General features: G+C 39.9%; 3 protein-coding genes and 1 non-coding gene across 4 annotated transcripts; 1 reads left to right on the plus strand and 3 right to left on the minus strand.

Moving 5' to 3' along the window:
• The first annotated feature begins 1,644 nt into the window (after nt 1-1,644).
• Nhsl1 (NHS like 1) lies at nt 1,645-103,637 on the plus strand. Its single transcript, XM_026391909.2, has 7 exons — nt 1,645-1,709; nt 42,957-43,109; nt 65,423-65,550; nt 83,898-84,087; nt 92,712-95,996; nt 96,535-96,670; nt 100,853-103,637. Exons 1-7 carry the CDS (start codon nt 1,694-1,696, stop codon nt 101,586-101,588), a joined length of 4,644 nt encoding a protein of 1,547 aa, XP_026247694.2. The 5' UTR covers nt 1,645-1,693; the 3' UTR covers nt 101,589-103,637.
• LOC113184988 (small nucleolar RNA SNORD46) lies at nt 61,284-61,387 on the minus strand. Its single transcript, XR_003301083.2, has one exon. It is a non-coding gene; the product is annotated as a small nucleolar RNA SNORD46 (small nucleolar RNA).
• Nucleotides 103,638-111,494: 7,857 nt separating the features above from the next.
• Nucleotides 111,495-119,342, minus strand: Hebp2 (heme binding protein 2). Its single transcript, XM_026391875.2, has 4 exons — nt 118,986-119,342; nt 118,336-118,471; nt 117,436-117,616; nt 111,495-112,479 (listed from the first exon to the last, which is right to left on the minus strand). The coding sequence occupies exons 1-4, from the start codon at nt 119,085-119,087 to the stop codon at nt 112,281-112,283; spliced, it is 618 nt and encodes a 205-aa protein (XP_026247660.1). The 5' UTR covers nt 119,088-119,342; the 3' UTR covers nt 111,495-112,280.
• A 16,651-nt stretch (nt 119,343-135,993) lies between these two features.
• Smim28 (small integral membrane protein 28) lies at nt 135,994-140,685 on the minus strand. Its single transcript, XM_077801474.1, has 2 exons — nt 140,575-140,685; nt 135,994-136,344 (listed from the first exon to the last, which is right to left on the minus strand). The coding sequence occupies exons 1-2, from the start codon at nt 140,683-140,685 to the stop codon at nt 135,994-135,996; spliced, it is 462 nt and encodes a 153-aa protein (XP_077657600.1).
• Nucleotides 140,686-144,179: the final 3,494 nt, after the last annotated feature.

The raw sequence follows: 144,179 nt of genomic DNA on the forward strand, positions 1-144,179 counted from the left end.
GAGAGGACAGAGAATGACCATGGAGAAGGTCACATAGTGAGATGGAAGCAGGCCAGTCAGGTACCTGGGTTTTGATCTTGATGCACCCCTACTTAGGTGGGTAAATCACCTCATGGTGACATGAGCTGTGAAGTTCTTCCCAGTTCTGTCCTAAGAGTTACTATCACAGTTGATGAATGCACATTTTAACTTGCTTTCATCCTTACTTGCTTCCAGCCAGGGACTTCTTATGTTTCCTTGTGGTCATAGCAACTAGTGCAATGACTTCCTCATGGTGGGCAACTTATTAACCAACTGCTGTTGGTGATGCAGGATGATGGGGAGCAGAGATCCAGATAGGATAGGCTGAACCAGATGTCGAAAGCCAAAAGAGCATGGAGCATCTGTACTGTGGAAGCAAGGATGACAGCCACACCCCAGCACACAGACAGACAGGTTGGTTCTGAGTCAGTTTCCTGCATCCTGTGGAGTCCAGAGGAAGACCTGCAGCAGCAATGGGTCTTGTGAACAATGGCCACTTCCTGCAGCCAGGAGACTTTCAAGTCTGTGTGGGGAAGGACCACAGGCCCTTCTGGGTTCAGATGGCACTTTCAAACTGGTACCCCTGAAATAATATTGGCATACTAACTCCCTTCTTTCACACTTAACCCATGTGAAAGAGTTTACAGTCTAGTAGCCTTGAGTGAATTTAGCTCTCCAGTGGTAGAGAGGATGGAGGGGGGATTTAATTGTCTATTATGGCTACAATAGAGTTAGAAATTCATATATTCTAACACTGATTCTTTTTTTTAAAGGTTTTTTTTTTGAGAGAGAATTTTTTAATATTTATTTTTCAGTTATCGGCAGACACAACATCTTTGTTTGTATGTGGTGCTGAGGATTGAACCCGGGCCGCACGCATACCAGGCGAGCATGCTACCACTTGAGCCACATCCCCAGCCCCCTAACACTGATTCTTTTTCCTCATTTGTAAAAATGGCAATGCCCTAGATATGACATGCCTCACTTTTTTATCCTAACCCTCTAGTTTATAAACTGTAGTAATAGCCATAATGATGAAAGCACTTATTATATAGCTCTTACTGTTTGCCTAAAACTATGTGAGTATTGCACATATATTCACTTATTTGGGTACACTCAGATAAGTTTGCAGTTTCATATTCTAATATGAATAGTATTCGCTATGTACCAGTATCTGGGTGGTTGTATTTAAGAAAAAGAGAGCCAGCATGCCACAGAAAAAGAATAATGGGGTCAAAGAATAATAAGCCCTAATTAACAGCAAACAGTTGAACTGCATCGAGTGATTTCTTTTTTGTATTGTTGATCACATGAAGAGCTACATCTGCTGCAATGGAAAATGCTGAGAGATAAGCACAAACAAATGGGCTTGTCCTGGTGCTGGTCTGGGTTGGACAGTATGAAGAGTGACTGCGGATGCCCAGCTCCCCTCCCATTCCAAGAGGCTCCCGGACTGATTCCATGGTGTGAAATAACGGAGGAGAGATAGGGAGGTGTCAGCAGCCCAGCCCAGAAAGCTGGGGATTGGGCAGTGGCTTCCTGTAGTAACAGGCGCTGGCCGGCCGCCCGCTCTCTGGCGGTGGCTGCGGAGGTGGGCTGGGAGACAGCTGTGCCTAGCCCTGCAGGCTCCATCGACTGCAGAGCACCAGCCCCTCCATGGAACTGCTGCAGAATGTTCTGCCTGAAAGGTGAGGGGGCTTTGGGTCCATTGGGGAAAATTGTCACAGACCATCAGAGTGTAAATCTCAGCGCTCCTCCCAGTACAAAGTTTGAGGGACTTTTTTTTTTTGTAAGTATGGAAGTAAAAAAGTCATTGTTCTTTTTTGTTGTTGTTGCAAACAGGAAGAAAGACCTCCTGCTGGGGAGATGGAATTTTCTTTTAGAAAGGATATTTCTCTGTTTGAGTGGTGTGTGTGTGTGTGTGTGTGTTCTGTCATAGACAACAGTTGTTAAAAGTTTAGGATAACAGAGAGCTTTTACGTAAGACTGATAAATGTAGGAATCGTTTACAGCTGTAGGATGAGCCCTATTAAAGAAGTTTTCATGTCACGAGTTGTTCGTGTACAAAGTTTGAATGAGTAGAAGGGAATGAAGGAGTCCATCGCTTTAAGCTTTAATATGTGAATTCAGAAATTAAAGTAATTTTACTGTAGAATGTGCTTCTTGTTCTAGCTACATATGAATTATAGTACTTCCTGAGTACAGTAAGATGATGTATAATGAGTATGTTTAGTGATTCCCTGATGTGTATGCTCTCCTTTTAGGCGATTATTTTTTCTTCCAACTTTATTTTTTTTAACTTTTGTCACAATGTGATTAATTTAGGCATGTGAGAGTGGTTTTCTATGAGATCGTTGAAGTGAGGGACTTAGGATGAATTTCCCTGGAACTTAAGTAGATTATTTTGCTCATATCTTTCAGTGTATGTCATTGTGTTGAAGGGAAGCTCTTGACCGAGTTGCAATTTTTGGAGATAAAGTGGTCCTGGCGTGTTTGCACTTGTCGATTGCTCCTTTGTTCTCAAAGTTTGTTAATGAGGAATCGACATGGATTCTGTTGTCTTAGTCTTTATGGTTTTAACCCTAATTTGATATCTTAATACTCTCCTGAGTCATTAATGTTATACTTTGAGCTGGGGATATTTGTTTACAGAGTAGGTACAAGTTGATAAAATCAAGGGTTAAGAACAAAAAGGAAATCGCATTTTTTTCTCCCTAAACATTAAATTAATTCTTACACTAGGGAAATTACCTTGGATATATCTGAAAAATAATTTTAGATGAAGGGAGTTATGAGTTCTCTTGAAATGTTCTTAAACTTTTTTTTTTTAACTCAACAACAATGATAAAAGTTTAACTTTGAAGAGTCAACAGCATTATTGGATAGAAGTGAATGGTAACAGTGTAATTTCCACGGTGCAGTTGAAATCATTATGATCCAATGATAGCTCAAGGTTTTGGACTTTTAATTGAATGCAGGTGTGGAGTGGTTATTGGGTATGACTTCTGTAGCATCCACAAATTTTCTCCACCTATTCCCTTAACAGCAATTTCACTTTATGAAAGAATCTATCAATTTCGTGGACTCTTGGTTTCCATAGTAACTTAGGAAATTTTGGAAAATTAAGTGCATGGCATGTGATGACAACGGAGTACTTCCATGCTGATGTGTTTTCTAACCTGGAATCTACATACTGCTCAAAGCCCACTTTCTGATCTCCCAGCAGTTGGGACAGACTGTGGACATTTTATTGTCTACCTATGATTTATAGCCTCTTGGATTACAATTATAATTTTTAGGTCATCCTTTGTACTACCTACTGAGGCAAACCCTAATAGTTGAACACAGCTATTAAGAGTTAACACTTGTTGATGGCTGGTGTTCTTACTTTGGAAAAGAGGCTTTCAGTTGTTGGCCTGTTTCTATTGCTACCCCAGGTCCTGGGGGCTATTGAGCTTGTGATTGTGGTTAGCATTGGCCTTAAAGGAAACAGGTTGCCCTTCTTTTGGCTTAAATCATATTCCTGCATGTTTCTTGTGGTTCTGAAACAAAACATTCTAATCAAGATAGCTTCTTACATTGATTCAGGTTTTCCTTTTCTTCATGAGACAATTTTTTCTCAAGTCAGCATTTTGCCAATTTGGTGCTTAGTGAAGTGTCTTTATAGATGACACTGGACATGGTGGCGCACACCTGGAATCCCAGCAGCTTGGGAGTCTGAGGCAGAAGGACTGAAATTTCAAAGCTAGCCCAGCAATTTAGTGAAGCTCTAAGCAACTTATTTATACCCTGTCTCCAAAAAAAAAAAAAAAAAATGGTAGGTGGGGGTGGCGCTGGGGATGTGGCTTAGTGGTTGGGTGCCCTGGGGTTCAATCCCTCATTCATTAAAAAAAAAAAAGAATAAGAAGAGGGAGGGAAGTCATCTTTGTCTTTACTGTTGCTCTAATATCTGCTACAGCTGCAGTCACTCTTTGCTGTTGCCATTGAAGTATCTCAGAAACATTTTCTCCATCCAAATGTATTTTGTTGGAGCAACATCTGAGCCCCCCCGTCCCTGGGAAGATATTCTCTAAAGTCCTGCCAAGGTCCCTATGGTTAACAGAGGCATGGTGTACTGTCCCTTCAAAGTATAGTCAATGATCCATTGTGGTCTGAGAAAAGGGTTTTTGGCTAATCAAGTAATCTGATTAATAACAAACTACCATGTGTATATAGTTAATACGTATCCTCAGATTATTCAGACATTAATATACAATGTTTTTACCACAAAAAAAATACATGGAACATAATTATTTCTAAGATGGTTCAGAATGTTGTTTCATTTTTGTTTCTGGTTTTTCTTTTCTTGGTGGGGGCCAAAGTCTCACTGTATCACTGAAGCTGAACTTGAACTTGTTGCCCCAAGTGATCCTTTCACCTCCTGAATAGCTGGGACTCCAGACATCTGTTGCCAGAGCCAGCTGAATATAAATTCCTTAATTATAGTACATCATCTCCATCTTTATAAATATTACCTTTGCAGTGCTTTTCTAACTGTGGTAAAGACATTTTTAAAAATTTCTAATCCATCACAGACTTGTACTTCATAAAACTTAAAATCATGTGCTTGAGTGATATCACCACAATGTCATAAAGCTTAGAGAGCCCTTATATATTCATCTCATTTTCTACTAATTTTCTTGTAGAATGGTAGCAAAGATGACTGGTTCTGGTTAGTAGACAAATCTGTAGTAATTTTCTAGAGCCGTCATAACAAATCCATACTAAGTGAGTTGCTGATGATGGAAATTTCTTTCCTCACAATTCTAGAGGCTAGAAGTCTGAAATCAAGGTGTGGGCTCTAGGGGAGTCTTTACCTGGCTCTTCCAGTTTCTGGTGACTCCAGGTATTCCAAGGCTTGGGGCAACATCACACCAATCTCTACCTCTGTCTTCACATGAACTTTTCTTGTGTTTCACTATGTCTCTGGGTCTGTGAGTCAAATGGCTTTTTTATAAGCATACTGGTTATTGAATTTAGGGCCCACCCTAATCCAGTGTCTCCCCTCACTTTGCCTGATTATATTTACAAAGACCTATTTCTATGTATGGTCCTCTTCTGAAGTGCCAGGTAGACATGGATTCTGGGGGGACACCTTACATACAACTCAGTATGCACAAAGTAACATGGACCAAGGGTCATTTTATAGGAGGTATGTCTAGTGAGGAACTGAAAGAATGACCTTCCACCATGCTGCTTTACAATACATTTGGAACCAATAGCAACACAAGCTTAAGACAAGTTTGTATGGAGATGGGTTGAAATCTACCCCTTATGACCCGTCATGCAAAAGAAAATGTTGCCTCTTATTTCCTTTAAATGATCCAGTTTCCTTCATGAACTCTTATCCTGCTGAGAGGGGGGAAAACAAAAACAAAATTGAACTCAGCTCACTGCAGTCAACTCAGTATGAGCCAAAACTTTCAATGGTTGCATTAAACAACTCAGGCTGTTGGATGACTCAGGCTTTCAGAATTCTCCTGCTTATTCTCCTTCTGAGTTTTAAAAATAAGGTAGTATTTTTAAAAATGATGCTCCTATTAATATGGAAAGGATTAATACATACATATTTTTGTGCTCTATGTTTTATGAGCTTCATGGACCTTAAGTTGAATTTAATATCGACTTTTCCCTGCCCTGCTTCTGCATTTTCTCTGGGTTTCCCCTTGCCCCTTTTTTTCTTTTTTGATGCTGGGGTTGCGCTCAGAGCCCCCACAGATGCTAGGCAAGTGCTCTACCACTGAACCACATCTTCAACCCTTCATTTTAAAACTGGTTTGGGAATTTGAAAACTGGTTTGGTGCTGGGAAGGTTCTTTCCCTTTCTCAGCTTCAGTGTGTCTTATAAGATCTAGAAATATAGTTTCATGGAGCAGGAACGTGTTGAATTCTGTGGAGTTGGGTGTGTCGCAGCTGCCTGCGTGCTTTGCATGATAAGGTCCTGTCTATACCCTTTTCTACTTCACAAGTTACAGATTTAGGAAAGCCTTTGGGTTGTCTAATAATAGCAAAGAGTTATGTTGGAGATTACAGCTAGGAACAATCTCAGGCATGTGCTTCTGCTCCCACAAGGGCAGTTCATGGTGGACACTGTGCCCCCCTTCCTCGGTGTGCACCATGCAGACAGTGCAGGCCTCTTTCCAGTTGTCTCGTGTATGTTGTGTATGTAAAAGAATTCCTTAGATTCTTTTCTTGGCAGCATTTGGGAAATAATGTCAGGAATCAGAAACAGATTTGTTATTTCTGTGCTGAAACAAGTGTATTTTTCAAGTGAGCTAGAAAGCCACATTTGTTCTGGAGGGTCCCTGGCTGCTTCTTAAAGCTGCTAATAACCTGTCAAGGAAGCACTGAGCAAGGCATGTGCTATTTGACTCTTTGATTCTGAGCCTCATTTGGAAGCAGACTTTTAAAAACCAAAACGCAAAGGGACCTGGTGAATATCACATCTGTGGGACTCTGGATATTTTATTATCATACATTCAGAATTTGAGTTTTTTTAAAAATAGATTAGCATATTTTGGAACCATCATTCCGCAAGTCTTCCCTATTCTTGCAACCTGTACTCATTTAAAAATTGCATGTAATTATTAGCCAGTGATCTATAACCACCAACAGGAATTCACATTTGCTCAATCTGCAATTTAAAGTAGTGCTTTTCGTAAACACACTGATGATAACTTGCATTTCTCAAACTGGAGGGGAGAGACATTGAAATGTAACAACCCAAGCAAAGCTAGCCCTTTCTTTAGTCTTTCTTTTGAAAACTTTACCATACTTTCTAGCTCCCATTCTTCTTTCACAAATAGTAAAATTCTGGTATTAAGATATGAATGTTGAAGTAGAAAACAAATCAGCATGCTGTATAGATCATGTAATAATTATAAATTAGGAGATGCTGTTCTTAAGGGCTGAAAGAGCAAAGAGTATTTGACACAAGTTTTTCTGTCTAGTGCATTAAACTTGGGATTCCCTGTTTCTGGGGCTGCTCTGTATAAGGATAAATCTCTGAGTAATTTGGTAGAACTGAATCAGATGACTTGGATTAGTGAAGGCACTGGCCCCATTCTTGATACTCTGGTCCCATTCTTATTTTCCTTTCCTCTATTTGCGGATTTTCATGCCTGTCTTTGTTAGTTTTTTCTCCCCCGCCCCCCCCTTAGCTGTCTGTCTCAGTGATTGCTGTTTGGGAAAGTTGTATTGTACCCAAGCTATATTGAATTCCCTCAGGACGAAGATGTGATAGTAGCTCACCTGCATTAGTAAAGGTGATAGTTAATGGGCTGAGGCACACGGATCAGTATAAAGTCACTTTAAATTACCACTCAGGACATCATGTTGCCACCAACATCCAGGCACAAAACAATACAGGACATATAATTCTCTATTTTAAACATCAGAAGAAAATACTGCTGAAAACCATCAAAGGATATTTTTTTTTTGCATGATTAAACAGCTTGGTAAGATGTGGTATGGGGAGGTGGTGCTGGTAGAGAATGGATATTCTTAAATTAGAAAATAAATTACTTTATAAAATCACACCTAGCAATTAAAATCAAGAGGTTTTAATTCGACAGGCAGTATGGCAACAGACTCTGGTATAATGCCTCCAGTGTTCATTTGTTGTCTGGTGATTATGTGACATTTATCAGTTTTTGTTAACTTAGGTTGGATTTAGATTCTTCTTCTTCATCACCACCACCTCCAGGTACCATTCAATTGTGGTCAGTCTTGAGAGCCATTGAACAGCAGGCCATGCTGACTTGACTGTGTTTTAATTTAGGGAGGATGCATAAGAGAAGCACTCGTTCCCACTTTTTCTTTGGAATGCCTTTTTATAACAAATAGATATAAATAGCATAAAAGCGAGCTTTAGGAACCATGAGTTGAAACATGATTTACATGAATTTATATTTATACAGATAACAGTTTTCAAAAGGTTGGATTATGTATTGCATGTTTGTTCTCAGGAAATTTTGCAAGACAGCATTTGAAAACAAGACAGGCTCTCCTTTGATGACCGCAGGAGGCCATTTATGTTCTTTATTGCTTTGTTTCCCTGAGTGAAGGGCACATACTGAAACCTTCAGAATAAAAGTTGTCACAAATGCTGTGCCTTCCTGAGGGAACAGATGTTGGGGACACAAATGATGCAAGGGTGAACTGGGATTTGGTGAGGGGTCATTCTGTGTAGGGAAGGCAGAGGATTCAGAGAATCCCACCCAGTGAGCCAGGCGGGTGCCCAGGAGATTCCTGTGAACATAGAAGACCGAATGGCAAACTGGATTCTACCTGTTGACAGGGCTGACTTTTCTATCATCCTGTCATTCTTAGAAAATGGAAAAGGAACCTTAGAAAATGCCTAAAAAAATTAGCTTGGAAGAGGGCATGACAGAAGAAAAAGAAGTATGTGGAGCCTGGCAAGGTGGTGTGCATGCCTGTAATCCCAGTGGCTGGGGAGGCTGAGGCAGGAGGATCGAAAGTTCAAAGCCAGCCTCAGCAATTTAGCAAGGCCCTAAGCAACTCAGACCTTGTCTCTAAATAAAACGTAAAAAAGGTATGAGGATGTGGTTTAGTGTTCCTGGGTTCAATCAATACCTGGTACCAAAAAAAAAAAAAAAAAAAAAAAAGTATGTAGAGGCACCTGGTACCAAGGGGAGGGGTGCAGGTACTCACTCTCCTTCCTACGCCAGCTCTTACAAATTTGCAGTTCTGCTTCATCCAGACCCTTTCCTAATTTTAACAGGACTGAGAAAGCTCTGGTCCAGTATTTTATACTCCCCTTCAGCCAATATTACCCTGAAGGCTAATTTATATTTCTAAATTTATCCAGAATTTGCTGATATTTCTAAATGCTCCTGAAATTAATCAGATCTGACCAAAATATATTAATGAGATTTTGAGTGTACATGTTAACTCACAGGATCTTGATGGGCACTTACTTTGTGGCAGGTACAACCCGACCACCAGGAGAGCCTCCATCTCATCCCTGATGCTCTGAAGTTCTCTCCCTGGCCCTAGTCTCTTTGCTTCCCAAGACTTCTGGTGGCTTTCCCGTCCACTCTAAAGGTGTTGCTTGTACCAGCTTTGGAGGTTCTTCTTCCTTCAAGATTGACTTTGGGAAGAAAGCAAAGGCAGAGACTTTCTTTGTTTCTTTCTTTTTTTTTTTTTTTTTGGTACTGGGGATTGAACCCAGGGGCACTGAACCACTGAGGCACATCCCTGGCCCTTTTTACTTTTTATTTTGAGACAGGGTCTTGCTAAGTTCCTTGGGGTCTTGATAAATTGCTGAGGCTGCCCTTGAATTTGTAATCCTCCTGCCTCAGCCTCCCTAGTCACTGGGATTACAGGTGTGTGCCACCATGCCTGAATGCCAGAGACTTTATGAGGGATTTTCTGCTAATCATGACCTAAATATCAAAAATAGTTAACTTAGGTTAGTGAGGAAGATTCACAAATTCCAGCTCTATCCATTAACCAAATAAGCTTATCCTTTGAGTAAAGATACCCTTAACTATGAGAATAGAATCTACCTAACAAAATTCTGAAGTTTCAGTAATTTACATAAGATGCTAGGTATTTTCTCAGAAGCATATAATAATGTTATTTAAATTTGACCTAGTGTTTTTAAAAAAGTTGCTGATTAGGTTACTTGGGCTTTTGAAAGACTGGTTTGTGCCATAATTTGCAATTATGGTATTTCTGCACAGTGAGAAAGGCAGATGTATTTCTCATCACAGCATAGTTACATCAACCTTTGAAAAGTTTTCTGAACTTGGAGTTGTAGAAATACATCCAGATGAATACAAGGTATTATAAGTCTGATATAATGGCAAATGAGCATTGTAGCAACAAATATTTTCAAAGGTATGTGAACCAGAAAGAGTGTCCCAACACTGTTCTGACTGCCTCTATGGAAGTGATTGCTGCCACTGTGATCAAGGTAAAACCTTTACATCTTAGAAATGTTTCCTGGCAGAATAAATATTTGATAAAAATTTAAAGCAACATTTGGACTGCTCAGTTGGTGGTTTTTATAAAAGTACTTCATTTTTATAAAATATTTCCAGAGCTAAATGAGAAAAATACGTAGGTGAACAGTTTCATCTATACATAAGTGAATTGTCGTGGTCTTCTGTTTTTTTTTTTTTTTGTATTGGTAAATGAACCCAGGGGCACTCTGCCACTGAGCTACATCTCCGGCCTTTTAAACAGTTTTTAAAAACTTTGAGCCAGGGCTGGGGATGTGGCTCCAGCGGTAGCGCGCTTGCCTGGCATGCGTGCGGCCTGGGTTCGATTCTCAGCACCACATACAAACAAAGATGTTGTGTCCGCCGAAAACTGAAAAATAAATATTAAAATTCTCTCTTAAAAAAAAAAAAAAACAACTTTGAGTCAGGGTCTTGTTAAGTTGCCCAGGCTTTTCTTGAACGTGGGATCCTCCTTCCTCAGCCTCCCAAATAACTGGGATTGCTGGTGTGAGCCATCACGCCTGCCTCAGTTTGCTATTTGTCATTATATTCAGAGTTGGATCTGCGACTCCTACAGAGACGGCTACTTTTCAGCCACCTACTAGAGAACATCTCATGCTGCCCATCCAATGCCTTTTCTGCTTCCCACAGAATTTTCTGTTGGCAGGACAAATATTATACATGGTTATCTGTGCATTTTCACTTATGATAACAAATTTGGCTGAAAATGAGTTTGTCTTAGTTGTTCCCTGGCCCTCACTCACCTTCATGAAACTGCAAAGTGGATCCATTGTTGGTGTGTTATCTGCAAAACATAGTGTCTGTGAGCTGGGAGCAGACTGGAGCTCCTAAAATAGATGGGACTCCTTTGGCACATGACATCAGGAAGGGTTCTTCTAGACCGCTCTTTTGGACTAGGTTTGATGAGGTTTCCCTTCATTTTTCTCTTTCCCTCTTTTCACCTTTGGAAAGTGAGCCCTGTGCCTGAAGAGCAACTGTCTTTCTGTACTTTGGGTTTGACACTGACCTCCAGCAACACAGTGTGATGTCTAAAATTGGGTCAAACTAAAGATGCCCTGTAGAGAAACGAGAAACACACTGCCTACCAGAGCAGAGTTGGCCTCACTGCATGAGAATCTAACTTTAAGATAATTCTCCAGTCAGGGCCAAGAGTCCTTTGCTGTTTTCCTGTAAGGAAATCTAGTATTTGGTATATATTGGTAACTCCAAATTTTTTATCCCTGACCTAGACCCCTCCCCTAAACTTGAAATATATTCAGCTGACCACTCCACATTGTAGCCTGGATATTGACATGAACACATCAAGACTCGTGATCAACCTCCCCACCACTCCCAAACACTTCTCTTCCATTGTAACTTTCCTCATTGCAGCAGTAAACCCATCTTGCCATTTGTTTAGGCCCCAAACCTTGAAGTCATGTTTGGCTCCCTTTTCTGATTATGCCACATTCAATTGTCAGAAAGTCCTGTTCATGCCATCTTTAAAAATTTTCCTGTTATCTCACTGCCTCTTATCTTTTTCACTGCTGCTGGCCTGGCCTGAGTCTCACCTGAGTCTATGAAAATCGTTTCCTTGACACCCATGTTCAACCTAGTAGCCAGAGTAAATCTCTTAAGACAAGTGAGATCATGCCGCTCTGTTGCTTAAAACCTCATTTCTCTCAGAGTAAAAGCTCATGTTGGCAATTTCTCTTAGAAAGTATCAATCATAGACCTGGACTACAGCACAGGTGCTTTTCTAAGCTACAGAACTTGCATCTGATCCTTTAGTCTGGCAGAGAATGGACAGTTTTCCCTGCTACAACACAGTCCCTGGTGAGCTGAGTTCTTGTTTGGTGTTGGTAGAAGGTATCCTCTTTATCAAGATTCCATGTTTCTCACGGTGTGAGTGAAGATCATTCCACCCATCTGTGTACTAAATGTAGTTATGGAGATTTACCTTTGGGCTTTATTTTAATACATTTGATGGAGTGACTTTTGGAATTTTGAAAAATGGATTCCTATGGCTTTATTGATAGAGATCAAGTTAGAACTAGACAGGGCGCCAGTCCAAGCTAGAGAGCTAATCTCAGTGTCTCAAAAGCAAGTTCAATTTTATCTGCATCTGTTGTGCTGAGGTTGGTGTGTGATAACATACCAAAAAGTCCTCTGATGAGAAATGTAGGGTATCACCCTTTCAAAGCACCCTGGTTTTTCCTTTCATAGCATTATTGAAGCTCAATGAGCATGATTTGCATGTTCTTCAGAACACAAACCACTTGTTGAGTGATAGGGATGTACTGGGGTGTTTTGGCTTCCTACTAGATTCTAAGCCCCTTGAGGGATCCTAATAGGTAATTGTCAATTAAATGAGTGACACATTAGTATAGTTTGGGTGAAAAGGGCTTTTTATGAAAACAAATGTTTTTTTTTGTTGTTGTTGTTGTTGTTGTTTTGTTTTGCATAGCTTGAGATAGAAAAGTGGATTTTACTACTTTCAGTGGTACTGAAAACATGCAAGCAATAAGTAAGGCAGAGCAAGGAAGATTTTAACTTTCTGACTCTTATTTTCTAGAGCAACCCCATAGGAAGAGCTAGTGGAACATTTTAATCACTAATGGCTTATAAGAAGGGAACTGGCCATAAGGAGAAAAGAATGTATTTCTAGAAATTGAAACATTCAGAACAAATGAATTTGGACTCTGTGGTGATTGGGAGGAGGTGGCATGGCCCAGGCACCTACATGGTCCTTGAGGTGGGAGGTCATCCTCTGGAAAATGACCAGTTTCCTGCTGGCTTCTCTCAAGCACAGCCCTGAGGTGATCCCACTTCTCGAGTGAAGGTTTGAGGATTTTCCCACTCAGGGGAGACACGCTCTTTGTCCAAGCCCTATCCTCCCCCCTGGGTTTTCAGTATTTGAAAAAATACTTCAATTTATAGTCTCATCAGTGGGCAGTCGATCAAAAGAAAAAAACAAATACTTTTTAGAACCATGGAAGAATACTTTTCTCTTAGAACTATTTAGTATGTGATTTTTTTTTTCATATAATATACATTTGACTAGTCATTGTACTTTTATTTCATTTGCTTTTCCTACCCCTGTTCTAAATTTTTAGATCCGCTGGATTGTTTTGTAGAGTTCTACTGTACCACTCTCTTTTTTCATTAGAACATTTGTTCTCCATTTTCTCTATAAATATGTTTACAGTCTGGTAAGTGTCCTCCTAGAAGTGCCCTGGTAACATCTGTGGGCTGACTAAGTGCTTTACTGCATTAGGGGCTTTTTTTCCTTGCCCTTTATCTCTGAATTGTTAGTGAATATTAAAAGTTGTAAGGAACTTCTGACCTCCTTTAGCTTCTCCTTTCAGCTTCTGTCTTCTAAAGAAGACCCAACATTTCAATGCCCATCAGAAATCTTAGTAAATGACACCCTCAGGATGAGCCTGAACGCATCCAAGATGTTTTTAACTGTGAGTAAAACTTTTGCATGTGAAGTAGAAGATCCCTTCAGCTAGGAATAGGGTGTTTCAGACACTGGAGTGGTCAGTTACTGACTCTGAGGAAGCCACTCAGAGCCACTTCTACCATCTAATAAGTGGAAGTGACTGCCTCGCATATTGGAAGGGGTGATCTTGTGGGGGATCAAACAAAACACAGTGCCTAGAATGATGGGAAAACTAGGAATCCTCTGTCTTCTCTTACACTTACTATCAATTCCACCTCGTTAACTTGTTATGTCCATCACCACTGACATAGGGGAGTGACTCGTAGCAGCTGGTATCATTATTAGCAGAGACTCCTATCTTTTGAGTCTCGGTTAATTGTCTAGGCTCCCTTCTCTAAAATCTATCCAGAATGGGACTAGCAGACCACTGTATATTTCTCCGCTGGTTAAAAATCACTCAGTCCCCAGCCACCACCATCCCCTTGCCCTCAGGATACAGCGTAATTTCCTTAACATGACATAGAGGGGCTCTTCATGAGAGCTGCATCCCTATTTCCTCTTCAGCCTCTGTTTTCTCTAACTGGTTTTTCCCACTCCTTTCCCCTATTTTTGTTCACCTTTATTTGAACATTTCAGGACTCCGCCTGGAAGGACTCAATGTCATGAGTCACACGAATATTGGCTGAATCAATCCATTAATTGAAAATCTTTAAAAGTAGGAAGGAAAATTCTGATGTATCATCTGGTAGGTATTAGAAGCAAAATAGAATATGATAACCAGCTCCCTTGAAGAGAGTTATAAAGGACTTACACCAGGAATGCCACTGATCAGCTCTTCTCTGTAAATAATTAATAGGGAATTGAAATGCACACAGAATTTCAAGTAAGATTATTTATCTAGGAAAGAGAAATATCCATTCTAAGACATCCTGTAACAATTAGGGGTTTACCTGTAAAACGGTCTTTGGGATACATGCAATACCACAATGATCTATGAGAAAATTGACCTAGATCTTGTCAATGAAAGCCAAGTGCTTAAGTTCAGGACTGTAACATTTATTACTTGGAATGATGGTGCAACCTGAAAATGTGAGCTCATTAAAGAAAAGTACAGATAAATAATTTAACAATTCATTTATAACAGTTCAGGCTGTGGTAACAAAGTTTCATAGAATGGGTAGTTTTTAAACAATAAAAAGTTTACTCCACATTTCTGGAGGCTGGAAGTCTGAAATCAGGGTGCCAGTTTGGGTTCAGTGAGGTTCCTCGTTGGGAATGTGAACTACCACCTGCTATCTATATTGTCTCACAAAAAAGAGAAGGAAAGAACTCTCTGGGGTCCCATTTATAAACACACAAGTCCCATTTATAAAGGCTCCACCCTGATGACATAATTCCAAAAACCTTACATCCTAATATGATCCCATTCAAGGCTAGGATTTCAACATGTGAATTTAGGGGGAGATACAAACATTCAGTTCATTGTGATCCATAATTGATTATTAAAATAAAATGGTCTATTTGAGTCTTCTGGAATGGAGAAATCTAAATAATGAGAAATTCCTTCCCCACTATACTAACTACAGTGGGCAGAAATTGGGGCCACCACGTCCTTTGTCCTGGGTGCCACACCTGTAGGATAAGAAGAGACTTTGCAGATGTAATCAAGGTTCTCATGACCTTCAAAGGGGTGATGAGTCGGGATTAACAAGGTGGGTCTCATGTTGTCATAGGATCCTTTATAACAGGGCCGTCTCCCAGCTGATGGCAAAAGGGGATGTCCGGAGATTTTGAGCTGGGAGGGAGTCAGCAGCTGGTGATGGAGAAGGGCATTAGGGAGCCAGTCATACAAAGCACCCGAATTGTGCCGACAGCCTGAATCAAATTGGAATCGGATTCTACCTCACAGAGTCCAGGTCAAAGTGTAGGATAGCCCACACCTTGATTTAGGCCTTTGTGTGCCCCTGTGCTAAGGTCCTAGCTAAGCCCACAGGACCATCAACCTACAGAACTGCGAGATAATAAGTGGGTATTATTTTACAGTGTTAAATTCATGGTAATTTGCTACAATAGCATTTGACATGGCTCTCATAAAGGCAAAATTAATTGAGAATGAGCTCTTAGAAAGAATGTTGCTAACTAATACACCCAAAAAACAAAAGTGGGGTTGAGGGATGGTAATAAATTGGTTTGGGAAGCTTATATTAAGATTATATTAATAATGGGTTTGGGAAACTTAATATTAAGAAATGGAAGTCAAAGTTTTAATATTGAATTATACATCTGTATAGGGCCTTTATTTCTGGCTGATCCTAGATCTTTCTCTGAACTCTGGATATTATAGTCGATCCAAGGTGTGCTCCGAGTGTCTCAGACTTCTAAGGGTTTCAGTGGAAAAATCAACTAAAAGGATCTTACGCTATTATATGTTGACTTTGCACAGGAAAAGTTAACAATAATAAATCAAAGGATTGAAGATTGTTTTTGGTAGTAGAATATCAAAGGCTCATTCTCAATTTTTCCAAGTGTTTTGTTGAAGTAGGACATTTGAGATGTTTACTTCTTCTTCACAATGTTTTTCTAATGTTTCCATATGAGAGCCAGACTCTTAGTCAAAGGCCTCCTCAAACTCAAATACTTGAAACATTCTGATCTTTTGTTAATCAAAAGAGAGGATTTGATTTTGACTTCACTTTAAAAATTCTAGATCCCTTTGGTTGATATCCCACCTCACCCTATCTCAAATCCTCAGAAGTCTGAAACATATTCATGAGCACACCTTGGGCTGACTCTGATGTCCAGAGTTCAGAAAATCTTTGATTGTTGTTGTTTGGTGCTGGGGATTGGATTCAGGGATTGAGCTACATATCCAACCCTTTTTTATATTTTATTTAGAGACAGGATCATGCTGACTTGCTTCAGGGCAGTGCTGAGTTGCTAAGGCTGGCTTTGAACTCAAGATCCTCCTGCCTCAGTCTCCAGAGCCACTGGGATTTCAGTTGTGTGCCACTGTGCCTGGCTCAGAGAAAGATCTTGATCAGCCAGAAATAAAGACTCCATACAGGTGTACAAAAGGGCATTCAATATAAGTGTTGGTCATGCAATTCAACATTAAAAGGCATTCATTTTAGTTGTCGTGTGCAGGACAGGCAAAGACTTAAGTCTGGTCTTTGTCAGTGTGGTGAATTTGCCCATATTAAATATCAAAGCAGTTGACTTAGTATCAAAAGTATTAAATCACTCACCTTTGGAAACTTTGTTCGCCTTAAGTGACTCCTACCTACATTTGCCTACAAAACAAATCATGAATTATATATCTTAAATACCAGATCATGATCACAGATAATTCTGTGAACGACTAGTCAAAAAGGAGAATTTAAAAGACTACTGACTTGTTGGGCCGTCACAGCCTAGAGATTACAAAAACTTGCAAGTATTTTTTTGCTTGCTTTGATTATTTTATATATTTAATAAATTTGAGAGATAATCTTTACTTTGGAAATAAATGTTAAGCGTTTCTTTTCTTTTAAGCTGGAGATTGAACTCAGGGCCTTGTACACGCTAAGCATATGGTCCACCCCATCCCAGCCCCCTGCCCCAAATGAGAGTTTTAGTTGATGTGGTAACACATTAATTTCACCAGTTAGATGTGATTTATTTATGTTTTTGTGCTTTTTAAAGCCCATCTTCTTCTTTATCTCAGCATGTTTATTCTTTTCTCAAGAAAACATTTATTTAGTATGAGAGGACACCCACTGCACAGGGTGTTTGGAGGTCAGGAGAGAAGGTAAACTGTCACTCCATTTCCTTTCTTCCTTGACCCTGAGTTGGCACAGTTGGTAACACAGATCTGCTTCCTTTATTTTCTCCTAAAACCCATCTCATACCTTCCTTTCAGATGGAAACTTGGTTCTTTCTCTCTATTCTACCAGTCTTTTTTACTTAATCACTACAACTATTCTCTATTAGGAATGTATTTTAAAAAGTAGTACAAGACATAAAATCTCAGTGTTTTAGGCTTATCATGTAATCATCTGGAATTACTCATACAGACTTACAATTATGTCATACTTGCCTTCTCGACATAGTCATCCCATCGGAGTCCTATATGTGTAACTTACCAGTTTCTAGTAGATTATAAAACAGATTGGAATTTGGCCCATGTGCTGTAGAGAAGGCACGTAGGAGGTAATGAGTGAGTAAGGAGTGAGGCCTGGCATCCAGTTCACAGGCTCTTGTCTGGAGCTTTCTAATCACTAATGACTTTGGCTTAGCCAGGGAAGTACATGACAGTGAGGCAAGTCACTTAACTTCCCCAATTGCAGTTCTTTCATCTATAGAACAGGGCATTCTGTAACTCCTAAGAGCTTTGTGAACTTTAAATGGGATAATGCATGCAAAGCTTGCTTGGAACTTGGCAAGACCCAATACTGTTAACTACTACTTTTCTTGCTGTCATATGTGTGTGTTAAATGCTATGTGGCCTCTGAAAATCAGACTGGTGTTTGTCACAGTGCAGTGCCAAAGAGGATCTTTTCACTTGGGGTTTTCATTTGCCTAAGTGGATTGGTAAAGGTCATAGTGTATACCCACTGCTTTCTACTGTTCATATGTAAATGCTTCCAGCAAATGCCTGGACACTGGTAATCCTGCCCCTCTCTGACTTGCCATTTATCTTGAGCTATAAATTCAGCTGCTATTCACAGATGCAAATGAGGGGATTTGTTTTCATGATGCTGCAAGCCTTAGAAGTCTTATTATTCTTTTGTCACTTTAGATTAAAAAAGAAAAGAAATTTTCCCTCCCCAGTCCCCAACTTTTTCTTTCTCTCTGTCAGATTCCCAGGCTGCTATTCTGAACACACTCAGAACTATCATTTAAATGTCTTACAATTTTGGTGTTTAATAGTCATTTTGCCCCCCCCCCTTTCTGTATTTAATCTCAGTTTCCAATGTATGTAACCACAAAGGAAATCCTTATCCATACAGAATCCAGCGCAGCCTCACAGTGCTGGTCTTCACCTCCTATGTCAACAGGTTAAGGAGGAGGAGGCTGGAGAGCCAGGACAGGGATTTGTCTGCTGCTTATACAGCTGGCTGGATTTGCTTTCTTGTTTAAACACTGCAAAGCAAAGACAAAGAAAGCTAATGTGAGACACATGATAGGGCGTAGTCCCCTTTGCAAGCGTATCTTCAAGTATAAAGAAGCAGGATAGATGCTGGTGGAATTTCAAAAACTACCAAGAATGGCAAACATTTTGTCAATACTATCAAGATGGATTTTGTTCAACATAAGATCATATGTCAGTTTATTTTAAAATCCACTAGTATAGCAGTTAAAAATGGAAGGAAAGGGGACTACTTAAATACAAAAGCAGACACTTCAGAAAATGATGTGACATATAGAGAAAGTTCAATTTCAAAAAAAATTTCCAACTATATGCAGAGGAAAATTAGTAAACTTATATGTTTTTATTTTCAAACAAAATGGATAAAAAAATAAACTTTCAAATTGAGGGAATATAAAGGAACAGTTATTGAAAAAATGCTTATAGTAAAAATAGAAAAACATGGAATTTTCCCCTATATTTTTAACTGTTCTGGATGAAAGAAAGGGCAGGGAAATGATGAAACAGAAAGAAGAAAAGTAGGGGTGTATAAATGCGCTGTCAGCATAATAATTTGAACTTGAGAGCACATTTAAAATTTTATTTTTATTCTAATCATTTTGGCCAGATATTTTCAAATCACTTTTCCTCTAAAAACTTTCTTATCAGATCCCCAAATATTTTACACTTCATTGGTTTTAAAACTTCCCTCTATTCCCTGGTGTATCAGCCTAGCTAATCTTCCTTTCAAATTTTTTTTTTTTTTTTTGTGGCAGAGTACACCTCTGGTTTTATGTATTCTTGCTTTGAGTATGTTGCATATCGAAAGGTGTAGAACTGAATAGCTATTTCTGACAGGCCAGAAGCATTCTCCATTTTATCTATATCACACAATATGGTGCCCAAAATAGAACTTAGAGCTCAGTTAGTGGAAACCTGTCATTGCAGAGTTGAAAAGCCAAGGCCCAGAGGCATTAAGATTCCAGGTCTCACAAAGCTGGGTGAGGTCTAGAAATTTCCATCTTAGCTAAAGACTGCTCTGTTTCTACCAAAGTTAATAGCCAGCCCAATTTCTACTTTCCACAAGCCCTTTCCATGCCCATCTGACTAGATTCCTCCTTAGTTTTTGTTACATGAAGCAGGACTTCCATCCTTCAGATGACTTTTTAGTGTTTTTTGTTTGTTTTTCTTTTAAATTAATTTTTGATATTGAAGAATGACCCTCTGATGACTTTTACATTCTCCTTCAATATTTTAAAATTCTATTTTCATGTGTGTGCCCATTTACTAGGAATCAGAACTTTACATTATACTACTAGTGTTTGTTTCCTCTTTGGAAAACTATGTGGCAGCATTTCTTAAAGCTGAATATGTGCATATTCTGTGAGCTAGCAAATTCTCCTTCTTGGAATGTGTCCATCATAGGGTATCCCTATGTTCACCAAAGGATGTGCATGGGAATATTCACAGATGAATTATTTCCCAGTACTCAAAGTTAGCAAAACACAAATTTAGACTAATAATACAATGGATAAGTAATTCTCTTACCACATATCAAAAATAATAAATATCATCCTGCTCCATGCGGCCACATAGATGAATGTCACAAACCCAGAAGAGTATGAGTCAGTCAGTCACAAAAAGTTCAAAACCAGGCCAGGCTCATCTGTGATGCTCTGTCAGGGTAGTGGTTATGTTCCAGGTCAGGACTGCAAGAGCCTGAGCAGAGTGTCCTGGGAGCTGGTAATGACCTTTGTCTTGATGTGTGCATTGGCATTCACTTTGTAGCAATTCATGGAGCTGTAGACATAATCTGACTAATTTTCTGTACCCAATAAAAAGTTTACTTAAAATCCAGGCTTCATTTTAGCTTTCACTGCTCCTGCTTTGTATAAGTGAGGCTCTCTGTGTACTCAAGGTGAATGCTCATTCTGCCCTGCAAACTCCAGGGTCTCAGACCTGGTTTGAATTCTCATCCTCTTGGCAAATTTAGAAACTTTGAACATTACTTGGTATCCTACTTAGTCTCCATTTCCTCAACTCAAAAAAATGAGAGTAATAACAGCTCACACATCGCAGAGCTGTGATGTGAGTTAAATGAAATGATGCACATTTATTTTGTTTCCCTGAAGGACTATTCAGATCTTTTAAAATATGAAGCAATCTTGCCATTTGGCTGCAGGACTGATCTACAGCATAGACCCATAAGGTTTGGGCTTTCCCATTCTTAAATCCTCAGAGGAGATTTCACACCCTATGTTACTCATCTGCTCTGAATTTCAAATTCATGATGATTTTATATCAGTAAAACTCATCAAGAGTACCTCCTTCAATTCCTGGAGCCATGGGAGGAATGGAGGAACTTTAGATAGGGCAAAGGGGAGAGAGGGGAAGGGAGGAAGCAAGGGGGTAGGAATGATGGTGGAATGAGTCAGACATCATTACCCTAAGTACATGTATGAATACACGAATGTTGTGAAAATACTTTGTGTACAATCAGTGATTGAGAAATTGTGCTCTATATGTGTGATATGAAATGAATTGCATTCTGCGGTCGTGTATAACAAATTACAATAAATAAATAATTTAAAGAATCCTAAAATCTTCCCTTCAGTTTGCCCCCCTATACACACACACACACACACACACAGTTAATTTTTTTCTCCATTAATAAAGAAAATGCTAGGAGAGCTACAAACTTTGTGGGCCTGACACAGTAATGGCTTTGGCAGGTACCTTCTACCCAAATGAGTGATCCAAACTCAACCAGTTAGTGAGACAACAGAGACTGAAGGATGTTGTAAAAGGATCATGATAAGATGGAGGGGAAGGAATGGAGACTTTTTTTTATTGATATTGATCAAGACTCAATAATTCAGAAAATAATTCTCTGTTTTTCTGCCTAAAGATTACTGTCTTTCATTAACCCTGATTTTGGAATCCTTTTTGTTACATGAATCTAAGAAGGATTTTCAGTGTCCTATGGGCTCAGAAACAAATTAAGAAAGCTTGAAGGGAAACAAACCAAAGTTCTTTGAACCAGGAAGTTATAATGAAATTCCTTTTGAAATGACTTTCATTTCCTGCGTATCCATCAGTATATGCCCTCCATTTTTCTGTCTGTAGAGAGCTAGTATGCATCCCATCTCCTCACTTTCTCACCTCCTCTTTACTTTTCAGTGTATCAGAGGCTGGGTTTTGGGGTTTCTACTGCATGTGTGATTCTCTTCTAAGATACTAGCAGCTTCCACAAGGCCACACACAGGGCTCCCTTTTCTGAGTTCTGCCCCAGCCTGTCTTGGGTGCATGTTGTGCCCATGTGAGAATTATCAAAGACACGTCCAGTTTGAGGGCGGCAGGTGCTGAACATTGCACCCAGGGCCTTGCACATGCTAGGCAAGTGTTCTACTATTGAGCTACCTTGCAAGCCTGATTCCCCCTGCCTTTCTGTCCCACATCTAGTCTTTTCTAATGTGCCTCCAAAATAAATCTTCAGTCCACCCATTTGTCTCATTTTCATCACTTGTCAAAGTCACAATTGTTTCTCCTCTAGTTTATGACAATAGCTTCCTACTCTGCTTGCTGGTATACAATCTATTCTCTACTCAATGTACAAAGAGATCTGGTTGAAGCCTGTGTATTGTTGCAAAAAGTAGAGGTCAAGGTGGAAATGGCCAACTGTTCATTCAGCCTGTCTTGGACATGACAGACAATATACAAATTGGGGAAAGCTTTTCCAGTATTATCATCCTCGTTTTTACCAGCAGGAAGAGATTAAGTAAATTGATCAAGGCTACATATAGGTGCAGAGCTAGAATTAACTAAGGAGCCTTCTCCAGCACTCAGTGTTGGTAGAGCAATGCCTAATTTTGAAATTTTATTGGTTAATTCTCAAGATTTTTGTTTATTTATTTGGCATGGTTTTATATGACAAGATTCTGCAGGTTTATATTTCATTTATTTTCTTCTTTTAAAACAAGTTATTATGCTTTGTTATTATTTTCATTATGCTTTGTTGTTAACCTTAATACAACATAATTGGATTTGGGACTATAATTAATTGTATACCGAGTGTCAAAGTTTTTAGGAAAAAAAAAACCTTTAGGTATTCCTCTTGTTCTAGAGGGGAATTAGGACCCCAGGAAAAATTAAATGTGACATTGTTGAGATGTAGTAGGGTAGAGTTTGATTGACTGACTGGTTTTCCTCCTCATTAATTTTTTTTGGGGGGTAAGTAGGGTACTGAGGATTGAATCCAGGGGTGCTTTACTGCTAAGCTACATTCTCAGTCATTTTTTGTTTTTTATTTTGAGACAGGGTTTCACTAACTTGCTGAAAGTACCACTGATGCTGAGATTGGTCTCAAACTTGTGATCCTCCTACCTCCCCTCCCCTCCACCAGTCTCTGGGATTAAAGGCATGTGCCACTGAACCAGCTCCCTACTAACTTTTTAAGTGATGAAGTACTGCAGTAATATAAGTGTGAAGCAGATAATTGCCACCAACTATATGAATACTAAAATAGAGGGTATAAAAATACTACCAGTGCAGGTATTCTGGATCTTTCTCCAGCTATCCTGCTAGAGAGGCTCCTCACTGGGTGTGGAGAAGTGTCTTTTGAAGTACAAGAAGAAACTAGTACTAGACAACCCTACCTTGTGCTTGTTTGCAAAGGTTGTTTACTAGATTTTCCTGGTTCCCCTGCTGATCTTCGGATGAGTCTATGTATCATGGACAATTGAAGCGGCATCTTGTGTAAATGTCATTCTAGCCTTGCAAAATTAAATTATTCATGGATTGCAATGGCAGCAAATTACTTTCTTTGCCAAGATCGTATTTCTCTAATTAAAAAAAACTGGAAAGGAATATTAATAGTTAATGCCTTTATTATAATATTTGGGTATTTCTGAAGAAATTAATATTTTTGAATTATGAAATACATAAAATTTTCTTTAGTTTTTTTGATAATACTCCTTTTAGGGCCTAACTTTACTGAAGGGAAAATTGGGGAGCAGATTAAGGTTGTTTTTTTTTTTTTTTTTAAGATTCACTTTCCATTAAATTACTACTAAATTATGTTTTGAAAAAATACTGTTGAAGGTGTTAACTACATACATGGTAAAACATTTTAACCTTATTTGGAAAAGAGTTGTTTATACAGATTTGTTTCTGGTACCCAGAAAAATTATATTCTCTCTAGATGTTTAGCTATGGAGTATTTTGTTTTTCAGTGGCATTTTTAGGATATGTGAGGTTTAAAGTTACTGAGTCATTGCTTAGATTGTTGATTCTTTTCTGCATGAGATTGTAGTATATGGTGGGGAATTAACTTTTCTAGTTTTGTTTTTCCAACTTTAATTGTATGGGGTGGCTGTAAACATGAGTTTACAGAACTTGCCATTTTTGTTATGAAGTGAGATTGTAACAATCCATGAAGTGATCTGGTTTTCTGGAAATCATTCCTGTGAATATTCTATGGTTCTGTTGCCATTGTTTTTCTTACATAATGTGAATTGGAGCGTGTCTTTTAAAAAGAATCTGCTGTAATGTTTTTTTTTTTAGTTCTCTAGAAAAGGAGTCCTTGGAAAGAGACCAATCAGCACTGTGGAGTTGATACAGTCAGCAGACAGTGGTAGGCACTACTTGGTGAATTCTGCAGGCCATTGATACAAGCTGAGTAAAAGATTTCTCTGACTTTCTCAGCTTCTAATTCAGTAATTTCTGATGTAAATAACTCTATTTCAGAATCTGAATCAAAGTTGAGGTAAGAAAACGCAAGTCCAGATTGAACTTTGGAGCTTATTGGTTAATTACTCTTCATGAAGAACTTGGTCTGCAGCAGGCTTCATAATTGTATCACTCAACTCTAATCCCATCCTATCTGGCTTGACTTCCTCTCCTACCTAGACTAACCTGCCAGTTCCCCAAACTCCCTTGCAACCAGAGTGCCGGTTTGTGACCTAAGCTCTGCTAACAGACTCATTCCATGAATTTAGATGCCACCCTGAGGAATGTTGAGCAGTAGCTGAGGGAGTTGTTTGGATTTATTTGCAAACCCTACAGCACTAGGTTTCTTCTCTTCCTGAAAGGTCTCCCGGAGACCCATGGCATCCTGTCATGCGCATGATCTATAATGGCCAGTAGGTGGCAGCAGTGGCAGTGTTTGTAACAGTTCTGGCTGGGTGGCAAGTAAACTTTTAACCTCTGGCCCTCATGGAGATTGTGCAAGCTCTTTAATATCCTTTAACGAATCTTTTTAAAAATATTCATATTACTAGAGTGGATTCTGTTGTTTGCCTCTAAGTACTCTGGCATTTGCCTTCATATCTATTTCAAAAAGGCACTGCCTGCCTGAGTTCAGTGTTCTGATGTTCTTTCCTAAAATACTGGTAGTGGTTAGATTTTTTATGTTCTCCATCAGAATTTATGTAGTACTTGAGAGTCATATGTAATTAAGGTGGGGGTAAGTCAGCATTTTTCAAGTGAATACAGAGAAAACCTTTTGTGTTCTTGTTATTTTTCATTTATGGGTTTTGATTGTGAGTGTATAGTTTCAGCAAAACCCTCCTAAAAATATCACATAAAGCAGGAACAAAATAATCATTCAAAATTTCCCAACAATATGAAATGGAAAGAGACACTGGTGAGGCCAGAGTTGATGGGAGTCACTGACTGCTGGTGTCCTGTCTGAAACAGAGAAAGCATTCAGAGAGCAAGAGAACATTATGATACAAGTGGAGATTGTGCCTGCGGAAGGTAGTGGGTGGGAGGGTCACTAGTGTGGTGGGCAGATGTTTTACCTCCGTTCCTTTTCCATCAACATTCATTTATCTTGGCGTTACACAATTGGTCTGTTTTTTCCATTCGCTTTTCCATAGCTCTAACATTTTTCTACAACATAGATCCCTATCTCCCACAGAAACTGTGATGTTCAACTGCTGCCAACTGAATGAAGTCTAACATCTCTGGCTTGATAGGCAAAGCTCTGCACTGCTGAATTAACTTTAATAGCCTTGTCTCCGATGGCCATCCCCACATGCCCTGCTTTACCACCCCATCAGGCCAGCAGATTGATTCAGGCAGGTTCAGATGCAGACAATAGTGTAAGCAGAAGGGTGTAAATAGGCTATAACAGGAAAAGCTGGGAGAGCAGGCCAAGCCAGACTCCCAGGAATGGCTCCCTGAGAACTGGTTGTCCAAGGGAGTCATTATCTTGACTGCAGTCAAACCCAGTCGCCAGCATTCGACTCCAAGACCCCAGTGCCTCAGCTGTGTATGTTACCAGCTAAATGAGTGCTGCATGCCCTGTCTCCCACCTCCTTGAAAGTAGAGACTAGAAACAGACTTCAGTTATCTCAACAGTCTGACTTATCAGCAGAAAAATCTGGAGCAGGAGGAGTATGGAAGTGAGGACTCAAGTCCTCAGCCAGCTCCACCCTGTGAGCCTCCTTTGCAAATGTTAAGCCAGGGACTGAGGCCCAGGTAGGTGCAAGAGAGTCTGAGAATGGCAATGTGCTCTACAGACAGCTGCCACCATCCTTGTACCTGGGATATTCCCAGTACTCTGATGACTCGCTTTCTTCTTTATGCCTTTGCTTCTGCTCTTTTTGTCTACTCAGAATGTGTTTCATACCCTAGCAAATTCTATTAATCCATCAGGGTCTAGTTCACAGGTCACTTGTCATATCATGTGTTCCTTGACAGTCTTTCCTCCTATCCTCTATTCAAGGTAAGCACTCTCCAATTTGAAATGTGCCTTAATACCATTCCATTGTGTCCATCTTCTTCCATCCAGTAAAATGCCTCACAGATAGAGTAGATGGCTCCTTAGATTCCTCATTTGTTCGTTATGTTATTTGATCAACAAACTTTCCTGACATTTCCAAAGGCCGTGTAGGCCCAGTTCCAGTCTTCCAGAAACACAGGTTGTAATAGAGGAGTCATATGGACCCAGATATGGAGTAGATAGACCACAAAGGAGTGGACAGCCCACACCCCTGAGAAGAAGGCCGGGAGATGGAAAAGTTAGGAAAGGCTTCATAGCCAAGGGTTGTCTTCATTTTGTTATCTGCAGAGCCTAGGGGCCTAGGGGGTGGTACTTGGCTTGGTGAGTCTTTAATGTATGAAATAAGGCTGCAAACAAATGAAATGCATCCTTCAAGAGACTTTGCAGTTCCAAGCTCTACCAATCTGAGAGGGCATGGCTACTTTTTTTTTTTTTTTTTAATACTATAAGAATGAATCCTCTGGAGTCGATTATTTTGTTTCAACTGTTTATTTTCTTGCTGCAATTTATTCATTTAATGAAATCATGTTAATTACAAGCCTAGTGTATAGTAGACCTGGTTTAGTGCCCTGGACCCTGCAGATTCAGCAAGCTGGCCATTGGGGTATGATCCAGATCCTGTGTCTACTGAGAGATTTAGTCACTGAACAAATCACTACACAAAATAAACGTAGCTCTATTAAAAAAAAAGTACAAATTTCCATGAACGAGTACCGCAGGAGGTCTGAGCAGAGTCGGAGATCAGGAGAGATTTGCTGTCCTGAAGAAATGGCAAATTCATCTGATCAAAGAACTGGAGAGAGAGTTGGTGAAAAGTCAAGTCCTCTGCTTCCTCTCTCCATAGCAACAGGAAACATCTTACCATTAACTCTCACTTCCCCCTTTTCCCTCCAGCCCCGTAATCATTTGATTGCCAATATACCTGTTATTCAAGAAAATAAACTCCAGTTTCGGCACAGGGGAAAGCTTTTCAAAAAGTTACTTACATCAGTTTTGCCTCTCACCAAAGATTGCACAAGTTGGCACTTCAAAACACAGGGGCATGGATTTGGCCCTCATCCTCCAGGAGTTTACAGAAATATCCACAGGGGAACTGCCCTGGGGTGGAGTGCACAGCACATGAAAATAAAGTTCTTAAAAAATGTTTCCATTTAGGAATGGGTAATTGATGCTACAGCATGAATAGATCGAGGGTAAGCACATTTCCTTAGGAAAGCTGGAGGGACACACATTTGTTGTGGAGAATGGAGGCCACATTAGAGAAAAAAAACCCATCCAGACAGTCTGCTCAGGGGAATTCTCAAGTCCTCCTTTGATCGCTGTGGGAATCTTCTGAAACCTCTCTCTCGTCATTTGCATAGACCTGAGGAGAATTTGCAGGCAACTGCTGAAAGCAATCTTCTGCCCCAAGACTTCCTAATGATCCCCTTTGCCTCTGTGATGTTTTCAGGACATTCTACACGTTTGAGTTCTCTCTGAATGAAGCATTCACATTGCCATTCAACATGTCTAGTTTGGGGTGCATTCTAAGTCAGATTATACAAGAAGCTATTTGTGACATTCAGCAGCTGCAAAAAGAAGAGGCCGTGTTTATTGCAGGGAGGGGTTGGGTGAGTGCTGTTAGACACAATTTAAGTAAACCTCGAAAAGTTCAGAATATAGAATTATCCTGTCAGTGGGGAGTTGTGATTGTATTGACAAAGAGGAAGCGGGAAGCTACTGAGCAAGGAAGTGAATTTATTCTGTTTCCATATGGGGCATCCTGACGGCGTGAACTCTGCAGAGATGCTTGGGGATTTATTCTGATAATGAATATAATATATTGTCTGGAGTCTGTGGCTGATTCTTCTATCCAGTGGGGTGCAATTGGTGAGTATTTCTTTTCAGAAAGCAGCTAGAATAATTAAATTCCAATCAGATTACAGATGATTGTGCATAGACATCAAGTAAGTATGGGAAAGTGCGGGTATTTTAAATCACCTTCAATAGCCTAAAGGGATGCTTGATTAAATATGGTTTGCAAATGAGAATTGATCATGGTAACCTTGTATAAGTTTTTGTTTGTTTGTTTTTTGTTTTGTTGGCAGTGCAGGCATCAAACCCAGGATCTTGTACATGATAGGCAAGAGCTCTTCCACAAAGCTATATCCCTGCAGCCCCCAAACTTGTTTTATCATGTATCGATTTATATGGATGGCTACATATAAAGAAATAAGTGTTTCAGATAAGCTGATAAAACCGGATGTATCTATCTGACTCTTCTGGGATCTGTCATACAGTATCAGAAAGGTTTGGAAGAACTACTTGGCATTATAAGATCCTCTTTTATTTGCTTCCCAAATACCTCACTTTTATTTTTATTTATTCTGGTTCAAGGAAATACTGATTGCTTATGTCTTCAGTGTTGGTCAAATCGTTAGATTTTTTTACACCTCTCCCATCCTTTTTCATTATCATTTCCCAAAACAGAGGTCCAAATTATAAAATATCTACACCTGTCTTTCCAATTCCAAGCTTCATATTTTTGACTATAAGTTAAAAATATTGCTAGGTGCATGAGGAATACTGCTTATCTTAATCTTTCATAATATTACTTTATTTGCTAAGATGCAAAAAAAAAATCCATTTTTTCCCCTGCTTTCCATTTTGCGCCTGTGTGATGCTGGTGGGACGGGTCCAGGCATGTCATTTTCCCAAAGTCAGAGGCATTATTGCAGTATTAGCATTATTAGCATTATTGTTTTGATTGCCATTTGATTTTCCTCAGATTCTATGAGGATCTAATTATATGCCCCTGCAATCAACACGCCTCCTTTCCCTTCCAGCTGTGCCCTAATTGTGTCGCCATCTCATAACAGGGAACACCAGCAAGTGTGGAGGTCCTTCCATGCTGTCGGTTCAGAAACCTATGTGGTGAAATAGTTGTTTTGGAAATATTAGTTTCCTGGGACAATAATTGGCGTTTTTATTCTTGTCCACTGCTCTCATTTGTTATTTACATATTAAAAATAGTCTTTCTGAGTTGCAAATAAAAGTCAGCAAAATAATATGAAGAACTGAATTTAGAGGAAGACTTTCATTACTTAGAAAATCTTTGTCAGGCTGATGTTGATGAAAGTTCTGTATTGTCCAGATGAATTCCAAATATCTATCACTTTACATCAGCCTGATCGCCTTTGCCCCGCCGCCTCAGCTCCAGACTCATTGCAAAGCCTTCATAACTCTCAGGCTTCATAAGGAATTAAGGCTTTGCTGTCTGAAGAATTCTACCGCTGTTATTCACTAATTTCAAAATATATTTTTAAAAAGTTTTTTAAACCCAGAACTAATCAGATAAACATAAAAAATTGCCTAGATTTACCCTTCATCATTACTAGAAAACCAAACATAGTTGGCTACTTTTAATTATAAATACTGTTTTCAGTTCATCAGCAAAGCAAAATAGTCTATTTTAATTTATTTCATTATCATTTTTATATGTGAACCAGCTGTCCTCTTAACAGAAGCAGTTGATCACACCAGCTTATTAATTGCAGCATTCATCTTAACCAAATATAAAGCAATATAAAAAATTATAAGAAATAAAGAGAACATCAAGAGCTATTGAAATCTTCAGAACCCAAGTTCACAAAGATTGTTCCTTTGCTTACTAAATAATTGGCTCTAGTTATTTTGTGCTCTAAATCATTAATATTTACTGATCTTTAATTGTGAAGAAATTAGTCAAGGACAAATCTGATATTCTTTGGTTCATTTTAAATTGATTTTTTTTCCCCTATTCTTGGACAGTGTGATTTCAGAATTATCTTCTCTCCAAGTGAAATTTCTCTCCTTTAGGATTCCGTTATTGAAAAGTTTTATTTTTTGGTTTTAAATTGATGTGGACCTCTTTTATTTCTTGGTCTTGTTATGAAATGTAGCTGCTCCCTATTGATTCAGAAAATGTTTCTTATAGGTCAGGGGTGCTACCTTCATCAGAACTTGATTGTAGATACTAGGTAGTTTATTAATATTTACAAATCTTTCTGGAGGAATAATACCAACTTTGTCCATGTTGAAGCTGAAATGGACACAAAGATCATAGAATCTGAGCTGCACCCAGTGGAAGATGAGGATATTGTTTTGAGACATGATTATGAATGAGAATGTGTGAAACTAGAGGCCTTTCTTTTTTTGGTGGTGGTGGGGGGTAGTACTGGGGATTGTACTCAGGGGCACTTAACCACTGAGCCACATCCCCAGCCCTATTTTACATTTTATTTAGAGACAGGGTCTTCTTGAGTTGCTTAGTGCCCCGCTGAGGCTGAGGCTGGCTTTGAAGTTGCTGTTCTCCCATCTCAGCCACCTGTCCCACAGGGATTATAGGCGTGTGCCACCTTGCCCAGTTTAGAGGACTTTTTTATAAGACTTGTGACAGCTTTAGATATCATTTTCCTGTACCAGTACTCCATTGAGTGTCATGGTGTCTCCCGTAGGTGACAACTCTGTTTTATATCAATTTCCTTGTTAGTATTTATTAGGAAGTCCTTACTCCCAATTTTTTTCTACGTAGAAAATTCTCCTCAAGTATAGATTCTTTGTAAGTTTGTACCACTGTCAATCAAGCAGGCCCTAAATATTATCCAGTTTTTAAAATATGAGAGAGCTCTGAGCACTTTAACTAATCACATGACTCTTTTAAACTACTCTCTAAGATCATCACATTATATTTTGTCTTTTCATTCCACAATGAAATTTTGTCCCCCCCCCTCCCTCAAAGGTTCTGGAAGAAAAGTTGCATCAATTTTTTCCTTTCAAATTTTAAGATTAATTTCCCTTGTTACTTTTACTTTCAGAATATATAATTATGTTAGATTTAAATAGCAAAGAAGACATAGTTTAATTTTCAAGCAATTGAAAATTATTCTCTTATCTAAGCTGTACCAGACCCTTACTTAATATGTAGTCTGAAAGTAAGAAGAGTGAACTTTCTAAGTGAAATAATTGGTCTATAGTTCTATTCACATACATTATTTCTCTCCTGGAATGAGCCAAGTGTAGGCTTTGTAGAATGAATTAGGTGAATCAGAACTACTTGGGTGGATGGATCAGAGCTGTACAACCTCATGAAGAATGATTGATTCAAGTATAAGAGGCATGTAGTTAATGAAATTATTCATTCTTTCTGCAAGAGAGACACAGTTCACTTTTGAGGAAGTTATCCTTGAAATGAAATGACATATTTAAAAATAGTTACTAAGACTTATTTAAGGAATGCTTCTTAAAGAAGGTTAATATTTGAAATATTACTTGAAAAATGAACAGAGGCATGCCAAACAAGGGAGTCAGAAATCCAGCATGCAGGTGGATGGATAGCATGTGGAAGGACATTGAGGCAGAAATGGGTATGGACCCCACTAACTTGGCAGCAGCAGGTCAGCCGGTATATTGACAACTGGACCATTAGTTCAGATGCTGAGTAGCTCTGAGATTTACTTCAGGATACTTATTTGTAATACAGAGGGAGTACATTGGACCGTTGCTTAGGGATCTCTTCAACTTGAACACTCTAGGAGCCCACGAAAGCTCCCTTTTTATGATTTCCCAATGCTATTTGTTGTTGGTCACTATTAATTCCAACCTCAAGGCCCATCTCCTACCCAAAGCTCTCTATTTCCCCACCCCATTTATATGGTGGCAGGACAGTCTCTAGATGATCCCACCCCTGCCAGAGGGAGACTTTGTACCCTTCCATCCCTGCAGGCGAGGTTGAACTTTGTAATGCTGTGTCAGCAGGGCTCTTTGTGATTTGGATTTTTTTTCTTCTTCTCTCTCTCTCTCTCTTTTGCAGCATGTTTTCTGTCTGCCTCGCCTTTCATTTGTTCAACATTTGTCACATGAATATTGTGGCTTGGCTAAACTAGCCACAGTGATAGCAGACGTTTTGAAATGGACAGAGCAGATGGTAGCAGTGGTATTGGATTAAATTATTAACTAGGATCCCAGCAGAAGCCTTTAGCTTCAAATACATGCAGAGTGAAGGGTGTTTTTTAGCGTCAAAATTAACTGGCAGAGTGGATGCCAAATTAAATTTCTTCTGAAGAATTGATTCATTATCATCTCTGAAGGTTTCGCTTTCTACTTCTAACCATCCCCCACCCCACAGTGAGGAAGAGAGAGAGTTCCACTTGTCTTTTTCAATATATTGTATGATTCATCATAAAAATTAATTCAGAAGCAGAAGAAAGAACAGGTCATTGTATCAATGAAGTTTTGAAAATTGATAATTTTAAATGTACTTTTGTGGACTAACATGATTTGTGGGACAATTAAAATAATTCTTTTGAACATCTGTCATCTGGCACAAGTTTTCATTCTGTGACATATTTTAAAAATAAGGAGTTACTAAGACTTTCAAGGAATGCTTCTTAAAGAAGGTTAATATTTGAACTATTACTTGAAAAATGAATACCTCTACAACATTACCTTTAAAAATACTCTGTGTGTGTGTGTGTGTGTGTGAAGTAAATGCAGTTTCTATAATCTCTACCACATGTACATTTCATTTCATAACTCAGAATGCTTATATCATGTGATGTTTTCAAATGCTCCCAATGAGCTTGGAAAGCCCAAGAATGAATGAATGTGTGTCTAAAGATTTACAAATTGTATTTCAAGTATGTTAGCCATGCATAAAGATAACAAGTAAATCTAAATTAGTCATGGATAGTCTTCTATTTTAGACATTAAACTTGATTTTGAAAAATTGTCTAAAAAAACAAGAAGTAAAGGCACCATTTACAAATAAGGATGGGCTAAGGAATTTTCTATTTAAGAGATTTAGCTCTTAAAGCTTCTCTGAGCAGTGCTTAAAATCATCATTTAGTACCCAGCCTTGACCAGAACTTTGTCATATCTGATTTTTCTTTCCCTTCCTTCTGCTTCCAACTTAGACAAACCTTGTAATCTTTGTTGATTACATATTTCATTCTCAATTTATTTCTGGGTCCTCTATTCTATTTCATGGTCTCTATTTTTATGCCAATATCATGGTGTTTTTGTTACTATTACTCTGAAGTAGATCTTGAGGTCAGGTATTGTGATGCCTCTGTTTTATCCTTTATTGAATTCGGATGGAACCCAAGGCTTTGTGCATGGGAGGCAAGTGTTCTACCACTAAATTACACCCCAGCCCTTTTTATTATTTATTTCTAGACAGGATCTTGCTTTAAGGGCTTGCTAAGTTGCTGAGGTTGGCCTCAAACTTGTGATCTTCTTCCTGCCTCAGCCTCCTAAATTGCTGGGATTACAGGCATGTACCCCTGTGCCCAGCTATGTGGAATAGTTTAAGAAGCATTGATATTAGTTCTTTAAAAGTCTGGTGAAAAGTCAACTTGAATCTGTTTAGTTTGGGGCTTTTCTTTGCTGGGAGACTTTGTTACTGCTTCAATCTCATCACTTGCTAATGATCCATTTATGTTTTTTATTTCCTCTTGGTTTAATTTTGGTAACTTATATATGTCTGGAATTTGAGTTTTAGATTTTCTAACTTATTGTCATATAGTTTTTGAAAGTATTCATTAATAATCTGTGGGTTTTAATGATAGTAGTCCCTTTTTCATCTCTAATTTATTTATTTGGATCTTTTCTTTTTAAAAAATATTTGTTAGTTGTAGGTGGACACAATACCTTTATTTTTATTTACTTATTTTTATGTGGTGCTGGGGATCGAACCTAGTGCCTTACCTGTGCTAGGTGAGCACTCTACCACTGAGCCAGCCATAACCCCAGCCCCTGGATGGTCATTTTCTTTTGATTAGTTAACTAATGGCTTGTCAGTTTTATTTATCTTATCAAAGAACCAGTTTGTTTCTTTGATACTTTATATTAGTCTCTATTTCATTTAGTTCTGCTTTGATCTGTGTTATTTCTTTCTTTCAACTAATTTTGAGTTCGGTTTATTTTTGTTTGTTTCAAAGACCTTGAGCTGCATCATTAGGTTATTTACTTGTAATCTATATGTTTTTCATGTAGTTATTTGTAGCTATAAACTTCCTTATTCATATGCTTTGCTGTATCCCATAGGTTCTGGTATGCTGTGTTTCTGTTTTCATTTGATTCTAGGAATTTTTTAATTTCCACATTTATTTTTTTCAATGACCCTCAGAAACATATTATTCAATCTTCATGTGCTTGTTTAATTTTTATAGTTTCTCTTGTTATTGATTTCTGTTCATTCCATTGGGATCTGATAAAATGCAAGAAATTATTTCATTTCTCTTGTGTTTGTTAAGACTTGCTTTATAGGGCTGGGGATGTGGCTCAAGCGGTAGCGTGCTCGCCTGGCATGCGTGCGGCCCGGGTTCTATCCTCAGCACCACATACCAACAAAGATGTTGTGTCCGCCGAGAACTACAAAAAAAATTAAATATTAAAAATTCTCTCTCTCTCACTCTCTCTTAAAAAAAAAAGACTTGCTTTATGACTTAATATATATGATCTATTTTTGGAAAAAGTTCCATGTGATGACAGAAAGAATGTATATTCTGCAGCTGTTAGCTGAAATATTCTGCAAATATCTGTTCAGTTTATTTTATCTTTAGTATAATTTAATTCTGCTGTTTCTTTGTTGATTTCTTTTTCTTTTTGGTCTGGATGATCTATCTCTTGGTGAGTGGGATATTAAAGTTACCCTCTATTATTATGCGGGGGTCTATCTCTCTGTTTATGTCTAGTAGCATTTGTTTTTTTTTTTAATTTTGTGCTCTGATATCTGTGCTATTTATTTATTATCACAGAGTGTCAATATGTAGTTTCCTTCCTTTCCTCTTGTCTGATGTTGCCTTGAAGCTTGTTTTGTCAGGTTTGAATATAGCTACTCCTGCTTGCTTTAGGATTCCATTTGCTTGAAATATTCTTTCCTCTTTGTTTTGGTTTAAATATTAGGTGTCCTCCAAAAGCTCATGTGTGAGGCAATGTAAGAAGGTTTAGAGTTGAAATGACTGGGTTATGAGAGAATTAACCCCCTGGTAGGAATTAACTGAGTGGTAACTGAAGGCAGGTAGGGTCTGTTTGGAGGAGGTGGTTCTCTGGGGGAGTAGCTTTGGGGTATATATTTTGTATCCAGAAAGTGGAGTCTCTCTGCTTCCTGACATCATGTCCTGGTCCACTTTCCTCTGCCACACTCTTCTGCCATGATTCTCTGCCTCACCTTGAGCCCTGAGGAATGGAGTCAGCCATCTATAGACTTGAGATCTCTAAAATTGAGAACTCTCCAAATGAACTTTTCCTTCTCTAAAAATGATATTGTCAGGTCTTATGGTCACACTGGTGAAAAAAACATCATTCTTTCATTTTCACTCTGTGTATTCCTTTGCCAATGAGAAGAGTTTTCTTTCAGATAGCCTATTGCTGGGTCTTGTTACTTCAATCCAATCTGTTACAGCTCAAAGAGCAGCCTTAGAAAATACATGTTCCATTGCAACTTTATTATTGGACAATGAAATTTGGATTTTTATGTAATTTTCATGTCATAAAATTCATTATTATTTTAATTTTTTTTGACCAATCAAAAACAAGCTGGCTGGATTTCGCCCCAGGGCCATTATTTGCTAACTTCTGCCTTATACTAACAAAATCATTCAAATTTCAAGGGAAATAAATAAAAAGCATAAAACAGAAGTTTAAGGACTAGATCTTTGAACGTTGATAAGAGTTTTCCAGTTCTAGAAAGAACATCATCTGGGCTGGGGATGTGGCTCAAGCGGTAAGCGCGCTCGCCTGGCATGCGTGCGGCCCGGGTTCGATCCTCAGCACCACATACCAACAAAGATGTTGTGTCCGCCGAGAACTAAAAAATAAATAATAAAAATTCTCTCTCTCTCTCTCTCTCTTTCTCTCTCTCTCTCTCTCTCTCTCTCTCTCTCTCTCTCCTCTCTCACTCTCTCTAAAAAAAAAAAAAAAAAAAAAAGAACATCATCTGTAGGAAAGGAATTAGCATGCTATTATGTCAGTGAGTAAGGTTTTGAGAGCTGTGTTGTTAGCAGTATATGATTGAAAAAGTAGGTGGAAAAATGAAGAGAGAAAGATCATGGGTACTAACCAGAAGTCCACTGATAACTGCTGAGAACTATTTTTAAAAGAACAATTAGAATTTAACTTCTAGGAGGTAGGAGAGATGATATGTATATACAAACTGGAAGCATCAGGTTTGGAGCAATCATTCAAGGATCTAGCAATTGAACTCTGAGACAGTAGAGAAGCCATTTCAGTGTTCAGAAAGCTGATTCCCCTCCACTAAAGCCTGACTCAAGGTTGCTTGAGATTTTACTTATCACTTTAACAAGTACATCTATACCAAATCCAGATACTGTTCCAAAGATGTTGTAATAATAACAACATATTAAGTTCTCATAATAACTTTGTGATATAAATACTATTATTACTTCCATTTTATAGCTGAGCAAATCAAGGCACCAAGAGGTTCCTCCTATAGGAGTAGCTAGTAACTTGGGTGGAACAGTTACAGAGTTGGGTTGTTTGCTATTATGCTATGCTGTCAAGTTTCCAAGGTCTAGGATATTAGAACTTTTTTTGTTTACTTTTTGTTTCTGATTTTTTTTTTTTTTTGAGAGGTGGGGGGCTTCTACTCCTACTACATGTCTGGCTAAAACTTATTAGAAAGTATCATGAAATTACATTTTTCCTATTAAATATGTAAACTGAGCAACTTAATAAGTACTAGACACTAAGGCATACAAATTATATGGTAAAGACATTTCCCTGTTCTTATGCCTATACATAGGATATAAAGCAAGAGATGACTGTATTACTGGGAAAAACTTTATAATTAGTAAGCTCTCCCCAAATACAACTTAATACATAATAGTACTAGTGAATATAATTAGTTATTTTGTTTATTACCTGAACACCTGGAGTTACAGGGGAAGGTTGGAAGATGTGTGAAGGACACGGTGCCCTAGGGTGCTGGAATGGAAGCTTGCTTCCTGCCCCCATGTTTACCACTGATTGGTGTGTAAACACATAGTGGCATTATCTTTTCACAACCATGGCCACTTACCATCAGGCTTAATGTTGAGCAAGAAAGTAAATTGCTCTGCTCCATGCATGACTCTTATTACAGTTCATTTTCTAAGGGGGAAAGAGCACTTCCCTAAGTAGTCCTGGGGGATTTAAAATGGGTCTCCCAGCCCGATAAATATCCTGCCTCTTTGAAATGAGAGCCAGTGGGACTCATTGTAGAGTTTTGTTTTATTGCCATTACCTCCTTCAAATTTTTATTCAAATCTTACCATTTCAGTAATATTTAATTCAGACCACCTCTCACCTTCAGTCTTTTATCCTGTTCAATTTTCTCTTCTGACCATTGCACCTTCTAATCTACCCTGCAATTATAGTTCCATGTCAAATAATGTAAGCTCCATGAAGGCAGGAATCCTGCCTATTTTGTTCAGGTATGTATCCCAACTGAATGAAAGCATGGCACTTAGTAGGAACACAAAATTTATCATTTTAATGAATGGATTTATTTCATATGTCATTATTGTATACATGAAAACCTGCAGGATTGAGATTCAGGGTTTGTTTTTAATAGGAACAGTTTATGTTTTCAATTGGAAGAATGCATGGTGACACTTAACCTCAAAACTTTGCAGATGGTGAATAGAAGCATTTCTGCTCAGAACTCTACTGTCTCTAATGCAGGTGAGCAGAGTGAGGTCACTCTTGCTGATACATTTGTTTTCTAAAGGGGAACTTTGCTCACTAATTTAAGGAACTATATAATCTGATTTACAGTCTTAGTTGTTACTCAATTGCCATCTGGCAATTTAATTACCTTTAATTAAAGCTACGTAAAGGGTAAAGAACAAAAGTTGGAAGTCTATGATAACTATGTATGGTAATATATAATAAGTGTATTTCCTATGTTTGGTTTGCTTTTATTGTTAAAAAAGTAAGGTTAAGGGCATAAAAAGATTCAAAGTGGCATCATTCCAAAGCTTTCCCCGGAGGAAACCCCTTATATAAATTTTATTCTTTGACTAAGAGCCTTTGTTATAAACTAAATGTTTTGAATTAGTGGATTATTACATTTTTCCAGTCAGTTACAAGTCTGGCCCAAAGCTATAAAATAAGTGAGCTAAATTGTTTCAAAACTGTTTTTCTGGGGTATGTGAGGAGGATTTTTTCCATTGTTTCTTATTTCATAATCAATATCCTTTTTGTTGCTATCCATTTCCTCTTGGAATATTTCTCAAACGCCTACCTATCCCCCAATTCCAATTCCTCCCCCTGTTTGTTTCCCTAGTTCTCTGTGATTGACAGCAAATGGGCAGAAGAACCAGAATTCAATATATTCAGGTTAAAGAGTAACCCAAACCACCAAGCTTGTTTGCGACTGCTACCAAGAGGAAGAGTGGTTATAGAACTGTGAAAACTAGGTGCTTAGATGATAATTATACTTAAAGAAGAGCTGGAAATTTTTAAGGTACTTCATCTAATTTCTCCATTGGAGTTAGAAGGTTATAAGCCCCACCCTCCACCCTCTTAGAGTTGTTTCAACTAGCTGTAAATAAGATTGCACTTTGGAAAGGCTATACTGATTCTCAGTCCCTGGCCAAGAAGGGTGAGAAGAAGGGGCATCTTCATTTGCATAAAAATGCAACCAAGCTGTCTTTTGTAGCTCCTTGGTGATTCTAAAGTTTTTCTGCTTCTGAATGTTCCTTTGGTAAGAGGGACAGAGCCTAGGGGCGTGTCAGGAAACAATAGTTTGGTTCTTTTATTTCCCTGTATCTGTTTAAATCCTATACACCCAGAATTAACTGGAGAGTCAAGGAATCGTCGTAGTGGAATTGCTCCTGTAGAAAGATCTGGGTTGTTCGTAGTGGCCTAGTAAAATTGGGGACATGATTTGTTTCATCTTGACTTCTGTAGAGGAAAATCTGTAGTGTTTTTGTGGACTCCAGGGAGGAGAAACTTCTGATGTGTGGAGAGGAAATGGAATGAATGAGCGCCGAGGCAGAAAGCCTGATGTGGCTATCATGCAAATAAGATCCGTGATTGGCTTTCTCTTTCCCAGCCTGTTGTCACTGGCTGCTCCCAGCCTTAAAGATTAGGTTTCACTGGGAGTTTTTCAGGTTCAAGGACTATTAATGGTTTGTAACTGCTTAACAATAAACTCAACCTCAGAGTTACAACACCCGGGGCAGTTGGATGAGAGACCTTGGAGGAAGAAAGTTCGAATCTAGAGCAGAAGAGTGCAGCTTGCCACCTGCCTGCTGGACTGAGCTTTTAATGTGACTTAAATTTCTAAACCTCATGTTGGCGCCTGGAAATGGTGGTGTTCATTAATGCAAAGATTAAGTCTTTCATTAAACTTTTTAAGAAGAAAAGTAAGTAATTCCTTTTCGCCACTATCTGTTGTGTGTGTGCTTTTGTGTTTTGTGTGCTCCTTTGTCCTTTTGAGTGACAGGAATCAGAATGGGAAACAGTGTAACTGGTATAAGTTACTCCATACCAAGTTGTTCAAAGAGCTCAGACTATTATAACTCTAGGATTGCATTTATGATTGGAATTTTAAGTGACTCCATTTCTTTTGTACTTCTCAAAAGCATTCCTTTAAAAAAGGGAAAAACCTTTGTATTTACTTTGTTTTCTTTGGTATTCGGTGTCTGATTTTTGATTCTGTGGCTGGATGAGCAGCTGACGTAAGGGATCCTCTGTGTAATGTGTCACATACTTTTGGTGGGAATGATCCTCTAAAGCTCCCTGTCACTCTCTGTTAGGTATTTACAAGCTCAAGAACAAACTGTCTAGACTGATGAGTGATTGTGTAAAGTACAGAGCTTTTGTCCTTGCTTTTTGTTTAAATTTCGTTAAGCCAGGTGCCTTTTGAAAATGTAAATTTTACAACCACACAGTCTTGTTTTTACCTGGTTATGGGTTTATTTCAATTTAATATAGTTTTTGGAAACTAGATAAATGTGCATGGGTCGGGGAACTGGTAAGAGAAGCTCTGGAGAAAGCAACAAAGAATAGCACACTGGGCTCATTTTCTGTGTGTCTTGCCCCAAGGCTGTCTTTGGAAGGACTGATAACAATCTGCTCTGGCAAGAGGGAGGTGCACCAGCCAAGAGACAACTGCTCTTTCAGAGGAGCCAGTTGGTAGCTGTGCATTAGGGCTGATGGTGCGATTACACGGACTCAGATGCCATTATTTGGATTTGATTTATAATTGGCAAAATCTCCATGTCTTCCAGCTATGAAGTATTGCAGTTAAACCTTTAAAAAAAATAAGTGGACATTAGCACAAAACATTGTAATGGACTCTGGATATAATTTGGGGGACCTACAACCAGTTTGGCATTGTACTAGACTTTCTGTAATGTACATGAGAATGAAGTCATGTCTTCGTGGGTTTTGGGTATTAAGACTGATGGTTATATGGACCATGCAAAACATTGTTCAATCAGATTTCATGAAATATTTACTAATTTATATACCATTTTCATCAAACTGTATAAGCAAACAGCAGACAGGAATATTGTTTTAACTTGATGTCTAGTTCTCAATGTTAATCGCCTAATTTGCAATTTATGAAGAAAGTAGAATCCTATAAAAGAAGAATCATGGCTGGGCATGGTGACGCACACCAGTAATCCCAGCAGCTCAGGTGGCAGAGGCAGGAGGATCTCGAGTTCAAAGCTAGCCTCAGCAATTTAACAAGGCACTAAGCAACTCAGTGAGACCCTGTCTCTAACAAAATACAAAATAGAACTGAGGATGTGGCTCAGTGGTCGAGTGCCTCTGAGTTCATTCCCCAGTACCTCCCCAAAAGAAAGAAAGAATGAATCATTCTTTTCAGACTCACCTGATTTTATTATTTAGTAGCTATAAGGAAAGATGGTGTATGGGGTCCCACCTGAACTGTGGCTGAAGTTTCCTGGGTCTGAGGAAGGCACAATTCCTTCTTGGTGGTGACACTGAAGTTAAGGGCTCCTTCAGAATGACATTCATTGTTCCCATCGCAACCACTCTTTACATGAGTTGTTTTGTGAAGTAAGAGCTTTACATAATTAGTTCATTTGAGCTTTATTATAGTCCATAATAATTGTGCTGTGAGGTATGTTTAATTAATTTTATATGTTTAAAGTTTATATATTATGGTTAGGGGAAAATTTTATATGTTCAAATAGATGTAATAGTCCATGCATGCCTTTTCACTTTACCGTGAGAATCTGTTTCTTGATCTAGTTTCTGGTACATGTTATGTAGTAGAAAAGGGTATTTGCAGTGGGAACTGCAGTCGAGAGTCTCAGAGTCAGGGAAGACTTATCTCTGATTCATAAGTTCAGTGTCTGCTGGATTTACAGGAGTTCGACCTATCACCACCAGAAAATGCTGCAGTACAGGGGCTTTCTCTATTTTTTTTCTTCTATTTTCTCTTGTGCCTGAGTCATGTGGCGGATATACAGAAAGTATTTAACATCAAGTTAAAACAATATGCCTGTCTGCTAATAAATTTGTTTGTGTGCTGTTAGCTTCATTTGGGGCTTTACTTATACTCCAGCTTAGGTTATTTTGAAACAAGGAAGTCTCAAGCCCTAGGGGAATTAAAGGAAAATTATTTTAGAGATTTATCCTGGTCTCTGGAAACCTGTTATTTTCTCCTCTAGTGTTTTGGGCTTTTTTTTGTGTGTTGGGAATATTAAATTGAATTGTGTTGGAAAAAGTCAACTGCACTGTTTTTTTTTTAATTTTTAATATGAAAGCATTCCATGAAAGCAAGAAATAAGAGGAAAATTTTATAGCACAAATGGATTCCCATGTCTATTAGATATGCCACTTAAATGTACTAAATTGAATGTTTATGCAAATCTTTAAGAGAATTGAGTTTATAACAGGGATGTTTTAAAATAATGCTATGGATGGGAAAGATTTGGTCCTAACCTCCTGGTATGAAATTTGTTTCTGTCAGGACAATCTAATTTAATGATGCAGTAACATTATGCAATTGAATAACTCATGTTTGTTGTGGTGGAGTTAAGTAGGAAATTGAGATCTCGGACAATGTTGTCATTCATTTTGGTCTAACATGGAGTAAAAGGAGGACCTGAATTGCTGGGGAGCAGTCAACTGTGCACACAATTATTCTAGGAAAGCATTGTGTGCAGGATGGACGCTGTCAGTCTTTTCTTTACCAGCAGAGCACAGGGGCAAGACTTCTGCAGTCTCGATCTCAGTCACATTTTGCTCTGTTTCTCCTTGCTGTTCCTTAGCTATGTAGTAGAAACCAAAACCACCTGCTCTCCCTTCCTCCTCTCTTTTTCTGGTTCTAGGGATTGAACCTAGGGGTGCTTAACCACTGAGCCACACTCCAGCCCTGTAGAAATGGGGTCACTTAAGTTGCTTAGGGCCTCACTAAGTTGCTGAGGCTGGCCTTCAACTTGAAATCCTCTTGCCTCAGCCTTCCAAGCCACTGGGATTACAGGCATGTGCCACCATGCCTGGCAAAAGCTTATCTTAGTGTAACAAATTTGGGACCATTGAAGCTTAACTTAACACCTGACTTTTTCTGTCTTTCTTTCTGTAGCGGTTTCCAACCTAGATGAGGAGAGTCGATGGACAGTCCACTACACTGCTCCATGGCACCAGCAGGAGAATGTGTTCCTTCCCACCACAAGACCCCCTTGTGTTGAGGACCTACACCGCCAAGCCAAGCTCAACCTCAAATCAGTATTGAGGGGTAAGATGGCATTTTTCTGTAAGCTTGTTATTCATGAATTACTGTTAGAATTGAGAATATGAATTTAATTGCTATTTATCTGTAAAAGAAGATCTGTTTACACCGAATGTGTAATAATATGCCTTATCTTCATGAATACAATCCAATACATGCCAGAAAAATGTTCTGGTACCTGGAGAAACTTGCCTGTTTATAGATATGCACATCTATCTTCAAAGAACCCACTCCTGCTAAAAAAAAAAAAAAGAAAAAAGAAAAAAAAAACTATTTATCATGTTTAAACTACCAGCACTAATCTAATCCAAATAAACCCCTACTGACTTGGGAAATTTTGCCATTGCCTTTAAAAAAACATTAACAAATTTTAGCGAATATGTGTTTGAGCGGTACTTTTTAATGGTTTGTTTTGTTTAGTTCAAGTTAGTTAGAAAGGAGATCTTTCCATAGACTAAGCAGACCTAATCGTTTGATTTATTAGAACTTGGGTGATACCAACTGGGCTTCTCTAACTAAGCTCAGTCTCTGATTCTAGGCCTTAGAGCAAAAGCAGACGGGCAAGATACACTGTGGTCTGGAGATGAGGAAAGTGCATACTTATTGCTAGTATAAAACTCACTTTTACTTTAACTTATTGTTGATGTTGAAAAGTGTTGCTATGTGGTCAGGAGGGAATTCCAGAAATGAGGAAGGGAGGTAGTTCTTCAAAGAGGAAAGGAACTTCTTATAAACTTGAGAGACTCTATAAAATAACAGGCCAAAGTTCTTATCCTACCGGGTTCTCCTACAGATTTGTTCTACCATGCAATATTTGGGACATAAGTATAAAAAAGAAGTATTCATTTGTCTGAAATTTAATTAAAATTTAATTAAACAAGGCATCTTGAATTCTATCCAAGGTGAAAGACTTAAATCTGGGAGAAACTTTGTTATTTATTCAGGGAAAATGTAGCACAAGGACTACTCTAGAATATTTACTTATATATCAGTCATTTATTTATTTTAACATGCACACACATTTTATTTATCAATTTTAAAAAAAGAAAGAAAATTTGAACAAAAACGAAGTGCAAAGGTTATCAGTTTGGTATATCAGTCATTTACTAAATGATATATATTTTTTTTCTTTTTGTGGTACTGGGGATTGAATGTAGTACTGGGAGGCTTTAATACCAAGCTACATATGTAGCCTTTTTGATTTTCTATTTGAATTGCTCAGACTGGCCTTGAATTTGTGATCCTGATCCTCTTGCCTCAGCCTCTAAGTTGCTGGGATTACAGGCATGCACCACTGCACCCAGCAAATTATTCATTCTTTAATAACTACCACTATAATTACTAGCTAATATTTATTAAACAATTATAATGCCAGGTATTGTTCTATGCTCATTGCATGTATTATCCCACTTAATCCTCTCATTAATCCTACTACTTTTTTTTTTTACTACACCCAGATGAAACAGAGACACAAAGATGAGAAACTTCCCCAAGTCCTTGAAGTTAGCTGTAGAACCAGGATTTAAATTTAGGACAATCTGAGGCTATAGAAGTCATTCATATTTATTGCTGATACACTAAACCATCTTTAACTACTCTGGGTTGGAACTCTGTTTTTCTGGTAGAAATGCAGAATGCAAAGTTGCAATTCCAGCTCTCAAGGACTGTATATTTGTATCTACAGTGCAAATCATGATATGAAAAATACAGGATATGTGCCAAATTTTGCTAAATGGAAATTGAAGAAAACAGATAATATCTGCTTGGATAAAGGTGAAACAGTTATCAAGAGTCACCATGGATTTGGTATTCTGAGCAGAACTAAACAAACATTTTGGACCACGCCTGTTTTTCTTCCATTAGTATTTTATGACAGCTTGTCTCACGTATCTTCCAATAGTAGCTTGCAGCCTACAGTTTTAGCATTGGTCGATGCAGAAGTGAGGGCATTATTGGCATCCCCTTTTCATTTAAGCCGAGTAATCTGTGTGTTGAGCTTACATGAAAACAGTGGCATCAGTTTAGCCCACTTGTATGATCTTGGGGTGGTACATAGAACTTCTTTGCCTTCATGGTATCAATTGCCTTGTGTACCTAAATCTAACCAAAATTTGTTCAAGATCCCTTCAGTTCCCAACTATTTATCCTTTATAAATATCAGCAAGAAACTTCTCTATTTATAGCTCACCTTCCCCCACCAAATAATTAATAAGAATGTTAAATGGCACTGTTCCCAGAACAAACCCCCGAGGCAATGCCTTGTTCATAATTCTCTGCCCAGATCCTGAGTGGCAGAGCACTGCATGGACTGGTTTGTACAAAACGCATGCGTGAAGGTATGTGTGAGTTTGAATATTCAGCCTCAACTGCTTTTTGATCACTCTCCAGGAAATTGTGCTTCACTGCTTGGTTCATGCATTTTCAATTTCCAGATCAGGATTCTTTTTTTTTTCCCCCTTTAGAAGATTAAACATCTGTATACAGAAATTTTTCTGCTTTAGTGTTCTTTTAAGTGTGTTTCCATGTGAAATATCACTACTGGTTTTACCTAAACTTGAATTTTACTTAAAAATTTTTTTAGTTGTAGATGACACAATACCTTTATTTTATTTATTTTATTTAATTTTTTGTATTGCTGAGAATAGAACCCAGGGCCTCCCTCATACATGAGAGACAAACACTCTACCACTGAGCCAAAACCTTAAATTTTCTTTTGAAAAGATAAATGCTTATGTAATTGTTTTATTGCCCAAAAAGTGTTCATCAAAGAGATATTCTATTAATTAAGTAACTTTAGAAATTATTGGAGCTCAATTTCTCTTTCTCTCTCAGGGATGAAATTCAATAGCACTCTACCTCTGAGCTACATCCCCAGCCCTTTTTATTTATTTATTTTTTTGAGACATGGTCTCACTAAGTTGTCATGCTGGGCTTGAACTCATGATTCTCCTACCTCAACCTCCTGAGTTGCTTTTTGGAATTCAACTTTTAAAGTCTGAATTCGAACCTCCTTGGAGGTTAAATAATTTTACCAACAGTAATTAGGACAGATGAAATGAGAAAGAACCTCTGAGTTCTTTTGTTCCTCATTATTTATTTTTAAATATGTTTAATCACATGTGCAGAACTCCATGGACCACTTCCCCAGTATTATCCTAACAACCTGAAATAAACACAACAAGAGTGCAGAGTGTCTGTTGCCTCGTTACCAGTGAAGAGGAAAACAACAACAACAAAAACCAAAACCAAAAAACAGTTCCTGAATATTCTTGAATATGTGTAATGTTAAAGCTTGATATTATATAGATTATCAGTCTAAGTTAATTCAACCTCAGTGTTCTTTACTTAAAAATATAGAAAGGCAGCTAAGTATGCCCTGTGCATAATCTATTTATTCATCACTGTTATCTTTCCCATAATTTTTTTTTAGGGGGTGGGGGGATACCAAGGATTGAACTCAGAGACATTTAACCAACTGAGCCACGCATCCCTATTCTGTTTTTATTTTTTATTTTGAGACAGGGTCATACTAAGTTGTTTAAGGTCTCGCTAAGTTGCTGAGGTTGGCTTTGAACTTGTAAACCTCCTGCCTCAGCCTCCAGAGCCACTGTGATTACAGGCGTGAGCCACCATGTCCAGCCCTTGCCCATAATTTTAAGGAAGGAATAGCATTCTTTAATGTTGAACAGCTGGGGACTTTTTCATTAAATGTTTGTTATGTAAATTATTCTGTCAGTTTTTATGGGAAACCAGGCTCTAATCTTAAGGACCACAAAATGCATGGGGAAACGGTACAGTGAGTACTAATTAATAACTAAATATAAGCATACACTTCTCTCTCTTTTTTTTTTAAGTAAGTAAGATATACTTCTTAAAGTAATATGGAAATACATAGTAGTCATAGTAGTCAATTGAGTGACTGAAGAAGGCACAGATTTGCTGGAAAATGTTTTTTGAAAAAAACTAAGTTAATACCTGTAGGCAGATAATAGAACAATTTAATCGGTATTTGAGTATCAATTTTGTGCTACATAAGGAGTTTTAAAATGGACTGATAAAGTTCCCCAGCTTTAAAGGGCTGAGCTTGCTATCGTGCATAAACAGCAGTGATGTAAGGAGGTACACCTGAAACATGGGGATAGAGGGAGAACTGGAAAAGCATTTGGAGACCCTACTCCCCTCCTTATTCACCCACCCACATACGCAGAGATGATGGTCTTCACAGATGTGTAATATGGCATGAGATGTTCTCTCCTTCACCATCCTCCAAATGTAACAGTGATCTTTTGTGTTTGTTGTTGAACAGTTTCTGGAGAACTTGTTAAGTGTGGGGAGGAGTGTTGATTAAAAACAGTATTTTGCTATTTGGTTCAACAAAGACATCTGGCTCTTAATGAAGAGTTTATTTTTGGAGATGGATCCTATCATCCATGAAGAATTAATTCAGCATCTTAATAAATTTCCTGAGGAAATCTACCCTATTATCTCCATAATTGAACTCTTCCTGAACTTTCTTGGAGATAATAATGATGATAAATAATCTTTTCTATCTAGGTATTTATCTGTACAGCTTTTAGCTGTACTGAGATAACCCCAATTAAGGTGGAAAAGAGTATCAAGAACTAGGTATAGGCTCAATGAAAGATTTGGAGATTGTTTCGTTATAGCTTCTGGGCCTCATTTGACAATTCTAAGCATAGTAAAGGCTGAGATAAAGACATCATTTTTAAGTCTCCATCCTCAAAAAGCCCAACTTGAGAGAGAAAGAGAGAGAAACAATTTCTCACAGTGTGCTTAACAGACAGTTTAGGCACTGTGTCTGTATACACTCCTGCCTGAATTTGTTCACAGAACATCTGTTGTTGGTAGCAGAAATGTTCTCTTCTCACAGCTCTTTCTTGAAGAAACACATTTTAGCAGGTCAGCATGCTCTGGGGCTCTAGAATTAGAAGTGCAAATGTGGGGAGGAGTGTGAATTTGGACTCTGTTCATTTAAAGTCAGGGGGTTATGTTTATCATATCCAGAAGGAAAAGCATTGAAGATTTACAGCGTGAAAAGTGATCGCTTATACCAATGATTCCAGCCACTGTGTGTGTACACGTGCCAACCAGTTCAATGTTAAAGAACCAAAGACCTTTCTTAAAATCCTGGCCTGGGTTTCCAGGTTCAACCAAGTTTCGGACAGTTCCTGACCCCTTCCTTGAGGGGGTGACTGCATTGACTTTGCATTGTTACAAAGGTGTCTCTTCCCATTGACCTAGACAAATAAGTTCTCCTTGGGAGAGCTGGTGGGCTTCTCTCTGGATTTGGTGAGGAGTTGTGGGTATCTTTCTGCCTTGTCCACATGGCCCCTGAGATATCAAAGTCTTTCACTAGATTCTCACTCCAGAAGTCCTGTGGTACTTCAAGGGCTGTCCAACAGCTGCCTTTACAGATATGGCTTGTGGACATTAGTTAAGAGCTCTCTCTCTTGATGCCTCTGCCCACCACCTCTGATGGGCTCGAGGTGAGCATCTGTCCACCTGTGCCCATCACATGGAATTCTTTATCTTTTTCTTTTCTGTCACTTTAAAAAAAAAGCATGACATTATCATAGATAAGTACATAAAACATATACAACTTGACAAATAATTGTAATACAAACTTCTATATAACTCTTTCCTAGATTAAAAAAAAAATAGAACATGATCCAAACACTAGGACCTTCCTGTTCTTGTTTCTAATAGGAAAAGTCCAATTTAACAAAAAAGTGCTTGGATCATGTGAAGATTCCAATTCTGCTTCTGTTATAGACTTGGTGTATATTATTTCAGTTTTAGTTAATTTTCAGATTGTTTTTTCAACAATAGGAATTTACTTTTTATCTATGAAGTTCATTATATTTATATTCATGGGAATAAAATGAGTTTCCATATGTAAAGTATCCCCTTATTTTTCCACATGGAAAGATAGGTGCATCTTAATTTAAGTATGATGACATACAGAGGTGGTTGTTAGACCTCAGCTCTCTTTCCCAAATGTCCATCATAATTGAGTTGGTATTTTCCCATTATTCACTCTGGGGAGGAGGGAGAAAGAAACAGAACAGGAATAACCAGAGAAGACTGTGACCATCGCAGACTTGACACTCAGTTCCCCACATGAGCAAGATGCCTCCTTCCCTGCTCCCAGCAGCCTCTCAAAGACACCTAGAATGTGAGAGCTTGAAGGAACTTGTCAGTCCCCTGCTCAGTCTCCCTTTGCATTCTGTACACAGGCAAGCCAGGGCCCAGTGAAGGTGAGTGCTCCTGATGTGTGTACCTGACTGGCCCACAGTCATCTCAGGCCTCAGGGCCCTGAGAAGCCTTGTCTGCTGCTCTCAAGTTTCTGAACATTCACTTGAGACAGAGCTCACCCTGGGAATTTAATGGTTCAAAGCAGATCTGGTTTCTTTAGCTGGTTCATTTAGGAAATTCAGATTAGCTCACTGTTGCCTAGAGGTAGTAGCCTCAAAGTTGCTCCTGAAATCTTCTCTTCACTCATCCCTGATTTCATTAACATTCAGATTAGTCTAAAAGAAATAAGGAAAGGAAACATTTGTGATGTCCGGTGTGATTGTTTCATCTTAATGGCATTTGGTGCTTATTTGTAGGGTTATAATGGGCCATTAGTACCTCAATGGACTTTAAAACAATAAAAGAGGCACAGGTTACAAGGGAAAGAAAGATAAAAAGCATTGGATATATTATACCAATGATCTATCCTGAGTTTGCACTTTACCTAGTTTATTACTTCCTGAAGAGGACTTCAATAGGATTCATATATAAAAGGAGAGAGTGATATATGACTTGCTAAAGAAACATTATGTGAATTTTTTTACAATCAAGAAACATTAAATTACTTACACTCATTTGTTTATTGTTTTAAATCATTTGTATTTGAAACAAAAGTAGGCATAGCATTGGAGATGGGAGAGTGGAAATTATTTTGAAAAGCTAACAAACAGAGGTAGGAAATATAATAGTCTCATTTTCTTAAACCACAGCAGCCTTATATTCTGTTGTCATTAAGTATTCAGAAGCTGGGGCAGGAGACCAGAATTTGGAATGCATTGTTGTTCATAGACAGCTGTGGGACATTGAGGATCACTTCTCATCTTCACACTTGGCTTCCTTCTCTGGAAAACAATTTACGAACTCCTTATTCCCTTCTAAGCTCTAAAATTCTGATTGGTCTCTTGATGTTTTACTGTTTAAGGGTGACGTAAATCAAGTTTATTGACACAAAGATATAATTGACTGCCAAGCATAAGTCCTGATAGTCTGAGTTGTCTAAAATCAAGTTTGTGTTGACATAAAAATTTTCTGAGCATGTATTGCAAGTGAGTCATTGGGCTGAATATTGCACTGGAGTCAAAGACAGTGATTTTGAAGCTTTCCTCCAGCAGCACAGAGCTAGCAGAGAGATAAGATGTATGTATGAATAGCTTATGTACAAGGTTGATGAGGGTGATATTATTGAGCCTCACCCCACCCCTGGGTGTTGTCTTGAAAACATAAACTTAATCATGCTTCTCCTTAGTTTAAAATTTTTTTTCTAGCTGCCTTTCACCAGCAGGTTAAAACCTAAGATCTTTAGTATCTGAGAACCTTCATGAACTGGCCCCTGCTTTGTCTTGCCTTCCCTGTGGAATCCCCCTTTGTCTCCACCCAGTTCCTTGCCTTGTGCCTTCACATGTAAGAATGATGTCCTTCAACTGGAGTGCTGGCTTGCCTTGTCCTTTTCTCGCCACAGTGTGTCCCAGCCTATTCCCTTCCCTTTAGAACCACTACTTTTCCGACCTGGTCAACTCCAACTCATGCTCTGCAGGTTATCCTATGGGTGGGTGCCTGAGTCCCTGCAAAGCTCCTGGGCTCCCCTCACAGCCCTACTATATGCAGCCCTACAGAACCTCATGCCCTCCATTAAACAGCCTGTGGTCCTCCACGTATTGCATTTCCAGACTTATCTTCCTGCGTGACAGCAAGGCCCTTGGGAGCAGGACCTTGCCTTTTCACTTGTGTGGCCCCAGTGTAGTCCAGTGCCTGGGAATGTAAATACTGTTGGTGTTGGCAGAGGTCTTGAAGACATTTGGAAAAGCCATCCAGAACTCAGGAGAAAGATGAATCAAAGCTAAGGAGCAGCCAGTGGGAATGTGGGAGGGACAGAGTGAGGATGGGGAGAGCACAAGGCAGAGCAGTGAGGACTGAGCCCGGAGGCCTTCATCCTAGGGGCTGGGAAGGAGATGTTGGTAAGAGAGCAGTTGGGGAAGAAGAAAGTCATCTGGGACAAAGCAGTCATCCTGACGCTTAAGGATGGGAAGAGTCAGTAAAAGAGGTTGTTGAATTTGTCCTCAGGTGGCCAGCCATTGGTGACCTTTGAAAGGGTGGTTGGAAGGCAGTTCACTAACTTGGGGGCATCGTAGAGGATCAGAGAGATTGAGACTTCTGTCGTCTTAGGGAATTTGGAGAAATGTGGCCTCCACTCTATTGTTAGTTCTTTGGTAAAAAGCATGACTTCATTTGGTGTGGTTCTGGAGCAGGACTTGTGAATTTAATGAGTTTGACTTTTCAAAGATGAATGATAATATAATGGAAGGTTTTATTTTTTTATATGTTTGGTATTCATTAGACTTGGAATTTTTGTCCCTAGGGAGGGTTGCCCAAGCCAGTGAAACAAGAACATAATGGAAATTATAAACAAAAGGGCTATTTAACTTCCGTTGTATTTGATGGTTTACCAACACTTCTCCAAGTTTTGAAAGAAGTGCTCTCCTCCTGTGTAGTTAAGCCATAGAGGGAAGTCAGGTGCAGGAGCAACAGGAAAATGAACGATCATTGCTTTCTTAGATAGGTAAAGAGACTTTTTTTTTTTTTTTAATGGTAACCAACACACAAAAGGTAGAATAGCAAAGACAGTCATCCAAATGAGCCAGGTCTTAACAAAGCACTGTGGATTGTTTAAACAAAGGCTTTTTGTTTTGTTTTTGTGTCTATAGCCAGTCTGCTGTCTCAGCAATTCTATTTTAACTCCTGATAAAGTAACTTGAGTGGCCTCTGCGTTTCAATCAATGCAGCATAAAAATGCTACACTGAAGGTCCTGTGGATAAGAGTTGTTATCACCCTCCATACAGCTGAAGTCTCTGGTGTTGGCATAGAATCCACAGGCTATTTGATATTGAGTGACCTTGGTAATCTCCTCCCCTGCCTGTGATAGGGCTTTTTAATTCTAATGTGAAATGAGATCGCCTCCAATTTGGCTGTGCTGTGGTGGCGCTCAGCTGGAACTTGCAAACTGTTAGCACACTCACATTAATCATGGGTCCCAGAAAGCTTCCACCTTCATTTAAGTCAGATTTAGTTCTCTAAGTCTTCTTGCATTAATTTGGATGTGTGAAGAGAAGAAATCCTAAAAACGAGCTTTCTGCCATGATTCATGACATTTTAATAGTAAACTTTCCATGGCATGCAATGAAAACCAAAGCTAATAGTTGATCCAATGGCTTAAGTATTAATATTTAATTCTCAAGACTTTTTGGAGATTTTCTGCCTCTTTAATAGGAATTAACCATAGAAGAAAATGTTAATCAAAATGGCCTTTAAAAAAAAAAAAACCCTTTTACATAAATGAGATTGTCTTTGGTATTTAATATCAGGACATGAGGAAAAAACTCTTCTTGCCAGTATGTGTTAATACATTAGTCAGCAAATTCATTTCCAATTTGACTGTTGAGCTAATGACCACAATGAGTAGTGTTTTTCTCTCTGTGACTCTCCACTTTCCCCATCCTAATCCCTTTATTCTACTGAATATGCTGTGTTGAAGGAAATGAGAAGTCACCTAGAATTATGTTAAAATAATTATTAGGCAGTATCCTCATTTTTATTCCTCCCCTAGCAAGGAAACCCACCAATTTCAAACGGGGCATTCTTGTGTGGGAAATGGAAATATAGCTTTTCTGTGACATCTGTTCTGCCTGACCAGAAAGCTTCTGGAGTTGCCTGTGATGTGGTTAGCTTTTTAATTCTGGATGTGGTCTATTTCCCTGAACATCTACCGAGACTGAATTTCCTTGGATAGATAATCCTGATTGAGCCTTGGAATGTCATCTTCGGTTTCTCATTGATTCTACCTACTCTTTCTTCATCTTTTCATTTCTTGAATATTTGAGTTGTATGTATGTGGGAGTCCCTTTAATGTGAGACCATCTCACTCTGCATTGATGCTGGTCCCAGCCATACCCCCCAAAGTGTATTTAACACTGATAACTTGGACTACCAGCTCTAGATAGTAAGGTCATATACCTGCGTTAATTAAGGTGGAAAGTGTGGCCAAGGATAAAAGACACTACGTGAGCACTGGACCCAGCACCTCTCTTGGTGGTCATGGTACCCTTTTAGGTACACTGCCAAATGGATTCAGTGACCATTTATTTAATGAACTCACTGAGCACCTACGTCAGATCACATAAAGCTTGGAAACCGGTAGGAGGACTTTGCTTTTACTTTCAGGGCATGGGAAGCCATTGGATGGATTGGAACTTGATAGTCACATAATCTGACTCATAGTTGTTAAAAGGATGAATTAGGCCCTGTGTTACAAATTTAGAATAAGGGGAACAGGGGTGTGGAAGCAGGAGGCTGGGTCAAGGTTGCTGCAGTGATCAGGTGACCTCATGGGAGTGGCCTGAATCAGGAAGCTTCCCTGCAGTTGGAGCTGAAGTAGGATGTTACAATGAGTTAGAACCCTCCAGACTTTTCAGGGAAATCTTGGCATAAGGCACTTCTAACAGTTAGAGCTTTTTCCTGAAACAAAACAATTTAGGGACTAAAATAGATCCCAGACAGTATTCCCCCTCCCCCACTGACCTGTACCACATCATCTGAATTCTTTTTCCTGTCTTCCCTGTTAAATTATTGTCTTGGCAAGTGGGGATCACGAGGAACATAATCAAAGAAGCAGAGTACTCTTTTTCCATTTGGACCTTTTATCATTTCTTGCATGAACTGGGAAATCTCAAAATTGTATCCCCTTCTTCAGGGGCCCATCTATCACCTCCTCTGAGTAGGGAAGACTTCTCTCACCTTCCCTTCCATAAATGGGCAGCACACTGACCACTTTTAATTTTGTTTTGACTTTTTTGTGGGTGTCCACCTTACTCTGAACTGGTTTTCCCCTAGTGTCTCACAGGCCAGGAGCCTCAGCATTGCCCAGGAGCTTGTTAGAAATGCAAGTCCTGGAGCTCTGGTCCAGACCTGCTGAGCAAGGAGACATGGGAGTGGGCTGGTAATGCCCTCAAGGAGCCTGCCTGGGGATTCTCAGGTACCTTGCTCTGGAGAACCACTGCTCTGCAGGTTGTCCGGTCAACTTGTTTAATTAGGCAGCTGAATTGTGAGCACCCTGAGGGCCGGAACAAAACCCGCAGGCCCTGATAGCCTGTCACAAGCTGGGATTCAAGCATTCAACTCTTCAGTTTCAGAGTCTGAGCCCCTGCCTGCTGCTCTTGTCTGTGTTGTTAGTAGGATGAGGACTTGAGAAACAGGGTTTCCATGTCCTTGCCTTGTCCTTCTGTGTTTTCTCCAAGTTAGCACTGTCTTCTTCATGTGGAAGAAAAGCATTCAGAAATTTAGAAAGAAATGTCTGGACAAAGCACTTGCCAGAATCCCAGAACCTGCAGGCCAGAACAAAAACACAGTTATCACCAATGTGACTGCCTTTTTCCAGCTTTCTGCTGGATTAACAGTGGATGACATTCATTCCCATTCTTCAGGCAAAGTGAGCCTCATTCCCTTCAGACTTCCTTCTTCCTTGACTTTGGGTCATAGTTGGCATCTTACCAATATGCCTTCTTTCTTTTTTTACCTGCTGTTAAAAACATTATGCTCTAGCACCTGGGACATTTTGTCTTTAAAAGTTATTTACCTTTTTATTAATATATATTTTTTTACTTGGGCACGATAATTTATTTATTTATTTATTTACTTACTTACTTACTTATGTGGTACTGAGGATCGAACCCAGTACCTCATACATGCTAGGCAAGGGCTCTACCACTGAGCCACAACCCCAGCCCTAAAAGTTATTTACTTTTAGACCTTTTAGAGAGGCTTGGGCTTCACTATTTTTGCTTTGTCCTTTTATGTTTTATGTTGCTTGGATGCTGAGTGTCATTGAAGTGATAATTGGTAAAGAACTGGTCTTATGGGCTCAAATATGCATTTACTGCAAGATAGATTTGAATGTAGTAGTTGATATGTAATAATACACTTTCGTGCATTGTGAGGAATCCTGTGTAATTGCATAACAACTTTAAAAGCAGGGAAGGGAGAAAGGAGGCATAATTTTTCTAATAATACACAAAAAGGCATATTTCTTTGAAATCGTATTGTTTAAAATTGCTGTCAAATTATCTAGGAAAATGTCCATGGAAAAGATCTGCATTAAGTGTCTTTGAGATTTAACACAACTTTTCAACCCCCTCAATATGCTACAAATAACTGAGTAACTTGAAAATGTTTGCATATCTCTAGTGTCTTAATTATGCTCAAGTTTGTTGATTCTTGAAGACAATTTAAATAAATTGAAGTTAAATTGCTTTGAAGAACGATGGAAAATCCCAAAGTATTTTTAGAAAATTCATTGAGCCTTAAGGGCAAGGCAGAATCTTAAGAAAATATTCAGTAAGGTTGCTTTCTCTTTTCCAGTATAGTCAAACCCAATAAATTAATGACGTGGGAGGTAAATCCTCTCTATTTTTAAATATACCTGAGTTTGATTTTCATTAAGAAAGTGAGTTCTGTACTATTTCCAAAGCATAATATTTAAGTGCAGTCAGTTTTTCCTATGTGCTTACTTGGAAGCTCAAACTAGATTCTTTAGCTATATAATACCTGCTACAGCTGCTGGACTAGAATTGATTTTCTTCTAAACATGAATGCTTGTAGTCTGATGTATTCTATGCCCTTCTGGACTGAGATAAAGATATATGCAGCACTGGCCTTTCACCCATTGTTTTTAATCTGATGGAAAATAACTGAGAGGAAAGTTTAGAAGCTTCCATCTACTAGAAACTTTATACCTGTGTTTCATAACCCATAAGACCAATAAAATATCTGCTTTCCTTCAATTCCCACATAATTATTTTAAACACAAATCACATCATGATGGCAAAGGGCTTTCTGTTTAGAAAAGTGTCCATAGCATTGACTTTAAAAATCAGTGATCTGAAAAAAAGATTTTTAAACCCTGGTTCATTGTAGGACATTCTCACTGAAGCAGCACATCCTGACCATTATTTTTATAATTAACTTTGGAACTGGAGTCCTCCCAATGCTTAATGACCTTGAATTATATAGCAGGAGGATTAGGAAAGATTTCATACTGTTAAGAACAAATCACATTCATATTTTAAAATATGGTAAGTCTAGAATACTGGGCTGTAGAGAAATACCAAAAACTGTGCTTTTGACCTGAATGTTTCCAAACTTTTCTGCCTTTCATGACCTGAAAAAGGATAGTCTATTTACCTAGTCTTTCTGCTTTTAATGCAGCAGTGTTTGTTTCAAATTCTTCTTTCATCATTCCTACTATTCTTTTTCACAGTAACAAGTCAGCAAGCTCCTTACATTTTTCTTTTAGTATACACTCATCTTATTGTATTGTTTCCTTGATGAATTTTTTTTAAATTCCCATCTTATTCCCACTATTAATTCAATTTTTGTTTCTTCTTCTCCCTCTCCCTCTTAGTTAAACAAGTCATACTTACCAACCATCCATTTAAGTAAAGAACTTTTCCCTTCCTCAGATTATATTTCAAAATCTTTATAATAAGCTCAAGAACATTTCAATGTATAATATACTGGTCAATGAAATATATATGAAAAATCACTATGATAATTTATACAACTCCGTGTTAAAATAGTCACATGTATTTACTAGCCGCAGTACTGACTTACTTTCATTCAGTAACTCTTATTGTGGTTTATTTGGGATTTATATATTTGCATAGTTTTGAGCTGAATCCCAGCATCTTGGGGTAGGTAGAAATAGAGCGTGTTGAATCCAAGTATACTCATGTGACTTTGCTCAGCCACCAGAGGTACTCTTCCACCTCCTGTTAAAAGTCAGAGTTCTCACAGTATCCCAGGAGGCCCTACACTGTCTCCCACCCCGCCCCCCACCTTCTCTCCTACTATTTCTCCTTCACTCAGTTCATTTCACTCTTCCTCTAGTTCTTTCCCAGGAAGATAGTTCCTTCCTTCCTTATTCAAATGTCACCACTCCTTGAGGCTCTGTCTGCCCTGATACCACCAACTCCACCACTCCCTCATCTTTCTCGCCTTCTTTCCCTCTTACCATGTAGGGTCTTTGAACATGCTATCCAGCTCCCTGACTTTTTGGTTATCTATACCCTTATTAGAGCAGAAGGTCTGAGCAGACAGGAATCTTTGTTTTGTTCACTGTGGAATCTCCTCTTCCTATGACAGTACTTGGCAGGTGATAGGTGCTTAAGAACTATTTGTGAAATTAATAGGTAAATGTGGGGGAGACTTTGAGATTTGGGAGAGAGAATCGTCTTAGAGGGTAATGATTTCTTAGAACTGTGATTCTACCTCTTTGGCAATAGCTATACCTTTTTATTCCTTTTCTCTTACCTAAAATATCAGCAGAACCTCTGCATTATGTGAGGCACCATAGAGGAGGTAAGGAAGAATGACTCATGGCTTTTTCCTTCAAAGAGCTTATATCTATCTTAGAAAAGGAAGAAAGATGTGTATAGAATGAAAATAATGGAGACAGCAGTGTTCTGGTGATAGAAGCAAAATATCACAGGAAATCAGTCTTTAGAGCTATGATGTCATCACTACGATACTAAAGAATTCAGCAGGAAAGACTGGAGAATAAGGGAAGGCCTGTGGAAGGGAGGATTTGAGGTCAACCTCAATGGGCTAGTAGCATTTTGCTCAAGCTGTCTGCCATCCACCGGGATGCTCTCTGTCTTCATCTCTGTGCACAATGCCCTTCTTGAGGCAGTAGCACCTGGTGCACATGATCTGTGTGCACACTCTCTGGGCCTCCTCCTTCTGCACATGGTTGGCCTTCAGTCCTCCACCTGCCTGATCCATCACCACACAGATGTTTTCAGTAACATGAAATTACTCAGTTACCTTTGGGTGTTCTATGGTCTTCATTATATCCCACTCATCTATAAAGAATGGAGAAGCTATGCTCTACCTTTGGCAGGACTTTCACGGCCACTTCTATTCTGGTGAGGAGATGGCGGCCCTGTTTCACTTGGGCAAAGCTGTCCTGGCCAGTGTTCCCCAGGACCTATAATGGTTTGCAAGGGTCTTCTCTTAGGAGGAGTTGGCCAGAGTCCCAACCACATGGTCCCATCCTTACTATTCTTCCTGCACAAAGATTCTAGAAAGAAGAGGAAGAGGAAAAAGAAGCAGCAGTCGCCGCAATAGAGGAGGAAGGAGAAGGAGAAGAAAAAGAAAAAGGTGGGGGAACCCCTAAAATAGCCAAACCTAAAACCAAAATCAAAGAATCAAACAACCCAACTATCTTTGATTCTGACAGATCACCAACCAAGAGCTGCCTGTGCTTCAAGACCAACAAACAGCCACAGCCAGGGGCTTACTATGCAGGTGGTGTTTAAATTTCCCTATGCTGGCTCCTTGTGAGGTCCAGGGCCAGTGGTGGCCCAAGTCGTCGCTGGGTGTAACTCAACACTGTCCTCCAGGATCTTTCCACTTCAATATTAAGACTAAGAAAGGACTTCAGAAGGACTCTGTGGACTTTGCAGCCTGATATTTACTAGGTTAGAAAGTAAATTCTATAGGAGGCTTCAATGGCCTGTTCATTTCAAGTCTGAAAATCTATAATAACTTTTGGCTTTTAAAAACCTTCATCATATCTATACTCAAAGGTTACTCAATTCTCTTTTCTTTCAACTTGGAATGATTGGTGGCCAAAAGATAGTAGCAATTCATTCACGTCGTGATGATACTGTAACAAAATGCTCTGTTCCCCGAGATACCATGGGGGTGTTATTGACCCCCGTGGGGGGCCGAGAGGAACAGAGCTTTTGTCACAATTTCTCCCATAAAGTTCTCATCAGACTTCTCATCAGAAACCCAGAAGGCAGTGGGATTGATATATTCAAAACCTTTCAACCCAGAATTCTATAGCCACAAAAAGTGTCTTTCCCATAGGAGGAGAAAATGGAGGTGTCCCCAGATGCCTCAGTCCCTTTGTGCTTTGTAACAAATTGCCTTAGACTGAGTAATTTATTAATAATAGAAATTGATTTCTTGCAGTTCTGGCAAGTCCAAGGTCAAGGCACCAGGAGACTCAGTGTGTGGAGAGGGCTGACTTTCTCCTTCTATTGTGGTACCTAGGTGCTAGGTTTGCACATGGTGGAGGGGCAGAGGTTTGAACTGACTCCCTCAGCTCCCCTGCCTCTTTTGGGGAGATAGGGAGGTATGGGGATTGAACTCACAGGCACTCGACCACTGAGCTACATCCCTGGCCCTATTTTGTATTTTATTTAGAGACAGGGTCTCACTGAGTTGTTTAGTACCTCACCGTTGCTGAGATTGGCTTTGAATTCGCCATCCTCCTATCTCAGCCTCCCAAGCTCCTGGTATTATTGTCATGTGCCACCACACCTGGCTCCTCTGCCTTTTTTTTTTTTTTTTTTTTTTTTTTTTGCAGTTGAACCCTGGGCCTCACACATGTCAGACAAGCGTTCTACCACTGAACTATATCCTCAGCCTTTTATTTTGAGACAGGGTCTCGCTAAGCTGGCAAGATTCTCCTGCCTCAATGTCCCAAGTAGCTAGGATTTCAGGCGTACACCACTGCACTCAGCTTATTAAATGTACTTTTGTGAGTGTACAGTGCTGGGGTCAAACCAGGGCCTTGTGCATGCTTTTTTTAAAGATATACCTCCCATTCATGAGGTTGAAGTCCCCTGGCCTAGTCACATCCAGAACACCCCACACCTCTCAGTACTGAGGCATTAGGGTGGAAATTGCAGCAGAAATTTGGAAGAACACGCATGCATATTCAAAACACAGCACCAGATAGAGAAAAACCAAGGGAGTTGGACACCCCTAGATAGTCCCTGCACAAGGGAAGTCCTTCAGGTTGAACTGAAGGACAAGAGCAACTCAGAGCCTAATGAAGACAGATCTCTGGTAAAGGCATATTTGTAACAATTATAAAGGCTAATGGTACTTTTGTTTTCCACATGATTTAAGAGTCTGCTGCCCTCCACGCTGCTGTGTGCAGGGGCTCTGAGGCAATGCCAAGTACAACAGCTTCACACAGTGTAGGGGTGTAGACTGGGCTGTGGTGGGCAGGGCCGTGGGTTCTAGATGGCCTTTTCCTGGCACCAGGGGGAGGAAGACAGCTGTAGAGTTAGGAGGTCAGCAGGGATTTGAGAGGTCAGAGTGGCCTTGGGTCACTCCTGCACTGCAACCCCTTGGATCAGAGCTGCGGAGGGGAAGCCTGCGCCCTTCTGGGTCAGTCTGCATGTCTATTCAACTCCCTGCCCATCAACTCTAGGCTGTCAGGCCCCAGTTGGCCACTGGTCTGTCTGTACCTAGGCATCAGAGGCCACGGATTGAGAAGGCATCAGAGTCAGGGTTTTGCATGCCCAATTCTTGTTGAAGTTGCTTTCCCAGGTGCAGCAAGGTTCTATCTAAGAAACAAATAATTCCTGTCCCTTTTTCTGTGAAGATCTTCATGAATTTCTTCCATATCCTGGTGTATTCTTAGCTTGATGTTAATATTCTAGTGCCACCATCACAGAAGATTATAAAACTTGTGGCTTGAAACAGCAGAAATTTATTGTCTTATAGACCCAGAGTCTAAAAGTCCCAAATCAAGGTGATGGTAGAGCCATGGTTCCTCAAACTTCTGGGGGAGGATCTTTGTGGCCTCTTGTAGCTTCTTCTAGTAGTCCCAGGCATTTGCTGGCTTGTGTAACTCTAATCTCTGCCTCTCTCTTCAGGTGGCCGTTTTCTTTCTGTATTCACAATCTTCCAGTATCTCTGTTTTGCCTTCTTACAAGAGCATCAGTCATATTCAAGCCCATTAGAATGATCTCATTTTAATCCAGTGATACCAGGAAAGACTCTATTTATTTCCAAGTCTGTCAGTTTAACTACGACCAGACCTTGCATTGGCCATTGGCACACAGGTGACCGAGATGTTGGCAACCAAGCTTAAGGATACCTTATCATCACTCTAGCAGTGAGTGTTTTTTTGTCTACCTTTTGGAGGGCTGTGTGCAAAGTTTTGGCTCCTTGGGGGTCTAACCTAGTGCCTGAGCAGGCAGCGCACTTGGAAGTATTTGGTGAATGAACCTCACTCCAGCTTCCCAGAAAGGGTAACATCCTAGTCTTACAGAGGTGGCTTGTAAGTTTCTAGGAGATTAAAATGCTGACCCCTAGGTCTCATGCATAATTAGTAGTGTCAAGTCTGTCTGGATTCCAAAAAGCTATTTGACTACTTCTTGACTTAGAGCCTCTCTTGATAATTAACCTCCTGTTACAAACACATAAAGGATGTTTTTTTTTCATTGTCTTTGCAAATTTTTTACGGCCTTATTCAAAAAGGTTTGGAAATCAACAATAAGTGTTGAGAGACGAGGTAACAAGAATACAGAAAATGAGTCATTAGAACTATTCTGGAATTTTCTAATTTTCCTTCTTGGGCAAGAGGTAGGATTACACTTCCTGTCCCTACTGAAGTTAGGTATAGCCATGTAGCTTCTTTCAGCTAACAAAAGAAGTTCCAGAGGTGTCTGAGTTGGAAGCATCATGGCACTATCGTGTGATCACACGTGCACAAGAGGTAGGTGAACTCCGTCTGCCTTGTCTTTAGGTGATTGTGGGGAGCAAAACCCCTGCCAGCTCTGTCTGGACAAGAGAAATGCGCAAGAAATTTCTAGTTATGTAAAACCACTGAGGTTTTGGAACTATTTCTAACTGTGGCATATTTAGCTCATTGTGACTGATTAAGTACACTTAGGAATAATAACATAGAGAAAATTCAGTAAAGATTTCCCCCAGAGAAACTTATTAACTTATTTTGAAAACAGTTCTTTAAAGCTTCTTGCAGTCATTAGCATTTCTAAATTAAATTCACAAGATGGTTAGATGACCATCTAGTTCTGTGACCTTACTTTTTTCTTCTATATTTAAAACTTTGGTCTACAAAGAAATGCTTGTCCTTTGTCCTTATGTTAAAGAATGTTGGATTTGTGTGTGTGTGTGTGTGTGTGTGTGTGTGTGTGTGTGTGTATGTTTCATGAAAGAAACTAAGGGAAAATTTATGTTTGGGAAACTAGAGACCTCAACAGTGATATTCTTATCTGAGCAGCATTGTAAGAACAATAACAGTTTTCCTCTGCATTTCTGTTGCTGGAGTATGTGTTAAACTGTTAAACAGCTCTTCTATTACCTTTAGGACCTTCTTTCTAGCTATAGTCACTGGCCCAACCCGGCTTTAAATTGGGTTCTGCCTTGCAGTTACTCCCTCAGCATTGTGTTTGTAAAGCCTTTGATCAATCATGGTGACTTGCTCTTATGTCTCATTCTAGAGACTATAAACTCATTTTTTAATGAACAAAGCCAGGGTATTACAAACTGAGACCTGTTGCAACTTGACAAGAGGAAATTTTCCTCAATTTCTATCCCCTTCCCCACCCCCCACCCCCGAGTTGGAATATATGACAATGGAATTGACCAGTTAACTAGATTTTACAGATTTGATAAGAGTAAGAAAATTAGTCATTTGCCTTAAACTTGTACTGCCTAGTTTCATATTTCATCTGTTGTAGTACCATTTATTATACTGCTGTTTAAACATTTGTATGATGTGAACTTCATGATAGAAAAAAGATATATTGTTTTAAGTGGGGTACAAAAGGGAGACACACTGGAAGTACAGTACTAATAATTGCCAGCCTTTCAGACTTTTAATGTGTGGAAAACTTTGTGGTGTTTTGGTCTTTGAAGATTGAACATGTGTCAATTCACTTTGGTTGTTTTCAGTTTTATTGCCAAGAATGTCAAAACTAATATCACCCTTACACAAATGGTCTAGCCCAGCAGTCTCTTTATTTCCTGGAAGAGGAAATCTTTGTTTCAAACACAATCCTATGTGGTATCTAATACATAGCACAATTTTTTCTAATGTTGGAAGGACATTAAATTTCATAATTAAACTTCTAATAGGGTTAATTACTGAGGGGAAAAAAAAGAATTTGAACAACAAAAGGACTTAGAAAGCCTTGGCCTCCTCTTTGTATTTCATTTGAAAACCTTGAATTATATAGATAAGTAACTGCAAGTGGTAACAATTTATATTCAATTTATATTGGTTTATTTTGCAAGGTTTTCAGAGACTTCAGATTTATAAGTATAGCAGGAATACCTAACTTTTAGGAACAAAAAAAATTGATTATTTTTATTTTATTTATTTTTTTAATAAGTTGTATGATTATAGCATCTATTTTTTTTTTAAAGAGAGAGAGAGAGGAGAGAGAGAGAGAATTTTTAATATTTATTTTTTAGTTCTCGGCGGACACAACATCTTTGTTTGTATGTGGTGCTGAGGATCGAACCCGGGCCGCACGCATGTCAGGCGAGCGCGCTACCGCTTGAGCCACATCCCCAGCCCCAGAAAAAATTGATTTAGCAGCACAAGTTAATGAATTAATTCCCTGTATTGTGTTAAAATTTGGTATGTAAAAACTATTAAACTTTGTCTGGGGTTATGGCTCAGTGGTAGAGCCCTTGCCTCACATGTATGAGGCACTGGGTTCGATTCTCAGCACCACATAAAAATATATAAACAAAGTAAGTTATTGTGTCCATCACAACTAAAAATATATTTTAAAAAACTATTAAGTTTATTTATCTTGCTTAAATTAAACATTTAAAGAAAATTATACTAAATACTTAACAGAATTCCAGAACTCTATGGAAAACACCATTAGAAAACTTCTAGCTTTTTTTGGTAACATATCCAGAGAACTAGAGTGTAGATTCTGACTGTGTTTCTTTTAGAGAAATTGATTGATGGTGGAGAAGATGTGAAAATATTTAAAGGGTTAGACTAATCTGAGTGAATCCTCATTTAAAAATACTGTTTCCCAAAATGTTTTTGAAGTTTCATTTTAATCAATATTACAAATATAACTGCCAGCCCAAGCCACTAACTGTTCAACCCCTAAGTAACAGAGGTGGCGTTATTTAGCTGACTTATGGTAGGTGACCTGTGCATTTTCTGTTAGTTTGATATTGTCATAGATCCTCATGGCTATTTTCATAGGAATTTTAAAAATCTGCTTTGCAGTTCTGAATTAGAAACTTTCTCTCTCCACTCCCCACTGTGAGAAAGATAACAGAGGAAAATGAAAAATTTTTGTTCCCTGGTTAAAAAAAAAAAAAAAAAAAGGTCTATATTTTTATCTCTCCACTGAAGTGGCTGCCTGTCTCCTCTTTGAGACAGAATCATGGGTTCTGTGTTACACGGGAGCTCTGAAGAGGTCTAATTTAGTTTTGTGCCTTTAGGGACATGGTTTTGTGAAGCTGGGTAAAGAGAAAACTTTTCCAAAACCAAACACAATTTCTTCTCCTCTAGAAAACTGGATATTTAAAGGAACCCTGGGGCAAATCCTTTGGCCAGGCAAAGGCTTCTTTAATGTGCTTGGGTCATAGGGAAGCTCCTGGTGCTTTAAAAGCCATTAAAACCTTCTAAGCCACTAGCCCACTGATGAGAAAAGTCTCGTGTAGGGGTTTTCATTGAACATAACCCATGGCCCTCGCCTCCTGCCATCCAGAGCACATGCAGGCATCCCTCTGTGGACTAGACGATGTCACAGGCTGGCAGCCAGCTTCCACACAGCATTTGCTGATTGGTATTGAAATTAAATTCAGGATGGGTTCCGTGGAAGCATATGGCTAGAATACCTAGGCTGAGACAGGAAAATTGCAAGTTTGAGGCCAGATCTTGTCTCAAGATTTAAAAAATACAAGAAGTTAGGCTGGGAATATACCTGTCCCCTCCCTCCCCAACCTGGAAAAAAAAAAAAAGCATGTATGTAGGTGCTTAATTATTCTTAATTTCTTGTCATCATTATTTTCATTGTTATCATTATATTATTATTAAATTATATTATGCCCTATAAAAATATTATTGGAAAAGGTGGATACAAAGAAGTCAACAAAATATTATTTTTAATGCCCTCCCTTGACTCTCTGCCTATTCCCTCTGCAGAATGCGATAAACTGAGGCGGGATGGCTACCGAAGTTCTCAGTACTACTCTCAGGGACCCACTTTTGCAGCCAATTCTAGCCCACTCTGCGAAGATTATCAAGATGAGGATGCAGAAACAGATCCAAAGGTAAGGCTGCTAAGTTCAACATGGCATCCTGGATTGACCCCAGGACAGAGTGGACATAAGTGGGAAATCGGACAAAATTAGAATCAAGTCTATATTTTAGTTAATAGTATTGCAGCAAGTTAATTTTTCGGTTTTGACAAAAGTACCATGATTTCAAAAAACAGTAATCCAAGGGAGAACCGGTGAAGGGTACATAATCTTCATAGTTTCTCTGTCAATACACAGTTATTCCCATAAAGAAAGAAGTTGGGATCCAAGCAATTCTTTGAAGCAACAGAAAATCAGTATATTTGTGCCTTTTGAATATTCTGTATTGATTAGGAGGAAAAAATGAAGATTTTCTTTATTTTTCATATCACCAAGTATGCAGTTATATTACAAAGAAGACCTCTGTAATTAATGATAGCCCGAGGCAGGTTATTAATGAAGTGAAGGAGTTTTACTTAGCTCATCGTTTGGGAAGCTCAGGGACCTGGCACCAGCACTGACTCAGCTCTGGTGTGTCCCATTATGGTGGCAAGCAATCACCAGTTGAAAGGAAGCTGGAGAGAGGCTGGATGGGGCCATCTTGGGCTTTTACATAGTGCCTCTCTGGACTAACCGGTGTCCCACAAGAAACACCTTGATCTGTTTTGAGAGCACTCCTTCAGTGACCTGAGCATCTCAGAACAGTTGCCACCTCTCAAAGATTTCACATTCCAACAATGCTACACTGAGGTCCAAGCTCCCAACACGTGGACCCTAGGGGGACAAACTACATCCAAACCATAGCCAATTGAGTATATAGCAAAAGCTACTATTTCACCACTGTCAGGGTTTTGAACATTCATGAAATATATGTACTACTTTTACTTGATGTTATTGCACTGGCCAGTTTACTTAATGATTCTGTTTTACATTTGAGTTCCTTGTTCTCATACCTTTCTTAGGATGTGTTCAAATTACTTAAGAGATGTATATTTTCTAAATGCACATGAAATGGAATTTATGGACATTTTTATTTATATAATTTTATTTTCATTATATTGAATATTATAGATGAATACATACTGGAATTACCTAAACAAAATAAGATTTGATAGGTTTGGTTTTGAAACCTTTTTTGGAACTGGGATGAACTCAAGTGCACTCAACCACTGAGCCACATCCCCAGCCCTATTTAGAGACAGGGTTTCACTGAGTTGCTTAGCACCTCACCTATTGCTGAGGCTAGCTTTGAACTCGTGATCCTCCTGCCTCAGCCTCCCAAGCAGCTGGGATTTTAGGCCTGCACCATGAAACCACATTTAACTAATATAAATATTTTCAGTGGAGTTAGGTCAATATAGAAACACTGTATTGGTTGGAGAACATTCTTCAAGAGCATTCTTCAGGGTTTTTTGTTGTAGTTGTTAAATAGGCAACTTCTGAGAACAAAGTACCAACAAAGTTGATCAAAAAATAGGAAATTACTACCCAAAGTTTTTGGTTTTCACATGGATATTGAACCCAGATTAATTTTTTAGAGTTGCATTTTTAAAATTAATATTACTTTAAACTGAGAACTTATAACTGCATGCATATATGTGGTACAATGCGATCTTTTGATATAGGTATACAGTGTAGAATGATTGAACAAGCTAGTTAGCATATTCATCACTTCCCTTAGCTATCACTTTTCTAGTAAAGAATTTGAAATTTACTCCCTTAGTTATTTTGAAACGTACGTTTTGTTGACTGTGGTCACCTGGCTATGCAATAGATCTCAAAACTTATTTCTTCTCTATACCTAAAACTTTGAACCCTTAGATCACTAGCTTTCCATTTCCTCCTTCCCAACCCAAATTTTTTTTTTTTTTTTTTTTTTTTTTTGTACCAAGGATTGAACCCAAGGGTACTTTACCACTGGGCTACATAACCAGCCCTTTTTATTTTTTATTTTCAGACAAGGTCTTGCTAAATTACTTAAGGCCTCACTAAGTTGCTAAAGCTGGCCTCAAACTTTGGATCCTGGTGCCTCAGCATGTACCACCATGCCTGATTACAGGCATGCACCACTACACCTGGCCCCACACAGATTTTATCACAGAATATTTTTCCTGCCTGTTTAAAGGTATTTTCACATATTAGCTTAGTCCTTTTGCTAAAATGTACAAAGATGGTCATTTATTTTGGTGGTGTAAGCATCAATTTCAAAATCTATCTGATCTTTAATTTTAAAAACTTATTTTTCACTTCTTGGCAAGAGTAAGGGAAATGGAAACCAGAAGGTGAATTGTATAGTGAAATTTATGTTTTTCCAGATAGACCTAGCCTTACACTGCTGCTCAGAGGGGGAGGAAACGTTTATAGTGGAGGCCCGTTGAGTCAGAGGTCATGTCTGGGTGCAGATGGTCGCACAAATTGTGAGCATTTAAGAGTTTGGGCTCCCCTGGTGGCAAACTTGCATTAGTATGGCAGCATCCTAAGACCTTCTGCCAAAAAAAAGTTAGAACCTTAGTTGCCAAATTCACACATAGCTACTTCCTCAACCTGGTTCTGATCCTGATGGAAATTTAGCTTTTGTGGGAAACTTCTACTTCTGTGGGCCTTTGCTGTGGACTCCTAACTTCAAGCAGTCCTCCTCCAGATGCATGGATGGAATGTGGATGAGCCAACACTCCAGAGAAAACAAAGTTCCCATTATGTTGAAAATGAGTTGGTAGATAATGATAACATGTAAAGAAATATATGACGTGGCACATTCCAGCAAACACACGTGCCTTAGTGCAATTTGGTAGCACAGGCATCATTAGACCAGGAATCAGAAAGTGAGACCCTCAATAGCTCTCCTTGGGCCCACTGTCCTTCTTTTGGTGGACTGAAGTCAGAGCAGTGGTAGAGTGTCCTAGTGTATGTGGGAGGAGGGTTGTGTTCTGGGCTCCCTGCAGGGGGCCCCTGAGTCATAGGCTGGTGTGGATGGAGCTTCTTCACTCTCCTCCTATATTTGGGCTTTCATGAAGGCACAGAGCCACTTTTAAACCGAAGCTTCAATTTCTATTAGTTTTGTGATTTTCAAAACTCAGGCTAATACTTAATTTTGGTTCAAAGACTTTTGAAATCTTTGGAATATATTGCTAGTGATATTTAAGGGGAACATTTTTTTTTTCCTTGAGTACACAGAACCAAACTGAGCATTTAGATTTTTTTTTAAAAGATTAGGTTTCAATAAATGCTTTCCCAAGGCAATTTCTGTTAAAAAATTTGCTTCCGAATCAAATAAATATCAATTTAACATGTGTTACCATATATTAACTTGTATTAACTTCTTGTACTAACTACTTCAATTTCTTTATGCCATGGGGCATCAAAAACCCACTTGCTGGCTGGGGTTGTGGCTCAGTGGTAGAGAGTTCGCCAGCACGCACTAGGCACTGGGTTCCACCCTCAGCACCACATAAAAATAAAGGTATTGTGTCCAACTACAACTGAAACAAAATATTAAAAAAACAAAACTTGCCATCCCACTATTACATACTCATTTTGATGCTCTTAGAGGACATTCTCCATCTTTTTTTTTTTCTCTTCATTATTGGGTTAATTAAAATGTTCTCTACCAGAGAATATGCTTTTTTCCCCTTAACTGTATGAAATTACCAAGGCTTAGTGCTGCTTTCGGTGACAAAGGCCTTGTTTCAGTCAGCTTTTTCACTATTGTGACTAAAAGATCTGACCAGAACAACTGCAGAGGAGGAAGATTTATTTGAGGGCTCATGGTTTCAGAGGTCTTAGTCCGTAGAAAGCCAGCTCCATTCCTCAAGACTTGAGGTGAGGCAGAACATCATAGCAGGAGTATGTGACAGAGGGAAGCAGCTCCCATGGTGATCAGGAAGCAGAGAGAGAAGCTCTACTTGCCAGATACAAATGTATACCCAAAAGCCATGCTCCCAATTCCCACTCCTCCAGCCACACACTACTACTTCAATTACCACTCAATTAATCCCTATCAGAGGATTAATTCACTGGTTAGTTAAGGCTATAACCCAATCCTTGTATTGTCTTGATTGGGTTATAGCATTGTCTCACACAGGAGTTTTTTTTTTTGCGGGGGGATACCACATCTAAACCATAACAGGTCTTGAAACTGGTCTGAAAATGAAAGACTGGAACTCTTGTGCTTTACTGCCACTTCAACAGGCTTTTCTTCTTAACTTGGAGGGTTTCACCCTGAGAGTCCCTTTATCTTACTTTGTACCTGATTGGCTATTTACCTGGTTCATACATTCAGTAGTCGTTTATTGAGGAATTACTCCTAACCAAGTATTTACCTTGTATCAGAAGTCTTTATTAATCTTTGTGATCTCAACCACCATTCACTAGGTCACATGATGCACCGATAATACCTCTAGGTTGTATAACCATCAGTGGGACATTCTTCATCCTCCTCAATGAAAGAGTTTCTTAAGAAGTAGAATTAGAATTCATTTGAAAACAAGAATTTATTGGGCACCTCTTGGCCAGGGACTAATCCAGGTATTGGAGATTAACAGTGAACCGAACAGCAGAGATCCCTGTCCTTGATGGAGCTTTGATGGCATCGAGAGGCACTGAGTATATAGAAGTGATTTAGTTGTATTGGAAAGTGACATGTGCTCTGTAGTAAAATAAATCAGATGGAGAAGAGGTGTGACTTTAAATTAAAAGAAGAGCATTACTCAGCCCAAAGAGGTGATTGAGTTTAAAAGAATGAGCCATCCTGAAATCTTGGAGAAGAACCTTTCAGGAAGAGGAAATAGCCAGTGCACTGAAGGCTCTCTACCCTGTATTGTGAAATGCAAAGATTAAGAAGATATCTGTGCTTTTTTTTCAAGGAACTTACAGCCCACAGGGATAGGGGGAACCAAGTAGGATAAATGTTTTTATGTATAACATGCACAATAAGTGTTTGGCATTCAGTAATAGGTGAAAGGGAAATGTTTTCTGACTTTAGGCTATTGTAATAGCCAAGAGATAAGTGAGGACTTAGATCCCAAGAGTGAGTGGCATGGAAGGGGTGAGTTGGTGGCTTGCTAGCAGGTGGGAGATCAATTTCAAATTTCAACCCTGCTGCTTGCTGTGTTTCCATGGTTGTATCACAAATAGTTCAAGGCATTAGTTTTTGTCTAAAAAGTTCAAAGTGAAATAAGATTGTTCCCTGAACAGACCATTCATTTACTCGGTAAATATTTATTTAGCACTTCCAGTATGCCAGGCTTCTTCTAGATCCAAAGGACCCATCAAGTGAACAAAACATAGTCCCTGCCATCAAAGAGATAGCAGTGGTGAACAAACCATATCATACAATAAAGGCAAGGCGATGACAAATGAATGAAACAATGGTCAGGAAACAATGGTCAGTGACAGGGCTGCCATTTTAGATTGAGGGGTCCAAGAGGGACTTTCTGATAGTATTGTTAGAACAAAGCATGCGGTGAAGTATGAGACACCCCACATGAATACCCTGGGAGACCATTCTAGGAAGAAAAGAGTTTAATAAGTGCAAAGACCTGGAGACTGCAACGTGGTTATCCTGCAAGAGGAACAGCCAGAGACCTGAGCAGTCAGACAGTGAGCAAGCACAATAGAGGTAATGAAGACTGTAGGGGAGAGAACCGAGAGGCAGACCATGTAGCACCTAATTGGCTACGGTAAAGGCTTTGGGTATATTGGTTCTGGGTGGGATGAGAAGTCATTGGAACAGTTGAGCAGAGACGTGACACAATCTGATTTGCTATTTAATGCAATTTGGCTACTATATGAAGATTGGACATTAAGGAGTTGAAGAGAGCAAAATGACAAAACAATAGGCTGTTGCAGGCATCCAGACAAGAGGAAAGCCCTGGGTGGCTGGGACCAGGTGGCCATGGGAGAGATTCTAGGTTTTTCTTGAAAGTACATCCTACAGGATTTGATGAAGTTATGAGAAAAAGTCAAGGATGACTCCATCTCTACTTTTTCCAGCTTGATTCCTCTAGAATCTTATTTTGAAAATTATTTGACTCCTCCACCTACAAGAAATTCCGATCTACTGATCTTACCCTTTCAATACCCTCAGTCTTCCTTCCTCAATTTCTGTCGTGTCACCCAATATCATATTCACATTCAAGTCCCCTGAAGGCCTTCTGCCACTTGCCTGGCAAAATCCCCTCCCAGTTTGACCCTGGTTTCTTCCTATTCCGTGCTATAGCCTGATTAGCAAGAAAAGAAAGCGCCAAGTTATGTTAGCTAATCTTGATATTAATGAATAGCCCAAAACCTAGAGTGCTGCCCGGCACCTCTAGTACGCCAACTCAGTTCATTCTTCTACTCTCTCTCAAATTCTATTTCACACCTTCACAAATTTCCAATCACTGTTTACCGCTTCTCTCTCAGATACACTCCTTGACACTTACTGCATCAGGAAAAGACAGGCAATCCAGAAGGCATGTCGTTTCACAGCCAAACCAATCACACTGCTTACTTGCATCTGTTCCCGTATGTACTCACTCTTTCCTGCGAGGGCAGTGGCTGAACAGAACTCTCTTCTTTTCTTCCCTGTTGTATCCCAAGTGCCCAGATCACTGCCTGGCATATGGTAGGCACTCAGTATTTTTCCAGTGAAATGAATAAGGTTAACCTCTCAAGGACTTCAGACTTGTCGTTTTCTCCTCTTAAATCGGCCTAATCAATTTTCTCTCGAGATGGCATCATTACCATCATTATACAAACATGCTGTACTTTCTTTCATCTTGGAGAAATCCTTTTTTGACCTTTCATTCCCCTCCAATTTCTACCACATTTTTCATTTCCTCTTTATAATAAAATGTCTCCAAAGAACTGTCTAGACTTGCCGACTCTGCTGCTTTTCCTTACAGTCTCTTTTGAAGCCCCTCCAAACAAACTTTTTTATCCTCAATACAGTACTGAAGTTATTCTTAGGTCCACCAGTCACCTCCATGTTGCCAAATCATGGTTAGGTCTCAGGACCCACCTCTCAGCTCCCTTTGAGAGCATGTATTCTTCCATTCTTCTAAAGATACTGTTCCCCCCCCACCTCCGCTTTTTTTTTTTTTTTTTTTTTTTGATACAAGGGATTGTATTCAGGGCCACTCGAACACTGAGCCACATCCTCAGCCCTATTTTATATTTTATTTAGAGACAGGATCTCACTGAGTTGCTTGGTGCCTCGCTTTTGCTGAGGCTGGCTTTGAACTCGTAATCCTCTTGTGTCAGCCTCCTGAGCTGCTGGTATAACGGGCATGCACCACTGTACCCGGCCTCTTCTAAGGACACTTTCTTCTCTTGGCATCTATGGCATCCTCACACTCCTGGTTTTCCACCTCCCAACTAGGCATGGTCTCGCAATCCCTTATTAGATGTTCTTTTTCTTCCAAATATCTAAATGTTGGTTTTTAACTCTGGGCTCAAATCTTGCACTCTGCTCCTTAGTAATGGATTCATTGAGTTCAGCGGTTTTAAATTCCACACATTGAAGTCTTCTAAATGTCTATCTCTCATCCAGACACATGTACATTCCTGTTTTCTGTCCATCTCTACTTAAGTATCCTGCAGGTATCTCAAACTTGTCCAACTCCAGATACCCAATTCTCATATCATGCTTGCAAACAAACCAGAAACCCCACTCATCATAGTTTTCTCCACCTCAGTAAACCACACCATCCTACCTGTTGCTGAAGGACAAAACATTGTCCACCTTCTTGATTCTTTTATTTGTCTCATACCTTCAGCAAACTCTAGAATTCCCACTTTTCTGAGTCACCTTCAAACCTTAATTCAAGCATTCTGCAATGCTTAGGTCAAGGGTATGTCTAAGAGAGCAGCTGACTGAGGCAAGTTGGGAGTGAGGTTGGGAGGGATCAGAGCATGCTGCAAGTGGAGAACCTCTGTGGACACCAAGTTCACCAGCAGTGATAAAAGGAGTAGTGTCCAAAGGTGTCTACAGGACAATCATTCACAGAGGGGCAATGGTAAATCAAGGAGTCTGATATGTGACATGGCTATTAGGACATCATTAGCACACATTTTAGCACAGAATTTTGTGATTCAGAGCAAACCTTGTACATGTCATCCTTTAAATTTTGAAGGAGATGTTATAATTTACATAATGCATCAAATCTGACCCAAGAGGAGAAAGAATATTTTATAAGACCAATCATTAGGGCCAGGGTTGTGGCTCAGTGGTAGAGCGCTTACCTAGCATGCCTCGTGAGGTACTGGGTTCTATTCTCAGCACCACATATAAATAAATAAAATAAAGGTCCATTGACAATTAAAAAATATTTTTTAAAAACACTGATCATTAAAAAATTATAAAAAATTTGTATCTATTTTTTTAAAAAAAGGGCAAAATTGTTTTACAGGGTTGTGGGTGGGCAGTGGTCTTACCAAAGATTTTTAAAAAGTAGGTAAGTTCAGTGCTTAAAACTGTTCCAGGGGCAAGGGAGAGAAGAAGGAGGAGAAAGACAGTTCTCTTTTTAAAAAATTTTTAATTTGTTCTTTTTGGTTATACGTGACAGTAGATTGTGTTTTGATATATCATACATATGTGGAGCATAACTTCTTATTCTTGTGGTTGTACATGATGTGGAGTTCCACTGGCCTTGTATTCATATATGAACATAGGAAAGTCCATTTGAGAGACAGTTCTTTTTTTTCATATTTTATTTACATTTTAGTTTTTGGCAGACACAACATCTTTGTATGTGGTGCTGAGGATCGAACCCGGGCGGCACCCATGCCAGAAGAGTGCCCTACCGCTTGAGCCACATCCCCAGCCCAAGAGAGACAGTTCTTTTTAATAAATTTGTTAAACACTGTAGCCAAAACCTGAGAGAGACTGCAGAAAATTAACTGCTTGGTCTCATCCGTGAATATTGGAATCATAAATCATATATAAAACATTAAGAAATATAATCTAGCATCTCACTAAAAGAAAGATACTACTAGTTCAACCTGAGTTTATTATAATAGTAAGTAATGCAAGGATGTTCAGTATTAGGAAATGTTGTCATCTATTAATCATATTAATAGGTCTGAGGAGAAACTCATATAATTAAAACTTTAGATATTGACAAAGTATCTGGTATTATTTATCAGCCATTCTTTTTTGGGGGGAGGAGTGCTAGCAAGTGAACTCGGGGCACTCTACCACTGAGCCACATCCCCACATCTCTATTTTATTTAGAGACAGGGTCTCACTGAGTTGCTTACTACCTTGCTTTTGCTGAGGCTGGCTTTGAACTGAAGATCTTCCTGACTCAGCCTCCCGAGCCTCTGGGATTACAGGCATGCACCACCATGTCTGGCTTAACAGCCATTCTTGATTTTTAAAAAATCCAATAATATAGGAACAAGTGGCTGTTTCCATAACTTAAAGTTTATCTGCCTTGTCCCCAAACCCAACAAAATTTGAAATGGGTCATGTTCATTCAAATGAGATATAAGACAAGGACAGTCACTGTCATTACCGCTTAACACTGTGAAACTTGACAGCATGACTTGAAAAGCTGCAGTCAGAAGTACAAAAGTGAGGGAGAGTCAGTTTATACATTGTAAGTTTGGTAAATCCAGGAAAACAAAAGCCTGAAACTCCAAAAAAATAAAAATAATAATAGAATTCAATGATATACTAAGGTATGAAATTAATTCATAGAAAAGAAAAACTCATTACAAAGTTACAATAGAAGACATACTAGAAAAATGTATTTAAAATTGCTATGACAGACAAAAGAATGGAGTAAATTTATTAAGAAAATATGAGATTTATATGAAAAAAACTTTACTATGGAAGAAAACAAATAAATTTCAAATAATGAAAAGGCACACGTGTGCTGAGATCAGGGGAGTCCATAAAAAGCTGTTGAATCTGCCCAAGTTAATTTATCAAATTAACACAATACCAATAAAAAGGCACTTATTGTTTGTTCCATTTTATTTTGGTTTGGGGTTACTTTGGGGGGAGGAAGAGGACCAGAGAGGCTGATATGAATGTTTATAGCTAGAACAGCTGGAGAGCAGAAGACCAGGATAGGAAAGCTGCCTTAGCCACGGTGAAAGCCAGCAGTCCTCCAGTGCGGACAGAACAGAAGAGCACATCTAGAAACAGACCTGGTGGTCAGGGCATTTAGTGTGCCTTCTGGCTGGTATTTGAAGTCAGGTGGGGGATGCAAAAGGGTCTCCAAAGCAGCATTGCATGGGTCTTTTCAGGTTAAACCCCAAACCCCAACTGGGATGCAAACTGTTAACATCACTCTAACCGTTGAGATCATTTAAAATAGAGTGTATAGAAATCACTTGGAAGAGAAAATTCTATTCTTTCTATTTCCTAGATAGGCCTTGGGGTAGGGGTATGGTGAGAACAATGGTCTGTAGAGAGGGCCTGTGAGTTAACAAGTGCTGAATCTAGAAATGACTAGATGTCACAAGAGGTGTGCTGTGATGAGGAATGTCATGCACTTGACAGATAGTGAGGACTCTCCAACTGGGAGAGTTGCTAATAGGGCAAAGGTTAAGGACATGCGCATTAGAAAAGAGATCTGGGGGACTACCTCTCTAGTTATTTACCCTGGTTGATTGTTCTAGAATAATTGTCCTAATTATCCAAATGCAGAACCCCTCCCAACTGGGACTATACAATCTGTTTATGGTATAAAGAAAGGTATTTTGCTAATAACATCCACTTGTGTCCTTGACATTAATGTAATTTAGCAAGAAAAAAAAATTGCTGAAACTCTATTAATTAAAAATAAATAAATAGATAGATAATAAATGGAAGGAAGACCAATAGAATAGAGGGAAGGGACCAGGAAAGGGAGGAGAGGAGAGAAGGGAACAGTACTGGGGATTGAAGTATGCATGAATATGTCCAAATGAACCTCATTATTATGTACAACTATAAGGCACTAAAATTTTTTAATTGTTCAAATTATTCCCAATCATTTATTTATGTATGTCATCTAAATAGTAAACATGCAGTTGGATAAAATGCTGTTGGCAAAGGAATTTAGAAATCCCAGAAAATGACTTTTAATTCACCTGTGAAATGAAAGAGTAAGTCATTGTGGTTTTTGTTCTAGTCTTGATGTTTTTACCCCCACTTGGAGTTTCAGCATATACCAGGTCCTTCCAAAGAGGTTTTTCAGGTATTTGAAGGGAGTCCGATTACAGGTGCCAAAGTGCTTGCTGTGAGATGATAGGGAATTTCTCCAGCAGCCCTGTGGGGTGACAGTTGATGGTGTGCTCACCAATTCTGGGAAACAATCACAGAGGCCCCATTGTCTTAGGGAAAGGATGTCAGTCAAGAGTTACTCAACCTATGTGAAAAATTCACCCCTAAAGAGATGAATTAGACTGGAATTTTGGCAATAAATGGTTGGCTTTGATGGTAGTGACAGAAACTGAATTTTTTTCTTTTCTATTTCCCGTTATTCTTTGAACTGGCACCTCAGGGTCTGTTTTAGGCTTCGTTGAAGGAAATAATTTTATCTGAAGGCAGAATTTGAAGAAGAGGGCAGTAGCCTTGCTGCCGTAACTATAAGCAGGGAAGGCTTTTGTTGCTGAGAGCGCAGGTTGGGGCAGCTTCCCAACTGTTGGAGCTGCTGGTGGTTTTGTTCCCCATGAGAGCTTCAGGTTCCTCACCTGTGAAGAGACAGAAACCACATGTTGTGGTTGACTCAGGACAGCCCGGGTTTGCAGCTGCCATCCTGTGTAATTATTAATAGCACCCCCTTTCCCTCTCAAAGGTGTTGGGTCTTGATAATAAATTACATGGCCACCTCTCCTACCTTGGCAGGGAATTAGGAGGTTGAAGTGAATTAATGTTTGTAAAACCCGTAGCCCGCTGCCTGGCACATGGTCTGTGCTCAAATGACAATGATCAGTTATTAAACCCCTTGACTTTTCAAATCAGACATCAATACACAATGTCTGTTTTGATGAAAATTTGGCCATTCTCCCAATCATCCTGCCTTTTATTCCATCCACAAAGGTTTTCCTGCCTAAAGCAATGAATTTGAGAGGTTTCAGCAGCTACTAAAATCTCTCTGATTGTTGTGACTTCACAGGTCATCTAATAGAACTCTACCCAGTGGTCAGACTGTTACTAACTTTCTAATAGTAGTAGAACACTTTAGAATATTTTCAAAGCTTTTCACAAATCACATCTCCTGTTGCACAAGAATCCCCTGTGAGATAGCTATGGTAGTGGTTGTTACTATTGTTTTAATGATCTGAACAGTGAGGCTCAGAAATATGAAATCACTTTTGCAAAATCACATTGGTAGTAGTGGCAGGGAGGGAAGGTATGCATGTGGGGCTTCTTGGATTTGTATTTCTTTCCATTGCACGATGTTAATTAAATCAAAGGCAAGATTAATGAACTACTCAAGTGCTTCTCGTTTATTATGCCTGCTTTTGTCATGTCTCATTCCATCTTTGATCTAGCTGGCATTCATTCATTTTTTTATCTGTGACTTTCCCCCACCAAAAAAAAAAAAATATATATATATAGGTGGGTGCTGCTGAGTCTCAGGATACAGACCCAGACCTGGCCTGAGTAGTTTATAGTCTAGAAATGCTGGTTCTAAAATCATCATTTGTTACTGAGTCTGTGTGAATAGTTTCAGGACATAGCTATCAATGCTGGCTGTGGGCTCACTGCTCTACAATTTATGGCACCTTATTACTCTGTACCATTGCAGGTGAGGATGAGAAAATTGGGGTTTGTCACTCGGGGGCCTTTGTGCACACACACCAAGGAGGGTACCTCCAGTGACTTCATGTGGTTTCTCTTGGACACGTGCCAGTATGCTGTAAACAGACTCTTCATATCTGCCTTCTCTTCTGGCTGGGAGATCTTTTGAGCTCTGTGCTTCTAATATTGAGCTGAGCACCTGGCACATGGGAAGACTCAGGTGCCTGAGTATGCTCAGTGCCCAGCTGCCATGCAGGGGAGCTTTGATTATGCCCATAACATGGATGAGAAAATGGCATGTTGGAGATTAGATCCCTTGCTTAAGGTCATATGGTTTTTAAAATATTAAAAGAAGTCTTCTCTTTTACAACAGTTTTATTATGATGTAATTTACATAAGTAAGCTGTGTGTGTGTGTGTGTGTGTGTGTATACACACACACACACACACACACACACACACACACACACACACCAAAGAATAAAGGATTAGTTGAAGTTCTTTGATAATGTGCATGTGGAAGTCCCCCATTGACTATCCTGGAGTTGGTGGCTGTGCTGTGTCTGTCCTGCTACGTGGATCCTATTTCTGCCACCCACACTTGTTCTATTGTTATTGGCAATAAGGGGAATAATGAACACAGAAGAACAGACTTAAGTTAGGGTCTCATGCCTAAATATACTGAGAGTAGAAACCAAAAAACATTGTAGAAGTTTTAGCAACTTATGAAACTCTCTAGGATCTTGAAAATCAAGAGTCAACACAAGAGAGATTTAATACTGGGAAGAAAAACAACAAAGACTAGGTGTCTTCCAAAAAGAACTAGAATATAGTTTGGCGTCTTAAATAATGTGCAATATAATTTCTTCTGTTCTTCATCTACTTTCATGTAATAACTGCTAAATAAATGCTAGTTTTAGCTCTGATTACGTTTCGGTTTTCTAATTTTTAAAAGCAGAGCAAGTTTTTTTTTTTTTTTTTAAATCTGGCTAATCTGTGCTTCACAATTAAGCCTACTTTTGTGTCAGTTGTTTGTTCTGCCAAAGAAGCCACATTTCAGGCCCCACTGGCCATCTGGTGGGAGCTTGTCTGATTTCCAGGCAGGACCTCGTGGTTTCTGAAATACAGGTCTTGTGGCATCCAAAAGCCAGAAGAGTACTGCTGGTGTTGCCAGTGTAGCTTTTGTAAATTTGACACAAGGAATTGTGCTTTCTTGGGTTCCATTTTGACTGTCCATTCCTTCCAGGACCAGGGTATGGCACATTGATAAGCATTATTGACCCATTGGTAAATCTAAAAACTGCATTTAAATTCAGAAGGCAAGGCAGTGTCAAACTTAATATATTTTTAAAAAGAATAAGAAAAAAATGGAGTCACCCTGTGTCGAGGGATTCATTAGCATGAAGCACATGAACACTGCTTGGGTCATTCTGTTCTCTACGCCAGGAGATGGAGTTGCTCAAAATATGCAGCTGGTAGATGGGTTCGGGAGAATGGCACCACTGCTGATTACTCCATCTGCTCTGCCACACTGCTGCCCTTTATAGATTTTTTTTAAAGGTTCTGTTCCTATTTGGAGCTATAAAAGGAGGTTTTCTTTATAGACCAGAGGACCTGGTCATTTATTTTAAATATGGCCAGGTAGTTGTTGGACACTGTCTCACAGCAGAGATTTGGGGGCCAGATCTGGGTTCTAATCTTAGCTTCCCACTTGTGAACTTTCCACACGTGAAGTGACCTTTCCTTCTCTGAGTCCCTGCTTCTCTCTTGATCAGACAAGGCCAATAACTACAATACAGGGCAGGGCTTAGAGCAGTTACTGAATTTTCAAAGCTAAAATTCTGAAGCACCTTTCTATGAAATACTGATTTAAAGCCTCATGAAACTAAGAGTCTCTTGGGAGATACAAATAGGATAAATAAAATAAATGTGTGCTAATGATATGTATTGAAAAGAAAAAAATAGGGAAGGGGAACATATGATATTGGGAAGAAATTGAAATTGAATACACAAGTCCCCCTCAACAAGAACGGGCTTTTGAGTAAACACCTGAAGAAAAAGAAGTAGCATGCTACCTGGGTAGATATCTAAGGAAATAACATTTCAGGTTAGTGTGTGGCGGGGGGCAAGTGAAAGGCCCTGAGGCAGGAATGTACATGGGATATACGAGGAACAACAAGGAGGGTGTGGGGGTCGAGTAGGAGGCGTAGTAGGAGATGTGGTCAGAGAGAGAACTGTGGGTCAGTTGGTAGATCAGGTATGGTCTCGTAGATCATAGAAAAGACTTTGGCGGGTTTGAACAGAGGAGCAAAATGATCTTACATCTGACTTACATTGCTCAGAGACCCTAAGTGCTATGTTGAGACTAGATGGTTGGAAGGGAAGGAATAAGAGAGGGTGGTCAACACAGCGGAGTATGGAGACTAGATAAGAGGCCAGTATTCCAGAGCACTCCCACGTTGTACTAGTCGTCTTTCCATCACTGTAACAAATATATGGTATGATCTATCATATATATCACAGGTCTTATAAAAGAAAGTGGGTTTTTTTTTTTTTTTTTTTTTTTAGCTCATAGTTTTGGAGGTTTTAGTTCCTGGCTGGTTGGCCCCATTCCTTTTGGGCCTGTGTTGATGCAGAAGCCAGTGGTAGGCAAAGCCACTCACTTCATAGGCAGTGAGCGAAAAAGAAAGAAATCAGGAAGGGGCTGGAATGCCCTTTGAGGACACCTGCCTCTCAGTGACCTAAAACCCCCCACAAGACCCTTCCTCCTAATCGTCCTGCCAGCTCCCCATTGCACAAGGCTGGAGAGCGAGCCTCCAGCGTGTGGGCCTTTGGAGGCCACTCAGGATGTTAACCATAGTGGTGTCCATCTTACTGGAGTTAGTGTGTTATATTCTGCCATTAAGACACAGCAGGTTTCCCCTGCACCCCTCTCACATTTATAAACTGCAGGAGGAATGGGAGCAGTATCGTTCTGACAGCCACCCACCCTGGCTTCATCCTGGGCAGATGGTGGTACTATAGAACAACCGCATTTGAGTCCTGCTTCTTCTGATAAGTTTTCTTGCAAGAGAAGGGAGTACTTTGTAAAATGGATTCTCTCTGTCAGTTGTCATAGTGAAGCAATCCCTGGTGATTGTCCCCTGGCAACCAATACTACAGGAAAGCGCTGTTTCATTGTGAAAGTTATCAATTCTGACACATGATCAGCCAACAGAAAGGAAAGTAGGTTAGTAGGGCTGCTGAGCACCAAACAGCAGTATGCCCGCCCCTCCTGGGTGAATGGCGTCACTTGGAAATGGAGCCCTTGCTGCAGGACGGAGCTACTCTGTTCACCAGTCTGGAGCTTTGCTTTTCCTTCTAGATTTTTTTGGTTGGGACTTGCTTCCTGCTGCCTTCAGAATTTATGCTATTTTTCAAGGTTCCCTTTAAAATCATTTCTATGTACATTTATTAGAAAATTAGAGACTGACTAGATTAAAAATTCTTACTAGATTGAGAGTCAACGTCAGTGATATGTGACTTTTATGAACTGCCATAAAATTCTCAAATAAAATAATCTTAATTTGTGCGTGTGTGTGGTGTGCATTTTACAGGTAGAGAATATGTATTATTAGTCAAACTTAACAAGAGTCAGAACTATAAAAGGACTGAATTAATCGATTTCTATCAGAGGGCTTAACTGCTGCCTCAAAATTCCCTTTGATTATCTTACAAGTTGTGTGAGTTATGACCATTTTATCCAGAATCTGATCAGGCATGCATGGATAGGGTGCAATTTAATGTCATAAAAAGACATCAGTGGCTGGACACAGTGGCACACACCTATAATTCCAGTGGCTCAGGAGACTGAGGCAGGAGGATGGGGAGTTCAAAGCCAGCCTCAGCAAAAGTGAGGCACTACGCAACTCAATGAGATCCTGTCTCTAAATAAAATACAAAATATGGCTGGGGATGTAATTCGGTGGTTGAGTGCCCCTGAGTTCAATCCCCGGTACCAAAAAAAAAAAAAAAAAAAAAAAAGACATCAGTGACATATGCACAGTTTATAAATTGAGTATATTTGTCACTTTAATTACAAAATAATTTCACAATTTCCCTAGGTGGAAAAGAAACTATTTTATGTGCTTTATATATTAAAAATATGAAGCAAAAAATAGATTGAGCTATCAGATGTTTTTATTTCCACAGTGCTTTATCATTGTTAGTGTCTCTGTTCTAGAAGGGGTACTTGTCAATGCCTGGATTTTGCTTTTCTAAAGTCATTTATATGACCACCACCCTTATGTCCATTATATTTCATAGTGATAACACTTCCACCTTCATCAGCTCATTGAAGTCCTCAGAATACCTCTGTGGATGAAGAAGATAAGTAGCGTCACCCCAGTTTACAGCAAAGGAAACAGTTTTGGAACAGGATTTTTGGGATTCTTGGTCTAGGACCCTACCCCTGTAATATTTGTCAAATTTGTGGTGCTCTGGTAGTAGTAAAGTAAATACAGATATTTTGCATCAAGATAAGTTCAGAAACAATGATGACAGTTGTGTTTGAGATTTCTGATTGATGCATTTTTGCATATTTCTTTCCTATGTCTTCTTAGAAAGCTACATTAAATCCAGAAGACATCAAAATGTGCCTTTTAAAGGTCAATAAATCTTCACAAACCTGAATCACAAAAGAAAACAGCATATTCCTCTTCTAGAAAGTTCAAGTACAGGCCGAACACAGCTGTGGTGTTAGATGGCTGAGAGCAACTACCCTCATCTGGAGTGGGTGGCTGGGAGTGGTGTAGACTGATTTCATAAGTGGTAGTTCAGTTTGAGTGTCTTAGACTTGAAGAACAGTTCGTATACATTTATTATATATCATAAACTGCCATTTCCCCACAAAAGTCAATTACCTTTTTTGTTGTTTCTAAGCTCTTTGCATTTATTCTGAGTTCATCTTGTCACAGAATCAGCTGCCCACAAACCAGTCAAAGTCCTTCATAAAATGCTTGCCAACACAACTCTCTTGCTTACACTTTCTAAGGTGCTGTGGGAAGACGGGCTCTTGAGTGAGGATGTTAACCTGTATCAAAACAGACACTGCTAGAAATGCTTTTGTGGAATTCTGATAAGGCTCAGAACAAGGGCTTTCGTCAGCTTCTTCTAATTCAACAATTTCACACTAATTTTTTCTCCCAGAAAAAAATGGTTTCAGAAGAGCTTGCAGAGTTGAACAACAATAGCTCTATCATTTTTTTAAATGTTCTTTGAGGTCAGAGTGTAAAGGAAATAAGATCAAGGCTAGAAATTACTCTGAGCAAATCTAAATTTTCATGCAAATGGACACTAATGGCTGCAGCCCTGATGTTCTCTAGGCTTCTGAGCTTTCTGTCCACAGCAAAAACAGGAGAAACTGGAAGAACATAAAGGATTTTGTGGATCAGCAATACCCTCTGCAGTCCCCACAATTTACAGGCCAGGGCCAGGGTGAATCATATACATTATGGGTCTTGTTCAAGAGGATGCAGTTTTCTTGCAAATCATTGCTTCTGTGAAATGTGCTCAGTTCTTTGGCTTTCTTTAAATCAGTCTAATTTTTCAAAATAAAACATATTATTAAAAAGCATTCCTGCCAACTTTTTGCACATTGTGATTTCTTGTTTTCTCTGCAGTGTTCTCTTTCTTCATCGGAAGAAAGACTTATTGGCATCAGAAGACCTAAAACGCCAACCTCAGGTGACTTCTCTGACCTTAACACTCAGACCAACTGGACCAAGTCACTGCCACTGCCAACACCAGAAGAGAAGATGCGCCAGCAAGCCCAAACGGTCCAGGCTGACGTGGTGCCCATTAACATAACTGGTACGCCTTGCCGGGTAGACAGATTGAGAAAGTCCTTGGGAGAATGTCTGTGGATTTTTGTTGGTTATATGCTTCTTAGCATTTCACTTTTACACCAAAGGGAATAGCTGTGGTCTGACTTCAGCTCTTCATCAGATGAAGGGAATACTAAAACTACATATGTGCGTGCATGCAAAATATCTGTTGTCTGTTAGATCAGAGGACTTTGTCACCAGAGGTTGGTGTCAAAGAAGTCAATGGTTCAACCTTTCATCTAAAGCATGGCTTTTTAAATTGTGTGGCTTTTTATTAAGATTTTGGTTACATAGGAACATCTTCTCAATGTGGTCCTGGTTGAGAAAGAAAGATAGATATTCCCCCTACTCCCTTCTGAAGGGTTACTTTAAGTAATATTTGTAGAAGTGAAGAAATAATTATTTTGTGATGTTTCTGGTAGATTTTCTTGTTACCTTCTTGTTTCCTTAAGTAAAAAAAAGGGCAAAAATTCTTGAAATAAAAATATCAAATGAATCAGTAACTATAACATATTCTAAAAGATTTCAATGTGATGATAAAATTATATTCTAATTTTTATAATTTGAATTACACAATCTTCAAGTAAAAATGCATTGCTACTGAATAAACAGTTTTTATAGTATGTTACATTAGCTTGGGATGTGAAAATTAATCGCTAAATCAGAAACTATGGAATATTGCACTGAGCCATTAATCATTTCTGATAATTAAAGTGATAAATAATGAGGACATCAAACTTAAAGATGATCTTTCACAAATTTTCTGTAGCTACAGGAGGAATTGGTCAGTGGTTTGGGGAAGATATAAAATCCAAAAGAGGAATGGTAAGAGATATAAAATCCAAAAGAGGAATGGAGCATGCTTAACTTACACAGGCCCTGGGTATAATTCCTAGCACCAGCTCCCACCCGAAGTGTGTTCTGGAGAGATAGATGAGCAGCAGTCCTAGCAGGAGTCATTGGTAATCAGTCCACACAAAGCATGGCCTGTGTAGGCCCTAAAACAATGCGGTGGAAAAATAGATAATTTTTCATTAAAAAGGAGTCTGAAAGCCATAACTCTTTGATATTTTCTGAGGCTACTCCTTTTAGGAAGCCTTTTGCCATGGCTTGGTGAGCTTATAGGGACTGATAACGTTTTGATAATTTTTGAAGCTTAAAAAAAAAAAACCATTGCAGAATATTCCAAAATTACATTCAAAACTCTTATTTTGAATTCCATGGAAATTTAATTAAAAAGGGCATGAATGATTTTTGATTCCATATCCATTTTTCACACTTGTACCTTAAAGAAACAGCATGTCTTACTCTATTTTCTGTGTAAATAGTATTGTTGATCTTCATGATGTGTTTCTCCTTCACCTAGCTCATACCTTTCAAAGATTATTTTTATAAGTAGTTTTGTTGCAGAATGAAATAACAATGGATAGTGTTCACTGCTTGATGAAATACAGGGACACATATTTTCTATTAGAAAAAGAATGACATTATTTGATTGATTAAATGCAGCAGAAATGCAATTATAGATGATTAAATGTCTCAAATAATATTATGAGATAAGAAGACTGTTCAATGAAATATGATAATTCTTAATAGAATTAGGATGAAATGCATTATCTTGAGATTAGGGGGTTTTAAAATAGAGTAACTAGCATTCCAGGAATAAAGAATTATTTGCAATGAAATAAATTGTCACAACAGAAGATGGTGTCACATCTTTGAGTTTTAATTCTCTCCTGCTTGATGACTAAATGTACATGAATTACATTGCATTTAAAAGAAGACCTTTAAGTGCCACCTAGGAAAGGTGAATGATAGTTTAAAAAAAAAAAGAGCAATATAAGTTATGTCAAAATATAATTTGTTTTTAACTGAGTCATGGACGTTTACAGAAATGATAAAATTAAATATAATAATTACATACTTACTGATCTAGTTTCTTGATCTGTGTGTTCACATACACACCTATATTTCTGAAAGGACTTGTTTCTGGTCTAAAAAGCAATAAAATTTCAAAATTTCACTTTGGTTGAACTGATATAGTTTATACAGTTCCCTGCTGTGTAAATTATATATTTCTAAAGTCCTAGAAGATTTCTGAGGTAAATATGAAGCTTCTTGAAAGGAATCATGTGCTCATTGATTTGAGTGAGGATTGATCTCTAGTCTGATTTTCAGTAAGACTCAGCAGGGAAAAAAATGGCATAAACAACATAAATATATTGTTTCAAATCCAGAGCTAAGCCCACCAGACCTAGAGGTATAGAACATCAGCACAGTGGAATGCTGGCTTGAAATGTGATTCAATCCCTTTTAGTTCTTATCCTATGGGGACCTGACCTGTTCTAAAAATTGAAGAGAAAAAAATATTTAAGATTAAAAAGAATATATGTGTGTGTGTGTGTGTGTGTATATATATATACACACACACATACATACACACATACATACATACTGGCAAGTAATTTAAGATAACATATATATATATATATATATTCATTCCATAATCTGCCATGTGGGATAACAACTCTTCTACATGGAAGATAAGTAGAGTGAGTGAATATACTTAAATGATTTACAAACTGCCTTGCTTCCTAATGCTGCCTAAGTTTATTTCTAAATACAAACCATGAATAATCAAATGCCGTTTTTCAATGAAAGAGAGTGATTCAATTCAGTAGATGTTTATTGAATAACTACTTTGTGCCAGGCATTAGGTCATAGGGGCTGGTAAAGTATGACTCACGGTCTCTACTCTCAAGAAATGGGTAGTCCAGCAGGTGAGATCATCTTTTTTAGGTCACCATTCAAGGTGGAGAGTAAATGCCTTTAATGGTGTATGTTGTAGATGAATATCCTCATATGGTTTCTTCATTTCCTTGAAGCTTGGGTGGTTTTACCTTTTGTTTTTGTCTTAGAAGTAAAACCGGAGACTAGCTACAACTTTCTGTTAATGTTTTGTCCATTCTTAATGTCTGGGTACAAGGGATTTCTTCTTCTGCCACAGAGAACTAATGAACCACTGAAGTCATAACTGACTCCCTTTAAGCCTCATTTGTGCTATTGCATATAAATGACCCATTTATCACAACAGTGGTACCTTCTGGTGTTTCAGGCTCTTCTCTCAATCATTTCTGTTTTTCTCCATTCAGAACAAAGTTGCAAGAATTTGCAAGTTTGCCAGCGTTTGTTTAAGTCTGTTGAAATATGTTTTGATCGTTCAGATCTTTTATTCTGTTTTGATTGCATAGTGCACAATTTATTACTATCCAGACAGAAGTTATGTCGTCCACAGCATACCATTACGAATGTGTTTCAGTATTGCTAAAAAGAGTGACTTTTTTTATACTTGTGCCTAAGAATGATAGAAATATGTGATTGTGTGTAAATATGTATTTTTTAAAATTCTCCTTTTGAGGAGAATAACCATGTAAAAAGGTCAGTGCTATAACTGGCAAGTAGTTTAAAATAGACCAGTCAGTAACCGAACTTTTACAAATTTTATTACTTGATGATTTCCTGTGGTGTGTTAATTACACCAGCTTATACAGAATGGAGTCCTGTGGATGTGTCATTCCAGGTTTGATTGTCTAAGTTAAGGTTAACCTTCAACAGTGATCATGAATCAGAGAAGCAGTTCAGCTTTGACAACAGCCGTGCTACTGGGTCTCAGTACTTTATCATTATAAGGCTTTTCACTTTTCATTACAGTTGTATCTCACACCGAAGCATTCCTACAGCCTCTCCAAATTATCAGCCTCCTTGATTCAAGAAAAAGCTCCGACTCTTGATTATTTGTGTCATCACAAAAGATGAGACATTATATTGGTCTCTGCTGGATGACCAGATGTATGAAGCATACTTATTGCCATTACCACATACATGCTGATGTAGAGAGTGATGTTGGTAGCCAGGCATGGTGGCCCATGCCTGTAATCCCAATGGCTCAGGAGACTAAGGCAGGAGGATTGTGAGTTCAAAGCTAGCCTCAGCAACAGCACGATGCTAAGCAACTCAGTGATACCCTGTCTCTAAATAAAATATAAAAATGGACTGGGGATATGGCTCAGTGGTTGAGTGCCCCTGAGTTCAATCCCCAGTACCCTGTCCCCCATAAAAAAAAAAAAAAGAGTGATGTGGGTGGCCAGAGGAATCCAAAACATTCATTTTTTAAAAATGACACAGAATCACTCTTTCATTGTGTTCTAACGAACTCATATTTGCTACTCTGGCTCATTTGAAGATGAGATCAACGTGTGTCCTTTGGAAGGACATACACCCAGAAATTGGAAAACAGCCTTATGATGATAATGTGCTTCCCCTCCTTTTTCGCCCTTCAGCATTCATCATCGTATGACTGGCTAACATCATTATTAATCCCTTCTTATCATTTTACAACCAGCTTCTGGAAAGAAAGTGCATGGTGTCAGCTTGCTTGAAAATAACATTGCTTTGCTTGTTCTACTGCTCTGCATTAGGGGAGAATTTCGATCGCCAGGCCAGCCTTCGGCGGTCTCTAATTTACACAGACACTCTGGTAAGACGACCGAAGAAAGTCAAAAGGAGAAAGACTATTACAGGAGTCCCAGACAACATTCAGAAGGAGCTAGGTATGGCTCGTAGATCTGCATTCCGTTGCCCTCCTCGCTGCTCGGCGTTACTCAGCTAACTTTGTGTGGTGCTGGTCAAATCCATATGTTCTAATGGCCAGATTCTTTCCTCATGAGGCACCAGGTGCAAATCTTACATCCCATGCAGATGATTTACTACATTTTGGAGACAAGATAGCAGGGAAGAGCTTTTGTGTAAACGTAAGTGGGATGATAGAAATTGAGTTTGCCGTCATCTCTGGGCATCTTGAACACTGATTATTTCCATATTTACACTGATTGTTGATTTAGATCTTAAGTTCCTATGAACCAAAACCTCATTCTTGGACTTCACCTTACGAGGGTGGATTTCAGTACTTTCACTGACATGCTGGTGGCATTTTTTTCACGAGAGGCAGCAATATGAGATAGTCGTAAATGTCATTATGACAGAAAATAGTCGTTGGGTGTCAGATACCTTTGTTATTATCAGTGGAACTCATAGCTCTTTTATTCTGTGTTTTTCAACCTGTGATCAAACCAATGGGGGCTGGTGGAAAAAGTCGTTTCATTCACTGTTGACTTACCTGATGTCCTTGTGCTTGTCTTTTTATGCCCTTTGGATAATCCTTTCATTCTCTTCTCTGTAATAGATTCCTCTCCCTGTCCTTTAACAAGGCCCTGCAGGAACGTCCGCAGGGGCAGTTTAGCTTAGCTCCTAGGTCTGGAGCAGGACTCCAGCACTAGACTGCTTCAGTTGGAATCTTGACTCTGCCACTTGTTCTCTGGGTGAGATTACGTCACCCCTCTGAGTCTACTTCCTCATCCCACAAATGGGGTAGTGATATGACTGGTCTACTTTATGGGGTTAGTTGAGGACTTAGTGAAATTCTGCATGTGATGCACTTGGTTCCTGGGATTACTATTAATGTAGTAGCCACTGTTGTCGTTATGGAGAACATAATGCTACCTATCTTGAAACTTGCCTCTTCCTCTTTCTCCAACCTGTGGGTTATGACCTCATAGTTCCTTTGCCTTATATTATTTACTTTGATTTACTATTAAAGGTTATACTCTGGAAACTCAGAATAATGGTTTCTGAAATTGCCTACTAGTCTTTTGGTCAAAATGAGCATATCTGAACAATAGTGATATTTCTATTGCAGTACTTTGAAGTCACCTTTTAGCTTCCAGTGCCACAAATGTTTTCCCCCATCACCCCTGCTTAATGCCTGGGAGTGGGGAGAGCACGCTCCTCTTTACCTGGCATTTTCTCTTTTACTGCCATTGACTGCAGTACCTATGCTGTGCCTTCTAGAGTATAGCAACATTAGGACAAGAATAGCAATGTTTTGCCTCTGCTGTAGGTAGCTCCTGAGGCGCATTTGGTGTGCAGGAGCTTGTCCCATTCCATAACTGAAGGGTTTGGTAGAAATGAAGGCAGGGCTGCGACTGCGCCCATGGAATTTGAGAAGTCTGTCTTTGGTTCGTGCAGCTTGCTGCTCCTGTGCTACCTGAGTCCTCCAGGCACCTTCTCCAAACTTATGCCTCAATGTCACCTGTGCTTTCTCCTTCTCAACACTTAGCTGTGGATTATTCTTTCAGACTCTTTCTTCTTGAGACAGCTAACACATTTGAGATCTGTACTGGTATGCTCAGCAGGTGTTTAATAGGCTAATTCCTCATCATACTCAGGTAATGTACTTTAGCTGGTCTTTTTAGGAGATGTGCCTTAACCCAAAGGAGTGATTTTAAGGACAAACAGTTAGGACTTTTGTAAGATAACAAGGTTGATGTTTTGAGGTAAGCTGCATTTTAAGTGGATTTCCATTTGGGATAAGTAAGTGCTGGATGACTTTGTGTAAAAAGTGGAAGAATAAGATGTACATACACATAAGTACCTATGATGTATGTACCGTATATGACATGTGATATGAAGCCTGGAACCTAACAGTTACAAACTTTCACCACTTTGAACTCACAGTGTGAGTCGGTAACTAAGTTACCGCTTGGATCTTACTACAGTGACCTGTCCAGCTAGGGAAATCTTAGCTTCTATAATTTTAATATTTCTTAAATTGATGATTGGGTCCCTGAAACCTATATTCATTTCTCTTCTGCATGTGACAAGGAACCATCACTAATGGTGGAGGAAAGAAAATAGCTTTCCCCGCATCATTTTTGTTGTGACTGTTGCCAGACATGAGACAGAGTCATTGCACAGCTGATGGCATGTCCTGAATGACAGTTGGAGCCACTGAGACAACTGTATCTAAGCTAGAGCTAGTTTTTTTTTTTTTTTTAAATAGACAACTAGTGACTCTAATTTCTAATAGATAGATTAATTGAAAGACTGATAGATGGAATGAGGGAAAGTAACATTTGAATAGAGTTTAATTAAGCAAAAATATTGGTTTATATTTTTGCCCCATCTTTTTGAGACCTCTAGTTTACCTTGCCATGTCTCCCAACGTTCTGGACTTATGAGAACTGTGGTTTGCAAGTTTGTACTACTTACCTAATGATTATCAGAAACAGATACTTTACTGTTTCTTTAAAATTGGTCTTCATCTAGATAGAAAACACCAGAAAGTATGGCTAGATAAATTAGACAAAAAATGAAATGATTCTCTAAAGGAAAAGCATTCAATTGGGAAAGATACCTTGTTCTCCACACTGCCCAGGTAGCAGGGATTGGATTTAATCATCATCATCATCATCATCATCATCATACAAGGATGCTTCCTTGAATTACAGTGATTTATTTGCTTAGAAATATGCAGTTTTTACCATAAGTACTGGACTCTGGATACTAGCCAGCATACAGCACTTTAAAAATCCAAGTATGATCTTGAATATTTACTTCCAAGTTTTATCTGAGGATTAATTTGTTGCCTTTCATTTAAATGAATCAGACAAAATTTTGAATTTTTTTCCTGACTCTTAAAACTACACAGAAATCAATCTGAATATTGTGCTACAAGGTTTGATTTTCTAGAATCAGAGAGGATCATTTTGTTCGTATATAATTATGTTTGGCTATGTCCCCACATATATTTCTTACTGAATGAAGACAAACAACATAGAACCATGGTTTTGCTACTATTTTTAAAGATTTAACTTGTTCTAAGAATTGATTTCGTTTTCTCAGTACGCTTCGAGTAAGTTCTTGGCTTCACAATTTTTTTTTTTTTTAATCTCTGTTCTTTTCTGGGTGGCTTGACATCTGTGTATCTACACTGAACGATTTTTCATGTCCGCTTCCTTCTCTTTCTGCATGATTATTTCCTTCTATTTAACATACTACTCTCTGGTTGTAAGACTCCAAGAAATGAATAATCCTAATTTGAGGAAATGCTCACTGGATCAGTTCCTGCTGCTCTCTCTGCACCAAAACACAACAGATTGCTGTTGAATTTTGAATGTCACCAACAGACAGATGCTAATGGCTTAAGATGGATAATGAAATGTTTGAAACACAGATGGGCCTGTACATCAATTTTCGTTTTCTTAGGATTTCCTCCTGACATAAAGAATCAGATGTAATTAACACAATTTTATACCAATATCCCTCATAAATGGTATGTCAGTGGCCCTATTGTTCCACTAGTACACTCATCTATGGGGGGGGGAAAGAGGGTCATGACTAGATAGTTCTGGGTCACTGCTAGGCCATCCCCTGGTGGGGGAAAGGGGCGCATTGAAGACCAAGCAGCCTTGGTCTCAAAGGGAGTGTCTGAGAATTCCACATGCAGCTCTCGAACTGTAAGGGGAGGACTTGAAGTACAAGTTAAAGAGAAAATAAATGTATGAAGTTGATAATAAGGGTTTTTATTTTAGAAGATATCTGGACCAATTTAAATTCAGTTAGGTCCCTACAGGAGGAAAAAAAAAAATAACTAAATTGGGGTGGGGGGGAACCTTTTCTAATTACAACAGAGTCAGAAGGGGCTGAGGGTACAGGTGACAACCTGTAGATTCCTATTTTCAGGTAACGAGCCTCTTTCTGCTTTCTCTCCAGCATTGGGCGCTGGCCAAGATGATGTTGGTGGCCACTCAGTGTACACCCCAGACCACTACTCCACGCTAGGAAGGCTTGATAGCTGCCGGTCTGCTGGGCCGCGCTCAGAAACCAGGGACTCCAGCTGCCAGACTGAGGACATGAAAGTTGTACCTCCTTCCATGAGAAGAATCAGGGCGTATAAGGGGCTTGGCATTGCTGCCCAGATGAGCCACTTCTCAGGCTCCTCGGGCAACATGTCTGTGCTGAGTGACTCGGCGGGTATTGTGGGCCCTTCCCGTCTCAACAACGATGCTGGCTTCCACAGTCTTCCACGTTCTGCAGCCAGAGCGAACGCTCACTCCCTGGAGTCAAGACTGGGTGCCCTGGGCCCTACAGAAGACACGGAGGGCACTTTCCGCTACCAGAGGGCTCACTCACAAGGAGATGAAAACTTAGGACATTTAGGAGGTGCCTCCAGGACAGGGCCACTTTTGAGGCCCAAATCCCAGGAGCTGAGGCACTTTGAGAGTGAAAACATAACCAGCCCAGCATGTGTGGTTTCTCCTCACGCGACCTACTCTACCAGCATCATCCCAAATGCCACGCTCTTGTCCTCTTCCGAGGTCATTGTTATTCACACTGCTCAGAGTGCAGGGCAGCTGGACAGTAAAATGACCGGCTCATCCTCATACTCTAAGATGAAATCCAGAGACCACCTCGTCTCCAGGCACGCTATGAAAGAGGATCATCAGGCCCCTAGTCACCACTGGGGTGAGGGACATTCTTCCATGGCCTTAGATAATCATTCTCCTGGTGCTACCACACTGTTGTCCCTCTGTGATTCAGAGGTTTCACTAAATGCCCCAGCAGATAGGGAGAATGGGTCCCGAGCCATGCCCTATAATTATAGAAACAGCCTGAGCTTCCCGGGTCACCCCCAGGATATGGATGGGAAGAGTGAATCTAGTTATTCAGGGGAGAGAGGGCATGGCAGCTCAGAGCCTTGGGAATACAAAACCTCTGACAACGGGCGGGCATCTCCACTGAAGCCACATTTGGCCACTCCTGGTTACTCCACCCCCACAAGTAACATGAGTAGCTGCAGTTTAGACCAAACATCCATCAAAGAGGATGCCAGGTCCTTGTATTCAGAAGATCACGACGGCTACTCCACATCTATACACGGTGACCCTGGACGTGGGTCTGGGATTCTGTGCAGTAGCAGCGATGGCTTTGGGAATCCCAGGCACAGCGTGGTCAATGTTTTCGATGGAAAGTCTCAGAAAAGCCAAGGGGACCAGCCACATTACCATGATAAAACATTTTCTAGAAACATCTCTTTGAAGAAAGCAAAGAAACCTCCCCTGCCACCCTCCCGGACGGACTCTCTCCGCAGGATCCCGAAGAAGACCCAGTCTAACGGGCAGGTGCTCAACGAGAGCCTCATTGCCACACTTCAGCACTCGCTGCAGCTGAGCCTCCCAGGCAAGGGCAGCAGCTCACCCTCACAGAGCCCCTGCAGTGACTTTGAGGAGCCCTGGCTGCCCCGTTCCCGGAGCCAGAGCACAGTCAGCGCTGGCAGCAGCATGACCTCCACCACCCACCCCAACATCTACTCCCTGTGCGGGGTCACACCCTCACAGAGCGACACAAGCAGCGTCAAGTCAGAGTACACAGACCCTTGGGGCTACTACATCGACTACACAGGCGTGCAAGAAGACCCGGGGAACCCAGCAGGGGGCTGTTCAGCCAGCAGCAGCGGGGCACCAACTGGAAACGGGCCAGTCCGCCATGTCCAAGAGGGGTCCAGGGCCACAATGCCCCAAGTGCCTGGTGGTCCAGTCAAACCAAAGATCACATCACCGGAGAAGTCACAGAGAGTCACTTCTCCGTCCAGTGGGTATTCCAGCCAGTCGAATACACCCACAGCACTCACCCCTGTGCCTGTGTTTTTAAAATCGGCATCACCAGCAAATGGGAAGGTGAAGGCCAAGCCCAAGGTACCAGAAAGGAAATCCTCGCTGATTTCTTCTGTGTCCGTGTCCTCATCGTCCACTTCTCTCTCCTCTAATACTTCTACTGAAGGAAGTGGCACTGTGAAGAAGTCAGAGTCAGCAGGGTCCTCAGCCCTTGCTGCTGCTGCTCCTCCTCCTCCTCCTCCTCCTCTTCCTCCTCTTCCAGCTCCATATCCTGCTGACAAGTCCCCTGTTCTTCCCCCCCCTCCTCCTTCAGCAGATTGCTCCCAGGGCTCTCCTCTGCCTCACTCTCCTCTGTTCCCCCCTCCACCCCCAGAAGCTCTCACCCCCTTCGGCTGCCCCCCTGACGGGTGCCTCCCCCCTCCCCCCTTCCCTCAAGACTCTTTGGCTTCCTTGCCATTGCCTCCACCTTTCTTACCCAGCTCAGGCCCCCCACCTGCTCCACCACTTGACCCCAAATTCATGAAAGACACCAGGCCTTCTTTCAAAAGCTCTGGCCAGCTGGGGTCCTCCCAGGAGTCCTTGAGGCGGCCTTCAAACAAGGAGGAGAACAGCAGACCACCGCTGCCCCTGATCACCACGGAAGCACTACAGATGGTGCAGTTGAGGCCCGTGAGAAAGAACTCGGGCACCGAGGTAGCTCTGTTGTCTGAACCAGTGGCTCAGGAACAAGGAGCTCCGACTGCTCCACAGTACCACTTAAAGCCATCTGCTTTCCTGAAATCCCGAAATAGCATAAATGAAATGGAGAGTGAAAGCCAGCCTGCCTCTGTGACAAGCTTGCTTCCAACGCCTGCCAAGAACCCAAGTCAGGGTGACCATGACAGCGCAGCGGAGCATGGCAGCCCTCTGAGCCTTAGGCATGGGGCTCCAAGTCCTGGGCTGGGCACTGAGGAAGCAGAGGTTCTGCCTGGCCCCAGCACTGCCCCTCTCCCAGACTCTTCACCCAGCAGGAAGCCACCTCCCATCTCCAAGAAACCCAAACTGTTCTTGGTGGTGCCACCTCCACAGAGAGATTTCGCTGCAGAACCCTCGGAGAACAGGAGGGAAGTCTTCCGAAACCCCATCCGGGCAGAGGAGGTTTCTGTGCACAGCAGAGAGGCAAAAGAGAGTTCTGCAGCCCCAGCCGGTTCTCATGCTACGGACCCCAGCAGCTCAGTTCTGGAGGGAGGAGCTGCAGGATCCCTGTATCCCAGCAGAGTGGAAGCCAATGTCCCCATGGTACAGCCTGATGCCTTATCAGCCCCCACGCAGGAAGAGCCAGCCGTGAACAGTGTGGATGGTGGGGGCAATGCGGAGAGCTGCCTCTCCGAACAGGAGGGAGAAGGTAAGTCTGGCTTCCCTTGCTGTGCACCTCTGATCATCTATCTGCAGCTGAGCCAAATAGGGCTACTGAATGCTCTCATGTGGAACCCGGGTAGACCAGATAAGATTTATGGTAAAGCAGTGGGTGGGCTCCTTAAACATTCAATTACCAACTTTTCATTTTATGAAATATTTTTAAAACTCAGGTCTAATGCAAGAGCTTATAGAATGATCTAAAATAGGGAGGTGGGGGTGGTCTGCAGCAGGCTAGGTATGAAATAGCACTGAGTAATCTCCCTTCTGAAGAGCTGCAAAGAAATGTTCTAAAATTTAAGAGCAATTCAGTACAAGTTCTGTAACAGAAAAGAATGAGTTCTGGCTGTCAGGCTGGTGTCATTTCCCCCATCTTTGTAAAATCACAAACTATAGAGCCTGCTGCATTCCCTGTGGTTCTTAGATTGTCAGGAGTGGCAGGGAAGCAGCATATTTCAGAGCTTGGCGAAGGACTGAAATTCTAGTCACTGTGCATCTTGTGTCGCCTGCGCGTGTGCTTCTCTCAGCTGGGGCACTGGAGACCAATGCTGCCGGCTCCTCCTCAGAAGCCTGCGACTTCCTCCTTAAGGGGGATGGGAGTGACGAGGTGATGACCCCCACCAGACCCAGGACCACAGAAGACCTTTTCGCAGCTATTCACAGGTATCACAACTCCTTCCTTAATTCTCTTTATAATTCCTTCTTTCCAAATGGTTCCTCTACTTTGTTTTCTTGACGCTTCTCCCGCCATCCAGTCTCGGCTCATTGACTTTATTATTAATTTTTTTAGTGCGTTTCTTCCTGTGCCTTTATTTCCTCTGACTCCAATTTCTGTTTTACTCTGTTCACTGATTTTGACAATGATATTGGGAACAGAGTCTTAATATGATGATTTCTGGTAGACACTGCTCTGTGGCAAGAGACAATGTGTCAGTCATATGACAGTGTATTTACAAGAATCAGATTAGAGCAGCTGGTGATCCAGGTCAGGTGAGAAACGCTGTGGCACTGGACTTAGGAGGCACAGACTAGCTCTACAGAGCTCCCTTCGTAAGGGTGTTTAGTTTATTATTATGTTTTTCCATTTTACAGAAAAACCATAATTTTATGGTATAGTTTATTTGGTCCTTAAATGTTTCAATAAGAGTACATCTCTTTTTAAGCAGGAGCAAAGGAATTAAATTTGCTTTTTACCATATGCCACTAGTGCCATCTACTGGCATTGGAAATTGTTGAGTTAAAAAAGTATAGGTTCATTTTTTCAAAATAAACTGCCTAAACTATTAGTTTTTCATATGCGGTCACCTTAAGAGTGAATGCGATTGAGCACTGACATTTCATTTGCTGCATCATTTTTCTGGTTATAGCTTAGTGGTCCCATAATAATGTCATTATAAAAATTGATAAGAATATCCATGTGCAAGTATTTTAGGCCATAATGATACATAAAACTTTTACTTCCTTCTAGACTTCTTTATCAGAGACTTTCAGATTTTTTGGGTAACCATTATGAATGCCCTTATGCTGTCAAGACCTCTTTTCCCCCTGATCCAAGATCCTTTTTTTCCTCCTGAAATAAAGCATGCATAAAATCCTTTGATTCTGTACATAAACAACCATGTCAGCACTGTCCTTGAATTCTTGGAATTTAGCTGAAAAAAAAAAAAAAAAAAACCTGTTACATGACATGCAAAGAATGGTGCTGTCCTTACCTGGAACTCCTTATTCAAATATAAACATGTAACCTGGGAGAAGCCAAGCTGGCAAATTGAGGAATATGTGAAGAATTATGTTCTTTGCCTCCCAGCCTAAATATTGGTGTAATAGACCCTAAAGTCTGCCCCCTGCAACATTTTCCAACTGGCTTCTTGCTCTCATTAGAAATGAAAAAGTAGCTAGTTATCCAACTACTTCTCAAAACAGGGAAATGAAAAATATCGCATCTTTTTAAGCCAAATTTAGTGGCATTTCTAGAAGTTTACACAGATGTTTCTAACTTTAACCATGCTAGACACATAATAAGCACTCAATAAATATTTTCTAAATTAAATGAGACCAATTGGAATTTAACTGTCAGGAAATTCTTCCAAGACTCAAAGTCTTTGATTTAGTATGGAATGTATTGAGTTGCTAAATATATAGTAATATATATTTATAATAGCAAGCCCCAAGGATGTGTGTTGCCTGGTTGCTAAGTGTACTAAATACTTAGTCTCAAGGAAACCCAACTGTTGTGGAGCCAAATGACTGCATGCTTTTCCTAAAAATATGCCAAAGGTCTCTTCTACATTTTATTTTGGCAACCTTCAGAAGGAACTGAAAATTTTGTGGTTTCTCTTACTAGACAGTTACATCTACTACAGATGTAGAAATTGGCCAGTCTGTATCATTCTCTGTACACACGAGAGAAGTAAAGTCCAAGTAGCCTTAGGAATGAATTAGGAAAAGAAAGCAAGGACACACATGGATTTCTGTTGTCGTATTAATACTGTGTTAGCAGATGTTATCTGAAGTCTGTGATATTTAGGGCTTTTTTTTTTCTTCATGTCCTTCAGCACCTAAATTCATAATTTAAATTAAAGGCTATCTATATTGAAACACAGCTTTCAAATGTTATAATGCAAATTAATTCATTTCAGATTTAAAGCCAGATGGAAAGTGTAGAATGCCAGTTGAGGTGTGAAGTTTTTATATTTATTGAAGTAATTAGCTTTTAAGACAGTGTTAACTGTTTGAGTACTACTTATAGACATCTTTAAAATTCATACCTACCTAGGTATACATAAGTATGTGTGTATACGCAAATAATCCATTTGTTCAAATTGAATTCTGATTTTAAGGGGCAGCTGCTCTTGAGGACCAACAAAGCTTTTCTAAAATCCCATCTTCTTTTTAAATTCTAAATCTACACTTAACGGCCATGTCTTTTATCAAGCATAGTTGTAGATTATTTTATGTACCTTAGGACACCTTCACCATCTGAAAACCAAACAAGAAATTACACCACAGACCAATACCTAAAGGACTGAAATGAGAAAGCTGCTTCAGGGGACAAGCAGTGTTGGTTGTGGGGCCATGTGCTATAAGTAGAATGAAACTCCTTCAAGTCCCAGCTGTCCCAAGCAGCTGTGAGCTTTCACCTTTTAGACCTCAGTTACCTTTTCTACAACCCAAAGTGGTTGGACTATCTAAATTTTTCTCCTCTTCTACAATTCTGAGATGTGCTTATTTTGGTCCTGTCATGGGTCATTCACTTAGACCAGGCCACTGTTCTTGTTGATTGCTGAGCAGGACCATTGAACCAAGGTACCATAGGCACTCATGCTCCATCAGCTCTGGCCACCCTCATACCCTTGTCTTGGGTCTTTATCACTTCCTGTCCTCCACTTTGGTAGCTTCTTTTCAGCCTAAAGTGGGGGACAACCCTTGGAACACCAAGGTGTCCTGGGTAGCCAACAGGGGCCCAACCTTCCCTCGGCCTTACTACATAGGCCCTATACAAAATAAGGCCAGACTGGTGGCAGGAAAGAAGAACTCATTTTCCTATATGGCACTCAGCTTTGTTAAGCACATCCTCCTGGTCTGACACTGATGGCTGTTATAGCATTGATCTTTATTAAGAAAAAATGAGCTAGACACAATTGTTTCCTCTTTTTAGATAGATAACAAAATAGAAAATATAACTTGCCCAAGGTCACACAACAAGAAAATCTTTAGAGGTGGGATTTAACCTAGGCTGTGTGACCCCAGAGGTTCTTTACCTCATCTCATCCAGCAAACATCCCCATAAGTACAGGGACTGAGGTGCAGCAGGCATGGGTACCTTGCCCCAGCTTACAAGCTAGAAGGTTGTTAGTGTTCTGATTCACCTCTTAATCTGTGTGTGCCATTGCCATACTCTCAAACTTTACCTGCTACCTGAGCTAGAATTTAGTAGCAGGAGAAAAGAAATACCCATGTCTTTATTTTATTAACAGTGTCAAGACTCCTTATAGCAAGTCCACCCACAGTTAGCTGAAGAGACGTCACACACTGAGTAACTATCTGTGAAGATGATGAAGGGGCAGTTGGCCCATCTGCCACATTCTCTGTTTCCCAGTACTAATGTGCACATCGAATGGGAGATTTTTAGAGACCCAAAGCAAGACTTCACACAGACAACCTTATACTTCCTTTGATCAGCCTCTCCTCTTGCACACATTGCCCCATCCCTCTTATTTTCTATCTGATCAGTGTGAGGTTTCCTAAAGTCATGAAAGTCTGTGGCACAGTTGGCTGTTTTGTTTTCTGGAAAACTAGATTTCTAGAGGTTGTAAGAGCAGAGGGAAATGAATTTTATGTCAAACTCTAGAATGACAGAAAGTGTCATTTTTTTACCCCCTAGAGTTGTTCTAAAATGTGGGTCATGTCTTAGTTTAGAGGATATTATGGGGACCACTCATCTGTTAGGCCTGTTCAGGCACAAGCACCCACCAAGACAAGCAGGAGTAGAGAGCAGGGTAAGCAGAAGTTCACTTGGGATCAGCCCAGTCTAGGGGCGTTGGCTGAAAAGTGGCAATTACTGAAAATCGGAAATGGACCTCTGCGTGATAGGTAATTCATACCGAGGTCTGTTTCCCACGAGAGTGGAGAGTGGCCACAGTTGATGATCATCATGAGCCATTATGGACTCATAGGAATGCAGCAAACTTCCCCCCCCCCCAGGGTGTTGAAGTTTCCCATAGTTAAAATACTTTTTTTTTTTTTTTTAAAGCAAATCTTAAGTAACTGAAGGTGTGCTTAGAGCGGCAGGGTGACTGTGGCAGAGAGTTCTGAGAAATGACCTTAATTTCAATGTTATCTCAGATCCAAAAGGAAAGTCCTTGGCCGTAAAGATTCGGAGGATGATCACTCCCGAAACCATTCTCCCTCCCCGCCAGTGACACCCACGGGCGCCACCCCCAGCCTGGCCTCTCCGAAGCAAGTGGGGTCGATTCAGAGAAGCGTGCGGAAGAGCAGCACCAGCAGCGACAACTTCAAAGCTCTGCTGCTGAAAAAGGGGAGTCGCTCCGACACCAGCGCCCGCATGTCGGCTGCAGAGATGCTCAAGAACACAGACCCGCGGTTCCAGAGGTCCAGGTCCGAGCCTGCGCCAGACACCCCCGAGAGCCCATCCAGCTGCTCCCCGAGCAAGAACAGAAGGGCCCAGGAGGAGTGGGCCAAGAACGAAGGCTTGATGCCGCGGAGTCTGTCCTTTTCCGGGCCCAGGTACGGCCGCAGCCGCACGCCCCCCTCTGCGGCCAGCAGCAGGTACGGGGTGCGGAACCGCATCCAGAGCAGCCCCATGACCGTCATCTCCGAGGGCGAAGGGGAGCCCGTGGAGCCTGCGGACAACAGGGCTCACCAGGCTCTGGACAGCACGAAGGCATGTTCCCTGGACCGACTGGCCAGCGAAGAGATGGACGAGGGCAGCCTGCTGTGTGATGAGGGGCCTGTTACCTCCGTGCAACCCCGGGCTCCTGGGCGCACCAATGGGGTAGCCAGGACAGAGGACAGGGATCCCCCAGAGCAATGTGGGGGCACTGGTAGGGAGGAGAGTTAGGACCAGATTGGGCCGCTCCCGGGTGATGGGGGAGAGAGCCATGCACCGCTCTAGGGAGCCTGAGGGGCCCTTCCCTGGCTTGCCGCTTGCCACTCAGCGTCGGTGCTGTGGGCCCCAAAGCTGCGGGTCCCTTAGGATTCACTGGCCACTTGCTGTTGTGGCTTCAAAGCAAGTAGAAGCTTAAACTTCTGAAAGTGCTTCCTGGGGAAGATTTGTTTTTTTCCCCCAAAAAATGCTGGGTGTGTGTGTGTGTGTGTGTGCATTTTGAACACTTTTTAACAAATACACACTCACACACAATACTGTACAGAAATAGAAAGTAAGAGTTAATAGGTAGAGTAATGGAGTCTTCTGGACTAGGTGGTGACTGCTTTCAAAGCATTATGCTTATGGAAATGAGTGAGTTCCCTAGGAAGGGAGAAGTCATTACTTCTAAGAAAGAGGTGGTAGTTGGTTGGTTCTTAATGCACAACACATGGATATTTATGCTCACCAAGGGGAGGCAGGGCTAGCCAGGAGCTGGTAAAGGCTAAGCAACTAACTGGTTCAGGTACTTTTCTCTGGGGGGGGAAGAAGGCTTTGTTTCTTTTTTGTAAAAATGGCAAAAACATGGAAAGTGGCAATGCTGAAACTTGGTGCCTGCTGCTGTGCAGCCACATACACACGACTTTTAGAGCCTGAGGTTTAGAAGCGTGGGCAGTTTTTAAGTGAATTCCCTCCTTGAGTAGCAGCTGAGTCCTTCTTGGAGAACTGGAGTGATAGTGGAGACTTAGAGGGAGAGAGGAGAAGTGAGGGCAGAGGAGAGGAGTAAGTGATACACTGATGGAATCTATTTCCTGCTTATTAAATAAAGTTATTTTTCAGAATTAAAGTTGAAAACTTGCACTACAGAACTGTGGGTGAAGCTGATCCTTTTACAAGAGTTTTGTAACCAGAGTTTAAACTTCCATTTGGCCATTTCTATCACTTGAAATGTCAACATTTGCTAACTTTTGGATATATCCTTTTGGTTACACCAAAGAAAAAAATATTGCTATTTTTTTTCCTTGAATGCCTGCAGCATTATGTCCTAATTTAGAAAAGTTTACCAAAATTTATTATATATTATCTTACTTTGAAGAAAATGCTGGATAGCTCTTGTTAGTCAAATAAATTGATAAAAATTGGTAGGGTTTGGCTATTAATTAGCCCTGGGAAATGAGTTTTTAGATTAAAAGATTTTTTTGCATCATTTGGTTTGTGTGTTTTTATATTTGTTTATAAATAATTGAGTTGCTAACTACCTTCTAATTTTCTCCAATTAGAATTTCAACACTTTTAGACATGGGAGAAAGGTGTGTGAAGTATTTATTTTAATGTAATGTTCTTGCGACTCTCCTTCCCTCCTGACTTCCACATACTTAAAATGCAACATACAACAGTTTTGCCTTTTTATATAGGACGACAATACTGAGATTTTTGTTCTAAATCCAGTGCAGCTGTCAATTTCTTTTTCTTTTTTCTTTTTTGGTATGAAAATCTCATCTAAAAGTTGAACTGCACAGGTCAAAGCATTCTAAGGTTTACAAAATAAAACCTTTGATACCCATCTTACACATGTCTTTGGGGCAAAAACAAACCTAATGAATTAAAGGCTCCTTTTCTTCTCTGAGGAAATAACACTTTCCTTTCACACAACCAGATATGGCATTTGGGCCTGAGTAAAAGGGATTTTTATCCTTTTGGGTAATTGTCTACTACATGGGGCATATGGATCTTTTCTTGTAAATTTTAGAAAAGAAGTGTTGGCTTTTGAATATGAAATCTTTCCATAGCTCCCTGAAAAGGATTAGAATGTACGTGGACAAAAAAAAATCTTGAGCTTAATATATAAATCATTTATTTGAAGGCAAAGTAAGCAACATCAAAACTAATTATAAAACCATTAAAAAATCCCCATTTTACAAGATACATATTAGATTTTGAATTTGTTTTGAATAAAAATCATTGTGAAAGTCAATATTTGAAACTTACTCCTTTTTGTTTATATGTGTATTTTTTGAATAAAGAGATAGGGCATCTTTTATAGAAAGCTTGAGGTCTTTCCTGGGTACCCACAGAATGTCAGTGAAGACCAGAAGGTGGCTGTGGAAGATGGGGACTCAACAAAAAGGAAATAGAAATTTGCAGAACTGAATGGTGCCAACTAAAAGGGTAAATGGAAAAGCAACTCATAATGTCCCATGGATTTTTGAATGAAATATGAATAATGAATTGACTGGTCGTTTGAATATGATGCAACATGTGCAGAGAAAAGAGAACTTCTTACTGGCGTGGAGGATATATAGGTAAACAAGAATCTAGACTCATCCTTGAAACATCCTGTGTCCTCAGGATGTTTTGCTACTTTATTCTTCTGTGGGGCTTATGTTAGTGAACTGAATCATACTCAGAAGCATGAGGGTAAACTAGAAAGCCCTGCTTAGATGAATGAGGTAGTCAATAGAAGCCCCAGAACTAAATTACTTCCACTTTATTTTTTCTGTGAGTTGGAAATAAATGGGCATTCAATCTGTCAGTTGTTAACAGTTTCAACTTTGGTCTAATTTCTGCAGAATCTTGATTGGAATCTGTTATTTCTCATGTGGGAATGAGATTATACAGTTGGCCCTCCATAGCTACAGATTCTGCATCCATGCCAATACAGTGAATCCATATGTATTCTCTCTCCTTCCCCAGATTGAATGACCACATGCACCACCAAGTATTCTGGCCTTTTGAAGAAAGATTACAAAAGTTTTTGTTTTGTTTTGCAGTTGTCTTTCAATGTCACTCTTGAAAGAGGGTCACTTTCAGCTTGCAACAACACAGTAAGCTAATTCATGGATAAACCAAGCCCAGTGGTTCACCAAATAACCACAGGAAGGGAGGGATATAGATGCAACCCTGGGGACATGGTGGTTGGGCTACCTGCTCCAATGTCTTGCAGATGTCCTCTGGCCCTGCTTGTGACCATTCCTGTATGGTTTTCTGCCTTATGATGGACTGAAGCTAGTCCTATTAACTTTATGAGTTGGTGGTTCTGATAGGACTTAGATAAGATGGGTAGCATGGACACCAGCTTCATTTGGTATCTCACATTTTCATCATTGTGAGCACTCAGTTCTCTCCTGTGGTTAGCACGCCCTTACTTCTGGAACCCAGGAATCTGCACTGTGATTCTCCCATTGGGTCTTGTCATATATTCCATGCTCATTTTTTTTCACCAATGACACCTTAGCACCATAGGGACTACCCATATCACATGATCCAACCTGGTAATTCCTTTACATCTGTCACTTCTAGGTTTACTTCTAATTATGAATCATATTTTTCTGTTATCCTGGGTTTACTGATTTTTTAAATGGATGTTGGGTATTTTGAATATTATTTTGTTGATAGATTTTGTTTTATTCCTTTAAATAGTATTGGGCTTTATTCTGATGGACTGCTAAATTTCTTGGAATTAAATTGATCCTTTCAAAGTCTGCTTTTGAGCTTTGCTAGAGGAAGTCCAGAGAAGCTTTTGATCTAGGGACAATTTAAGGGACCATTCTTTTCCCTAAAAGATTCTACTTGATGTCGCACACATTTTGAATTATTTCCCCTCTTGTCACTGGAAACATAAACTATTCCAGTTTCACGCATGATCTGTGAATTATTTGTTCAACTATTTTGCAATCAATCATTTATTTCTTGGTTTGAGTAATTTCTCCTTTTACTTTCATTCAGCCAAATACTCAAAGGGACCCACTGCAGATCTACAGAGCAGATCTCTCTTTCTGTATGCTTGTTCCTCTTCTCATTTACTGTGCTGCACAAAGTCTGCCCACTTGGTCTCCTATAACCCTGTTTTCTGTTTCCTCGACTCAGGAGACCTCTGGTCTGTGTTTGGCTTCAAGCTCCTCAGCTGCTGCCTAGAAACTGCCTTCAAGCCGTTATTAAGCTTGAGTGATCATTCAACTCACTTCGGTCCCCAACTTCTTCTCTGAGTCCATACTCTTATGCTGTGACCTTTCAATGTCAGTAAAACATTGTTATGTGTGTTTTCTATAGGTTTTTGGTTGTTTAAGATGGAAGTTAAATTGAGTTCCTATTTCACCATCATGGCCAGAAGCAGATGTTCCCATGAGGGGGTCTTTAAGAACATTGCTGAAGGCTGCACTAATCTTGATTTACTGCCCTGATCAAGGCAGAGGAGACTTAGAGGCTATGCTCTTTCCCCACCAGGTCAGAGAACCAATGTGGTTATTCTACCTGCCAATTATACTCTTAGGGATTAGGGAAATAACCAGTGGTAAGTCTATAGATTCAAGGGACCTGATGTAAGCCAAACTTAGACTAGCACTGTGTCTATTTTTCAACTTCCATGTGTTCCTAGTTTTATGGGGAATGAGAAATCATAATAAAACTTTGGGGGCTGGAGATGTGGCTCAGCGGTAGCGCGCTCGCGTGCAGCCCGGGTTCAATCCTCAGCACCACATACCAACAAAGATGTTGTGTCCGCCGAGAACTAAAAAATAAATATTAAAAAAAAAATTCTCACTCTCTCTTTAAAAAAAAAAAACAAAAAAACAAAAACAACTTTGGGTTTCTGGGTTTCAAATTTTATTTATTTTGTTAGTTATGTATTTATTAGCTTAGGTACAGGGTATTAAACTCGAATACTTAACTATTGAATCACATCGTCAGCCCTCGTTTTTGTTGTTGTTGTTTTTTTGTTTTTTTTTTGAGCAGGGGGCCTCACTAAGTTGCTTAGGGCCTTTGTAAGTTGCTGAGGCTGGTTTCAAACATGCAATCCTCCTGCCTCAGCCTGAATTACAGGTGTGTGTCACTGCACCTGACTTAAATGCTAATTTAACCCCCATATACCCAGGTATTCCTCTTTCCCCAGTGTGCAGCCACCTCAGTAAATGGTCATATGTCCCTCTAGAGGCAGGCTGGAGTAATCTTAACTGTGTGCACTCTCAGAAATGGTGGAAATGTTGTAGAAACCTTTCCGCTGGGGCCCAGTCATCTCTTCCATCATGAGTTTTGGAAAACTGGCTCAGCTCTGGAAACTGGGCAAGGATTCCTGGTGTTTGTTTTTTTTTTTTTTTTTTTTCTGTGTTCTCTTTCAGCCCCTATTCATTCACCTTGCCCTCTTTTGATTATATATAAAGCATTACCCTGTTGATTTTCTGTTTGGTTGCTAGGGATACCATGTCCTATTAAGCATCTCCATAAGATTTTACAAGTCAGGACCCCTGTATGTATCTGCCATTTTGAGCTTGGTGTTCAACAGGATAATGGGGTCGCCCTGCCTTCTGTAGTTAGCATTGCCCCCTGGGCTCTTCTGGGTCTCAACATCATCCACATTGACTCAGCAAACCAAGTTCCATCACAGCACTCCCAGCCAATATGGACTGTATAGGAGAGTCACCACTGAGCTCCTGAGAAGTACTCACGTCCTTCTCCTGGTCACCCCCAAGAGCCTTGGTAAGTAATGGGTCATTGTGACCTTCCCCAGAGAAACCTTCCTCTGATGTGCCATTTTGCCTCACATATCCCTCCCAGCATGCCCCCTTCTCTGGGATCTTTCACTCCTTCCTGTTATCTGACCAGCAGATTCAGGCATTTCAACACTTCTCTCACTTTTCTAGGCTTCTGTGAGCCAGCCCAGAGCAGTGAGTTCACACTGTCTTCTGGCGTTTTTCTCATCGTGTTAAATGCTGTATCTTTAGAGTTGTTCCCAGCTCAAGAAATTCTCCCTTATCTAGTATTATAAACCCCGCATCTTTAGTCAGGCACCCCCAGAATCTAGTCCCAAGGCTACTCCTGTGCCCTTCCCAGTGCAGTCCATTTCTCCCCTCACCAGAGCGACACAACCCCAGAAGGTGAGTTGTGACTTAGCTCTGACTTTAAGCCTAGCAGTCCTGACAAGGGATGGGGACAGCTCCTGTAGGACACCTGTTGCCTTATGGTGGAAAGAACACGGTCTTTCCTTGTGGTAGGATAGCAGAAGGGGGGCGGGAGTAGTTCTAGCTTAGTGAGGAAGGGTGGGTCTCTTCTGCATGCTCAGCATCTTGAGAAACATTCTGACTCTTGGGAGTCAGAATTGTTGGGGGCATCCCCCCAAATTGTCCCCATGATGGGATTCAGGTCCCGAGGTTTGACTCTGACCTCAATGTCACAGATTGGGCTTGGTTGGACATTGGTAGTGAGCTAGTTTTACCACCAAAGTCTGTGCTTGACCTTCAGAATTTTCTGTTTAGTTGCTGTAAGAGATGAGGACTTGACCACAAAAAGACGGGCTCTTAGTTGATTTTAAGTTGTCTGTTAATTGACCTGAGCTTTTCAATACTATCTGCAGGACATCCATCCAACTGGGTAATAACCATTCTACTCTATTGCTCTTGTATTCCCCCCATATTTGAGACAACAGATTTACCCACCAGTCATGGCACTCCCTTTCATCACTCCATCTAGAATTTTACTACCTTCACTAGGGATGGAGACTCATAACCAGCCAGTCTCAAAACCCTAACCCTAACCCTATGTGATTGAACCACTGATATCAATTGAGCCAATCTGAGACTGAGATGAAGTATAAAATTGTATATTGAAATTGCATCTCTGAAAGGACAAGGAATTGTTGGATGGAGCACTTGAGCTTTTTGTTGGATTGCAATACAGATTGACATAATCTCTATCACCCTGCCAGGAAGCTCTAGAGCAAAGTATTTATTAGAGGAGCCCTGACTTGGACAGAAACAACTACGTCTTGTATCTCCACCTTGGTTGGTCCCTGGCTGGAAGTTGGTAGAAAATGGTATGCTGTTGACACCCCCTGCTTCTCCCAGTGATAGGCTAGGTGTTCCCCTGGGGATACTGTGTCCTTATCTTGAAATCTGAGGTGGCCCTGAAGAACATAAAAGCTGAAAACTGGGGCTGGGGTTGTGGCTCAGTGGTAGAGTGCTTGCCTAGCAAGTGTGAGGCACTGGGTTCGATCCTCAGCACCACATAAAAATAAGTAAAATAAAGATATTGTGTGTTGTGTTCATCTGCAACTTCAAAAAACAAAACAAAACAAACAAAAAGCTGAAGGCTGTATCTGAACCACAGCCCTCACCGCTGGGCAGCTAGTAGTTTTTTGTTTTTTTGTTTTTTTTTTTTTTAAACCACTCAAGAAAACACAATTTATTTAGCTGGAATATATAGCAAGCAGTTTGCTTGAAGGTAAATCTTGACCGGCTCACTCCATGTGGTTGTCTGCCACTGCTCCAAATCCCAGAAAAGAAATGACCGTTCTTTGGTCACAATAACAAATAAGTACCAGGAATAGTCAGTGACAGCGTGGCATCAGTAACCTCACTTCTAAACCAGGCTTCCGAATCCTGCTAATCAGCAGACGCCTCGCTCTGGTAACCGCACCTCCACAACGACAGCTCGATCAATCCCTGGATGCTTTTGAAAGTCTGTTAATCCCTGGACTCTCTGTTTCCTAAAACCCTGTGTAAAGTCAGCAGCTTTCTTTATCCAGAGAGATGGTGCCCAACAAGCACAGATGTCCTGCTCAGCAACCTGTCTGTGGAGCTTTTCGTCATGGACACTGAATCCCGCCTCTTGGATGTTGACCCCTCTACCCAGTATGCTCCCACCTCTGCACTGAGCTTCCATCTTTCACATCTCCAGGGTCTCTTCAGAAAGGCCTTTCCTGACCATCCCATGTGACATCCACCAGACCCTACCGAGCCCCACGGCAGCATCCCACTGCCCTAGTTCACTTCTTTCTTTTTCTTTTTGGTACAGCGGATTGACCCAGGGGCACTAACCACTACACCACACCCTCAGGCCTTTTTTGTACCTTTTTTATGCTGCTGGGGATTGAACCCATGGCCTTGTGCATTCGAGGCAAGCATTCTACCAACTGAGCTATATCCCCAGCCCTCTTTTTTGTACTTTTATATAGAGACAGAGTCTTGCTGAGTTGCTTAGGGCCTCACTCAGTTGCTGAGACGGGCTTTGAACTCACGATCCTCATTGCCTCAGCCTCCTGAGTCAGCTAGGATTACAGGCATGCACCACCACAACCAGCCCCAGTTCACTTCTTGATGGCAAGTGCCACAACTTCAGATCATCTTCTTTGTGTAGAACTGCCCCATCCTCTGGAACACGAGGTCCATGAGAACAGGCCACTTCCGATGTGTGCACAGTTGTCTCCTCAGTAGGAAGCTGAGCTAAAGCGAAGAGTGAAAGGTGGTTGCTGGAGCTAGGAAACAAGAAGTCTCTGACAAAGGATGGGGCGGCATGTTTGCTCAGCACTATATCCCAGCCCTTCATGGGGTGTCCACAGTACAAGCTCCATAAAAACCTAAAGAATGAGTAAATGTCATTTCAGGGAAATGTTTAAGGGGGAACAGCCAGAATTTCAGGAAGACAAGTAATGCCTAGGAAAGAGTGGATAAATGCAATGAGTTTCAAGGAAGCCATTACTTGTCAGAATCTGTGCCTATTTTGAGCAGAGTGATGGGAGCATTTGGGAGAGAGGCACTGCAGAGGAGAGGGGAGAGCTCATTGGTGAAGCAAAAAATAGATCAACAGCTCAAATGGAAGGCTGAGCCTTAGAAAAGGGTTTAGACATATATTTCCCATAGGTAAGATAAGGAAAAAGATGCAAAAGAAATGTTAACATAAGGGCTATTTTATGACCAGCCACATGATTAAAATAACAATTCATTGCTGTGAGAAATACTTTCTAGGCTGATTAATTTATGGCTGAAAAAAAAAGTCTTTAGTTTTAAGGAGGAAGGGGGGGAAATGGGATACTTAGAACTCAAATGGTATAAAATCAAGTTTTTCTTGAACATGTTTTAGATTACAACTGAATCTTGGTCATCAGAAATATGCTTCTCTCATTTAAGTGAAATTTATTGCATGTGTGACACATGTTTTGTATAGGACTATAGGTTGAACTTTAGAAATATTTGCCTCATAACAGTAGAGGTTAGTACTGTGGACATTCATCAGTAGGAGAGCTAACAGACATCTTCTAGTAAGTGATGGTAAATGTGCTATAAAAGAATCTTAATTTCTTTTTGGCAAGCATAAATGTGCAAGGAATCAATAAATTTGATATGCAACTCAAGGAAATATATTCAGAAAATAATTGCCTAGAATTTTAAAATTTATATCCATAATAATTTCCAAGCCAGAAATCTAGCTTGGTTTTTTTTCCTATCAAATATTACAATCTCAAAGGTATCGCTGAGATCATAATCACATGAATTATTTCTATGCAGGAAGAACACTACCACACAGTCTGCCTGTGGGGCTTAGAAGGCAACAGCATGGAGTTAGAAACCAGACTGCCTGGGCTCACATCAGCCTCTGCCCTTACAGTGTAGTCTATGGCAAGTTACCTAATAGCTCTGTGTCTTAGTTCCTCATCTGATCAAATGGGGATGATCAAATGTGGGTTGTTCTGAGGGTCGAATGTGATAATTCAGGTGCTACACTAAGAATAGCACACCTAGAAGGCAATGTATAAACATTGGCTATGGAAATCATTTACTTTAAGGATGTTGGTCTACTGCATCTGGATTAGGGAGACTAATTTTAAAAGATAATGTTAGGGTTGAAAGGACCTCAGGCATCACCAGGCCCATTCAACCCTCTGGATACTCACATCTCCTATGTAAGCAATTGTCTCCTGAGAAGTGACTGTGTGTCCTGTGCTTAGGCAGGCAATGACAGAAGCAGTACCACTCGTGGGCAGCTGTGATTGTTGGAAAATACTGAGCTCCAGCCTACTTTTCTCCCCTACTCCTAAAGCCACCATCCCCAGGAGCCCACAGCATAGGTACAACCCTTTCCACAACTGGCTTCCAGGGACCAAATGTGATTTTATCTTCCCTAGGACAAGCCTTTTCCAGCACCATTAGACAAGGACCTCTATCTGCATTTTACAAATCATTTTGTAACTGGAAATATGACATGAAACAATCTAAGAACTCAAGTAACTTCTTAAATTATATGTCTGTGTTTATTTCTTTAATAAGTATTTATTTATTTGGCAATGCTAAGGATTGAACCCAGGGCCTCATGGTTGCTAGGTGAGCTCTCTAACACTGAGCTACATATCCAGCACAAAACATGCCTTTATGGGATGTCATACAAGACAGGATGTCCCTAGCTTCATAAATGTATTCTCTGTCACTGAATATAATCAACACTTTTGGGTAAGAGCTTTCTTGAGCAAGGGGCACTGGGCAGAGGCTCAACAGAGATTGTAACAATGGCAGCCGCAAAAGACAATTTATTTTTGTGTCCAACTGACTCTCGCCGGGCCTCCAGGCCTGCTGGCCTCATAGCTCCACACAGGATAAATCTTGAATGTCTTTACTGATATTATCTGGAAGGAAGAACATCCATGGACTCAAATCCAAGCAGAAGAAGGCAACATAATTGTGATATTGTGAACAAGTTTGTGACCCATTTACATTTACAGACTTTGTCCCCTGTTATCTGAGTATCTAAACAAAGCTTCAAGCATTAAGAAGGCACATTGGAAATAAGCTCAATTCATAGTGGTACTCTCAAGTTAGAAGATACCGCACACAGCTTTACTTCTAGGAGGGGTTGATGGCAATTAGAGCAAAGCATGCCCCAGGCAATGAACTTCCTTTCACTTTCTCATTCAAGTTCTTTGGAGGGTTCACTCTTCTGTATCAACCACACTTCATTGTTTCTGTTGAGCAATTTGAAAGGACTGTTGTAGCCAGCGGTATAGAAAACCTTTTCGTCAAAAACTTTCCCTTCTTCCCTCAAAATGCTTGCTAATGTCAAAAGCTGTTCTTGATTCTTCTGGGCACTAGAGAATCCATCGAAGGACCTACAAAGGAGAAGATAAATAAGCATGAGTGGTTTCCTTACTGACACTAGAAGAGCAGGATCTGGTACCCTAACACTGGATACAGTGCAGCTTCTAACCACTATGCTGACCCTTCTGGTCCCACAGCTCCCAGTCCCATATGACCTCGAACCCACTGAGGAGAACCAGGAGGACACCTAGGTCCCATTTGCTGACAGGCAGATTTGGAACTTACAAGATCTCATATTCTCAAACCTGTGCTCCTCAAATTTCTCTGGGCATAAGAATTATTCTGGGATCTATTAGAAATATATTCAGGAGATCTGCGGAAGGGCTTTAGAATGTATGTCAAGCAATTTCCCAGATATGTGCTGATGCTCCTGGATACAGAACCACACTGAAATCCCTTTAGATACCCCCTTTCCGTTTCTTTCCCTTTTTTAAATTTCTTTCTTCCTTCCCCTTCCTCCCTCCCTTCCTCCCTCCCTCCCTCCCTTCCTTCCTTCCTTCTTCCTTCCTTTCTCTTTTCTCTTTTTCCTTTCCTCCCTCCTCTCCCCTCTACCCCCAGGGTCTTACTATGTTATCCCGGCTGTTCTTAAATTCTAGGACTCAAATGATTCTCTTGCCTCAGACTTGGGAGTACATGCCAGTATGCCCAGATTAGAATGTCAATTTTCCAATGAACAATTTCCCTGTTTTTTCTCCTTTGGGCAAAAAGTAGGCACTGGGTTACAGATGAATATAATTAGTTTAGATCGCTACACATTTATACTCTAATGAAAGAGACCAACATTTATTTGGGCAGCTCTATGTACCCCAAGTAGCGGTAACAGTGGCAGAATCAAAGTTCTACAGGAGCACTGAAGATATGATTAAATTCGGGGTAAGGGGTCTCATCTAGGTTAGGCCAGAAGTGGAGGATGAATAAAGAAAGGGAAGGGATAAATGAGGGATATAAAGAGTACAACACATTTTCATAGTGAGGCATAAAATAAAATCTGAAAGGTGAGTCGAAGCCAGAAGGAAGAACCTTGGTCTAAGGCCTTTTGAGGTTATTGAAAAAGATGTTGAGCAGACAATAACCTGGTCAGATCGGGGTAAGGATACAAGCAGAGAGATGGAACATAGATTGGAGGAGAAGATCTAGGAGAATGCTATAAAAACAGGGAAGAAAAGATTTAAATAAAATGAGGAAAAGAGTAAAAGTTGAAATATAAATTTTAAAGTATGTAAACAAAAACATTCTGAGATTATACCATGACCTGGCTGAGCTGCTGCTTATGAGTACAATGAATTTGACTTTGAAGGTTAAGAATAAGAAACACAAAATTATTCCTAATTTTTTTTGGTATAAGTTTCATAATCAATGGGCCAATGAAAAAAAATCAGTCCTAACATGAACCAAACAAGATTCAGGACCCAAAGAACACAAACTATGTTGATTTTATTCAACAATTTCTTTCCTGTGCCTGAAATCATTCCTTTTAAATCCACATTGAATAAATGTATGCATCTCTGTATTCATATGAAGACAAAGTGAGCTGCGGCAGGAGAGCTGATTCAACTCTGCTTTGTACACAGAATACAATTCTGAGCCTTGTGTTAAGTAACATTTTGGATCCAATATTATTTATTTTTTTAATGAACAGTCAACACTACGTTCAGCCTACAGGAAATTTGTTTTCATATTCCACTTTTTCCTTAAATAGGAATCTTGAAGACACTAATTAGAAGTCGTCTTGTGTTTTCTGAACACTTGTTCTACAAGGATCTATCTGCTGCTTTATTCTGTACACATACCTGTGTACCCCCCAGCCCCAAACACCAATCCTGCTAGGAGCTGGAGCATATGGACATGGGGACAAGCTGTCATACTCTTAAGGAGTTTATAAGTAAGTCATTATAACTGAGAAGAATAACAATAGGAGGAAGGGCATTCACAGGGTGAATTCCAGGTTCAGCTCAATGGGCCACAGGACATAGCCCTTTGTGGAGGTAGGCACTGCAGGCCAGAGAAGGTTTGGGGATTAGGGAATGCTTATTTTTAGAGCTGCTTGGTTTGATCCCTCAATTTCCATCTCCAAATAGAAATGTAACAGGTAGGGAAGCCAGAAATGGAGATAGTCACTAGATTTGAGAGTCCTTAGACACGGGGAATTGAAGCAATGTGAGAGGACCACCCGCAGCAAGTGTGCCATGAAGATCAACAATGGGCATCAGCAGTGACTCAGAGATGGGGGACCAAGGAGGAGCCCACTGAGGCAAAGAAACGGGAAAGGAATGGTTAGAGAGCACATTCTTAAAGGATAAACAAATATTCAGGAAACAGCTTGGTCAATACATGGATGCTGTGGGGGTCACAGGGAAGAGGACATAATCATGTGACAAATGTATTGCTGAAGATGGCAAGAGCAGTTTCCAAGGAGACAGTGGGAGCTGCATCAGACTGTGATGGTTCTGATGAAGCCCCAGATGGAAATAAGGAACATGTTATTGGAACCTGAAAGAGAACTGAACCTTGTTATAATGTAGCAAAGAGCTCAGCTGAACTCTGTTCATATCCTAATGTTATATGGAAGAGCTTAGAAGCGATGAAATAGGATTGTTGGGTGAAAGTTTTTCTGAGCAAATGAAGATGTGGCTTGGTCTCTATTGAATTCCTACAGCACAATACCAGAAAGGAGAAACAATTTATAGACAGAATTTTCTTTTTCCTTTGGTACTGGAGATTAAACCCAGGGGCACTTAATCACACGGAGCCACATCCCCAGATCTTTTTTGTATTTTATTAAAGACAGGGTCTCACTGAGTTGCTTAGGGCCTCACTAAGTTACTGAGGCTGGCTTTGAACTCTTGATCCTCCTACTTCAACCTCTCAAGCTGCTGGGATTACAGACATAAACCATTGTGCCCAGAACCTAAATTTTCAGATAATTGTTAGTCTATCCATATTGAAAAAAATGAAAAAGCTTGCACAGGAGAGAAGAATAAAGCCAAGCAATGCTTTGAAAAGGAAATTATTTTGGCACTGTCATCCATACTGAAGCCAGGACATATTCTCTAAGAGTAGCTCCAAAGGCATTTCAGAGGTTAACCAGGGGGGTTTCCTCTCCCATCCCAGGCTCAGAATATCAACACATGGGAGAAGACCCATTTCAAAGGAGGGGCTTCCGACCCTTTAGGACCTTGGAGCTCAACGCCTAGCACCACCTCAAGGTTCTACTCTCTGCTTTCCAAAGTGACACTCCTTGACCACTCCAGGTTCAGCTCAATGGGCCAACGTGTGACATAGGCCAGGATGTCTGGCCCGCAGGAGGGCACAGGTGATAGATCTTAGCAGCATCCAAACAGTGCCATCTCTGCTAATGTATGGGGTACACAAGCCAAGGGAGTATGGCCACCTCCACTTAGATCCTGAAGGATGGAACTACCCAGAGCCTCAGGTACATGAACCAGACAGAGGGCCACAGCAAGGATGGGACCACCACAGAGAGTCACCTATAGGGCAATTCCTAATGGGACTGTAGGAGCAGGGCACACCAGACTGGTAGAGCTACTATTGTGCAATTCCAGCCTGGAAGAGCTGCAGGTAGCTGACCACAACCCATGAGAGTGGCATCGGGAGTAGGGTTACCCAAAGTTATGGAGTAGGGCTACTTGGAGCACTGGGAGCCCACTCCTGTCCAGCAAAGCTTCAGAGGCATGACCTCCACTCCAGGAGGCCTAGAGGGCAGAGTCTTGAGTTAAAAGAAGATTAATCCTACACCTTAAGATTTGGGTCTCTATTGAGACCTCTTATTCTTTTCTTCTTCCCTATTTTTCCCTTTTGGAATGTGAGTGTCTATCTTATGACTGCCCCACTGCTGTATTTTGGAAGCAGAGAACGTTTGATTTCACAGGCTCACAAATGGAGAGAATTTGCCTCAGGATGAATCATACTTGAGTCTCACCCAGATTTAATTTAAAGGATATTTAGATTAGTCTTTTGAGTTGATGTTGAAATGAATTAAGACTCTGGGCATTACTGAGATGGAATTTATACTTTTTTTTTTTTTGTACCAGGGAATTTAACCAGTGAGCAACACCGACAGCCCTTTAATTTTTTTTAATTTTTTTTTTATTTAATGTTTTGAGACAGGGTCTTGCTGACTTGCTTAGGGCCTCATTAAGTTTCTGAAGCTGGCTTTGAACTTTCGATCCTCCTGTTTCAGCCTCCTGAGCTGCTGGGATTACAGGCATGTGCCACCACACCCAGCTGAAATCAAAGCATTTTGTATGTGAGGAGGACATGATCTTTTTGTGACCAGAGGTGGAAAGCTGTGGCCTGATTGTTTGTGTCCTTCCAAAATTCACATGTTGAAATTTTAACCACCAATGTGATGGCATTAGGCAGCAGGACTTTGGAAGATAATTAAATCATGAGGGTAGAGCCTCATGAATGGGATTAGTGCCCTTATAATAGGGTCCTAAAGGAGTTTATTTACTCCTTCTACCATGTGAGAATGAAGCAAGAGATCCCATGTATGAACCAACAAATAATCCATCCCCAGTCACTGGAACTAGCAGTGCCATAAACTTGAACTTCCCAGCCTCCAGAGCTGGGGAATTTCTGTTTCTTATAAGTTACTCAGTATATGATATTTTGTCATAGCACCCCTAATTAATAAGATAGGTATCATGTACTATTTTCTAAGGTATTTTTGTTCAGGTTTACCTGGATTGCAGGTAAAAGCAGCTTTATGTTTGGGGTGATATCGTTTATACTGTGTTTTATATCAATTCATTAAATGAATTGATGTATCTTGCAACAGACTTTATTAATATTTAAAACGGGGCTAGTTGGAAAACTTCATGAAGCACGTTAGGCCTGTTTTTATGAAAGAGTGAAAAGCTTGTTGGAATTGCTCAGGAGCTAAACAGCAAGGGTGTGCAAGTAAAATTAGCAGACTGCAGGGCTGTAAATTATCTACCACTTACCGCACAAACACAGTCATTTCAGCTCTGTCTTCAATGAAGACATCTGACTCCGAAGGCCGCGGTGGATCGGATTGCTGTTCCGAGGGGATGTATAGGGAGATGGTAATGGTAGATTCACTAAAAGGACCAGAGCCAGGCTCCACGAAGCTTGTCACTGGAGCTGTCATCTTTATTTTCATCTCTGTGCCATAAAAATGAAAATTAAATCTACTGGGCATGTGACTGCTTTTAAAATTTAACCTATTCTTTATCTGAGTTTCTTAATTTACTTCATAATTCTGATATAAGTATTTACCTTCAAGATAATTTGTCTCTTTTTAAAAAAAAAAGGCCAAAAGTCTCAATTATTCAGGGTTCACATTAAACCTTTCTATACTATTGATAATTTTGGTTAATAAATTCTGTACTTTCAGAGATAAAAGGGGAATGTGGAGATAACATGGTCTAGTTAATCCTGTTTTCTTTACAGTTCAGAAAATGAGGTCCGATAAGCTGAGAGACCTGCCTAAAAATATACATATTTATTTTGGCCAGAGATAAAAGTTATGACTTGAGACTTGAGCCTCCTAATCCACCATCTTTCTGCCCCCTGGTATATTTTTCTGTATCAGTCACCAAATTATCCTGAAGCATTAGCCCTGGGAAAGGACTTCTCACTAGTTATGAAGAGCCACAGACAGCTCACCCAAAAAGGCAAGGAGAAAGGTTGAAAAGTACTATCCAGAGGTACCCTCCTCTAGCCCATGCAAAGGTACTCCAGGAGCATCCTAGTGTGAAAAGATCAAGTCTTTGATGATGTGGGTATTTCTATTATAAAGGATATTTCTGTAAAAAGCTAAAACTCTTACTTAGACCCAGGTCTCAATCATCACATGCACACTAAGTTACAATTGCTCTTACCTTTTTCGTTTTTGCCTTGAATGTAGCTGTTCAGTTTTGTGAAGCCAGTCTGGATGGCTGAATCCCAGTCCTTAGATTCAACACTAGTGCTGACCCACTTGGCTGGCCCATAGTGTCGGGTCTCATAACTTCCGGCCTGAAGGGAAGAGGAAACTTCCAAAGCAATTCCAAGACAGTAGGACATGGGATGCCACAATTCAGGTATCTCGGTCTTTAGTCTTCCTGGAGCGGTCTTGCCTAGGTGTTGCTGGGCCCTAGGGTCCTGGCTCTTTAGGGCCAGGCCTAGCCTCACCCGGAGGTGTCCCTCTTTTTGTGTTAGGGCTGGCGACAGCCCCAGCTCCACAGGCTCCGAACCTCAATTCAAGTTCAAAGAAACAGGCATCCATGAGCCTGAGGGTCCCACAGTAACCAGTAGGAAGTAATCAGTTGCCCCCTACTCCCCAGGCCCCAGACAAGAAGCCAAGGTGTGGCCTGCACCCAGGGACACAGCTAAATGACTGAAGTTTTTCTGTTTTAGGAACAGGGTCGCAAGTTGGGACTAGGACCATCGGTAGAAAGGGTACTTTTTACTTAACCCCACGGGACCTTCAGGTCTCACTGCAAACCAGCCCGAGGCTGGGATTCTCTCCGCACCCGTGAAAGGCACCTACCTGGGAACCCATGTCGTCCGGGGCCTTCCAGTCCGGCGTCTCCACCGCCTGCTCCTCCGCGACCTCGGCTGTCCCCAGGTCTGGCTCGAGAACCTCGGCCATGGGCGGCGCCGATACTGGGAGAGAGCGGGTCCAGCTGCTCCCCAGGGCCCCTGTCCCCGTGCTGCAGACGCGCGGCCTCCTGCCCGCAATGCGGAAGCGGGAGCCCGCTGGACTCGCTCTGGTCTGGGCCGCGAGGGGGCGCCGCGACCGCCAGGGGTCCCCGGTGTAGACCCGGACGGCTCGGGCCCGGGCCACGCCCCCTGCCCGGTTCCGTGCCCAGTGGGCAGGGAGCCGAGCCGGGAGACTGGACGGCAGGGCCCGCTTCTCCCGGCTTCCTCTGGGGGCCCCTCCGGTCACCGCCCTTGTTTTGGAGAGAGGCGGCACCAGGAGGTGTGCGCTGTGAGCAGCCGAGGGTGGAGGACCGAGCTGCTGCTGGAGCGCCTTCTGTGTGACCGGTCGGGTCACTTCCCACGTCGCCCGCCCGCGCTGGCGGCCGCCCGACTCTGGGTTTCACTGCGCCGCCCGCACGGAGAGAGGGACCTGGAACTTCTGCAGACTCTTGGCCTCGCTGCCGACGAGCGCCCCACCCTAGGGCTGGATCCCGCGGCCCAGCCAGGGGCGAGCGGCCCTACTCCCACCTAGAGGACCGCCTAGCTTCCTTTCTAACCCCTCGTGGGAGGAAATGGTGGGGATCCAGCGACTCTGGGTGGAACTTGAACTTGCCCTTGCCCTTTCTAAGAAAGGACCCCAAACCCTCCGAATCATCTCGCCAGGATCAGGGATTCCGGGAGGGCAGACTCTAGTTATTTTGAGAAATTTTGGTTAGAAGTCTTATTTTTCCCAAGAGATTTATTGAGCTAATTCACATGTTATACAATTCACTGCTTTAAAGTGTATTATTTAATGGTTTTTTAGTATTATTCGCAAGGCTATGCAACGATCACAGTGTTAGCACATTTTCATCAACCCCCTTGGCGACAGCCCATACCTTTAGCCACCTTCTAATTCCCCAGGCCCCAGCCCCAGGCAACTATTAATTTGCTCTATCTTATAGGACATTTTGTATGAATGGAATCATAGCAGTATGTGGTCTTTGTGACTAACTTTCTTCACTTATAAAATGTTATCAAGTTTCATCCATGTTAGCATGCATCACTCCTTTTTATGATTGGATAATAATACACTGTATAAACATTTTGTTTATTCTTTAGTTGGTAGCCTTCGGGTTATTTCAAGCTTTTGGCCATTATGAATAATGCTGCTATAAACTTTTCTGTAGAGGTTTCTCTGGACATATTTTCATTTCTCTTGGGTGCACACCCAGGATTTGAATTGCTGAGTCAAATGGTTACTTTGTATTTAACCCTTTTGGACACTGCCAGACTGTTTTTTCATCATTTTAACATTCTCATCAGTAGGGTATGGTTGTTTCCCCAGATCCTCTCTAACACTTACTATTATTTTTTTTTTATTATAATCATTCTGTAGGTGTGCCTATTGCTTTAATTTTTTTTCTTTTTTTAATTTTTGAGATATAATTTACCTTACAAGATGGGCTAGGTGGTGCATACCATAATCCCAGGCACATCACTGGGAGGACGCAGCAGAAGGATGAAAAGTTCCAGGCCAGTTTCAGCAACTTAGCAAAACCCTGTCTCAAAATAAAATAAAAAGACCTAGAGATGTAGCTCAAAGGTAGAGCATCCCTGGTTTAATCCCCAGGACCACCACCACTAATAATAATTTATATGACATAAAATTCACTGTTTAAAAATAGGCAAGTTTTCAGCAGACTCACTATGTTGTACAACCATCACCAATATCAGGCAGCCAAAATTCCTGTGTGGAGGGTATTTTACTCAGGTATGTAACCAGTTCCTCCTTACCCATCATGTCCCTTCAATGAATCTAGAATATTCATTAAAACAAAAAAATCCCATACAACTGGGCAGTTGCTCTTCACCTCTCCTCCCATCCCTGTCCCAAACTCCAGCATCCACCAGTCTACTTTCTGTCTCTATAGTTCTGACTAATCTGTACATTTCATATAAATGGAATCATATTATAAGTAATATTTTGTGACCAACTTCTAAGTGAAAAAAGTTGTGTTTTCAAGATTGACACATACTATACCTGTACCACTACTTTAGTTCTTCTTAGTGTTGGAAAATGTCCCATTACGTGGACCATGTGTGTGTGGAGGGGAGGGGTACTGGGTTTGAACCCAGGACCTCACACTTGCTAGGCAAGTTCTGTACCACAAATCTACAGCCCTAGTCTTGGAAGAGGGCTATTAAAACAATTGATATCCTTCCTCTGTTTTCCTTGCCCTTCCCTGCCCAAACAACTGTCTAGTGGCCTAGGAACACATGACACTTTCTAGTGGTTATATCAAATCTATCATTATGCAGAGCCAAGCCTGAATTATTTAGTGAAGCCTCAATAATGAATTTTGACTTATTTTAAAAATAGTCTGTCTATTTTAATTATATAACAGATGTGATCCATTGCTTAGGTGACTTTGCAATGTTGAGAAATTGAGAATGTAATTATACTTTATTGCAGGATTTTTTAAGAGAAAAAGGAAGTAATTTATAATTATTGGTTAAGAAGTTTGATTTCTTTTAATCTGGAGACTATCTTTTATAGTCATTTGTATCTTTTTTTAGGCAAGAACATTGTATTTGTAGAAAAACAGGCTAATTGTGGAGACATTTTTAAAAATAGATGTGGGATATACAATTAATGAAGATAACAGCAAATATCTGATTAAATATCTAAAGGTGGTAATTAGTCACCTAAAAAGAACAGAAGAAGGAAAGAAAGGAATTTATTTCAAATTAATGGGGTTTTGTTAGAATAAATTAAACAAAATACAGAAGGTTCAAGTTTCATATCCCTATTTCATATAATTTTTTTTTTTAAAGAGAGAGTGAGAGAGGGGGGAGAGAGAGAGAGAGAGAGAGAGAGAGAGAATTTTTAATATTTATTTTTTAGTTCTCGGCGGACACAACATCTTTGTTGGTATGTGGTGCTGAGGATCGAACCCGGGCCACACGCATGCCAGGCGAGCGCGCTACCGCTGAGCCACATCTCCAGCCCCCCCTATTTCATATAATTGAGTTAGGTTTCTTGTGGCTTAAATTGTTCTGTTAGCTCATACATAACTCATGTTTATGTGACACTATGAAGCTGATATTATACTTACGCTTTACAAAAACTTTGGAGACGAGTTCTATTTTCAAAGTTCACCAAGTGGAGGCTGAAGGTGGGGAGTTGCCCAATTACCTAAATACTTCTTTTTTCCTTTTTTTTTTCAGTAATTCACATGGACAATTAATAGACAACATTTTAGGAGTAGATATTAAATGGCTGTGTTAAGGGCTGGGATTGTAGCTCAGTGACAGAGCACTAACCTAGCACATGTGAGGTACTGGGTTTGATCCTCAGCACCACATAAAAATAAACAAATAAAGTCATGCTATCCATCTACAACTACAAAAAGTTTTTTAAAAAAAAAAAATGGCTGTGTTAGTCAGAAAAGACCAAGTTATACTATGGAACCAACTTGAAATCTCATTGGCTGTAAGCAACAGCTCCTGCAAAAAAAAAAAAAAAAAAAAAAATCCTTTTTGTCCTTTATCCTTTAAGTCTTCAGAGTCCTCAGAGGGTCTGATGGATTCTACAGGACAGCCCTTTTCAGGTGATGCAGCCTGGCACTTTATGACAATGGAGTCCCTGTGGTCGCTGCAGCTGGAAAAAGAGCACCCAGGTATCTTTCAGCAGCCATTACCGATGCTCCTTATTCTACACTGCAAGCACTGAATCAGTGAATCCAGAAATGTTGCTTTTAAGGGAGATACAGACTTAAGAGTCTTGTGAACCTCTGGTCATGATATTTTTATCAACTAATATAGACAAAATTTATGTGCGTTTCTGTACAAAGATGTCTTATTTAACATATGTTGTTGATTCACTGCCATTGAACCCATATCCAGCGTTGTAACTCGTGCCTGAATGAAGCTTATCTAACACACATTTTCACATAGCTTTTTTATGAGCTTTCTTGCAATTTAGGAACACTGGACGACACTTTGGCACTGCACCTGGGGATGATGTTAAGCAGTAAGATCATCAACAAAAAGCATAAGAATGAGAAAAATGTGGCACTAATTTGACTGTGAAAATGGACATTGTCTAGAGTATGAGAGCCAAATAAGGAGACAGGCCTCTGTGTCTTGTGACTTTACCTGGAAATCTATGCACTGGGCAACACAAATATTTTGTTGCTGTGTGTGTGTTTTCGAGTGACAGAAAGTTCTCTGAGTATTGATTGTGGAGCTACAAATAGATTTAGCAAGTATGCAAGTTTGCAGATACAGAATCTGCGAATAATGAGGATCAACTACGAAATGCTTCTTGCAATAAGTTCTGTAAGTTGCTCCCAACCATATTTTATTGGCCAAGGCAAATCCCCTAGCCCTGAATAGCCTCAAGGGAGTATGGAAGTTCTCAAAGGAGAATTCAAAATACTTGAGAAAGCAGTTTATAATATCATTAGTCACTCATTGATTCTTTTTTCCATACTAGTGGCAGATTTTATTTCCCAAAGACGACTGCAATGTTATTTCCCATCCAGTGCATTGTTCTTAAAACAGGACTTTGACATATCTCCTGCTGACAGGTGGAGGTCTGTGTTCTCTTTCTTTATAACTGGCTCACAATGATGGTGGAAGTAATATTGGGTGACTTCTTTCTGAGGCTAGATTATTAAAGGCTTTCACCAGGTCTCTTTGGAATCCAAGAGTCTGCTAAAGGGAAGCCATGTAGCTCCATGGAAGACACGTGTGGGTTCCTCGCTGAGGTCCCCAAGAACAGCTGGCATCAGCCGTCACACCTGTGAGTGAGCACCTTTTCAAATGACTCCAGCCTCCTGCCATTGAGTCACCTCCAGACTTCCTGAGTCTTCTTAGCTGAGGCTCAGAGATCATGAGCAGATACTGTCCCTGCAGTACCCATGCAATCTGTGAAGGTAAGATAGATAATCAATTTTTTTAATGACACAAAATTTAGGGTGATTTGTTTTTTAGAAATAGTAACTCAAAGAGTATTTACTCTGGCAAGGACTGTACTAGGTGTTGGGGGATGATTTTAGCAATTAATAAAATTTGGTCCTGAATTATAACAAATAAAAATATATATTAAAAAATTAAAAAATTTGGTCCTGACCTTTACATGTGTTACTGTCAAGTCATCTTTTATTCTGGGGCCATTCTTACACCCACATTATAATTACCTATTTTATGGTTTCAGCTGTCTCAAATATGATAACTGTAGATTGGGTAGCAACCTGCTATTCTAACATGAAATATAATAGTTTCTTTTGGTTGGCTTCTCCTTTAGTTTTGATGAGAACTATAATTCTCATCTATTATTTAGACCCAAAACAACCCAGGAAGCCCCTTTTTACACTGAGCACTTTGCTCAGTGCCTGATAGATCCGTAATTGCTTGATAAATGTTGAATGAATGCCCATCATAGAATTTACCAGACACGTGGATAGTGATTGAGTGTTTTTAGGAGCACCTGTGAACAAACCACCTCTCTAATGTGCCACGGAAAATGAAGAGACATTTATGGAATTGTGGAGAGCTAGATAAAAAAGCTAAAGTCTAAAACTGGAAATGCCTTTAAAAATTAAAGCATCAATTTTAATCAGAACGAAACTTAATACAACTTCTGAGACTGTGGTAGGTGTTTATGTAAAAAGAAGACATTCATATTGATTTTAAAGGGCTCACACTTTGGAGTAAAAGTAGATGACCAAATATATCACAGCCAGACAGTGCACATTTGCAAAAGCACTTTAAAAAGAAAACAAAACCTTTGATGCATCTAAAGGAACATGTTTCTAATATATCATTAGATTAAAGTTCATTTTCTAAAATCTTAGAGCAGCAAAGGTGTTCTCTTAAACTCTTTACCCAAGGTTCTCATTGTTGCCGTTGAGTTATTATGCTACTTCTTAATTAGGACAAATTAAAGAATTGGCTTGTGTTCCCATACTCTGGACCTTTATTTCTGTAAGACAATAAGTTGATTTGTTCTGCATATTTCTGCCTGCTGTGTTTGCTGGGAGAAAAAAAAAAGTATCTGTTGAGAATAAACAGACTTCAATAAATAAGAAAAATCATGTAAAAAAGATAATTGGCAGAAACTGGGCTTGATTCCCTGATGACTGTTTTAGAACAGAGTTGTTACAGCTGTGCCATGTCTCCACTTCCTGGAAGATGAGCACCAGTCTTGAAGACACTTGTGAACCAGCCCATTCTCAGCCTACATTATGGTCTCCCCAGGTAATTCAATGCCTGAATTTGTTTGGATTTACATGAACAGAATGAGATCCAGGCACGAAAGAGATAACCAGTGATTAAAATTGACTCCAAGATGGAGAAAATGTTTGGCCGTAATGCCTTGGACCTTTCCTCTTCTGTGTTAGTGCTTCTCAAGCTGTCTTCAATGAAAGACCATTTAATAACTTTAAAATTTTTCCTAGTTCCTCATAAACCAATGTGATTCTAGTTACACACAAAGCTATTTGCAGCTCATGCTATGTGCTTCTTCATCCACAAGTTTTATAGCAATTTAATTGGTGTAGACCAAAAAGCAGCAGTATGTGTCTTCTGATCACAAGCATGGATTTTGTAAAAAGGTTAAGTTGCTATAAATGTCTCTAAACATTCTCCATTGCTCTAATTATCTTATCTTAGACTGGTAACAAATAGTGAGGAGTTTGTGAGTCAATTCTGGCTCATGGACCATGCTTTGAAAAACACTGATTTAGATGACTGTCCCTGTCCAGTTGGATCTGATTAAGGGTCTCCAAGTATTATGTCTTTCATGACCTTTGGGATCGACTCTCTAGATACCTGGCTTGTATTTACACTTAAGAAAGATGATTTAATTAATATATAGTATATATTATTTTTTAATATTTGCATTCTCTACTCATTAGTTAATATGCACATAAATTCATATTTAAATGCATTATGTACATAGTTTGGTTGTGATGCTTATTTATTTAAGAGTCAGAAAGATGAGCTTTGCTTCCCTTCAGGTTCATAATTTATTTTCAAATTGACTGTCTCATGGTAAGTTGACATTAGCTTCTCCAGGTATGAGAACTTGAGGGATGAGTATAGACAGATAGGAATCCATTTTTGTTGCTTTCATAGCTGAAGTTTCTTTAGACTGTCCCTTGAAGGATAGGACAATCAAAGCAATGCCTCTGTATGTTGCCATTATGTTAGGCAATGTTCTACCCCTGAGCTACACTCCAGCTGTTAGGTGCAGGACAGGCTGAGTAAGCTGTCTGCAGGGCATGCCAAACAAAGTTAGCTGCAGGGTGACCTGGCCACTCAAACCCTCTGTCTGGTTCTTTATCAACTATTTGCTTCAAGCCCAAACGCCCAAGCCCCCGCTCAAGGCTGAACACTCAACTCGCCACTCAAGGCCGAGCACTTAACCTCCTTGTGTGCCAACAAGGCAGCTTGCAGACCCAGAGACCCCATTAGATTTGGGCTATAAAAACTCCCTCCTGCTGGGCCCCTCTCTCTCTTGCGCTCTCTCTCTCTCTCTCTCTCTCTCTCTCTCTCTCTCTCTCTCTCTCTTTCTCTCTTTTCTCCTCTGTTGCACTGCTGCAATAAAGATCTCTCTGTGGTCACTTTCCTTTCACCAGCCCCAGTACAGTCCTTTTGGAATAAGAAGTCTGGGCAATTTCATTAAGATCTGACATCAGTTTACTAAACTTACCTTGTCCCCTGGCCATTGAACACACAAGTGTCATATTCCTTGTACATTCTGCCAATGGAAGAAAACTTACTTCTTATTCACTTTTTGTTATGGTGACATGATCAAAATGGGAGGAAGGGAGGAAGCAAAGATGTGGAGAGAACGATTGGGCAAGTGCAGGGGAGAGAAATGTATTCTTATTTCCTCTGAAAGATCAGAATAGTCTCCCTCCCAGGGCTACATCATGACTGTTGTGGGTCCAGGCCACTTTGTGTTGGTGGCTCCCTCCCTCCATACTAAAATTATAAAATGTGCAGATTATAATTTGTGACTGTGTTGGTATAAAGATGAATGTAATTTTTAGCCTGAAAAGTTCATTGTTTTCCTTCTAATTTTAAAAGAAATTAAAACATTTTCATGGTTCCAGAAAAGTAAGGAGAGCTCTGTGTGTGGTATCTGGTATGCCTTATCGACCCCATCCCACCACAAGCAATTTAGATGTCCTGGTTTCCCAGTGAGAGAGCAAAGACATGTAATGATAAATACAGAGAGGAAGTAACACTCTGTGTGCCCTTAGGGCAGACGTGTGTTTTAATATTAAATCCTCCCAACAACCCTCCGAGGCAAGTCCTATTAATATGACAAAGGAATAAATAAATAAATAATGGATAGTTTAGTACCAAGGAGATTCAATGTTTGTAATCAGGCTATTTAATTTTTTCTCACCTTGCTCAGAATTCAGTTGAAGGAGATACTAATATTGGTCCTTCAAAACTTCCAGGAACTTTGAAGAATTAGAGAACAAGGGGATCTTTTTTAACGGTGTACTGCAGAGTCTGTAATGCTGGTGAGGACACTGGAAGGCTCAACTGGTTTTTGATACTTATGATGCCTGAGTCTAATATTGAAGGAGTGAAAAATACTGTATGTGAGTTATCTAGAAATAATTTGAGAAGAAATTTAGCTCTTGGGGCTGGGATTGTAGCTCAGTGGTAGAGCACTTGCCTAGTATGTGTGAGGCCCTGGGTTCGATCCTCAGCACCACATAAAATAAATAAACAAAATAAAGCATGTGTCCATCTACAACTAAAAAATATTTAAAAAAAGAAATTTAGCTCTTGATACACATAATATTTAAAGGTATATGTAGTATTCCTTTTTAAAAACAATATCTTAGTGCATTATATGTATAATGAATGTATTCCAAGTGTGTCTATACACATAGATGAGTGTGTATGCACACACACATAAAATGAATACATGACTTATTGCTATAGAAATGATTAGAAAGTAATTTCTTTTTTTTTTTTAATAATTATTTTTTAGTTATTGGCGGACACAACATCTTTGTTTTGTATGTGGTGCTGGGGATCGAACCCAGGCCGCACGCATGCCAGGCGAGCGCGCTACCGCTTGAGCCACATCCCCAGCCCCAAGTAATTTCTTTTTTAAATAACCTATTATTCACCCCCTGCCTTTTTAAAGATTTTGTTTTTTAGAACTGTTTTAAGTTCAGAGCAAAATTGAGTGGCAGGTATAGAGTCTCCATATACCACCTGTGTCCACACATCTGGCACCCTGTCCCCAGCAACAGCTCACACCACAGTGGCCCCTTTGTTATCACAGATGAACCTGCGTCAACACATCACCATCACCCAGAGTATATAGTTGACCTTAGTGTTCACTCTGGGTGTTACATACTTTATGGGTTTAGACAAATTGTATTAGTGACATGTATCCACCTAATAGTTTCACTGCCCTAAAAACCTTTGTATTCAGCATATTCATCCTCCCTTTCCCCCAAACTTTGGCAACTGCTGATCTTTTTATTATCTCCATAGTTTCACCTTTTCTAGAATGTCAGATAGTTGGAATCATACAGTATGGTTTGGGATTGCTTTTTTTTTTCTTCTTTATATTACACATTTAAATTGCTTCTATGACTTTATATGGCTTGGTTGCCCTTTTGTGTTTCATGCTCAATAATACATTTAATTATCTGGATGTATTACAGTTTATCCATTCACCTATCTTGATTGCTTCAGAGTTTTGGCAATTATGAATAAAATATGTGTATGCAGGACAGAAGTTTTCAACTACTGTGAATTTCTTCTTAGGAAGTGTCTATTCAGGTTTTTTTTCCCTCACCTCCCCCTCTTTTTTTGGTACTGGGCATGGAATCCAGGGGTGTTTTACCACTGAGCCACAAAACCGTTTTTGAGACAGAGTCTAAGTTGCTGAGTCTCAGTCTTCCAGAGTCACTGAGATTATGGGTGCGCATACTGCACTCAGATTTTTTGCCCATTTTTGAATTGGGTTGGTTGTTCATCTTCTTATTGTAGCATTTTTTGAATATTTATTGTTTTAGTTGTAGTTGGACACAATACCTTTATTTTATTTATTTATTTATATGTAGTGCTGAGGATCAAACCCAGGGCCTCGCATATGCTAGGTAAGCTCTCTACCCCTTATTGTAGGATATTAAGAGTGCTTTGCATACGACACTCCTTTGTGTCCTTTGTAAGCATTTTATCCTAGTCCCTGGCTTGTCTTATCATTCTTTTGGCAGTATCTTTCTCAGAGCACAAGTTTTTATTTGAGTAAAATCCAGTGTATCAATTGTTTTTTTTTTTTTTTTTCATGGATTGTGCTTTTGGTGTTATATCTAAAAAGTCACACTCAAGGTTATCTGGATTTTCTATGTACCTTCGAGAAAGCTTTCTGGTTTTAGTTGTTACCCATTTTGGATTAATTTTTGTGAAGGATGTAAGGTCTGTATATAGATTTATTTAATTTTAATTTTGCATGTGGAAATCTAATAGTTCCAACACTATATGTTGAAAAGACTTTTCTCCATTCTATTGCCTCTGCTTTTTTTGTAAAATATCAATGGACTCTGTTTGTGTGAGTCTATTTCTGGAATTTCTATTCTGTTCCTGAGTCAGCACTCTGACTTTGCTCTTCTCCTTCGATATTGTGTTGGCTATTTGGGGTCTTTTGCATCTCCACATAAATGTTACAGTTTCTTGATATTCACAAAATAAGTAGGCAGAATTTTGATGAGATTAAGTCCTTTTGCAGATCAAGTTAGGAAGTACCGACATGTAAACGTTGTTGAGTTTTCCTATTCTTGAACCTGAAACATTTCTTCATTTCTTTAGATCTTCTTTGATTTCTTTCATAGGATTTTATAGTTCAGAGCTGAGAATGTAGCTCTGTGGCAGAGTGCTTGCCTAGCATGGGTGAAGACCTGGGTTCATTCCCCAGCACTGCAAACAAACAAACAAATAAAAGCATGACATTGTAGCTGTTGTTATTTTAGACAGAAATGTATCTGTTAGATAAATTAAGAATAAAAAAATAACAGATTTTATTTGGACTTTATTTTTGCTTCTCTAATCCTCTTTCTTTTTCTGAAGAACTTCTTTTGACATTTCTTGCCAGGCAGGTTGATTGACAACAAATATCCTTAAAAAATTATTATGCCTGAAATATCTTTATTTTTCTTTCACCTTTAAAGAATAATTTTGCAGGATATAGAATTCAAGGTTGGTGGGCTTTGATTTTTTATCTTATTTTCAATTTTTAATTAAAAAATGTTGGGGCTGGGGATGTGGCTCAAGCGGTAGCGCACCCGTCTGGCATGCGTGCGGCCTGGGTTCGATCCTCAGCACCACATACAAACAAAGATGTTGTGTCTGCCGAAAACTAAGAAATAAAATATTAAAAATTCTCTCTCTCTCTCTCTCTCCCTCTCTCTCTCTTCACTCTCTCTTTAAAAAAAAAAAAATGTTTTTTGGTACCAGGGATTAAACCCGGGGGCACTTAACCACTGAACCACTTTTTATTTTTTTATTTTGAGATAGGGTCTTGCTAAGCAGCTGAGGGCCTAGCTAAATCGCTGAGGCCTCAGATCCTCCTGCCTCAGTCTCCCGAGTCACTGGGATTACAGGTGTGTGCCATTGTGCCCAGCTTGATGGGCTCTTTTCCTCTTAACACTTCAAATATTTCATTTCTTCCACCTCCTTCCATATTCCTAAGAAGTCAGATGTAACTCTTTGTTCTTTTGCAGGTAGGGCGTTTTTTCCTCTGGCTTCTTTTAAGAATTTTTATTTAATTTTGATTTTCTGCAGTCGAATATGATGTGCCTTGCTCTGTCTTTGGGGTACTTATCTGATGTTCTGAGCTTCCTGGACCTGTGGTTTGGTGTCTGGCATTAATCTGGGAAAGTATTTCTTCTGTTCCTTCCTCCCTTCTCCTTATAGCATCTCATTAGTGTTTATGTTAATTCATTTGTTGTTCCACAGTTCTTAGATATTGTTTCTTTTTTCTTTTTCTTTCTTTTTCAGTTTCTTTTTCTCTTTGCTTTTCTGTCTTAGCAGCTTCTGTTGACATCTCTCAAGTCAGCAGATACTTCATCTGTGTCTAGTTTATTAATGAGGCCATCAAAGGTATTCTTACATTTGGGTTGTAGCTTTTTGATTTCCAGCACTTATTATACGTTTTTCTTCCATTTTTTCCCCTATTTACATTACTCATCTTTTCTTGCATGATGTATACTTCTTCCTCCCTATAAGAGCCCTGTGCATCTTAATCATACCATTAGTTGTTTTACATTTCTGCTCTGACAATCCAACATCCCTATCATTTCTGAGTCTGGTTCTGAGGCTTGTTAAGTCTCTACAAACTGTGGAGTTTTGCTATTTAGCATACATTATTATTTATTCATTTATTTTTTAGTGGTGGGCATGCTATACTGAGTGAAAGGAATTCTGGTATGTAGGGCTTTAGTGATATGGTGATCAGATGTCAGAAAGAGTTCTCTAGTCCTATGATGAGGTCTCCATCTTTTGGGAGCCTCTGCCTGGGCTGTGAATTTCCATAGTGCTTCTCAGGTTTCTTCTCTCTGCCAGGCAGGACAAGAGGGCCAAAGGGGGCTGGAGTTGACTATTTTTCTTCACCTGTAGAAGGCTAGAGAAAATTGAAGCTGGGAATTCCCCTCTCTCAGGTTACTGAGGTTCTAATCAAATGCCAGGTGGCCTGACTAAGGGCAGGTCTTATTAAAAGGAGTAGCAGCATCTGGTGTTTTTCAAAATGGTTACTTCGGCCCGCCAGAAAGAAGCACAGGGGATTTGTCTCCATCTTCACTATGAGACCTACTAGGGCTCCTGGAGGTAAAACTCACAGAAGTGTGAGGGTCCCCACGGATGTCCCCCCTGGAGTTTTTAACCCTCCTACATGTCCTCTGAGAGCCTCCAGCAGTTCATCAATCCCAGCTTCCTCCCCAGCGCTGGCTCCTGCGCTTCGACTCAGGTATGTTGTCATTCTGTGTCCACCTGACTCTCTCCACTTTCAGTGGCAGCAATTTGCCCTGTGACCATGATTCTCTAATAGAACAGCTGTCGATTTTCCAGTTTGTTCAGTTTATTAGCACTCCTTCCAAGCTCTTTTGCATGCTGGAGCAGAGAACAGACGCCTTTTCCTTTGTCTAAAATGAAGATATTTTTTTTGGTCCAGTGTGGAATTTAGTGAAAATGTCTATTTCCTAGTCACTGATGGTTATATTCCTTCCTCGTCTTTTTTGGCTAGAATTATTTCTTCCCCAAATACTTCTTAGCTGTTAACAATTTAATTCTTCTTTTCGGGGACTTTCATCAATTCCACTGTCTTTCTCAGAGTGCTAATGACAGGTGCTGCCCATGTTTTGTGTTTGTTAACAACATTTAAACAAAGACATGCTGTTTAAGTGGTCTGTTGTTCCTGATGTCCTGCCTGCCGGTCTCACTTTGTGAGTTGAGTTGTTACAGCTGCACTTTATGCTGATGGTATCAGGAAAACAGCTTACAGAGAACATTGGGCAATAAGTGACAACTCCAAGCTGCATTTACAGATCTAGATCTCCCTACACTTGTTACCCACGTTGAAACTTACCTATGTTTTGTATATTTTATGGTCCATTCACATTACTTTTATAATTATAATTACTTTTTACAATCACTGGCTCTATTCTGTTAATTGGTCTTGGTAGATTCTGGTAATATGGTTCTGAAAGTTTTCCAAATGCTTCTACTGTGCAACCAAGGTTGAAACCTGTCTTTTACAAGGACTAGCAAACTATTTTTGTGTGTGTGTGAAGGGTCAGATAATAATTGTGTTAGGCTTTGAAGATAAGCAAGTGAGCACAGTGGTGTTTCAAAAAAGCTTCATTTCTAGATACTGAAATTTGAATTCATATAATTTAATGTATCAGAAAATATTATTTGTATTTTTTTTCAAATATTTAAAAATGTGAAACCATTCTTTCTGGTGTAAAAAAACAGGTTGAAAGAGGAATTTGGCAGGTGGGCTATAGTTTTTATGTGCTGGTTTATAGTTTATCTGCTTTCTTGCTTCAATTTGGTTCCATAAGATAAAATGATTCCTTTCATGGTCACTGATAACACTTAAAAATTTTTTTTTTAGTTATAGGTGGATACAATATCTTTATTTATTTTTATGTGGTATTGAGGATTGAACCCAGGACCTCAGAGTGCAAGGCAAGCATTCTACCACTGAGCTACAATCTCAGCCCAGTCATTGATAACATTTAAGTCCTACCATGGATTCCTTGTTAAGATTTTTTTTTTTTTATCAGGACATTTTAAAACATGTCAATGCATGTCCTAAGTACTTGTAGATGTTGTAGTATCTGGAATGCTTTTCTCTATATGTGGCTTAAAACAGTGTGAAAGTTGTCATTAAAATACAGATAGTTGTGTGGTTAATGCAACTGCTCTACAGTGTTATCATTGCACTTTATATCATTGTCTTTATATTATTTTCATTACCAGTTATAAGTGATACCTCTCATGTTGCAAAATGACTATAACAGCCTCAGGCATCACATGCAGACACTTAACATTCAACAAAAAGGAAGAGCATGTTCTTCTATGTGTTTATTCTTAATAGTTAGGCAAACTTTTCTAGAAAAATCCTCCTCCTTTGAATATCTTCCCTTAGATTCCAAGTCCACATTGGTCCCAGTTGAAGAATTTGAAATCATATTAACAATCATGCCGCACCCCTGATGTTTGGACAGAGCTAGCCTGCCTTAGGCAGGGAGTTTTAGAATCCCAGAACCAAGCCAGGGTTCTAATAGCAAGGAAGAAGAAGAAATGGCAATTGAGAATCAATAATCCCACACAGAACTAGATTCTTAGATAGAAAAAAAAAATCTAGCCAGGTGAAGTGGTGCATGCTTGGGAGGCTGAGACAAGAGGATCACAAGTTTAAAGCCAGCCTCAGCAATTTAGGAAGGCTCTGAGCAAGACTCTATCTCAAAATAAAAATAATTTTAAAAAAGACTGGGGTTGTGGCTCAGTGGTTGAACACCTCTGGGTTTAATCTCCAGTCCCAAAACAAAACAAACGAATAAACAAAACCTAAAGGATGTGTTTGAGCTTCTCATTTCCATTTGTTTATTTCCCTTAAAGAACTTAGAGAATTGTTCAGTACAATTTCCCTAAAAGAAACTTTATTGATTTTTTTCACTAAATAGGTTATATTTTGCTCAGATACAACCATTATTTCTATCAGATTACACTTAAAAAGAAATACATCCCATTTTTGCTTACTTTGTTTTCCTAAGTTTATAAATGTTGCATATCTAGCCTAAAAATAGTTCATGTGAAAAAGTTAAAAAACACTATTTTTTTCATCATCTGAAATCATCAGTGTTGTCTAGTATGCATTTTATATTGTAAAAACAAATATTGTGTTCAAAAAATTGTATTAAATAAGAATTATACATGACATCCCTAGCCTCCCTTCCCTGCCACCTCTCTGGGTTGTTGCTTTTGTTGTTGAAGAGCTAGGCATTAAACCTAGGGCCTCACACAGGCTGTGCAAGTGCTTTACCACTGAGCCACATCCCTAGACACTTTAATCAAATTTTTGAGACAAGTCCCTACTAAGTTGCTGAACTTGGGATCCTCCCGCCTCAGCCTCCGAGTAGCTGGAATCACAGGTGTGCCCAATGACTATCATGATTATTTTGATACATTGTCTCAAGTGGTAATACCCACCTCAACCTCCCCATGTGAAAATCACTGAGGGAGATTTCTATCAATTCCAAGCTCATCTGAACCTGCCAGGAGGAAAGCCCGACCCCCGCCACCAGCATGGCTGAAATTCCACCTGCTTGATGTTCTTGAGGGAAACAAACATCAAGCACAGAGGCAGCTGCTTCTGTTTAGGACAGACAGGTCAGGCTTCTGCTCCTTGATCTGCCTTTTAACATTGTTCGATGTTACACACTCAGCTCTAATTTTGATGTGTATAAAGCCAGAGTATGAATAATGTGTTTTGTAAGGTCTCTGTTTTTTCTTTACCATGTGACCCCAAATTTTGACCTTTATTTTCAATGTTAAAACTGATCTACAGTGTTGCTGCTGCTTAGTGAAGGCTGCAAATATAGTGGTGCTATATACTAAGATAATGATAAAAAGTGATGTAAGATAATGTGCTGGAGCAGCAACTGTCTAAGCTGCACTTTCACAATGTTCTAGTGTGAGACTTTCCTGTGTGACTAAGCCAAATACTTTGCCTATTCTAGGAAGCCAATCAAAAGACAAGTAAGAATCATACTACATAGGAGGTAACTTTAGAGAGCTTTATTGTATTTTAACTAAAATATTTGTAAACATCTGTACTTTCATTGCTAATTTTGAAATATATTTCATTATTTACAACACTACCCCCACAGCTCTAGAGATGTCTTTTACTCCTTCTAGAACTCTCTATGCATCCTGAAACATTCACACAGAAGTGACACCATGAGATCCTGAAAAACTGATGCAGGTTAAAAAGGTGTATTTGGTGGCAAAAGCAGTTTTCCTTGGCTGGTCCAGTATTCTTTTTTCTTGCCTTTCAGAGCTGCTTCCTGTGCTCACTAGTAATTGGACTCCTCCCCCCACTTCCATCCCAGGGGCGGGTGTTCTGCATTTTGTGGGGAGCCTGGTCATCTTTAGTCATATGGGGGAACTTTTCCCTCAGGAACCTGAACGCAGGTTAACTGATGGACACTTGTCAAGCTTGCCCCTTAGCCTAAGGAGTGTGACTATGAACAGCTTCTTGGGTCTGGCTGCCCTTCCCTCTGGGTCCTCTACTTTGGCTCATCCAGTCCAGGTGTCCCTTCTTAACACCGAAGATCCGTGTCCAGGGCCTCTTCCCCAGGAGGATTCCTGGTGGCCTCTTCGTAGGAGGGTGGCAAGCACACGGAGAGGAGGGTCCCTCCTGGACGCAGGGGCGAGTAGGGGATGTCCTGCTGGCTGCCCCAGGGCAAGCCGGGCAGGAAGTCGGGCCCGGCTCCCGCAGGAGGGCGCTCGGGGAGGTCGATACTGAACACCTGGCCCTGGGCCCGCGGGGCCTGGCAGCGGCGGTACAGAAACAGCAGCAGAAAGGCCAGGAAGAGCAGGACGGTGGCGGGGAGAAGGATGCACAGGAAGGGCTCCACGTCGGCTTGGGCGGAGCTGGCCTTCTGGGTGCCCTGGAGGTAGGGAAGGAAACTGGGTCAGCAGATGCGGGAGGGCAGGCTCTGGCCCTGACACCCCTTTTAAGGTCTTCTCCTGTTAATGTCGCTGCAGAGTCTCAAAATCACTACAGTCAGTCATTACGCCGCTGAGCTTGACCCCAGGTGAAATATAAAGCAAATTTACAGGAGAAAGTGTGAACTCAGAAGGTCAAAAACTGCGTACCCGTGACGGCGTACAGTGTTTCCACCAAAGAAAAAATAACTAGAATAAAATTTAGTTGGCAAATCTCCCACTCCTTATAATGGGAACTCCTTACCATTTCTGTACTTATTTTATTTAGAATTAGACCAATGTTTTATTGCCACAAAAGGATCACATGAAACTTAAAAATTTTTAATTCATGTGGTTATATGATCCTCCCACAAATGTTTGAATTCTCATTTGATGGTGGCACTTATTTTTTTTATTGATTGTTCAAAGCATTACAGAGCTCATGATAAATCATCTTTCATTCATTTGACTCAATTGGGTTTTGAACTCCCATTTCTACCCCAAATACAGATTGCAGAATCACATCTGTTACATACTCACATTTTTACATGATGGCTTATTAGTGACTGTTGTATTCTGCTACCTTTCCTATCCCCTACTATCCCCCCTCCCCTCCCCTCCCATCTTCCCTCTCTGCCTCCTCTGCTGTTGTTCAATTCTCTCCCTTTTTCCCCCCCTCCCTCTTGCCCCTTATAACCTCTTATAATTTTGTGTATCATTGAAGGTCTCCTACCATTTCCATATGCTTTTCCTTCTCTCTCCCTTTCTCTCCCCCCATTCGTCTTTGTTTACTGTTATTCTTTTCCTCATGCTCTTCCTTCCTGTTCTGTTCTTAGTTGCTCTCTTTATATCAAAGAAGACATTTGGCATTTGTTTTTTAGGGCTTGGCTAGCTTCACTTAGCATAATCTGCTCTAATGCCATCCATTTCCCTGCAAATTCTATGATTTTGTCATTTCTTAGTGCTGCATAATACTCCATTGTTTATAGATGCCACATTTTTTTTTATCCATTCATCTATTGAAGGGCATCTAGGTTGGTTCCACAGTCTAGCTATTGTGAATTGTGCCGCTATAATCATTGATGTGGCCGTATCCCTATAGTGCGCTCTTTTAAGGTCCTCAGGGAATAGTCCGAGAAGGGCAATAACTGGGTCAAATGGTGGATCCATTCCCAGCTTTCCCAGGAATCTCCATACTGCTTTCCAAATTGGCCTCACCATTTTGCAGTCCCACCAGCAGTGTACAAGTGTACCCTTTGATGGTGGCACTTATGAATGAGATTGTTAAATCCTTTAAATTTGATGTTGTAATATTTACGAGGTAGATTCAGAAAGCTTTTAAATTTTAAGGACAAAGAATTACAGGTGATTCTTAGGCAACCTAAAAGGTATTAGCTCACAAAGTAACAGTGGTTCCTCATGGAGTAATAATATAGGCATGAATTGATGTTTCAATTGCAGGGTAGGAAAGCAATGTGAAAAAAAATCATTCTAATTGTATATGCTTTTTTAAAAAAAATTTCTTGGCAACAGGGATTGAATCCAGGTGCACTTAAACACTGAGCTGTATTCCCAGCCATTTTAAAAATATTTTATTTTGAGACAGGTCTCACTAAGTTGCTTAGGGCCTCACCAAATTGCTGAGGCTGGCTTTGAACTTGTAATCCTCCTGCCTCAGCCTCCTGAGCCACTGGGATTACAGGCATGTGCCACAGTGCCTGGCCTATGTATTGCTAGGACAATATTAATACAGCCATTAAGAAATAATGAAGTATTAAAAAGTTTTTCTACTATATGAAGCATATAGTAACAAATGTAGATGTTAATATTCACTACTTCAGAGAAAAGGAAATCAGTTTAAAGGCCCATAATTGTATTTAAAATAAGAAAACAAAATATTAAGCTCTTTATCTTCTTATTCTAAATAATATATAATAATGTGTATAAGAGCTGGGTTTCTTTGCCTTGATTTTGGTGGAAAGGACAAATGTTTTGCTGGTCACAACTCCTTAAGCCATTTCCTTATCTACCAAAGTGTGATCTTTTTTAAATTCCTATAGACTTTACAACTATGTTGTTTTCAATCAAAATTAGATGCTTTAAAAAGATGTATTCTGCCAGATATTTTGTTCTTGGTGAGATATGCTTAAGGTATTCTAGCTTGAAAACAACATCAAAATTAAAAGTTTTCCTGATAAGCAGAGCATCTGTGATCTTTGGGGTTTGGCAGCTCTGGCTTTGAATTCTGAAGACCTTCTGACACCTCTGTGACATGGAGGTCACCTGCCAACTCTGGGCTTGGGTTTTCCTCTTTATTAAATGAAAATAATAACATCTATTTTTGAGGATTAGCATGAGAATTGAGTGCATTAATTCGTGTAAAATGCCTGGTAAATAACATGTATTTTTATGTCCATGTCTCAGTGACTCAAATTTTCAGATTTACTAAAAGTAAAATACTAAATCAGAAGAAATCTAGAAATGTTTTGATAAGACTAGAATATTGGAGTGAGTATAAAATCTGACCATTACTGAAATTATATTTTAGTAATATATTTTCAAAAATATTTTGTGATATATTTTATGTGTGTTATTAAGTTATATTTCTAAAGTTTTTTACTGTTTTTCCACATGTTTAATATCAGAATAATTTACTTAAAATCTATTGTGACATAATAAGGGACTTTGATTAGAAAAGCATAAGAGTAGATAAAACTAAAAATAAATTTATTATAATAAAAAAATTGAAGTCAAGAGATAAAATAATTTATTTTCTTTCTAGATGAATCATTAACTCTGTTAAAAATCATTCCCTTTTAAAGCAATAGCTCTTCAAATCCAGTAAACATAGATTATTTTCACAATTTATTTTTTTTCCTTTATTCTATATCAATAATACAGGTAATAATAGCTTCTTATCAGTGTTGCCATCAAATTTAAAATTCCCTATTATATCCCCTAAGTTCAATATGCATAGATCATTAAGTTACTTAATATTCTATTTAAAAGGATTTATGTACAAGTAGACTCTGTTATTTACAATTATACTACTATGGTATGATCAATATTAGTTGAAAAAATTTGGGAAAGAAGAAATACCACATAGCCTGCTAACCAATACTTCCATTGGTTGAGTTAAATTTGTCCAAATACCAAGTCTTTTTATCTAATACAGACAACTGGGACAATTTTTTAAGAAAAAGAACTCTTCTTTTTTCCTGGTAAAGAAATTTCACAGAGCTATAGAACACATTTATTTTAGTATACTTAATTTGTTTATTTAATTATTCCTCATATTAGTTAAAATGGCTGGAATTTTTAAAATTCAGAAGTGATATCTTTTCTAGTCAAATGTTCTAATGTGTTCACTAGCCTCAAAGTTGTCTTTTAAGTTTTAAAGTTTTTCTAATGTGTGTATTACTCAAGGGCTTTATCATTCAGGCAATATTTTAGAGAAATATTCAATAAAAGGTGTAACTGCTAAAGGACATTTTTTTTTCTGTAAAAGTTGGTTTTAGTGATTTTAAATACCAGTCTTACAAGTTGATTTTCTAGAAAACAAGAGAATAGGTTTATTTTCCTCTTTTTGTGTGATCAGCAGGGTCATCCATTTCTCCTCTAGTTATAAAAGTTCTTTGATTTTAGTTGCTATGAATATTTTTCTGTAATGCTGCCTTACAAGGAGGCTCCTTTGGTGATCTGGCACACAAGTCAGAATAGCAGGTGCATTTCTTAGTGACTAACTTCCTTAACCCCCTGCTCGCCTTCCTGCAGAAAGATGCTTGGTTTCTGCAAACTCCTAAAAGCGGGGATTGTTCTCCAGTCAAGAATGAAAGGAAGCCTCTTATTTCTGTATACAGACATTGCTTACTGAGCAAAGAACATAGTTATAATTGAAGGCATAAAAACTTGTCAAAAACCTCTACCCTCAGGAACTCTGACATATTTGATATATCAAATAGTGTTAGATACATTTGTGCCAAGTTTTACTTATCATTGTTAAAAAAAAAAAAGGCAACTTTCAAGTTACTGCCTTCAGACCATGCCAGTCAGCAAACTCATATTTTTTTTATTATATCCATGATGCAAAGTGTTGCCACTAAGTTATAAGAACCTAAAAAATATAGGCATTGTTAATTTAGAAACTATCCAAGAAGCTTTGGGAGAAGAAGCTGAAGCCATAGATTACAGACCTGCAGCTGGGTTTCCAGAAGAGGCAGGCTTGGTTCACTGGTTAGCCACTCGTATGTCCCCCGGCCAGCGTGTCCAAACTTCCTCCAGCTGCTGCTCAGCAATCCCCTCATGGTGTCACCCAGCTGATGACCCGGTCTCCTTTCCACCCTGCTGCCTGGATTTCTACAGTGCTGCTTGCTCTTGGCCTGGATCCAGGATAGATGTGTGCGGCCGATGGCTTTTGGTAAACTCGTCTTCTGATGAGTGGCATCAGGGAAAAGAAACCAACCAGAGATACCTTTCAGGACTGACTGCATTTATATTCAGTGCCTCTGGGTTTGTGTTTGTGGCCTTTATCACTAGAAGGATTGGCATCAAATATCAGCTATGGAATAGATTTCAGGTGGGAGAGTTTTCTGCATTAGCATTATTACAGTGCAAACAAAGTCGTGGTGAATACAGAGCTGCTATATTTAGATGTAATTAAGACCCTCTCCCTTCCCTTACCAAACCCCTCTCTGGGGACATCTGATCAAGAAAATCTACCTAGGATGAATTCTCTTTTATTATTTCTGGGTTTTATAGTACAAAATGAAGGGGTACTTGATAGAGAAGCAAAGACCCATTAATAATATTTTACTGAATTATTTAGATGAAAGTTGCCTAATGATAAAGTTGTACACAAGCCAGACGGACAATAGCTTAGACTGTTAGATGGAAAGTTTGCTGATTTCAATTTTTTTAAATCAAATTACCAGTACCTAAATAGTCTCCCTACAGGTTTTCTTGTGAACTTTATACAATTATTGCTATAACACTTAAAAACTTTGATTTGAACTTGATTTGCATGTTCACTGAATTAACTTGGGGATATTTAATTCAACATATGTGTTATTTAACATTTAAGACAATGTGTTAGTTCATTTTGTGCTACTAGAGTGGAATACCCGAGATGGGTAATTTATAAATAATAGAATTTTCTTTTTCACCATCTGGGAACCTGCGGAAAGCTGAGTGAAGCCTCTTTCAGGAGGGCCTAAATTGATCTCCCTATCTCCTAAAGGCCACACCTCTTAAGATTATCATGTTGGCAACACCTATGTTTTGAAGGGGATGCATTCAAATCATAGCAGACATAATGCTGAAATCTTTCTTTTAGTGAAGTAAACCTCAGCTTCAAAGATTTACTCAAAGTGTTAGAACTCAAAGTTGCAGCTACACACATCCTCACTAAACACCATTTCCACCCAAGTGATTGCCATAATGCTGAAATGAAATTTCTTAACTGGGATCCCCTTTCTTCTTCTCTCACCCAAGACTATCATCTACTGGCCAATAGTGGATGATCTCAGGGGGTGGTCAATGCTAAATTTTGTAGATAGGCACAAATTTCTCAAGAGTATCTATAGTGTTCATACCTTTTCAAAGACATTTGATAGAATTTGGTGATTTGTCCAACTTGTTTGTGGTAAAAGTTTTTGCTAGGTTTCCAATGATAAGTATGCCCCAATCAGTATCCCAGCATAGAATTCCTTTTCATTTCATCTTTTCTTACTTTTGGTGGAGTGAGCTGGTTTTGTGATTTCAGTTCAAATATTGCCTTTCTTTGATGTGTTTCTTTTTAGTAAATCCTGAATTCTCGCCTCTGAGACCACACAAATACCTGGCAAACACTACAATATTTTGCTTTCTTCCATGCCAATAGCTTTCCAATACTGTGGACTCAACATGGACCATCCTTCTCCACTTTATCTACTTATTGAGATACCCTCATTTCCTTGAAGCAAATTGGAAGTCTGGATTAAAAGCATTAACTATGCATCTGTAACACTGATCTTCCTCCTGCAGAGAACAATTCAGACATGTTTCCTGCTTTTGTGGATCTATTTGTTTGCCAAGAGAAGCAAACAAAATATATATCAGAAGATGATAAATATGGGGAGAAAAAGAAGAGAAGGGGCAGAGCCAAGGCTGAAGGGAGGGGGCACTGTGAAAGTGGGCAGTTAATTAGGATCTCACAGGGGAAGTAGTATTTGAGCAAAGAGGGAGGCAAGGTACTCGACCACGAAGCTACTGCATGGAAAGACATCACGCACCAAGGGGAATGCCGGTGAGGGGCCCAAGGCAGGCACGTGCCTGGTGACTTCACTCGGTGACCAGCAGGGTGGCTGGAGCAGTGCTTTTAAAGTGAGCTTGGAGAAATGGAGGAGATGAGGTCAGAGAGGTTATGAGGAGGGAGGGAAGGCAGCAAAGGGTCTGAGTTTATAGAGCTTTGTAAGTATTTTGGCTTTTCTCTAAGTGAAACGGAGGAGCCATATAAAATTTTGAGCAGAGTGACAAGATCTAGTGACTATTTTAAAAGGACCAGTGATTCAGGAGGCTGAGGCTGAGGCAGGAGGATTGCAAGTTTGAGGCCAGCCTGGGCAAATTGGTGAGACCCTCAACAATTTAGCAAGACCTTGTCTCGAAATAAAGGGCTGGAGACATAGTTCAGTGGTAAAGGGTCCCTGGGTTCACTCCTAAGCAATCTGTATACGGGGTAAAATTGGGAGTTCATAACCCACTTGAATCAAACTGTGAAATATGATGTATTAAGAACTATGTAATATTTTGAACGACCAACAATAAAAAAAATTACAGGATTATTCATTTAGAGAGGGGCTTACTGAGGAGTTGCCTCAATTGTCTCTGCTATCAATTGCAACTTGGTGAGACATTCTTGGCCTACAGAGCCAGCCAATAATCTAGATCTATTATAACCTCTTATAGATATGGTATTGTATTTCAACTCTAAAATATGTGTGGATTTTAATTATCAAAGTCTTTCTGAATTTATCTCCACAGCATGTGCTTATTATTTTTTTTCCACATTAAAAGGAAGAATATATTCTATTTCCATCAGCTTTTCTAATGGTCTCACATTCTTTTATTCTGAATTTTTATAGTTTCATATTATAATCTCTGACTATGATAATCAAAAATTATATGAAATACCTCTAAAACTTCTATAGGAGTTTCAGAATAAAATTTCTTACATTTTCAATTTAATTATTTTACTTCTCTCTTTTTTGAAATTAGTTGAAGTCTTCATTCATTTGGCGATTTTTTTTTTAAAAAAAATTCTTTGAACTCAACACAGATGATTTGCTATTAGAATTTCAAGAACTGATATTTCCACATTTTCTGGTTTTATTGGTTGTGGATGAGTTGGGTAGGGGAGTTTGTTATATTACACATTTTATTTTCTGGCTCAGTAATAGAGAAAAAGCTTTAAACTAATGGTCAGAGAAGATCCAAATGAACCGAAGATGACTATAAAATGATAGCTTTTTTCCTACATTCAATTACTAAACAAGTAAATACATTTAACTTTCAGTAAACTGATCAGTGCACTGTTTCAAGATGCCATTATAAGAATTAAATAAGCTCATATTTGATTAGAGTGACAGAAAGATGAATCAGTGGCCTATAGACAGCCCTGTGATGGATCACCCTGCCTCAGAGACTCGTGGGCAGCCGGGGTTCACCTAAGGGTCACAGATCTGGTCTTTGTTTTTGTTGATGTTGGACCTGATAATCTGGAAGGAAAGAGGCTGTTTGACTAGATCCACTAAACACTATGAAC

This window comes from Urocitellus parryii, chromosome 8 (assembly GCF_045843805.1).
Source record: "Urocitellus parryii isolate mUroPar1 chromosome 8, mUroPar1.hap1, whole genome shotgun sequence".
NCBI lineage: Eukaryota > Metazoa > Chordata > Mammalia > Rodentia > Sciuridae > Urocitellus > Urocitellus parryii.

What these genes read in the sequence shown, in the direction of transcription:
- Nhsl1 (XM_026391909.2), top strand. An exon ending in ATGCAGAAACAGATCCAAAG is followed by an intron (nt 65,551 to 83,897) that starts GTAAGGCTGCTA and finishes TTTTCTCTGCAG; the next exon opens with TGTTCTCTTTCTTCATCGGA. An exon ending in CTCCGAACAGGAGGGAGAAG is followed by an intron (nt 95,997 to 96,534) that starts GTAAGTCTGGCT and finishes TGCTTCTCTCAG; the next exon opens with CTGGGGCACTGGAGACCAAT.
- Hebp2 (XM_026391875.2), bottom strand. Translation starts at nt 119,087, where the DNA reads ATGGCCGAGGTTCTCGAGCCAGACCTGGGGACAGCCGAGGTCGCGGAG. An exon ending in CGGACGACATGGGTTCCCAG is followed by an intron (nt 118,472 to 118,985) that starts GTAGGTGCCTTT and finishes TCTTCCCTTCAG; the next exon opens with GCCGGAAGTTATGAGACCCG. An exon ending in TCAAGGCAAAAACGAAAAAG is followed by an intron (nt 117,617 to 118,335) that starts GTAAGAGCAATT and finishes TTTATGGCACAG; the next exon opens with AGATGAAAATAAAGATGACA.
- Smim28 (XM_077801474.1), bottom strand. Translation starts at nt 140,685, where the DNA reads ATGAGGGGATTGCTGAGCAGCAGCTGGAGGAAGTTTGGACACGCTGGC. An exon ending in TTCTGGAAACCCAGCTGCAG is followed by an intron (nt 136,345 to 140,574) that starts GTCTGTAATCTA and finishes CCCTACCTCCAG; the next exon opens with GGCACCCAGAAGGCCAGCTC.